Raw genomic sequence first — 126,076 nt, 5'->3', positions numbered from 1 at the left:
CAAATTGGCACTCACCGGTAGTCCCTCGAGTGAAGCCTCGATAAAAGCCACGCTATTCCAGGATCAGCAGACAACACTCACACGAAGGTGAGCCCAGAGATTACAACACAAAACATTTCATACATCTCAGAGTGATTGCAGCGGAAAAGAAATTTATTACAAACCATGTTCAGAATAGTAAGGTACTACAGAGTTTCATCTACTCAATTATTCAAGTTTCATTGTTCAGCGGAAGTAGTAAAAGATAACTAGCAAATTAACGCGACGCATCGATAAAGCCCGTACGAATGCGTCACTCAGCGGGAGGGTGATTAGCACCAGCTGAAGGGCCATCCCACTCAACAGACCAACCCGGAGGCAAGGTACAAGGCCAAGTAAGACTTGCAAACATATCTTCAAAGTTAGTACCTGAAAAACAGTGCCACAAGCAAGACTGAGTATACTAATACTCAGCAAGACTGACCCGTCACCGGATATAACATAGTCCGATAACTAGACATGCAAGGCTTTTTGGTTGGTGGGGTTTGTTTTGCCAAAAATGCCGCTAAATGTTGATCCTTATTTTCAGATTTTATTTAGACATCTTCCAGTTGAATTAACCATTCTAGGTTTGCATCTAACTCTACACAATCATGGTAGAGCAACCATTTAATCAACCAACAGTATTATCATCATCATGTTTCACTTGTTACTCTGTGTGACCGAAAGCATTAAGCAATCTCATGCCGTGAGAGGCGGACGATTCTGAATCGAATTTCAACCTGGCCAGGGGAACCTAGACCACACGCATGGGGATCGACTTCGCTCCCGCCCACGCTACTTTTCCCCTTTCTTTCCAGTCCGTGGATCCGGAACACCCTCCCCGACTACAGAGTCCGACTACTCTGTACCCGTACGTCGCGACAAAAATATAAACCCTACTTCTACCAGGAGGGTGCGAGATCGTTCCACTCGCCGGTCAAATCAGGTACTTAAGCTTGCCGATTACCATATTTCTCGGTATGTGGCTAGTACTTTCAAACGCTTAACGAAATGAGCCACACACCGCGACCTTAGCCATTTTTGACTACACCAGCGGGGTATCACAACTACACAACCCCGCCTGTTGTCCTTACATTTCAACAGGAATTAAAGTCAGTACAATTCCTATTTGCTCGCGAGAGGCAGGAAACCACTCGACTTCTACCGTATCTATTTAGCATGGCAACTAGTCGATAAAAGATCCGGTAACAAACATAGGTTCCTAGGGATCATGCATGCATCTAGGGTTTTCGATCAACGCCTAGAAAACTTAAATGCGGAAAACAAAAATATTACGATACATCAATAAATAGATAGCAGAATGATAATTCGGAAAAATAGTGGGATTATGCTCCGGGGCTTGCCTTCTTGGGCACTGTCAGGCAGAAAAGCCTCTGGGGCTTGGCCCAGGTCTTGAGACAAGTTAGTACAGTTCAAATTGACCTCCTGATCCACACGAGAGTCCGCGGGCACCAATTCGTAGTCACCGTCCGCGAGATTAACCGTTTCTATATGCAATGCAAGATTATGAGTTATTCATGGATAACAATTTCTTTCCTTCACGATAAAGTTGTAGTTTCAACAAGGTTGATTTAGTGATGATTTCACTTTTCGTTTCATGGGCAGTCGTTTATAGAGTAGTAAACCTAACTACGTTTCTTCATGAATGAGTGGGGGTTTGGTTTGCAATTCCAACATTAGAACATAGCATGCTTTCATTATTTCATAACAACAAAACTACTAATGAGCTAGTGATGAACAACTAAAGCAACACAGATTCAACGTAAGTATTTGTGGTATAAATTTCAGCACCTAACCATAAAGCACAAACCATAACTATTCATGTAAGTAGATCACCCTAGTTACTTCATCTTTTTGTACAGAACGGTTAACGTTGGTTCTGGTGCTACAAATTTTACGAGAGCAACTTCATAGCATATACTAAGCACTGAAATTTTTCCAGATTTTATACACTTATACAACAGGGGTGACAAAAAGAACAAAAACAACGAGCCATTTACAAAGATTAAATCTACAGAAAGTTTTAATAGGGATATGGTTCTCAAATTTTGACCAGAGTCTATTCATGAGCTAAACATGTTCCAGAAAAATTATTGAGCTTTATAACCACCAGAGAAATTAGTTATGCATTTAACTTAACATGAATTAGCATAAATTCCTCAAGGTGCATTTAACCAGTATTGCATATGAAATTTTTATTACAGATAGAAAATACACTAATAAAGATCATGCCCAAAAATCATGATCAGAAACATTGTAGATTACTCAGGAAAAAAATAGTAAAACTAGACCTAAGATACTAAGCATGATTATTCACCAAAGCAAAACTCAATAACTGCAGCTCAAAATTTTTATACAGGAACACAGAGCTAAAAATAGACTTCAGAAATAAATATAGATTTTTCTGAGCATAAGAACTATATATGGAGAATCAAGTTGATTAAACAATCCTAAATCATGGTATATAGCAAAAGAACTCTAATGAATCTGAAATTTAGGGATTGATAGGGTTTCAGTTTCACATGCATGTAGTAAAAATTCCAGAGTAAGCTCATGTGCATATTTTCCAGAATTAAATCAAGAAAGCTAACAACAGATTAGATAAACTTGATTGTTCCAACATGATAACTGTTTTGATTGGGTGTCATCTTGTTACTGTGATCTTAATATTCCATTAGTGATAACATATCCAAAAATCAAGGTCATTTTCTGAGTAGAACTTCATGAACATGCATAAGGTGGTTTTCTTATTCTTTTTCTCAGATTAAAATAGGTTGAGTTTCTGCAGATGTGACTGTTACAAAATTTGTAGATTTTGTTACAAGGATTCCAAATCAGTTGAGTTTACATTTTTTTGATTTTTTTGTGATTTGTTTCGCATTTTAGAAGTTCACTGATATACACTGGAAAACTTGCAGAAACACCCTTGAACGAAAAAAAGAAATTACAACCGGGCCCTTCACCGGCCTTCTCCGCCGTGGCATCTTGCCGGTGGTGTTCTGCGATACAGGGCTTACCGGGGCTGCCACGGGGAGGCGCGTGGGAGAGAAGGGATCGAGGAACACCTACCTTGGTCGGCGTTCGAGGGTTGGGTGCACGGATTCAAGCTCGTCGGCGTCGATGGCGGGTCGGTTGTTCGGTTCACCGGCGCTGGAGGTGAAGGAGGGCTCGGGGTAGGGGAACAGGGCGCGCACGAGCACGCGTGAGCTTGTGGATGCTTCTGGGGTAGCTGTCGTGCTCGGTCTCCCTCGGAGCTGGCCGGTCCGCGGTGAGCCCAAGCTTGCCGGCGGCGGCGCAAAAGGGGAACGGCGTCGGGAGGAGGTTTGGGTTCGATTCCGCGTGCGTGTAGCTTAACTAGGAGGTGGCGAAGCTGCTGCGGTGGTTGGAGGGGGCAATGTAGGGCTAGGTTAGCCGGTCCGCGCGAGCTGGATCTCGGCGGCCATGGCGGAGCGGCGGGAGGAGGAAGAAGGAGGAGAAGGCGCACGACGGCGGGGTTCTGGGGGTCTTTATAGGCCAAGGAGCTCCTGAGTGAGAGGAGTAGCACCTGGGGGCGGTTGCTTTGGGTCCGGGCGCATGACGGCGAGCGGGCGGAGCGGCCAGTGGAGCGGCGCATGGCGGGGGGTGTCGTGGCGGCTCGGGGAGCGACCTGGGACGCGTGTGAGCGTGGGAGGGCGCCAAGGGGCGGGCCAGGTGGCGCTGGGGGCCTTCCCGGGTCCATTTGGCCGCGGGCGCGCGGTGGACGAAACAGAGCCAGCTGGGAGAGAGAGATGGAGATAGGGGCTCTTTTGCGATTTCTGAAAATTCCAGGGACCTCTCGGTAATCTAAAAATATCTCCTATTTAGAGGGCTCAAATGAAAAAGTGTTGAATACCAATTTTGCATAACTTTAAAAGATCTACAACTTTCATTTTATGCAAATTTTCATTTGAAACTCACATTTTGAACTATTTGTCCATTTGCAAATTTGCACAAAAGGACTTTAGTTTTAATTAGTTTTGACTTGATTTTGGCTGAAGTTCAATTGAGCACATGTCAATTGAAGTACCTCTCATGAGCCAACTAAAATTTTGTGCACATTTTTGCATTAAATTTTGAGTAGCTTTTCACTCCTTTTTCTTTCTCCTTTAATTTCTTTTGTATGATTTGTCTTTTATTTGACCCTTTCTCTTTGAATTAATTTCCCAAATTTTTCTTTTTAGTTTAACTAAGGTACATTGATTGTATTTAAAAGCACTGACACCTAAAGTGTCACAGGTCCCTGGGACAAGGTCAATGGAGAACTCTATGTCCCGGTCTGGTGGCATTCCAGGGAGTTCGTCGGAAAAAATATCAGGGTATTCATTCACAACTGGAACTCCTTCTAAAGATTGCACATCCATACTGAAAATCATTGGGTCTGGTCCACTTCCCTGAGTATAGCAGGTCACTTGCATCCCATCTGAGTTGGTTAGGTGTACTACCTTGTCAGCACAACCTATGAGACCATTGTGTAGGCTTAACCAGTCCATTCCAAGGATCACATCTATTCCTTTAGACTTAAGTACTACTAAATCCGCTAGAAATTCTACCCCACTTAAATTGATCCTTACCCGAGAACAACCTAGTTGACACTTGATGTCACCTCCAGGCGTTCGGGTTAATAGGGGTGTTTTTAGTAGTACCGTAGGTACTTTATGCTTATCCACAAAGCTTGACGATATGAATGAGTGTGATGCTCCAGAATCAAATAATACTGTTGCCAGAGTTGAGCTGACTAGAAACTCACCAAGTACCACGGCTTGTGCACCCTGAGCCTCCTGCGCGTTGATGAGGTTGACGCGGGCTCGTCCATAAGGCTGTTGGCTGTTGTTGTTGTTGCCCTTGTTGTTGCTGCTGTTGAGTATTTTAGCGTCACGAATAAATCCGCAAGCGCACGGATACCGTTGTAGCTTTCACCTCAGAGTATTCCAAGGGTTATCGAATCCACAGGGAACGTGTGTGCACTCTCTTCTATTCTAATAGGTCCAAGGACACACCAAGATAGGTAGAGTGGTAGAGAGGATTCCTAAGATAGTGCTATTGCTGAGTTAAAGGTCGATCTCTCAGGCACAATACTCGCTTCGGGCACCGGCATACAACTTGTCTGCCAGTCGACTCCGGCCAACAGCTCTACGCTATATCCGAACGTGGAGGATTACGAAGGACCAATAGGGCTGTCACCACCTACGGCCTACCTCTAACAAACCATGGGATATAAGGCAAATGAAGGATAACCTCTAGCCTAGACACCACGTCTACGCTATTGATTACTACTATAGTCTAACTACGTATGACGTCCCGTAGAAAACTACAGCACTTTGTATGAATATACCCTTCGTTTTTCCTTCGGGCTAGCGAAGTGAACGATGCATGGCTTGTTCGCCAGCACGACAGTCATGCGAAAGTATCTTCTGCGAAGCAGCAGCCGTTGTGCTTGTAGCTTCTCTTGCAGCGCCTTGCAGCGAAGCTCTTCCTCTCTCAACTTGTTGTATTGTTCTTGTCTCTCTGCTTCGGACAACATGGTCTCCTTCCCCTTCGCCCTTGTTATTATCTGTGGCTGTGAAGGCCCAGCTTGCAGCTCTTGTTGCTTGGCCCTTCGCACCTCTTCGATGCGAGCATCGATTCTTCCCATTGCGGTGATGTCTTCAGCGGCGATGCCGAGGTCTAACAGGTCGACCTCATGTTGTCCCTCGGCGACGATGTTGACAGAGATGTCGTCGCTGTTGGCTTCGGCGCCTTGCACCGTAGCAACTTCGTCTTGCGGAGGTGTCGTCGTCGTCGTGTCTGCCGAGGCGGTTGTTATCGCCATAAATTAACAGGGGTTAATTTATGGGCCGAAAGCAAGATGGGCTTAAAGCAGAAGAATAAGAAGGCTTGTAAATCGGCTCCTGCGTGAGCATTTGGGCCACATGGGCCATGTATCTTTAGATTTAGTTCAAGATTAGAGATAGAGTCCGATCGGGACAAGATTAGTTTAGATTGTTTCCCAAGTCTTCGGACTTTAAATAAGTACCCTATGTTATTCATAAAAAAAACGTCATCACGTCTCGCAAAACAACAATCTCGACGCATCGCCACCCATAACCTTAGGGTTTCATCCAAGTAAGCGCCATGCTGCCCTGATCGCTTCTCGCGATCAAGGCAGCGTTGTTCTTGCTTTTACCTTGGTGTTACTCGTACTGAAGCATTTTTGATGGCGAGTAATGCTAGTTATCCTGATGTTCGTAGCATAGCTTTAGTAGATCTATCGCGCTTTGTTGCTTATTGTTTACGAACATCATGTTGTCTTTACGCGATCATGTCATCGTCTTATACTAGCTCTTGTTGCACAGAGTTAGCTGCGTAAAGGCAACACCCTGCTTCTTTTATGTTTAGTAGATCTGATCTGTTACGGTTTCCTCTTTTCTAAAGAGTTGGCGTAATATCTGTTAGATTAGGCCTTGCAAACGGGTTGGATGATCCAGTGGTGTACTAGATGCTTTATTTTAGCCTTGATAGGGATTGTTCCGGGAATCGGCTCTTGCTAGTTCTTAGGCCTCTGTTTTGGGTTATGGTTTAGTTATCTGTTGCGTTCATTAGGCCCAATCACGTATAGGATGTTCCGATCTAACAGTGAAGCCTTTACTGTCGTGGATTAGATTAGTTAGATTTAATTGAAGCAGCTTTACAGTTATTCGCTTTATTTATCAATATCCGGATGCAAACAGATCCAATATGACACCGGGACTCGATCGGCTCCTTAAAGCCGATGCAAGAGTCGTCCCGGGGAGCCGACCACGGCTCGGACTTACGTTTCCACGTGTTTGTGTATGCAGGCCAATCGTTGCAAGCACGTTCGCACCTTCCTGATCGGGTATAGGTCAGGTGGCACGCCCTGCGTCTTCACAAGCCGCGGCGTGTGCTGGAATTGCGGGCCGTCGACGAGGGAGCAGTGCCTGTAGCGCCCCGGCGACCTCCCGGCTCTTCGTGTTGTCTGTCGCTGCTCGCCGGTGGGTTTCGACCGACAACACATTCTGGCACGCCCGGTGGGACCTTCATCAACAACAACGCCCACCGCAGAGATGACAGGAGCTCAGGACCAAGCATCGGTTCTGCCGGTTAACAAACCTATCACGTATGAAGAACTAACTCTGGAACACAAGCAAAAATACGATGAGGCCAAAGCTCAGTTCGAAGCCGATCTCATCGGCTCTTTTGAGAGGACCCGCAACCATGGCATCAGGTGGAAGGGGTTCTCACCAGAGGGTGCTCTCGACAACGTTGATCTGTCTGTGCCGTCAGAGAAGCCTGGTGAACGAGCTCGAGCGCGTGGCACATCGCGTTGTCCAGGAGGTGATCAAGTACCAGTACTCCCCGTTGGACCAATCCTGGGGAGTCACATGAGGGAAGCTGCACTGCAATCTAGGCCGCCAGTGTCCTACTCGCTCGCGGCAGCAGGACAGCAGAATTCGCCGATCTATGTCGTCCACGAGATCGGCGGTGATCCTGGAGAAGGCCAGTTCCTCACCGAGCCGCCCAAGGAGATCCCGCACGGCTACACGTGCGCCTACATCCCTGACAGCATCAATCCAACACGCTCGGTGCAGATGGTAAACCCAGGAGCTTCTGGAGCAGACGCGGAGAAACAAACATGGCTAGAAAAGTACACTACCGGGCCGAGTGCTGAGCCATCGGCCCCAGGAGTTCTTAGTGTGGAGCAGGTCAGTGCAATACTGAAAGATCAGTTCGGCATCCTGCCCAAGAGAAAAGGATCGGCTATTCCAAGCCGTATCCAAGTGACTACGACTTGATCCCGTTGCCTCCCAAATATCAGCTCCCTGAGTTCACCAAGTTCAACGGGTCAGAGGGAGCCAGCTCCATAGAGCATGTGAGGCGATACTTAACACAGCTTGGGATGATCTCAGTATTGGATCCTCTGAGGGTCCGCTTCTTCGGCCAATCTCTTATAGGCCCAGCTTTTGGATGGTACGCGTCATTGGCTCCAGATTCAATTCGAACTTGGAGGCAGCTGGAAGATCAGTTCCATACCCAGTATCACTCAGAGGCTGCTGAAGCTGGGATTGCCGACCTCGCCCAAGTCAGGTAGAAGCGAGGAGAGAATGTGTCAGAATACATACAGCTCTTCAGAGAGGTCAAGAACCGATGCTACTCATCGCGCATCACAGAGAAGGAGGCTGTCGATTTGGCTGTTCTGGGACTCGCTAAGCCGATCAAGGATCTGGCTTTTCAGTTGGAATTCACCTCTCTGGCACACATGGTGCAGAAGCTTAAGGCATATGAGCTTTATCATCCTGAGCTATACCAGGACAAGTTCAAGCGCCATGTGAACATGGCCCAGGCGGATGAATTTGATGATTCCGGCGAGGAACAAGAAATGGTCGTGGCAGAGTGGACTCGGGGGTGGGGGCAAACCCCGTCCCGTGCAAATGGGTCAAACAACAGGGGCTTGTGAAGGGCTTTGACTTTGACGTGGCCAAAGAAAAGCAGATATTTGATCTGCTGCTCAAAGAAAAACAGCTGAAGCTCCCGGAGAATCACAAGCTACCAACCGCACAAGAGTTGCAGGGGAGGCTATACTGTAAATGGCATCACTCGTTCACTCATGCCACGTGTGAATGCAAGGAGCTGCGTCGTCAGATTCAATCGGCTATCGAAAAAGGCCGATTAATCCTGGCCCAACACACGATGAAGGTCGACACGAAGCCCTTCCCACAAGCCAACGTGGTAGAGTTGTCAGACTTCACTCCTACGGGCCAGGGTTTTTCATTCCAAATCAACATGGCGGGGCCTGTACGCCGTCATGACGAGCAAAGGAGAGAGGCCGTTTCTGGCAAATGGCCCCAGAATCAAAATGAGCCAGGATGACAGCATATTACTGAAGAGCAGGTGCGTCACATCCGCAATCAGCTTCCAGCTTCCGATCGGCTTCTGGAGAAATACGAATATTACAATAAGCTGCGTCGCCGATATCAATCGGAAGAAGAAGAGTATGAGAACCATACAGGGAGGACGCTAGGAAGGCGCCAGGCTATACGTGGCCACTGGCATTGCCCGTTCTTCAGGTACTGTTGGAATTCTGGCATGAACCGATTGCCCACTATAGATGATTGTCTGGTGTGCAGGCCTCGGATACGCCAGTCAGGCGAGACATCGGTGTTCCGGCGCTTGGGGCCCAAAGTGCGTCACGACGATCATGTTGAGCGGCCGACCAGGTGTGATCTAGAGACGGAAGAAGAAGACAGGTACCATCGCCCACGGTGGTGTCCTGACGGGCTTAATCGCTCGCAGAAGCGCAGAGTGCAGCGCTTGCGCAATCTAGAAGAGGCAGAAGCAAAGTACCTTGACGTGCTGAGAAAGGCACGTTCGGATCTCGCAGAATAGGTCAGGCACCCGCGAAGTGTGGAAAGGCGCCCTCCAAGAAAAGAGTGGCGCCCCAAGCAGACAAAAGACGATGAGAAGCCATCTTCTGATGTGAACATAGTGTTCGTGCTCCCGTCAGAGTTCCGGGCACCCCAACCGGAGGACTTGCCTGTTGCACAGTTGGATCTTGGCCCCCGGTCGATCATCTTCGAGAGCCAAAGGAAAAAAGCTACAAACATTTGAAGGGGCTGTATCTCAAGGGCTTCATCAACGGTAAACCCGTTAACAGGATGTTGGTTGACACCGGTGCTGCAGTCAACCTGATGCCATATTCAGTGCTGCGCCGGTTGGGGCGTTCTTCTGCCGACCTAGTCAAGACCAATGTGACGCTCAACGACTTCAACGGGTATCCATCAGAGGCCATGGGGGTTCTTAATGTGGAGTTGACAGTGGGCCGCAAGACGATCCCAACTTCGTTCTTCATCGTCAACAGCAAGAGTACATACACGGTGTTGCTTGGGAGAGATTGGATCCACACCAACTGTTGTATCCCTTCCACAATGCATCAGTATCTGGTCCAATGGGATGGCGATGAAGTAGAAGTGGTCCCTGCAGACGATTCCAGCGATGTCTCGCTTGCAGATATGAACTCCTGGGACGCAGAAGGACAAGAGCCAATCTCAGGGATTTCACTAGAAGACTATGATCGGATCGAGGCGACAAAAAAATGGACTGAGGCTGGTCTTATCCACTGGCCTCACAGAGTAAACACGTCCTGGCATGCTACAGGGTGTAATAGAGTTAGAGAGGCCGGTCCCAGCGACCGGCCCCAAAAAATAGAAAAATCCTATTTGGGGTCGAAATTGTTACATCATGTACATACGATGGCCTGCTCTGGCAGTTGGCCACTCATTGAATATTTGGTTTTGAATGATAATGGGAGTATAGAGACGGCCAGCCCATGCGGTTGGCCAAATAATTTTTCTTGTCATCTCCCTGTGTTTGCCACTGATCTTGTGGATAACAAAGACTCGCCTGCGTTCGCAGCTGGTTTTTCAGACGACGGCAAGCTGGGATACGGGTTCACGTCAGCTGATGATTTGGAAGAGGTTGACATCGGTCCTGGGGATAAGCCACGACCGACATTTATCAGCAAAAAGTTGGATCCGGTCTTGCGTGAGGAGATGATTGCACTGCTCAAAGAGTACCGGGATTGTTTTGCATGGGACTACACTGAGATGCCCGGTCTAGACAGAAGCATCGTCGAGCATCGGCTCCCGCTCAAGAAAGGGTTTCGGCCGTTTCAGCAACGAGCACGTCAGATGAAGGCCGAAGTCCTAGAAGAAGTCAAGAAAGAAGTGGAGAAGATGTTGGATGCTGGGTTCATCAGGCCATGCCAGTATGTAGAATGGATCTCTAGCGTGGTACCGGTACAAAAGAAGGATGGCCGATGGCGTGTCTGCGTTGATTTTAGAGATCTCAACAGAGCAACGCCAAAGGACGAATACCCGATGCCTGTTGCAGAGACATTGATCAACGCAGCTGCCAGCCACAAGATGATGAGTTTTATGGACGGTAATGCTGGCTATAACCAGATCTTCATGGCCCCAGAAGACGTAAACAAGACCGCATTCAGAGTACCAGGCGCGGTCGGCTTGTTCGAGTACTTGGTTATGACCTTTGGACTGAAAAATGCCGGTGCAACGTACCAATGTGCCATGAATTACATTTTTCATGATCTCATTGGCAAACTGGTAGAAATTTATATTGATGATGTTGTGGTCAAGTCCAAATCAGCTGGGGGCATCTAGAAGATCTGCGTCAAGTTTTGGAGCGGACTCGAAGGTTCGGGCTCAAAATGAACACAAAGAAGTGTGCCTTTGGCGTGTCGGCCGGTCAATTTTTGAGATTCCTGGTGCATGAACGGGGAATCGAGATCGGCCTGAAGAGTCAAGAAGCTATGAAGACGATGAAGCCGCCTACCACGAAGAAAGAGTTGCAGAAGCTTATCGGTAAAATTAATTTTGTCAGACGATTTATTTCTAATCTGTCTGGGCGCATTGAACCGTTCATGGGTTTAGTGAAGATCAAATCCGATGATGAGTTTCGCTGGGGGGCAGAACAGCAGCAAGCTTTTGATGAAATCAAAGAATATTTGTCAAAGCCTCCAATGTTGGTTCCTCCTCATCAAGATAGGCCGTTCTACGTGTACCTATCCGTGGGTGACACTTCCATTGCTTTGGTGTTAGTCTAGAAGCACGACGGCCAGGAGAGGGTGGTTTTCTACCTCAGCAGGTGCATGTTAGACGCTGAGACCAGGTATCCTGAGATCGAGAAGCTTTGCCTTTGCTTATTCTTTACATGTACAAAGCTTCGTCATATTTTGCTCTCGGCGGAAACAATTGTCATATGCAAATCGGATGTCATAAAGCATATGCTGTCGGCTCCTGTCCTGAAAGGCCGGCTTGGAAAATGGATGTTTGCATTGTCAGAGTTCGATATTCAGTATCAGCCTACAAAAGTAGTCAAAGGATAGGCAGTGGCGGATCTTGTTGCAGACAGGATCAGTACTGATATTGATGCACTATTTATTCGTGCTTGGGCTATGTTTTTTGACGGATCGGCTTGTGATGATGGATGTGGTGTGGGAATTCTGTTCGTATCACCTCGAGGGGCGACTTACTCTTTTTCCATCAGGATGACTGCCCCCATGCACCAATAATTTGGTAGAATATGAAGCCGTTCGCAAAGGGATGGAACTGCTCCTCGAAGCTGGTGTAGAAGCGGTGAAAATTTTTGGAGATTCGAAGCTGGTGATTTCTCAGCTCACGGAAGAATATAGATGTGAGAGCGAGGTTCTTTTTCCGATATGGATGCAGTGCCGTGAGTTGATGTCACAATTCAGGTACATCAATTTCCACTGGATACGCAGGACTCTGAACAATGAAGCCAATGACTTGGCACAGATGGCTTCTGGGTACAAGGAAACAGCCGATGGAGTCGATGTAGAGGTTCAGTTTCTAGAACCCGTAGACTGGAGAGCCGATATCTTCAATTACTTGAAGGATTCGGCTCGGGGGGCACCCAGGAGGATAAGACTCAAGGCTATGAAGTATGTTCTGATAGGGGATGACATGTTCTACAGGATCTTGGAAGGACTACTGCTTAAATGTCTGGGACCTTAGGAGTCAAATCGGCTCTTGCATGAGGTTCATGAAGGAACCTGCGGTACTCATCAATCGGCTCATAAGATGAAGTGGCTGATTAGGCGACCAGGTTATTACTGGCACACTATGCTTGAAGATTGCTTCAAATATTACAAAGGATGTCAGGCATGTCAGAGGTTTGGCAAAATTCAGATAGTGCCAGCATCGGTAATGAATCCTATCATCAAACCGTGGCCATTTAGAGGTTGGGCCATGGATATGATTGGTCAGATCAACCCGTCATCTAGCAAGGGTCATCAGTGGGTCTTAGCTGCCACAGATTATTTTACAAAGTGGGTAGAAGCAGTGCCTATGAGGTCAGTAGCGTCAAGAGATGTGATCAGCTTTGTCAAAGAGCACATCATTCACAGATTTGGGATCCCTCAGACCATTACGACCGATGGAGGATCGGTCTTTATATCAGAGGAATTCAGGAAGTTTGCTGATGCATGGGGATTAAGCTGATCAGATCATCACCATATTATGCCCAGGCTAATGGACAAGCTGAAGCATCCAACCAGAGCCTCATCAAGCTCATAAAGAGAAAGATCGATGAATATCCTAGGCGCTGGCATGAAGTGTTGTCAGAAGCTTTGTGGGCGTATCGTATTTCATGTCACGGGTCCACCAAGACATCGCCGTATCATTTGGTCTATGGCCAAGACGCTATGTTGCCATGGGAAATCACGGCTGGATCAAGGCGTGTCGAGTTCCAGAACGATCTGACAACCGAACAATATGCAGCCTTGATGAATGACAATGTGGAGGACCTGACGGAGCTAAGACTTTGGTCATTGGAGAAGATAAAGAAAAACAAGGCTAAAGTTGCTCGTACGTACAACAAGAAAGTCAAGCCAAAGAATTTCCAGGTTGGAGACTTGGTTTGGGAGGCAGTATTGCCATTGGGAACCAAAGATAGAAAATATGGCAAGTGGTCTCCAACTTGGCACGGACCGTACAAAATTGATCAGGTTTTGCCTGGGAATGCCTACATGCTCGAAGAGTTGGATGGTGTCAAGTTTCCTGTGGCGGTTAATGGCCAACACCTCAAGAAATATTTTCCGAGCATGTGGGAAGGCGAGTGACAAGAGCCGATAGGATCCATCCGGCTGAACTAAGATAGGCCAACACGTTGAGTTGGCCAGTAAAAAAAGACAAGAGCCGATGGGATCCATCCGGCTGAACTAAGATAGGCTAACACGTTGAGTTGGCCAGAAAAAAAAAGAAAGAGATAGGCCAACACGTTGAGTTGGCCGATAAAAAAAAGGAAAGAGATAGGCCAACACGTTGAGTTGGCCGGTAAAAAAAAGGAGATAGGCCAACACGTTGAGTTGGCCAGTAAAAAAATGAATGAGAGGCCAACACGTTGAGTTGGCTAGTAAAAATACATATGAGAAGCAAGATAGACGATGTGCGACCATCGACTTAAGATGTTTTAAATAGTTACAAGTTTCAGGATTAACATGCAGTACTAGTTGTTTCTTGAGCCTATCTATTGGTTCAGGAATTCTTCTATGGCATGGATGGCTTCTGTGCGGATGGCGTCTGCTCGTGCTATGATTGCTTCATCATCCTTGTCATCGCCTGTTACTATCTGCCGACTCAAGGTGCTTACCTCTGCAAACTCTGCTTGTATCTGCTCGACTATTTCCTGGGTTTCTTGTTTGGAGTTTGCAATGGAAGCTTCCTCGGCTTGGATGAGTTTCTTGGTGGTGCGGACCTTTTCTTCGAGTTCCACCAATTCTTTCTTCAGGAAGTCGAGTTGGTTCATGTTGGTAGACACGTCAGCTTTGATATCTAGAGTTGCCTTCTTCTAGTTGAGGGCCTTGCACTTTTGGGCAATGTCAACCTTCAGAGAGACTTGAGAACGACATGCTTCTATTCTTTGTTGTGCTTTATTCACTTCTACTCGGAAGAATGGAAGATTGCTGGCTGGCCAGAGCTTGATTTGCAGTAGCTCCGGGAGTTGGGATTCTATTTGCTCGAAGATGTTCTTTATTTCACTGGAATCACCAACTAGAGCAGTGAGTGGAGTAGATAATAGATCCTTGATTAGTTGAAGCTGATGTGCCAAATTAGCCGATTGCTGCAGAGATGGTGTTTTTGTTCCAGGGGCAGTCAGACCCATTGATGCTGAGTCAAAGGAGAGCAAACCTGAAATGTCAAAGCCCTATGGACATATCTGGAGTTAGAGCAAGATGCATTTATGAAGCTATCGACTGGTTCAGAATTAGTTCTTGTAATGTTACCTGTTCTGAAGAAGAAGCGTTGGGCGGTTCAAGAGCTATCGTCCTTATAGAGCTTGTGTCGTCATCAAGAACATTGACTATGTCAGCTTGCCCCTCGCTTGCCTCTATCAGTACATTGGGATTTGCAGTCATCTCATGTTGTACTGGGCTTTCTGCGTTGGAGATGTCTTCAGCCATGTCCTGAAAATAGAATTACAGTCAACCAGAGTACATGTGTGTGCAATAAAAAAGAAGAAGTGTTAGAAAGATGAGTTACCTGGTTGGTGTTGGACTCTGATGGACTCGGGGAAGCTGGTGCTGGTTTCTTGATGACTCGCCTCGTGATCATCTTCCTTTTCTTGGTTAAGACTCGAGGGGCAACAATTGCAGAAGCTTGTCTTCGTTTGGAAGCCGACTGAAGTATGTCTAGCTGAATGGTCATTATCACTTTCTTCATTGATGGTGATCCTTTGTAGAAAAGTACATCAGGGGCAGTTGGAAGAAACTGGAACGGCTCCCCGTTGCTGGTCATGTGTTCTGAACCATCCTGTTGCTGCTAACAGGGTAAGCAGGATTAGTCAAGTAAAGGAATGAAGGGCTTGGAAAGGATGAATGTATAAATTCAGTACCTCTTCCTCGGGGATTACGTATTCAGGATCAATTTGCTACAGTCGAGGACCTAGAGCTTTCCTAAATACATGTGTTTTCCACATTCCCCACCATGTGCTAAAATCGATCAATGAAGGATCAAGGGGCAGATCGGCTAGTATTGGAATGTGGAGATCATCGAACATGCTGTAGCATCTTGAGCTGGTAAGACCATCAGGCAAATCGGCTCTACTCTCCACCAAGTGGTGAATATGGAAGTGGGGAGGGATTTGTCCTAGGCTGAATTGCCGAGCTGCTATGACAGGTTGGTAAGCTTTGTAACCTGGCTTGATAATTCTATTGGAGGTGCTGATGCCAACAGGGAGGAAGCCAGGTCGGATCATTAAAGAGTATAGATGCCGAGTGCTGTCGTCATCGGCAAAGTTATCTAATCTGAAGGCAGTTGGGTTTTCAAAGCATTTAGATTCAGTGAATGGAAAATAGAGTGGATTGTCCAGTCCTTTGTAGAAGACTCTGAACCAGTTTGCTGCATCTGCTGAATTCAGTTTACTGCCAGGAAGACTAAATAAATCTTGGCCATAACTAGTACATCTAATTGGTTTGCCACTCTCATCAGGAAAAGAGTTCTTGGTCAGGGCTTGGAAGTTTGGGATATGGTGCTGAAAGTATAGTTGTGCCCACAACTGAATAAACCACCAAGGGCCTCCAGTTCTCAGTTTTTTTTGGTTAAGCAAGTTAGATGTTATCAAGTGGAGATATCTGAAGGTTTCTCCAAGGAAAAGTTTACCTAGGTCGGTGTGGTTGCCATGGGCCAAGTGGTAGGCCAAGGGAAGATAATTTTTAGTTGGAGCTAAAGAAGGGCCACAGAAGATGAAGTGTTCTAGCCAAAGATTTAAGAAGGCTTTGTGTTCCTTCTCAGTCACTGGACCTTTTGTTTTCATGTGCTGACTCATGTAAGTGCCCCAGTTTGTGCAGTTAACCTTGGATGAAAGTTTAAAGGGAACTTCTGCCATTTTGTGGGCAGCAGGATTAGGAGATCCAATGTCTAGGCCAGTTATCATGGTAACATCTAGCAAAGTAAACGGGTATACAGTAATTGAAGGAAATCGATTTCATTAACAGAAAGGTTTCTTACAAGGGGAAGCCGATTGTTACAAAGGAATTAATCCTTCGGCTTTGTGATTCTACCCCTACGATGCAACCTACATCTACCAATCGTAGGTGTCTGAGTGCCTACAGCGCTTGGGGCTTCGCGCCGATGCGTCTCCGCTGTCATCATCGTCGTCGTCGGCACTGCTGCTGCTTCGTCCGCCGCTGCTGCTGCTTCCTTCTTCGCCTCCCTCCGTGGGGGCTCTGAGGAATTGGTGGGGGTTTCCTCCTGCCGCCGTATAGTCGCCGGAGGAGGAGTCGATCTCTTCTTCCGAAGAGGAGTCGACTCCGTTCCAGGAGAAGGCGTCATCGCTGAAGCTCTCCAGTTCCTCCTGGAACAGGAACTGGAGGTCCTCCCCCTCGGTCTCGGGCTCGTCCTCCTTGGAGACGATCTCGAAGTCGAACTCCTCTGCATCCCAATGCAGAGGAGCCAGCGCTTCGTACGCTGCTGTCGAGTCCCATTCGAGGGTCGGCTCTCGGCTCTCCGGGATAGAGTCGACGGAGGAGGCGGAGAGGGAAGAAGAAGGAGAAGAGGAGGAGGAAGAGTCTCCGAAGGAGTTAGAGCCGGAGGAGGAAGAGATTGCCATGGCTGGTGAAGGAATGGATTTTCTGCGCTGCTTGGCTTTGGGAGGAAGAAGGAGTTTGCTGTGAAGAAGAGCCGATTCGGGGCGAGATTAAATAGTGAAAAGATGGAAGACGGATCGGCAGTTTCACATTCTACGAGGAGCCAGTTGCAGAGATGTTGCGTCTTCCTTGGTAGTTGCAGTGTGTTTAATGAACATTAACGGGAAGATGAAGCGACAGAATGGTTTTGGAATTATCATTGCCAAAACCAGGGGGCATGTGTTATCGCCATAAATTAACAGGGTTAATTTATGGGCCGAAAGCAAGATGGGTTAAAGCAGAAGAATAAGAAGGCTTGTAAATCGGCTCCTGCGTGAGCATTTGGGCCACATGGGCCATGTATCTTTAGATTTAGTTCAAGATTAGAGATAGAGTCCGATCGGGACAAGATTAGTTTAGATTGTTTCCCAAGTCTCCGGACTATAAATATGTACCCTATGTTATTCATAAAAAACGTCATCACGTCTCGCAAAACAACAATCTCGGCGCATCGCCACCCCTAACCTTAGGGTTTCATCTAAGTAAGCGCCATGCTGCCCTGATCGCTTCTCACGATCAAGGCAGTGTTGTTCTTTCTTTTACATTGGAGTTACTCGTACTGAAGCGTTTTTGATGGCGAGTAATGCTAGTTATCCTGATGTTCGTAGCATAGCTTTAGTAGATCTATCGCGCTTTGTTGCTTATTGTTTACGAACATCATGTTGTCTTTACGCGATCATGTCATCGTCTTATACTAGCTCTTGTTGCACAGAGTTAGCTGCGTAAAGGCAACACCCTACTTCTTTTATGTTTAGTAGATCTGATCTGTTACCGTTTTCTCTTTTCTAAAGAGTTGGCGTAATATCTGTTAGATTAGGCCTTGCAAACGGGTTGGATGATCCGGTGGTGTACTAGATGCTTTATTTTAGCCTTGATAGGGATTGTTCCGGGAATCGGCTCTTGCTAGTTCTTAGGCCTCTGTGTTGGGTTATGGTTTAGTTATCTGTTGCGTTCATTAGGCCTAATCACGTGTAGGATGTTCCGATCTAACAGTGAAGCCTTTACTGTCGTGGATTAGATTAGTTAGATTTAATTGAAGCATCTTTACAGTTATTCGCTTTATTTATCAATATGCGGATGCAAACAGATCCAATCTGACACAGGGACTCGATCGGCTCCTTAAAGCCGATGCAAGAGTCGTCCCGGGGAGCCGACCATGGCTCGGACTTACATTTCCACGTGTTTTTGTATGCAGGCTAATCGTTGCAAGCACGTTCGCACCTTCCTGATCGGGTATAGGTCAGGTGGCACGCCCTGCGTCTTCACAAGCCGCGGCGTGTGCTGGAATTGCGGGCCGTCGATGAGGGAGCAGTGCCTGCTAGCACCCCGGCGACCTCCCGGCTCTTCGTGTTGCCTGTCGCTGCTCACCGGTGGGTTTCGACCGACAACAACGGTACTGGAGTCTCCCTTCTTCCCCGTCATGTGGTGTGGCGTGGTGTATCGAACCGACGGGTGGGCACCAAACTGTTGGTGGAGAGTGTCTCCGGGACGGACGGACACTACAACAGTAAGGAAGAGCGCACCAAGCGAAGAGGGATGCGTACAAGTGAACACGCGGGATCTGGACAACTGTGTGGTATTCTTTCTCCTTATTCAATGTGTCCCATCATTGTACAATGATCGGGGTATTTATAGACGACGGTTCACCTACCAATCCCCGTAATTTACACCGTAATGCCCTCCAACGACTATATTCTCAGAATATTCCTAGGACAAGGGCGTATTTTTACATCACGTAGTGGGTTACAGCTGGATTCCCCTACTGTTCCTGGGCCTGCAGTCGGACATCATCATCTGTCCGCCTGGTCTTCGCCTCCTTTGATGACGCCGCTCAGGAGGCACCGCTTCGAAGCTCTCCGCGTGGCTTCACCCGAGGCCTTCGCTGCTGCCGCCGCAGTTCCGGAGATGCCGTCCCTCGCCGCTTCGCCACTCTTCGCGTGGCCTCGCCGCTTCGCTACTCTTCGCATGGCCTCGCCGCTTTGCGACTCTTCGCGTAGCCTCGCATGAGGTCGACTCCGCCGGTCCACGGGCCTTCGGTCGATGGCCAAATGTGGCATCCTCAACGATCCTGTAATATGAAAGCAACGTTTTCACATTCACATGTAAACTAGCTGAGCTGCTACTAGCTAACCTGACAAGCACAGAAGCACTATTGAAGCCTTGCATGCTTCCTGTAGCATAAAAAGGCAATATTTTCACATCCCAAGCAAACATCGATTATGTAGCATAAAAGCAACATTTTCACATGTAAACAAGCCGAGCTGTTGCTTGACATTCACAACGCATGCATACTCACATCCCTATAAACACACTTATTCAAATCTTATTCTTATGAATATCTTCGAAGATTGAGCTGATAAATTCTCAAGATTGATGAAATTATGCATGAGTTTGGAGGCAAGCTGGGCTTCCTCAACGCCGCGCTGGGCTGCGTGGCTGAGCCCAATTGGGCCGCACGCCCACGTCTCGGCCCGTTGCTCCTCCTCCTGTGCTGCTAGCGACAGGCCGAGCTAGCAGGGCGACCTGCTTTGGGAGATACGTGGTTTTTTTATTTTTTTATTTTTTATTTTTGTTTTTTACAAAAATATATTTTTGAGTTGGAAATTTACACAAATATACCCTGGCCGCGCCGCTGCCGGGCGGCCGGGGCTAATCTGCAAAAAAGAGGAAACAAAATTGCGGACAGGTCCCTGGGAACCGGCCGCCCGGCTGGGGGGCGGCCGGATTTTTTTTTTTTTTTGCAATTTAGCCCTTTTCGCGAAATAATTGAACATATGTGTCCTTTTTGTAACTTTTTGCAGAAATAGACCCTAGGGGTGGGCGCTGTAATATGTGGCGCCGAGATAACACGTCTTGACGCCACAGATCACGGCACCGAGGTGTCACGCACGCACAAGCAATCTAGTGAATCTTAGAACTTGCATTTAATATTTTCGGACATTTTCAGGGGACTAGAATACTGTGAACCACATATAAAATATAACGGTAAGAATTAAGAACTAAAAACTGCATTACACAATATAAACCATAGGAATTACATCATAATACAACATTAATGAAACACACATCAAACATACAGTGGCATGGCAGAACCCGTTGCAACTACGGTAAACAGATTCTGAACTAAGCTAACATGCCTTAGGTAATTTAGAAAAACACAACAAACACAACGATGCAGCATGTGACTAGCAATAGATAGTCCTAGTAGACGTACCCCCCACGTAGCAAACTGCGTTGAGCCTTCTCCGCAGTATCCACCCATTACAGGTGGTGCAGGCGGTGGTGCCGGAGGGGCAGGACCCTTCTTCTTGTGACAAGGGCAGTTGTAGTAAGGAATAGTGCATGGTTCATCCTGTGAAGCGGCAGCATTGCTGGTATCATCATCTTCATCATCTTTGTTACCCTTGCTCAATTCCTCGTAATGGTTTGCCTTGCATTCCAGATCAAAGATCTTTATCTGGAGGTACTCGATGAACTCCTGAACTGAATCAATTGGTGCAGGATCGACCCATCTAGTAAAACCACAGTTTTCTAGAGCATCTGAAGACTGCAAAATAAATTTCATGTAAGGTATCTCAACGAAGATAAAGAAATAAAACAACCGAGTATTACCCATGCGTGTGGGCATTTGAAGAAACGCTGACCGCCATCCATCACGTCGGTGCACATCTGCACTAAGCAGTCCTCACCATGTCTACATTTTAGCCACGGTTCTCTACAGTTATCGTATTATTGTAGAGGAGTTTCATTGGTAAAATCACTCTTGTGCTGTGGCGGAAACTCAAACACTGGTTCCGGAAAGGAATCAGGTCCAAGAGGCCCCTCCCATATTATGGGGTCTCCCTTTCTTCCCCCTTTTCCTTTCCCAAAACCGTAGTAATTCTTCCCGCTAGACCCACCTCCAGACATTGGGTATACAATGAGCTTTGTTGTTTGAGTGTTGCTGGGAGTTCACAAACTTCGGAGTATTTATAGGCGCACAAATGTCTGATACCCGGAGTATGGAGTGTAAATGGACCTGAAAAGCCTACATGACAACACAGTGAAGAGGCTAGCTGACCGAACACTGAAAAGGCTAGATTCAATTATCGAACTGACTACTCGATGCATCTCTGTGCATGCAGAGCATCTAAGTGCATGCAGACTCACAGCACTGCATCGCTGCCGCTCGGTCGATCGTGCCTAGATGCCGCCTTCCCCACTACACGCCACAGACCTTCGCTGTAGAATGACAGTTCCGTCGTCCTCGCCCGAGAGACTGCTTTGAATGTGAGCTGGTGTGGTTGCCGTGTTGTCACATCTTTTCGAAATGGTGAAAGGGCACTACTATTGGGCTGTCGACTTTTGTCACGTTTGTCTGGGGAAACAATACGACATATGCGAAACCCGTGATCGCCGTGCTGAGCAGTGGCAACCTGTGATCTCGTACTCGCAGATAGATACACTATGGTCCCTATTTTGAGCTATACGAGCCTGTCACGAAGTTTACTCTGTATACGGTAGTCGTCATCATCGTCGGCGGGATCTCGGCCGCTAACTCCTCCCGCAACTAACTTGTCCTTCATTAAATCACGGAAAAAATTCGCAAGAGATTCCCTTATTTCATGAGCATTATGGAACCCACAAACATAACAAGTTCACATCAATAATATCTATAGAAACAAATGACAAGTAAACTACCACAATCATAAACAATCATAATCCGAACAGTCGAAACAGTCCACAATGCCGCCGGAGAAACAAGTGCAAACAACTAACGACCCCTACCATTCCGACCTCTCTTACGTTGTGCGTGTACGTGATCTGTAGGGTAGCTATGACGTTCCGGTGGCCCCACGTTTCTGGCAGGACGGCATAACTGAGCCAGAGGTGTATGCAAGCTGGGATCATCGTCCTGGGCAGGCGTAGCAAACAACCGTGTAAACTCATCCAAGGAGGCCGCGGCGTTGTCTTCAGACCACCCTACAAATCACAAAAAAAAAATTAAGTAACATTCAAAAGGTGAATGCAATTCCGTACAAATTATTGTACGTACCCTGTGTTGGAGGAGGTGGTGGTGGTGGATAGGAAGAAACTCCTTCATATCCTCCTGGTGACGGCATAGGGTGATACGAAGACGACCCCGCTCCAGTGAACTGTTGTGATCCTGAGTATAAATAATAACGTATGAGTCTTCGACCATAAAACATAAGCAAATAAAATTATGCACCACATATTTACCTAAAGTCCCTCCAGCATGTGGCATAGAGGTAAACTGGGTTCTATGAAATACAACCCCTTGCGAGGCACCTGGCCCTCCATAGGGCTGAGAACCGGGGTACCCATACCCTGTGTGGAGTCTTATTTAAATAATGCATATAAACATACGGATCGGTAAATATCACACCATATCTTCTGCCTGTCGGTGGTATAAGGGAGGCTGCTGCCATGCGGAACCACAAGGAACCGACGTCGACGCTTGTGACGATCCATAGGAATCCTCGTACTCCGTCCGCGTACCAAAGGCCTGAAGCATACCTCGGGCTCTATCACGTTGAGTGGTCCAGGCCTCGAGTTGTGCCGGCACGCTCACCGTAGACCAGCCATGAATCCTCATTACATTCAGTGAGCAATCTAATTCAAGCAGCCCGCATGCCTCGAACTGCAACAAAAAAAACTTAGTATACAAATATTAAAAGATCGAAAATGCCGTCAACATTTACTCACCGCCCCAGCTAATGCCTCATCCCTGTGTCGTGCATACCGATCCTGCAAAGTCGCAACATGCGGCTGTGGATGCATGTCGACATACGTCAAACGGCAACGAGTCTTCGGTTCGTACCAGGTCAGGTACGCCCGAAACGAAGGCTCAGTGTGTGGACCGGTATCCTCAGCCAACTGCTCGTCTGCATCATCCCACGCAGCCACCCATGGTTGTAATCTAGTGACCCACATTGTCGAGAAAGGATGCCCAGCCCTTGATAAACTGCACGTTAAATAGAAATTAGTTTCACGTTATTAGTACATAGGTGCTCATACATTTTTGTTACCTATGATCGTGGCGCTGAACACGATCCAACGCTGAAGACACAGGGAAAGACTGGCGTCGACCGAACTGCCTCATGACTCTATCCGGGCAGTGGGCCTCAACTACAATGTCGTACACCAAAGCTGTAGTAGTCATCCACGATATAGCACACCGAAGATATCCCAAGCGGTGCACGTGCGGCTATAGCCGAAGGACTGTATGGCTCCCACACAATGTCTTCTGGGGTCAATCGATCAAATTCGGCAACAAACTCAGGATAAGACCACCGGGTCTGTAGATGTGCCCATGTTTTCTGCAAAAATAAAAATTATGTGTCCATAAGAAAGGTATTGAGGGAACAATGTATGACCATAGTACGCATAGAATATAAATTTTTATCGTGTCCCATACCTGTCGAGAGTACCAGAGAGTCCCCATGGTGGGTCTGTCGTCCTCCATGTCACCGTACATATCCGGCGTGTACGGTGACTGGTCAATCATGGGACGACCGATCGCAATCCTCTCGTAAGACCAAAGCTGTAGCAGAATTGGGCACCCCGTTAGGACAGCATTCCTATCATTCTGCCGTGATGCCTTGCAGAGTCCACGATATGTGCATGCAAGAGCCGCTGAACCCCAACTATATAAGGGTATGGCATCCTCATCTGCATCGGCGATCTCCTGTGCGTATGACAGAAGCACCCTATCCACACAGTGCCCGTGTGAGTTGTTGAACAGGATGTACCCAAATAACCACAGCAGGTATGTCTCGAGTGATCTAGTCACGCTGTAGTCATCAGCATCGGCTGCCAACAGATCCGGCTGCAATGAAGTACGAACATTGAGAATAAGAAACACATGAGTTATTTCAAAGCCATAAAATACATCAACACATCGTTTTGTACGAAATTTTACCTGAAACTGTAGGAGCCATGACTTGGAAGGGCCTTTCGACTGTGGGTGCTCATTGAAATCTTCAGGATCAATTGTGGTGGCAACACCTGCAAAACGTTCCTCAAGATCCTCCAGCCACGTAGAAGGTACCACGCGGGGCCCGACAGCGTCTCCGGTGATAGGAAGACCAAGCAGCATCGCAACGTCCTGCTGGGTCGGTGCCATCTCCCCACAAGGGAGGTGGAACGTGTGTGTCTCAGGTCTCCATCTGTCAATGAGAGCTGAAAGTAGAGACCTGTCTAGCTTCACCAAAGCACTCTCAGCAAGATGAGCCACTGTGAGAAGACCTGCCTCGCTCAGCCTGCATCATACAGTGCTCAAATGTTAATACATTATATAACGAAATGTATAACAGATAAAAACAGAAAATATACAACATATCACCTGGGCACCCATCGTGGGTCTACAGCAACCAACTCTGTAGGTGGGCGTGGACGCAGCACGTTTAGTTCTTGGTGCTGAACCTTCGCAAGGAAGGACCGGTGACCCGAGTCTATTGTTGGGTCCAGCAACGCAGGAGTAACCCCGGCCATACCTACCACGTAAGATCAAAACAATACAATACAATTACACACATCTAAATATTTCCTTATATTTCCTAAATAATTTATAAGATTTTCTAAGCATTAATAATAATTTCTAATATTTTGTAATATTTTAGAAATTTTCTAATATTATCTTGCAATTTTTAAGATTAATTAATTAGATTGCTAATGTACTATATCAACGCTAATCACTACAATTAACTACACCTAAATATACCACTAATCAGTCCTAATAATAATTAAAATGATTGCTAATCTACTTTTTCAACAAAATAGTTTCTATAATTTTTTATAATTTTTTAACATACTCTACAATTTTCTAACATTCTCTACAATTTTCTATAATTTTCTAACATTTTCTACAATTTCCTAACATTTTCTACAATTTTCTAATATTATCTTGCATTTTCTAATACTTCTCTAACAATTTTCTAGTATTTTCTAATACTAAATCTAACACTTAATGTACTATATCAACGCTAATCACTATAAGTAAATGCACCTAAATGTACCACTAATCACTCCTAACAATAATTGAACTGATTGGTAATCTACTGTTTCAAAAAAATAATTACAACATAATCTATTTATAAAATGTGGAAAATTTTAGTTACATAAAGTCGCCGGTTTTAAAATCCGACAGGGCTTCGCCGCTTTGCCTCTCCCTCACCCCTCCTCTCCCTCTCTCCCTCCCTCTCTTTTTGGATTTTTAGCAAGGCAAATGAGGGGAGGGGCAGCCAACACCCTTATATAGGGGTGGGGGCCGGCCGCCCCCCAGCCGGGCGGCCTGGGAGGCCGGCCGCCCGGCTGCCGGGCGGCCGGTTCCCAGGGACCTGTCCGCAATTTTGTTTCCTTTTTTTTGCAGATTAGCCCCTGCCGGCCGGGGTATATTTATGTAAATTTCCAACTCGAAAATATATTTTTGTAAAAAACAGAAATAAAAAATAAAAAACCGCCTGGGAGATACTGCGTGCTTGTGGCTCGAGACAAGAACGCAGGCCTGCGACGGGTAGCCAGAGAAGGTACGGCAACCGTATTATTGAGATACGGAAAAAAATAATTGACTTCACGCATGCTAGGCCATCAGTTGTAGCTCTATTTTGCTCCCGGCTGTATCGAATCGAAAGATCTATTCTTCGTTTAAGTGCAGGTTCTTTACATGAATTCAGGCTCTTGATTTATGTGTGCTCCGTTACTTGAACATAATGGTGGTAATTTATTTTCTGTAGTTAGAACAATGAAACATGTTGCTATGGAAATCTTACTATTACTAATTGGAGGCTCCTTTTGAAACCTCCGGGTGAAACCACCTAGAATCCTAGGTGGACAGTCTAAAAAATAGAAAAATTCTACAAATTCTCACAAAAATCAGCATTTCGGCAACTCTAATCATTATAGCCATTCGATCTGTTATCTTTTTTCTAATAAATTACCCATCTTTGTCATTATGAAAATAGACTAAAGTAATCCCTCTAAACATGTGTCTTAATTATCTACCTCTACCATTATAAAAATAATCTAAAGTAATCCCCTAATCTTTATGTAAATTAACCACTTATGCCATTATAAAATAATATCAAATAACCCTCTAAATTTTCATATACATTATCCAATGATATCATAATGGAAAGTTAAAATAACCCAAATTTGAATCAAAATTATATTATTATAATAACATCTTAAAGTATGTCAATATAAAATTTTAAACTACTATTTCTATCATTATTAATATATTATTTATGTAAAAATACTAACCATAATGTGTGTGTCACCGTATACTTATGTATAAGAGAAGAGATAAGAATACCGATTTTCATGTTGTTCACATAGCTTAAACAAAATGTTCAATCAAATACATATTAAACATATATGGAGGTGTGATGCAAAGTGAGAAAAAAATATTAGTAACTAAACATATCACATTTATTATGATTATATAATGATAAATATATATTTTTACTCTACTGGGTTAGAATATTTAATTAATTAAAAAGAGCGTAAGATAGATAATTATTAGATATCTCTAACTAGCCTGTGCAGGAGCACGGGTTAATAGACTAGTGATTTGATAATTGACTAGGAAGTACAATGTACAAAGTTCAGAACAAAGTAAAACTACCGACGACAATCTATACCTATTACTAAAGCGAGTAAGATTTCTAACTAAATTTTTAGCTTGGTACATTGGTTTGGTCCGCCTGTGTTATTGACAGGTGGGCCTTAGTCCATCTCGTATGCGAGTCGGACCAACTCCCTCCGTCCACGACTCGATCGCATAGATCTTTACAAATTAACATATGCGCACCAATATATATCCAATACATATACCAACTTTGTCCATGGGAACGCACGAGCATATAATTACCTATCCTAGTTAACACATACAAATCGTTTGAAACAGACACACAGTCCTAAATTATATGGCTAAGCCATGATTGGCTGAGACAAATAAACTAGCAAAATAGGAGGCTGAGACTATCCTTGATGTGGTTATTGGCTTGTTGCTGCTGACCACCAAACTTTTGCCTTATATGCTCTATCAAATCTTCCTTGAGACAATCATGGGTTTCTCCATCACGAATTTCCATATCTTTTTCTAGGACCTCTGCGAATCCATGGATTGGGCCTTGATCAAGTTCTGCTAAATGTGGGGAATGACCTTGTTCATATGTGTTGTCATCAGGAATATCATGGATGCCTCTCTCGTCCTCTACTAACATGTGCAAAATAACAGAGGCATCCATAATATCAGCAAGCTGCTCCCGCTCCCACAGTCGTGCTCCATGTACTTTTAACTCTACCATATATATACCCCACAGAACTTTGTGATATCTCTCTTCACATCACCCCAATGTAACTCTTGAACTACAGCTTTCCAGTAGTACTCTCCTGTTGATGCCATTTACAGGAACGGTGGAGTGGTGTAACCAAGAGCTAAGCAGTCATATAGGTTCTCTTCTTCAGTATAGTTTATGCGTGCACGCCTCTTCAGCTCTTCTTCACGGCTACTGCTTGATTCTTCGATGACAAGTGGTTCTCTCTCTTTCTTGCAGGGTATTGAGAGCTAGACTAAAATCCATGGGTGAACCATGACAAGTGTTCAAGAATCAGCTGGAGCTAGAATAAAATCTTGGAGGAGAGTGGCCATATGGTGGCTGCTTTACTTAAGGACCAAAGGGGTTGAAGTTGTACAGGAAATTGGGTGAGTAAACTGAAACTAAGATTGGGGTGTATGAAGTGAGTGTTGGTTCGGGGAGTGCTGGCCCACCATTTAGTATGCACTAGGTTCATGCTAGCAGGCCCGTATCTAGGCACGTGCGGGCCGTGCGACCGCACAGGGCCCCCGAATTTGAAGGGCCCCCAAAATATTAGATATACATCAGATATAGTCATGTAAATACTTTAATTTAGTTAATTGTTGATCCAATTTGTGGCAAAATATGGTCCAAATTGCTCCTAAAAGATAAATCATTGTAGGCGTATCACTTATCACTTCCTTTTTTACATGGGTGCTACTCGGGGTCACGTGTGTGATCTCGAGTGGACCTATCACAGCACCACAACCTCTCCAGGATTCCATATTTTGAACCTAAAATCGGCCTAATAAACCAGGCCCCTCAATGCTTTGTTGCTAGAACAAACTTTTTTTGGAAAAAATTTTTATTGCTCAAACAATAACAATTGTTCCTGCAATAAAAGAAATTATTCCGGAATAAAAAAATAGTTATTATAGCTTTTTTGATGATTTAACTGCCAGTCACACGTGTAACTTCTAACATTTGTGCTTTCACACAACACATCGCGCTTGCCGGCTGCTATCGCTTGGTATTCGCGTTCCTGCACTATGCCACTAGAGCCCAGTCCATTGTTTCGCACAGGGCCCTCGAATTTGCCGGTACGGCCCTGATGCTAGGTATTGGGTACCTCTTGGTACCTCCCTAGTGGCGGAGGCCCCGGTATGGCGAGATATGGCACTCACCATGCCTCGATCCAGCCACCAAAACCCAACGACATCAAGCAGCTGCCATTGTGGGTTCCGAGCATTTGAAGGGACAAGGAAAGAAGTTGCCGTTTTGGCTGCCAGATGAAATATTTTTAGCCACGATCTCACTGACCTGTCTTTGTCAGTTAATCTGACGACCACACCAGCTCTCTCCCACGCTCGCACTACCTGACTCCGGCCGGTGACATGAACCATCTCCACTCGCGATGAAAATAAAAGCATGCTATTGCCAGTCTATCACACAAATTGCTAATAAACGATGCAACCGGCATAGATGGAGGCGGTGACAGCACGCGGAAGGATAGTGACTTTTGGCTCTTAATTTTGCCATACCTTAATTTTTTTCGTCCTCCGTGCACTGTACCTCCCTACTTATCAGTCGTCGGATCCTCCGTGCACTGTACCTCCCTACTTATCAGTCGTCGGATCGAGCGACGTGAGCCATCCTTTCCCTCCAACCATAATAAATTGACTTATTTTTAAAACAAATAGGATGGGATGTTCGTACTTTGATTTCTATTAAAGAGAAGAGATAGTACCATGCACAGACACTAGGGAAAATATGTGCAAAGCAAATGTACACTATAATTGCCAATCATACGAGAAAACTTTTATAGATAGCTTAGCTCTATGGACAACCATAGGGAAACCTGAACTCGTACTTCAATCTAGTGTGCGAAAGAGGGACCTTTAGTTCTTCACCATTGAAAATGATGTGTTTGGTGGCTCTAGTTTGAAATTGCATTTACATGTGAAGGTTTGGCATACCCCAGAGGTCTTTTTTTTTTTGAAACGTGATAGGTCCATTTGGCTTGAAGGGAGAGCAAAAACAAAATTTGACTTCAGAAGCCGTTAGAAAGAAACTGACAAAAACTAAGCATTAACGTTTGATCCTAAATAAAAGAGTGGCAACTATGATGGATAGTTAGCTATTGTTTTCTTCCATTTTATCCGTTTAGCATGTTAACTAAAGTTTAGTAGGAAAGAATACATGGATAAAAAATAGGAAAAAGAAGAGAACATAAAAATGCCGTTAGTCCATCAATAAAACTAGCTTTTTTTTTTTAGTTCTACAAGAAGACAATGCTTTCTGTTCTACTGAGGCAGATATGTTTACCCGGCCATCTTTATTTCCTGCTTTTGGGATGAAGAAAACACTCGCACATGACACATCTCAAAGTTGTAAAGATGAACATGTATCTAAGACAATCTAGTCCACCACAAGCAAAGAACATAATCCCAATAAGCACAACCCATCAAGAAAACTCCTCACGTTACAGTGAAAAACAAGGAGAAATAGAACTTTCTCCAAAGCTGAGTAAGACAAATTTCATTCTCTTCAATACACGATCCTACATGAAATGAAAATAAACAAACATTTGAATATTCTGTAAACATCTAAAAACAAATCTAGTAGGAGTAACTCTTGCGTACCCCTTGCTTACAATAAATAAAACCCTCCCGCGTTTTCCTCCTAACCTGCCTCGCATTCCTGCTTCTCCTGCTCCTCTTCCTCTCCTGCCCTCCCCTCCTCGCGTTCCTACACCAAACCCTAGCCCCAGCACCGGGCCCCACCCCGCCTCCGCTCGCGCCGGCGTTAGGGGGCTCTCGCTCTGAGCCGACGGGATCCTCAGGGCTCCCCGGTTGGGTCCCGGTTCTTGGCGGGAGGGCCGGCAAATGGCGGAGAAGGAGGGGGCCAAGGTGGGGGCCGAAGAGATGGAGGAGCGGGAGCGGGGAGGGGAGGAGGAGGAGGTGGAGGTCAAGTTCCGCCTCTTCGACGGCTCCGACATCGGCCCCGTCCGCTGCAACGCCGCCGCCACCACCGTCGCCGCGCTCAAGGACCGCGTCGTCGCCGACTGGCCCAAAGGTCCTTAAAAGATTCCGCCGCCTCCCTGAGCTACGGAACTCTCTTATGAGGCCGTGATGTGCCGGCTCCGGTAGTCCTGCGATCCGTACCGCGAAGTTTGCGTAGCTTTTCTTGCTATTTTTGGTCCGTGCTTGTCGCGAGGAGATAGGAACGGAGGGCTTTAAGGGGGACGAGCTTCAGATTTGGTTGCTCGGTGCCTTCATGGTTCGGTATCCGATTTGGGAAAAGGGAAGGGGTGCCTCCATTATTAGCTAGTGCTCCTTTTGTTAAGATTCTACTCTGGGTTGAATTGGAAGATTGAACACATAGCAGAAACCGGCACTGTAATAAAAGATGGAATATGTCACAGCAATATGATAACTATGAATCCCTTCTTTCCCTTACAAAGTTCTCTGGCTCCAAGCTTAGTTGATGAGTAGAAGATTTGGGCTTGAATTAGTTGCTTCGTGGCCTGTAAATCTCAGCATCAACTACTACGGTGCTTATTCTTTATTATGGTCGTGCCAGAACATATTTGAAGAAATGTCAACCCCACATATTGGCTTGGTTCAAACAGTAATAATAGAGCTTTTTTTTTTCAAACTGAAATGTTATTACATCTCTTGTTGAAAGGTCTATGATTGGTTCAAACAATAGGGTATTTGGAACCTGGCCAGGCTTGTTTCTAAGGAACTGGTGGAATTTTAATGGGCAACCATGAACTAGAAGAAGCATATAGAGAAGCTCATGGGATTTTAGCTGAGAGCTTTTAGTTTCCATTTACAACAACTTCCTTGTGGATATCAATGTCTCATCTAGTTTTTGAGAAAGAGGGAGGAAGGGCAATGTATTTTTTACTTTGTTTTCCGAGGGTGTGAAAGTGAGTGCCCATGTTTACACTTCAAAGTATGAGAGCTTTTAGTTTCCATTTACAACAACTTCCTTGTGGATATCAATGTCTCATCTAGTTTTTGAGAAAGAGGGAGGAAGGGCAATTTATTCTTTACTTTGTTTTCCGAGGGTGTGAAAGTGAGTGCCCATGTTTACACTTCAAAGTATATACCATTCACTTTGCTGATGCCATATTGTTGCTAGTCTTTCTCATTTGTTTAGCCAGCAAGCTTGTATGTGACTGCATTATGGATCACTGAGTCATTAAAACATTAACAGTGCCACGATTTTGAAAGAAATGTTATCATTTTTCACAGAAAAATTGCCGAGAATTGAATATTTTTGAACCGCGCACTTGAGATTAGTATACACATAAATATCACACTTCTTCACTGATTGAACTCGGCAACTTTGTTGTGGGCTAGGATATTCTTTTTTGCTGGTGTTTAGTATTGCTGCAGAGAGTAGTTGCATGAACAGTTTTGGCTGTTCTGTTCCTCTGTTAATCTGTGGAGCTAGTTTTGATGCAGTAAATTGGCTTACATTTATGTATGCCACAATTTATACCGGTTACCAGTTCAGCTATAGCATACGTTTGCCCATGCCCAGATAATATTTCTAATGCATTTTTTTTGTTGCAGATAAATCAATTAGCCCAAAGACTGCTAATGATGTGAAACTGATAAGCGGAGGCAAAATTCTAGAAAATGATAAGAGTGTTGCTCAGTGCAGAGCACCTTTTGGTGATATTCCCAGTAATGCTATCACAATGCACGTTGTTGTTCAACCATCATCAGCCAAATCAAAACCTGGTGAGTTGAAAGTTTTCACATGTCAAGGAAATTGTTGTATATGGATTTTGATTTATCTCATCCAATCTGTAGACTGATAGCTTTGTTGTAACTATCAAATTGCTTAAAATTCCAGTGCTGCTAATCAGAGTTTCAGTATTTATTTTGGTTGCCACTATTGCTTTAGTTTACTTACTACTTAGGTTTTGTTTACTTTCCCTTTCTAAGCTGCATGCTTTATCATGCTGCCATCCATTGCTGTTGGACTTGGATTTGGATTTATACTTGTAGAAGTGTGTTCTTTATGTTTCACTAAGAGTACATTGTTTCAGAAATGTAGAAAGTGTTGACCTGAGAATTATACAAATTTACCAATGTTCAAGAAGTTGTTCCCCCAGTTCTTCCTGCTAAGTTCTTGATCAAGCCTGTTTGGTTGCTTGTCACATCTTGCCGCGCCATACAGTAGCTGCACACAGATTCATAGGCATGTGAACATTCTGAGCCCTTTGCCCCATATGTCAGACTCATTTTCATGCCAAACTTTACCACAATTGTGGCTACCATTATGTTTGCCACAACTTTTCTGGCAGCCCACTTTCCCTAAAGTTGTGCAAAGTTAGGCATCAACCAAAAGGACACCAGGAATGAGCTACAAGTCCTGTGCAAACTGACTGTTCGCACCCCTTTTATTCAGAAAATAATGAGCTGATTACGGTTCACAGATAGCCTGAACTACATGTACCAGGGTATTAACTACTGACTTCTTCAATCCATTGACTCTTTTGGAACTGGGGTTCACAAGTATGCATGTAGGCTACCCAAAATAACTAGTCTGTTTCCACAGGTCCATCATGTAGTCTAAATCAATCTCATTTAGTTGGCTCTCAGTTGGAGTAACTTTTTTCATGCTTTGTACCTTGTACTTCTAAGATGGGGATCCAGCTCAGGGTTGTTTACATCCATATGGTTGATCTCTTTCTCTTCTATTTTTCTGTCTTCACTTTCCCACTTTAACTGATACTATACTAGTCAGCAAAATTCAGAGTCATGACTGCAAAGATGGCACAAACTACTATGATCTGGAATTCTGGATCCCGGTTTAGCTATACTGCCTCCCAAAACCACCTTAGGTGTAACTACTCGATGTCATGGACATTTTGCAAAGTCCAGATGTGTAAAATACACTTATTCCTTTAAAGAAAATGATTGTATGTTTATTTTTTGGGACACATCATCATCTCAAGATTTTTATCGGATGACCCAGTTTGTCATTTTTTTGCTAGCCATATTCTTATGAGGAATAGGGGTGAGAAACCAGCTGATTCCATTTTTGAAGTGAAATAAAAAGAGAACAAAAATATGACCAATGAGTTGGTGCTATTTCCTCAAATTAACTGTCTCTCAGTGATGGAATTAATTGCGGCACTATTTCTGGAAATTTGGATGCTCTTCATTACTTTTGTCTTATAGCAGTTGAAATTTTGGATTCAACTGAATTGTGAGGACTTTGTAAGCTGGGAGTTCATGTTAATCTCATGTCCTGAATGTAGCTACCTCTGTTACTCTTTTCTGACAGATAAGAAGGCCAACAAGTTGCCCAAAACTACTCGCTGCTCTTGTACCATACTATGAATTACAAAGGTCAAGTCTACGAGACCAACAATAATTTGTATGTCCACCAAAAGTCCTGCAGAGAAACTTGGAGCCCAAAGGTCAATGAAGTCCGGTGTCATTCTCTGTTAACGGGTGGCGACGGCGGAAGACGGACGTCCATATGTTGTAAGCTACTATTGTAATTGTAACCTAGGTACAAAGAGTCGGTCCCTCTGCCATGCGGATAGGGAAATAGTTTGCCGTGGTTGTCGTGTTTTACCCTACAAGATGCTCTATATGATGTACAAGATACAAACACACGCTGGTCTGGGTTGTAGTAGACCTTGTTGCTGGTCTACCTTGTCAAGTTTGTTTCATAGTTGAGGTATCCTGTTGGCCTGTTGGGCAACGAGTCCATATGAATCTGATCAATTGATTCTCGAAACATTTTGAACCATGTCATCCTTCCGTTCGTCTTCGTAGAACTGGATTTAACCTTGCCATCTCTCATAGTCATAGGCTTCTAGCACTTTGAATGCACCACTTAACAAACTCACTAAGTTACTATGATAGATAAGCTTCTACAATGACACATTAACAATGACAATTGAAGGTTAAACGGCCGGTTTATTTTTTGTAATCGAGCTTAACTCACATGAACACTAAAACAGTGACATACTACTACTCATCCAACAGAGATTCAGAGACGCACGATTGGTTTTTTCGCAGCAATCGCAAAGCCTTAATTAGCAAAGGCTACTGCTCCCTTCCCTCGGCGCCCCCACGCCACGGCAGGAGCGCCATCCCAGCGGCCGCGCTGCTGGTCTGCCCCTGCCCTGTCTGCCGAAGCACCGCAGGAGGCAGCGCCGCCTGCGAGCTCGAGCTCCCGTCGCCGCGCGGCGACGCGTACAACTGCCGCCCGCCCAGCTGCTGCCATCCGCCGGCCGCCGCCATCATTTCCTGATGCTGCAGCTGCTGCTGCTGCTGCTGGAGCAGCTGCAGCTGACGTAGCAACGCGGCCGACGCCAGCGCCTGCTCGCCGGGGCCCGCCTCGCCGCGCGATGCCGCCGCCGCCAGCATCTCCTCCTGCTGCCGCTGCATCACTGGGGCCGGCGGAAGCGCCTGCCAGCCGCCGGGAACGCCATCGCCGCGCGACGCCGCAGCCATCATCTCCTCCTGCTGCTGCTGCCGCCGCTGCCGCTGTACGTGCTGCATCATGACGGCCTGTATCAGCGCCTGCCCGCTGGAGCCTCCCTCGCCGCGCGACGCCGCCGCAGCCGCCGCTGCGAGCGCCTGCCAGGCCCCGGCAGTCATCATCGTCTCCGACGTCGGCGGCTGCTGCTGCATCATCATGGCTCCTGGCGCCTGCGCCTGCCCGCGGGAGCTCCCTTCGCCATGCGCCGCAGCCGCGAGCGCTTGCCACGAGGAGGCGGGTTGCCCCGCGGCCTGCACCTGCGCCTGCGCGAGCGCTACCGCGCGCGCGGCTTCCTGCTGCTCCCGTTGATGCTCCCGCTGCTGGTGCTGCACGAGGGCCGCGCGCAAGCGCTCCACCTGCCAGCGCTCGTCTTCGTACAGCGCCCTCGCCAGAATGAGCTGCTCCTCAGCGCGGTTGAGGCCCGCCGCGCGCTGCTGGTTCATGACGTTGAAGGTTAGCACCTGCTTCTCGAAGTCCTCGATAAAACCTTCCACTGTGGCGCCCATGTCTGCCTCCCATTTCTGCGAGCTTGAATTCTCTGTTGCGGTGGCGACGCTGCTGCTGCCGCCGCCGCCGGTGGCATCAACGACATCGTCATCCTCTTCGTAGTCCGCAAAGACATGGTATGGCAGCAACCTGATGGCCATGGGATGAAGAAGATTGTTAGTCATGCTAACAATTGCTAACTAGTGACAGAACACCTATATCGGTGTGAACAAGTCCTATTCTTCATAGTCTCGAACTCTTTTAATAAATAAATGGCAAAATAGGCATGTGACATCCTCTGATCCTCACTGTTTTCTTTCAGCAGATTGCAACAACTAGACCTTTTCAGGTTGCATATAGAGTAAGCACATGTATATGTTAATCCTAATCTCCTACAAATCACAACTAACTTTCATGCAAGATAGTATAAGTTTCCAAGAAGAGCGGTGGGCAAAAATGTGATCGCCTAAGAACAAGCAGAGAGTCTCTATTCAAGTGATAGATCAGCATACAGTGCATTATCAGGGGTGACATGCATTTGCAATGATGTATAAACTATAAAGTTATTTTTTTTTATAAAAAACAAAGGGAGGAGCTATTTTGTTAGATGAGAATAACTTGACAACAGTAATTTTACTCGACCAAATTTTGGATTCAGAAATTACATGCCTGGTCAAAATAATTCAATCGTCAAAAGCTAGCTTAAATTCTGATAGTAACCATATTATTCAGTCACAGATGCAGAGGTTTTATCAAGTGATCTCACTAAAAACTGTCTGTTAAGAACCGTATTTCAGATATTATGTCAGAAATTATGAAAGTGAAAGTCACAATTATTGCTCGGGTTAGTTCCCTATGTATCATTGGGTGATTGCTCCCACAGAGATCCAGAAAAAAAAAATCCTCACTTTGATGATCTCCTACCATGCATTTCAGAGTTTCGCTATGTTACAGATTTCTTGGGAGTTGGGAGGTTGTTATATGTCTCTGGATATAACATTTCCCTCTAATCAAACAGTACCACATGAAAATCAAACTCGCTGCACCAAATCCTGTAGAACAATAATCTGCAAGCCAATCAACCGCGGGTTCACATATACGATGAAACTAATCCCCAAAACCCCTAGCAAACATATCCGACGGAAGTTGCAAGCGGGAAGAACCGCGCAGATCAAACGAAAGGGGGGGGGGGGGACTAGATCCCTAGAACACGAAAGCCAGCCTGCACGACGGCGCCACGACGAAGCACACGCCGATCGGCGGCGGCGAGGAAGATCGGAGGAGACGAGCGCGCGCGCGCGCACCTGCTGACGGCGTCCTCGACGGAGGCGAAGGGCGTCCTGAAGTCCGGGTTGAGGGCCTTCCACGCGTCCTCGAGCGCCATCTGCTCCGCCGCGCACGCCCGCTCCGCCGCCTGCGCCTTGGTGGCCTGCGCCGCCACCATCGAGGCGAGGTCCCCGGCTCCCTGCGGCGGAGGCGGCGGCATTCCGGCGCCGACGAAGGCCTGCGTCGGCGGGAGCGCCCCCCTCTGCGGCGGCGGCTGCTGCTGCTGGTGCATGGCGGGTCGGCGCCTCGGTTGCGGCGGTTGCTGCTGTCGCGGCTGCTGTAGTAGGGCTTGGTGATCTCCGAAGAGTCCGTGACGCTGGTCGGTGGGGTCAGGGGGTCTTCCCCCCGGTGTCTCCTCCCGTTCTCTCTCCCCTCCCGCTCTCTCCATTTTTTTCGGCCTCTGAGAATTGCCAATTTGCAATGCCTGTTGCTTGGGTGTGAATATGTAAAAGAAAAAAAAATCCTCCGGTGATCGATGTCACGATACAAATACGCCTGCAGTTCTATACTGCTAGCATTGCTGTATTTTATAACAATTATAATACAAGATGTTGTAACGGATCTTATGGACTGCTACTGCTAGCATTGCTGTATTTCTTGGCGATGCCTTGCAAATTTAGGTAATCATGGATTCCTTCCAAATTATAGGTTATTTTTATTTTTAGGTACATATAAATTTTACTATGTATCTAGATGTACATTATACCTAGATACATATATACATATAGTATGCATTTAAAAAGGTGAGCACGACCTACAATGTAGAATGGAAAAGTATAGAACTACTTCATCCGTTCCAAATTGTAGGTCGTTTGATTTTTTTGACCTCAAGTTTGACTACTCAAAGTATGTCGATCCATGAGGAGAGAGAAGAATTGACTCATATCTTTGCATCGGTTCATGGCTAATAAAAAAATAATTTGAGGAGAGAGAAGAATCATTGCATCAACTCACAGGGATAAGGTATAGTTGGCCATTCGGGCTGCCCAGCCCGGGACGGCCGGGCCCGACTCGGCTCAGCCCGATTACTTATTCTTACCGGGTCGAGCCGGTCCACGTGTCGAAGCCTCGCCCCAGGCATGGCCCAAAAGCATGTTATCCATGCTGAGCCGGCCCGATATCTTATACAGACTTTGCGTCCCGGGCCGGTCTGTGAGCCTATGTGGCTATAAGCCCTTTCTTTAATCTAGAATTGTCTCAAAATTTCAATTTTGACAAAAAATTATTGAAATCTTAACCCATTCTTAAATTCAAATACTTTCATTCACACATACACATTAGAATATACATATACACATAGATAGACACATAGACAGGAGGTGCTCTGGCTTTCGGGCCTTAGCAGGCCTTTAATGCTCGGGCCGCCCCACGTGCCGAGTTGGGCCGAGCCTCAATTGTGACAGGCCAGGCCAGCCCACGTGCCGAGGAGTCGGTCCAGACATGGCACGAGGTGCTGGGCCGATTAATATCATGCGGTCTCGGGCCGTGGGCAGACCCATGGGCCGTGAGCCGGATGGGGCAATTATAGGGTAAGGCAGCTCCAGTGCTGCGTCGATTTACACTAAGGCCCTGTTTAGTTGGTGAAAAGTTGTTGGTTTTGGTACTCTAGCATATTTTGTTGTTACTTGATAAATAATGTCCAATCATAGACTAATTAGACTTAAAAGATTCATCTCGTGCTAATTAGTTAGACTGTGTAATTAGTTATTTTTTTCAACTGCATTTAATGCTCCATGCATGTATCCGAACATTCGATGTAACGGGTACTGTAGAAATTTTTTTGGGAACTAAATAGGGCCTAATAGAAGAAGTTTGAACGAAACTTCCATTCGTTGTCTGCTGTGTACAAAACGAATTATCGAGCTCGCGTATAGTGGTTAAAAAAAACAAAGGGAGCAACATTCTCTTCCTTGTGAGCTGAACCAGGGATATCCACTTGCCTTCCATGTATGAGCTACTGCATGCGGCTGATTTTTCTATTGCCCATGGTTCGACTTGTCTGCAAAGGTTTGTAAAAAGATTCCCATATGGTTCGACTGCTGCAGCTGCAGTGTATAAATCGAGTGTAAGGATGAAAGTGGATCGGATTTGTACGGATTAGAGTGATACTTCGCTTTGGATTTGGATGAATTCTGGAGCTGCCAAGGGTTGAGCGGGTCCCATGCTACTGGAGAAGGATGAATCGGTTTGAGCCAAAAGCAAATCTAAGGGCACCACCAGTGTGCATAAAAAAGGAACTGTGGAGAGGACAAGCCGAACCATCACCACTGTGGCAGCTGAATCATCATTGTCAGAATACAAATCGAACTTTGAGCAGGCATGGGTGGCCGTCGCCCCCCCCCCCCCTAGTACATATGGCCGTTGGACGAGCCGTCGCCACTGCTTGCCTCCATGGCTCCATCTATATACATACATCATGCAAATATTCAAACTCACACATAGCTACAATAGAGCACTCTTCCTCATCTAGTTTCACAAATCTGATGAATTCCTCAATCCCAAGCTCAGATTCTCAAAACACAAACACACAGCAGCGTGGTTTCCAACCCCATCAACCTATGATTTTTTCTCCACATCAATATGATCCCAGGTCCTTTCCACCTCCCTTCTACCCACAAAATTTTAATCTTTTGGAGTCCAACCAGGTTATCATCAGTTCCCTTCCTCAAGTTATCACCATGGCATTCCTTTCCACAGCAATTTCTATGGGGTGATATGGCTGCCAATCTATCATCACCACCAGGTTCATCATCTATGTTTGCAGCTGGTGCTTCAAGATGTCAGGACTCAGCTTCTCCAGTAACTTCTCCAATAGCTCAGCTTCTCCAGTAACTTCTCCAATAGCTCCTGCAGAAAATACAAACAAAGATCCAATCAGTGTTGAAGAATGGATTGATGCTTGTTCAGACGAGGAAAAGAAAGGTGATCATATGTTTTGGTCCGGAGAAGACAATCTACGGCTGATAAGTGGTCACGCAGCTAGGGCTACTGCATTTTAAATAGAGGCCTTGTAAATCTAGATGATAATCGATTCTGTGAGGAAACATTAACAACAAATCGTGGGTTGCTGCTGCCAGCGTTGCTATACTTCTTAGCATGTTACAAGTCCGAGTGGTCCAAGAAAAAAAAATCTTACCGAAAACCTTCATACTAATATTGATTGTTTACAGTGCACTTTGTACTGTGTTACATATACAAAGGCCTTGTTTAGTTCCCTTCAAAATTTCAAAACTTTACAAGATTCTTAATCACATCGAATCTTTTAACACATGCATGAAGTATTAAATGTAGCTAAACAAAATAACTAATTACACAATTTATCTATAATTTGCAAGACGAATCTTTTGAGCCTAATTAATCCATGGCAGGACAATAATTACCAAATACAAACGAAGTGTTACAGTGCTTTACACCCAAAACTTTATGCATCTAAACAAGGCCAAAGTAAAAAAAAACACCATTCTCAAGAAAAAAAGAGAGTGGAAACAATATTGAAAAAACAACGACACATATATCCGTAAGTGAAAAAATATGCATAAAACCTGTTGCATGATCAAGTCTTCTTCAAGAATTTTTTCTTGCCGAGAAAACAGGAGCCATAATAATGAGAAGAAAATAAATTAGGTTATTTTGGTGATAGAAATCAGAACTTTAGAAATGCTTTATCTCGTGTATTCATGTCAAACCAAAACAGTGTATACATTTGTACATTGGAAAATAGGACAAAGACTTCCCCTCGTGAAGAGTTAGCTGTCCCGGGATACATTATCCTACGAGCTGCACTGAGCTACACTGATCATGACAGCTCTCTCAAGGAGCAACCCATGCACCTTGGAATAGTTGGCTCACTGTTCTACCCAGGATCCATTCCAAATCCGATGGTGAAACAGATATCTTGCTCGCGGCATGAGAGACTGCCTCCTTTGCTCCTTTGTAGCCACATTCAGGAATAACAAAGGGAAAGTCACTGCAGACAAGTTCAGAGCATAAGTGATCATATGGTTTCTGTATTCTACAGCAGATCCCCAGCCACCCATGACCCACCCACCCACCCACCCACACCTACACACTTTAGTTAAGAGTATGTAATTGCTGCTGCTATCAGTTACCGTTAGAGTGTATATTCAATTAAAACTATCAGTGGATATGTGAATTCACCTTCCCCACATTATTCGATTGGCTCCATAGTTAGATATCACACGGGAAAGAAGCTGAGAAGTGTCCTCATATGGATACGCTTCTCTTGAGATGCGGAAAAGAGCACTGCATTTGACATAAACCTGTTGAAGTAATGCATCATGGCATTAGAGTAAGTATAGTGATACCGAAACAGAAGGAATTAACCGCACAACTTCTACGACTATCTGGCACTTTATTGAAATAGTGTTACCGCTCCCTGATCTCTGATAACAAAATCTGAGAGTGCTAATGTCAGCTGGTACTGAAAATGGCTCGTTTGCAATAGAAAAAATATTTTTCTCATGACCATATTGATCTGCAACAGACAAATAAACAGATTTTGAAAATTACCTTTGGGAATCTGGATAAGCTTAGAAATGAAGAGAATGCCTTCTCTTCTTCATTGTTCCTGCATTGAAATACAACATAAACTACTATAGGCTACAGCTTCATATGCAAACTAGGAACAAGCAAAACCACAAGTTTACGTTGGTGGCTTGCAGAAAGCCATATGATCAAGGATAACAGTAGTTTCGGGATAATCCCTACAGAGCTCCTCTATTTCCTGAATATATAGACCAATTCCCTGCATACACAAGAACATCAAAGAAAAAATATATCATTTTGAATTTGTAACAAATAGCATAATTAAGTCTATGTTACTTTACATTCAAGGAGCCTCATGCAATTTTATTTTGCAAAAAAGACGCAGACTGGGTTTTCATAAACTCATGTAACTTGTGTTAACAAGGCTATGAATTTGCATCTGTCTGGACTATTAGTTTCCTCAGTTCTTCTGGCTCTAGGTGCCACAACCTGACAATATACAATCTGCAAGTCTTTGTCCAAATGTGAGCCCTTCTTCTCTTTGCGATGTGAACTTATTGCTATATTATTCTTGCTGTCAGAATCCCAAAGTCAAATAGTAACTGCACATAAATGCAGAAGAGGAATGCATCTTTCACCTTCATTGTCATTATTCCAACTGGTGCTCCAAGTTCTCCAGCCTTAGCAAACAATGACCTTCCAACCTCATTAGTCATCTGTTTGTTTGAGACATTTTGTGTTTCAGGCTACTTTGATCATAAATCAGAACTAATAAGTACAGGGAAGTGATGTTCAGTTTGCCATTTGCAAACCTTTTGACCTGGTGGCCATAAGTTTGGGTTGAAACGGACAGCACGGTATTTTTCCTGGTGAGAACGAAGGAATTGTATATTAGAAAATACTAGATTGGATCATTCCTTTGTGTTCAAGAAAATTCCAAGAGGTGTACTTGTACAATCAGATGTTCGAGCTGTTTAATCCCACTTCCATCATCTGCAGGATTTGCGAGGCAGCAACCAATGAATTTAGATGGGTATTTCTTCAACACACTACAGGAAAAATGAAAATGAAATAAACCATGGTCTTACTGTTAACTAATAATTCAGGTGGTTTCCAGCTGGAATGGATGCATGCAAGACAATGCTTACCTAGTTACCAAGGAATGATCAAACATATGATTAATAGGTTGAACAATGAGAGCCCCATCCACTCCAGCTTCATCCATACACTAGATAGAGGGACATTTTCAAAACAGTTCATTAATCAGGACCATCATACGCATCAAGAATTGTGAGTCTCAACAAGTTCGCGTAAAGGACTAGTAATAATGGGTTAGTGGGAGTGTGGGACCAAATAAATAATATAAAATGCAGGCCCAAAACTTCAATTTTCAATAGCAAGTTTGGATCATTTGATCCAACTCATATAACAACGGGATAGAGTAGGAAGCACTGCTAGGAGGACTGCAATTAGGTCGGTAGGTCACTCCACCACGTGTTCAGAAACAAAGACTAAACAAAGAATCCACTTGCTGATAATTTATTTTCCATACATGCTAAAAAAATAGCCCAAGCTGTCCGTTTCCTTCAATTTCGACAAAGATTCTTGTGCCAATTCTTTAGGATTTTGTCACACCCGGTTTTAAAAAGAAAACCGAATGCATAGCTATATGTATGCCAGGATCAAGTTTCATACATATAGAGACATCATAAGTGAATAATCAGTAACAGTATCACATAAAAGAGTAAATAAAATAATTAAAAGACTATCAGAGTTATACAGCTTATTCTGGAAACGGAGGCTTCAAACTTCACAGGCAATCGACTGGGGGTTGCGTACGCCTAGAACTCAGCAACATCTTCAAAATCTTTATACACCTTCTCCTTCTGAGCAGCAGTAAGTAAGGGTGAGTACACTTATGGTTGGTACTCAGCAAGGCCACAAGAAATAACCAGAATGTGATTTAAATCCATCTTTAAGTTTATTAATCATGTGAGGGTCCAAGCCGCTCTTGACCGTGAGCACGGCTAACCGGTTAGTTTTAACTCTGCAGAGGTTGTACACTTTCACCACAATTCGCGTAAAAGTTCCGAAGAACTTTGAACCCAACCACGCAATGTGCTAGCTAGGCACAGTATCACACTTCCGAGGTGTGATTGCATAGGGACGCTACGAGGCCTTTACAAAGATTCCCTAACCTATGACAATCCGCTAAGGTTTCAAGTCAAAGCGGTCATAACACTGTCCTAATGAGGTGGTACCTTGCCAAAGGACCATTAAACAATACCAATTGCCCCAGGAGGACCGAGCTATACCCCGTCGATGCATCCCCTCTTGCCCTTTCGGTAAGATTGTCACAAGCTAGAGTCTCTAATTAATCAGCCAAGACCAGAGCCATATAGTATTGTGGTTGTACTGTTTTCTTGGGTGGTTCTCCATGTTCCAATTAAATCAAGTACTCTTGCATATAAGTATAGATAGAAAGATGGTTAGGGTCACTTGCCTTTCTCCAACGAAAGCTACTCTTACTGCTCTTTAGCTCTTGCTCGCATGGAAAACTTGATCTTCAATCTTCGAACAGCGATCCTTCTACTCGGAACAAACTTCGGGCAAACATACAAAGCAAACAAGAAGATACATCTAAGAACAATACACCAAAACAAAAAGGCTTAAAAAGAGCATACTAAAGGATAAGGCTCGCTGCTATGGTTACGAGAGCGCAAGAAACACGGAAAACGGAGCTAAAACAGCGATTTTATGGGATAAACGGTGAGTCAGGAATTTATTAGTCACGATTAACCAAAGGGTTAAGGACTAACAGAAAAGATTTGTAAGACACAGAAAACTGTGCTCACAGAGGATAACAAGGTCATAAAGCTAACGCACACGTTGCAAGGATCACGTGAGCGCAAGAATCGGTGAAAACGGAGTTGAAATGTGAAAGATATGGCTAAAACAGTGCACCAGGGACTTGTTTGTGAGAGTTTTGAACTTCCAGGGACTAACTCTAAAGAAACCAGGGGTCTAAACATAATTAAACCTTATATGCAGGGGTTAGATTGCAAAAACACGACTCACGGATGGCGGGTTGGATTTTAGAAAAACTCAGGGTTTAAAACGTAAAATGAAGGACCTACACGTAATTATTTTTGAACGCTGATAGACTGCGGGTTGATTTCCATAAAACGGAGGGACTTATTTGCAAAAGATCCACTGTTGACCGGTATTGGTTGGGTTGACCTCGGGTCAGATCCGATCTGGATCGTCGGATTCAGATCCGACGGCTCTGAGCGGATCGGGCGGTGCGGCGGCACCGCTGGCGACGGCTGGCGGTGGCGCACGGCGGTGAGCGGCGGCGGGGTCGCCGGCGGAGACCAAAAACGGCTGTCGGGGCACGGTTTTCGAGTGCGGGTTGGCCTGGGAGAAAGCGGGGACGACGAAGAACGCGTGTAAAGGCTCGGGAGGCTGGGTTGGAAGCCGGACAGTGGCATGTGGCGGCGGATAAAAGAACGGCGGCGACAGCGAGCAACACCACGCGAGGGAGAGCGAGATAGAGGAAAAAGAAAGGGGCGTGGTGCTTCTCACCATGCGGAGCAGCTCCGGAGACGCGCGGGTGTCGAGAAGAGACGGTGGAGCAGCGGGATTGGCGGCGGCACCGAGCTCGAACGGAGCTCCAATGGCGGCCGCGGCGCAAGCTAGGGTTTGGGTGAGAGGCGGCGACTTCGGTTCAGGGTCAAGGAGGGAGGGGGTCAGTGCGGTGCTTTTTATAGGGCAGGGCGCGGCGCCTTGGCGTGCGGGCCAAGGCCGGCAGGCGCGGCGCGGTCTCGGGGCGCGGCCGGACTCGGGAGAGTCCCGGTCCGTCCCGAGCTCGGGGACGATCCCGACAGGTGGGGCCCGCCTGTCGGCCGGTGCGGGAGAGGGGGTGCCGACTGGGCCGGGCTGGGGAATGTCTTGGGCCGGCGCGGGAGGGGGTTTGGGCCGCGGGAGAAGAAAAAGAAAGAGAGAGGGAGGTGGGCTGGGCTGAAATCGAGAAAGAGAGAAAAGAGTTGGTTTTCCATTTTTGAAAAGATTCAAACACATTCAATTTAAATTCAAACTCATACGAATTCAAATTTAAATTGAACAACAAGCAATAAAACAATGTAAAGGTGGCATGAATGCAACACAAAAGAACAACCTTGTTTAATTTGGAAAACAACCAACATATATTTTATTTTACAATAAATTCCCTGTAAAGAAAGTAAGTGTTGACAAAATTTTAAAATTATGAGAAAAACATTGATTTATTTTTAATTTTAATCGCATCCTGAAATTCAAAAATTTCAGGGTGTGACAGATTTCACATGGACACAATCCGCAGCAGGTGTTTCCCCATCAATCTATCACTAGTACGGGCGCAAATAAGAACTCATCCCCCAACCGTCAGAGACTCTGAACGAAACAGGCTACAAGGATCAAGGTCACCGCAAGGGCAGATGAGATGCGCCCATTCCTGAAATTCTCGGACTCACTCACCTCGAGCAAGAAGTCGGCGTCGCCCCGGAGCGCGGCCTCCTGGCCGGGGAAGTACGGGTACCCCTCCTTGGCCTGCGGGGACAGAGTCGCAGGTCACAACCACCGCAGAAGGAAGGATTAACGCACCAAGACCCCCGTCAGGAAGCCGAAACTTCGAGCGCGTGGCCTCCTCGCTCACCTGCTGCGGCGAGGCCCAGACGTGGAGGTGGGAGTCGAGGACCTTGCAGGGGGGAGAGGCCGACGCCGAGCCGTCGCTCGGCGAGGAAGCGGCCATGGCGGCGGCAATGGTGGTGGAGAGGAGCAGCCGCCTCCTTGTCGCTGGGGTCGGGAAGGAGAGGAGGGCGCGGGAGGCGGCGGTGGCGAGGGGGGACAGGAACCGGCACGGGGCAGCCGCTGGTGATGACCAGGTAGCCATCGTCAGACGACGAGCGGGTGGCTGCTGCCGCTGCCACCGCACCTCGCGGCGGCGCGCGAGAGCGGAGCACACCGGAGTTCACGGGCCGACAAGTCTCAGGGCCCAGAAGACCTGTTAAGAAATGGGCCGGTTAGGGGTGGACCAAATTGAAAAACTCGCAGTTCGAGCTATTTCGGCCTATGAGCTAATGAGCCTGTAAAACTCAAGCAACACTCCGGCGGCACCAATCGCGCGCGCGCTCCTCCTTCCGGCTCCCCAACCCTACTCCGGCGATGACATCGACGGCCCACCTGGCCACCTCCCCGCGCGCTCCTCCTCCTTGTCCCGTAGGCGGAGGGATACCCCGTCGAGGAGGCAACGGTCTCGAGCGCGCCGGCGTCATCGGCGAGCTCGTGGAGGTGCCCGCTGTGGAGCTTCTGTATACGAGGTCTTTGCCGGCGGGCGGCGGCTCGTCGGCCAGTGGGGAAGGCCAGTGGGGAAGGTGAGCTTGTTGGCCTTTTGTTTGGTGGGCAGAGTGGCAGCTCAGGGTCTCGTGCAAGCTTGGAGAGTGGAGCGGACTTGATCTTCCCGCGGCGGCTGCGGTCATCACCGGCGAGTTATGCTCCAAGGTCGTCGAGGCTTGGGGCGTGTCCCCGACCGATGGATATTAGGCGTTGCCTTCATCTCGTCTACGGCGAGTGTCTTTTGCGGTTCCTCTCAAAGCCAGGCGGCGATGGAGCTCCTTTCGACCTGGGGGTGGTGGCTACGGCGTCGGGTGGTCGCCGGCGGCGGTGGTTGTCGGCTCCTTCCGGCTTCGGTGCGTGGAGGTCCTAGGGACTTGTTTGTAATTTCTTTATTTGTCAGGGTCCTCCGTGCAAATTTGGTGGTACTGCTGTCATCTGTATCCTACATCACTGTATTTGTACGGTCCTTTGTACTGTTTCCTTAACTTAATACAGGTACGGTTTGATTGATAAAAAAAAACGGTCTCGAGCTCGCTGCCCACTGCACCGCACCTGCTCGATGGAATGCCTGACAGGGCGCGTTGCGTGTAAGGCCCCTGATCACATACTACAGCCCAAAATTTACTTACTGCTCTCAGTAGCCCATTCTCGTGCACACATTTGACTCGGAATAGCCGCAGATGTTTATCGTTTATTTTTCTTATACAGAGCGCACGCTCCCATCAGCAACGGAATCAGTCTGAAGCTAGGAGCTAGTGCTATGCCGCTCACTGTGATTGATAATGAAGTTCAGTCCCTGGTCCCATGCCATGCCCGTTGCCCCCGTTGCAGTTGTTTGCTCCACGGGCGTGGCGGTGGGACCGCATCGAGTACTCCTTGACAAGCCTGGAGAATTCAGAGTTCTCGTTCTTCAGCAATGTCGACCGCGTGTCGTATTCCACGATCCTTCCTGCTCATCACAAAATAGTATGGATTTTCATATCACTGCGGCTAGGTCCTCCAGTAACATGCAGCGGACTGGTGTTTGTTCATTGAAGCTGGGCCTTACCTTCACTGAAGACAAGGATGAGGTCGCTGTCAACAACCGTGTGAATTCTGTGCGCTACTGTCAACACTGTGCAGTCCCCAAACTCTTGGCGGATGGTTTGTTGGATAATTGCATCAGTGGAGGAGTCGACTGAAGCAGTTGCCTCGTCGAGTACAAGGATGTTGCTTCTCTTTAGCAGAACCCTACCAAGGCAGCTGCCTCTGGCCCACACTCCAGTTTTCCCCATTCTCCACAACTGCAGGGGTTATCCCATTTGATTATAGTCTTGTCGAAAATATCCTTACCTACAGGCTATGGTAACTACTACCTGCCCATGAACAACTTTTTTGCATTTAGCCACCGGACCTGAAAGAGTGCATTACCTGTTGAATCCAGCTTCTTTGGGCTTTGCCGAACTATATCGCTAAGCTGGCATTTGTCCAATACCTAATCAAAATAAGGAAACCAATTTTCTAATCAGGTGTTAGAAGCAGTAGAATCTTCTCCACTCCCTCCAGTAATTATTTTTTACTGGAACTTTCCCTTTTTCTATTCGTTTTTATGTCATTTAGATTATGAATTTTGATCAAGTTGCTTATGAGTTACAAGAAAATTCTTAGGAATCATTTAGTGTTACTAATACTACCCCTAAACTCTGGAGTATGTACATTTTTTGTTGTTGGAGTATGTACATTAGATGCACCTATACTATACACCAATTGCATCCGTTCCCCCATTCTGGCTTCAGCCCCTTCAAAATTTTGGTGGCAATACGGAACATGCATTGTGAGGTAATATGTTAATGTATGATGACGTAGCCCCTCACATGATAAATAAGGTTTTCTTTATCTTTATCATGACGGTATCTTTAGTTGATTAAGTTACCTCCCACACACGTTGATCAGAGTACTCATTTAGTTGATCAAGATTCCCTCTTACAGTTCCCTCAAACATTGTTGGATCTTGTGGAATGATGCTAAGTCTGCCCCGTAAATCATGAAGCCCTATTTTGCAGATGTCAACATTGTCGATTCCGATTGTGCCTTCCCGTGGTTCAACGATCCGGAAAAGTGCTTGGATAAAAGTTGACTTTCCACTACCGGTACGTCCTACAATCCCCACCTTCTTCCTTGCTGGAATTGTACATGATATGTTTCTCAAAATAGATGGGAGATGCTCTGCATATCGGACCTGTAAAAGGAAAAAGTGATATTAGGTATCTCCATCTGAGCAAAGGCATATATTGAGATGAAATACATAATACAGGTTTCATTATCTAGAAAATAAGAAGTAAGAGCTACATGATTATTTGTATTTGGCTTCTACTTCTTTGTCCTGATTTTTAATGTTCTCCCTGCTTGACCATTTGGTATTCTTTTTTTTTCTCATATAAAAATGTAATTAAATTGTTTTGCAACAGAAACAATGATGGGCCGGCTCTTTATTTTGCTCTTATTATTTTTTTGTGATATTCTTATTCTTCTCTTTGGTAAAGTGTAGCATAATTTTTATTAACTGAGTGCTTTAACTAGATAAATTTTTTCTGACAGCTTGGTTTGTGCACATGGTTATTCAACCTTAATGCATAAGTTAAATTGCTTTGGCTAACTCAATATATTCTAGATTTGATTGGTGAAGTAACATTATGGTTGCAACCATGTTAGGCCATAACTCATGATTCTTTTTCACATACCTCCAAGCATCTTATATTGATAGCTCCATCTTGCAGCCAGCTATTTGGTGGGCGGCAGTAGTCAACTACTAGAGGAGCCTCACTAGGTATCCTCGAGTACTGCAGTATTCTTTCTACTGATATCATTTTGTTCTCTATTCTGCTAATGTTCCAAATCATAGACGTCAACTGACTGTTGAGGTTCAATGCATAAGTCACTGCAAGTCCAGCAATGCCTGCATTTATAATTATATTAGTTTGAAAATCACTAAACATAGGACATATTGAGTATTCTGTAATCACCAAGAGTTATGGATATACATCTTACTTGGGTTCAATAAACCATGAGGAAGGCTGACTAGCAGAATCAAACAAACCGCAAAGACAAGAGTGGATAGCATGGTTAGCCTGAGAGAGAGCCACTCCATGGAACCGAAGTTATGGAACCATGGTCTGGAGTGATTGTCCAAAAGACTAAGGTTTGCTTTTCTGAAACGATCTTTTTGTCCATATGCTCTAATACTCGGCGCTCCGGAAAGTGACTCCGCAAAATAGTGTAGGATTGGAGACCTTTGGATTTTGTACAAACGAGCCAGCTCTCTTGCTGCCGGTATTTGGTAGCGCTGCATATTGTACAAAGTATATGGATTCATAAAACTGCTATTTAAGCTTCCTCTAATTTTTTTTATTGCAATAGTAAATGTATGCATAATTGTAAAGATAAAACTAAATTGTAAGCAAGATCTGAAATTCTTGTTTAAGAGTTCATACTTGATAAATGACACAGACCACCATCACTGGAATGAAGATGGCAAAAACTGGCCATGCAACCTGTGACATAACACCAATGGTCCCCAGGATTTGTATGACTGAAAGCATGGACCAACTAAACTTGCTTGCTATGCCCAGATCTAGAACGCTTTGATCGTTGGAGGCCTGTTACATGAAAAGCCCACATTAGTTTAGTAGTTTAGTATTGTGTAGGCATGTGATGCAGTATGAATTTTTCATAAAACTAACCCTGTTCAAAATTCTCCCAGTAGGTGTGGAGTCAAAGAAGGACATTGGGGCACGCAGGATGCACCGGGTCATGTTCTTGAACAGTTTTTCTGATGTTAGCAGACTGATTAGTGATGTGAGCATGGAGCGGGCGAAGATACATAATGCACTTCCATTGATAGTGCTATATACACGGAGAAAAGGAGGCCTAATCCGACTGTGGGGTTGGTTGCAGATGATGGAGGGGATGCCCATGCCATCCAATAGTTGCTTGCTACCTGAAATATTTGGAATAATAACTGTGCAGCAATTGTTATTGGAACTAAAGCACCACCATGAACTGTCCTCAGGTACACCCAGTAAACTTTCTTGCCAATGCCTCCCTTTTCTCTCTCCTCATCTTGTGTTAACCTCCCCTTCTCATTGGTTTCGTGTGAGACATCGCGTGCTGGCTCTTGTTCTGTTATGCCTTGAAGCTGATCATCTGCTCCATTTTCTGCATCGAGTTCATCTTCTCTATATGCTGATTTCTGGTTATCAGAGGATATTCTGCTGGAGCTCTCAGCACTTACGACAGATTCTAGAGCCTGGCTATGGGCTCCGACTATAACGTCGAATCCTATATTCCTTTCAAGGAGTTCATCAAATTTCCCTTTCTGCACAATCTTTCCACCCTGCATCACCTGTGCTTGTATCCACATGCATGATCAGTTACTTGGCATCTTTACCTTTGGTCTTTGGACATAATTAGTATTTTTATGCTTCTGAGAACTTCTGTTACGGAGGATATGAATGCAGGTGCCCCCCAAAACACAAGTGTTGTCAGAGCTGACAACCTCACAGATCTCCATAGCCACTTGTACTCCTCACTTCGTAAAGCCTCTATCTTTTGAAGGTACTGCATATCCCATGCTTGAAGTTTTAGTATTTTTATGCTTCTGAGAACTTCTGTTGTTGCCTTCATTCTCTCATTTTTAGCAGTCATGATCTTGGCTTGCAACTTTTTCTGCATTCTGGTTAGTGGAATGTTGCAGGCCATTACTGCCAGTGTCGCTGCTAAACCAGCCCAGGCCCCAGCCCCTACATTTTGATAGAGAACATAGACAGCTAGAAAGAGTTGAATGGGTAGCATCCATATGTAGTTTGTGTACCATAAAAAATCAGATATCCGTTGTATGTCTACATCCATGTAGTTTATGATCTCTCCGCTGTTGTGCTTCTGCCTCGAACATAAGGATAACTGGAGTCCCTTTTGATAGACGTGGGATATCAATGCAGCTCGAAGCCGCATCCCGAGCTGTTGAGCTCCAAACCACCACTGACTCTGTGCTATTGTTTCCACAACTTTAGCACTTAGAAGAGCTAAAGCTAGAAGGTAACCTCTTTTGTGTCCATACTCCATATTGCCTGTCTCCTGCAAGGAACTTCAAGTCGTTAATCAGTGACGGTCCAACATAGGATGCACTGGCACTTAACACAGCAAGCCCTGCATTGATCATTGCTTTCCGTCTAACAAATAGGAACATTGCTGTATAGATTGATGAAGTACTTAAACCATGCCTGTGTTCAACATCATCTATGATCTTTTTAAATGAATCAGAGAGGAACTCGGCAGAATCTTTCCCATCAAGATCTGGCACATCATTCTTATCTAGAGGTTTCCTGTATCCAGTAGCAATGATAGGATTCATCCAGGTGAATGTGATAAGTTGTACAATACCTGCCCTTCCATACGGACACGGTCTTTCAGCTTCTGTTTGCTGTCCTATAGATGAATTCAGAAGTGGCTCTGTTATGCTGCTGCTATCTATGAAGGTGATCCTGATCCCTGTTGTTCCTCTGGCTGATGCTGCAAACAGACAAGCGCAAACACCAAGATTGAATAGATTGGTCCATTCTTCATATCCTATGTGTTCATGATCTGATAAAATTGACCTGAGATCCAATACCACCATGGTAATTGATTGTAGAAAGTAAAATATCCACCATGATCGAATTATCAATGGTAGTTTTGTACATTTTGTTTCCTGAAAACTGAATACTGCTATCGACAATATCATGCAGGATAGAACCTGAAAGCCTTCACTTAGCACACAAGATGGATACACGCAATTACATAGTCTTCCATTGAACTGGAATAAGAATACACGCAGAATATGAACTGCTAACATAAGCAGGCAGCATAATTTGCATGCTTGATATGATACACCCAGCTTTATGACTGTATTCTTTTGGTCCTGATATGAATGCTCATTTCTTTCAGGAGCTGCACTCTTCAATCTCTGTATGCACCATCTTTTTTTATTGAACAGGAATTGACTGGATATACTTATGATGAATACCAGTTGCATCAATGCAAAAGCGCCCATCCAGAAGCAAGGTGAATATAGCTCTGGGCATTGTCGCAAATATTGCAACATAGTGGAATCTGCATTATTGCATTGCAAAATTTGTTTGTCAAAAACAAAAAAAAGGCAGAATAAATTTACTAAATTTCATTTTTCTTTTTCTAATCTTAATAAATTTGAGGATTGAAATTTTGACATGCTGTTGGTCCAAAGATTTTCAAACTGATCTTATTTTCTTGTAGCAAATTGAACTTGCAGACAATTTCAAGAAGAAAAAGGAGATTTTATTTTTACTAGTTAGTTCTTAATTAGGTTTATTTCATCAGCTGCTGGTTGGACATATACTTAGAACTTCTTGGCATTGCTCTGATCATGAAATGGCTGTTCAGATATATGTCCAAAAAACGCTATTAGCGGAGATATATTTATTTTTACTAGTTAGTTCTTAGTTAGGTTTATTTCATCAGCTGCTGGTTGGAGATATATTTAGTGTTGGCCCAATAATCTGATTTCTCTCAACCCATTAAGCCCAAAGGGCAATTTTACATATATAGACCCTCAAAACAGCATATTCTATGGAATATGCTACTAATACAGACTCTTAACACCTAAGCAGCCACATGAGGCTAGAAAAACCTCCGTGTGATCCCATCGATGGTCGAGATCAACCCGGGGGGCTATACCTAGCCCTATCTAGTAGTATAGATAAATACATGGACGCACTATCGTGAGACTTATCTAACAATCTCCCCCTAAGTCTCACATAGTGGTCCGAGTTACGCGGTGGTCGTTGTAGGCGTTGGTGGAGAACCCGCCGAAGCTGGTGAAGAGCTCGGCGGCGTAGATGGCGACTCGGATGCTAGAGTAGGCCGGCTCGGTGGCTAGAACAGAGCCGCCGCCTCCTCCTCAGCCTGCGCGATGTGGGCCTGGCCGCACCTCGGCTAGGGGCACTTCCTAGCCCGGTGGCCAGTCCTGCCACAGTTGAAGCACTTGTTGTCCTGTGTGTCGTCCTCCTCGTCGGCGTCGGCGTCGGCGTCCTTGGTGCCTCCGCATGCTCCGCCCTCGGCGCCTCCTCGCGTCTTGGACGACTTGCGCGGCTTGCGCTTGCGGTCGCCGGTCGAGGAAGAAGACTCCCCCTTCTTCCGCTCCTTCTGGCGGGCGAGCCACTCCTCCTCGGTGAGATGGAGCTGCCCCCCGATGGTGACCTCCCCGCCAGAAAGAGGCTCATCGCGGTTGTCGACCGCCTTGAGCCACCCCGTCACCTCCTCGATCGTGTACTTCTTGGGGACGATGCGCAGTAGCTTCTCAACGGCTTTCTCCTCGTTGATGCTGTCGTCACCGTACCTCGCCAGCTGCGTCATCAGGCTCGAGAGACGGAGGGCGAAGTCGTCGATGTCCTCGCCCGGCTTGAATGCTAGATGATCCCACTCCTGTCGAAGCTTCTGCAGTGTGGACTTGCGGGCGCGGTCGCTGCCGCCGCGGGCCGCCGCGATGGCGTCCCAAGCGTCCTTGGCAGTCCTCTTCCCCGAGAGGATGGGGGCCATCTCCCCCGGGACCGCGGCGAGCAGCGCCTCGAGCGCTCGCCGGTCCTCGTGAAGGTCGACGTCGCCGTACCGCACCGCGTCCCACATCTATCGCACCTGCAGCTTCACCTTCATGATCGAAGACCACTCCGTGTAGTTGGTCTTCATCAGCATCGGCCACTGCGTGGTGCCGACGAACGTCTGGACGACGGGGGAGCCGCGGGCCGCTCCGGGGAAGAGGAGTCGTGGCGGACCCTCGAAGGGTCCCGCGTCCTCCTGCTCCACACGTCGGTGCCCGAGCTGGGATCGGAGTCGACGTCGGAGTCGAGGACGGAGGTCGGAGTCCCTGGTCGATGGGCCGCTGTCCTCCCTGGGAGCCTCCGGAGTGGCTTTCGCCGCGCGCAAGGCCGCCACGGCGTTGGCGACCTGGCGCCGCAACTCGGCGATGCGCGCTTCGCGCGCCTCCGCGTTGCCGCCGCCCGCTCCTCCCCCGCTTCCTCCTCCTCCGCTGCCTGCCGCGCGTCCCGAAGCAGCTCTGCCGCTGCCTCGGCCGCCGCCGCAGCAACCCGCTCCGCCTCGCGCCCCTCGCGCTCACGCTACCGGCGTGCCGCGCGTCGCTGCTCCGCCGCCTCCGCCGCCTGCTCCTCCTCACGCGCAGTAGCGCGTCGCGCCCTGCGCCGCCGCGCTGTTGCCTCGTCCTCGTCCGCCACCCTGTGGCGCGAGGCGCTCGAGCCGTGGGAGGAGGCGTGCGAGGCATGGGAGCGGCCTGGCCCTCGAGAAGCCACACCCGGTGGAGGTGCACCGGTTGCCTGCGGCGCGCCGGCCGCCGCCGCCGCCGCCCGCGCCCTGCGCGTCCGCGCCACCGGCAGACCTGCGTGAGCCGGCCATGGGAAGTCGAGGAAGGATGCCGGGAAAGGAAGCCGCTGACGCCCGGCGCCCGCACTGCACCTCTACTCGCCGCGCTGCAGGCCCTGCCTCAGCACGCCCAAGCCGAGCTGCCCTGCTCCTCCATGGATCCGCGCCGCCGGACGAGCTGCTGCCTGCCTGCGCGCGCCCGGCGCCGCCCTGCAGCGCCCCTGCGCCGCGCCGCCGCCTGGGCCCGCACGAGCCCCGCGCCCCGCACGAGGTGCTGCGAAGCCGCTGCCGCGCCGCGCGTCGCCGCACGCTGCGCTACCTGCGCGCGCCCGCGCGCCGCGCCGGCCTGCTCTGCAGCCGCCGGCCGGTTCCGCGCCGGGCTGCCTCCGAGCCCGCCCGCACCGCCTGCCCCGCAGCCGTGTGTCTATATATATATATATATACTTAACACCTAAGCAGCCACATGAGGCTAGAAAAACCTCCGTGTGATCCCATCGATGGTCGAGATCACCCGAGGGGCTGTACTTAGCCCTATCTAGTAGTATAGATAAATACAGGGACACACTACCGTGAGACTTATCTAACATTTAGAACTTCTTGGCGGCTGCTGGCTGGAAATATATTTAGAGGCAAGGTCCAAAAAATGCTATTAGCACCGCTATAGCCTGCTATAGTGTGCTTTTTTCTATTGTAGTGAGCACAGGCGGACAGCGGCAGCTCCACGAAACCGCTATAGCACCGCTAGTCCGCTATAGTCCGCTATTTTGTACATTGATTTTTTTAGCGAAACCAGTTATTGTTTAGTCTTTGTTAGCCATGACCATGAATTAAGGTGTAACACATGGTTAGGAAAGATAAAAGATAACCACTGGAAGACTCGCCTACCTACCGCATTCAAAGCAGTAGACGGAAGTGCGCCTTGCCATAGCAGAGCCCGAGGCGGCTTTTGCCAGATTGCACTGTTGGTCGCATGTTACCAAGGCGCACAGTACAGTCGCTGGCACCGTCCACGCCGCGTATGTCAGACTACTCTGCCAGTTGGACACGACGGCTCGGCTTCGCCCATTATGACGCCTACACGGTAGCCTCGACAGACTACGCCGCAAGCTACATTGCCCAACGGGCGCCTCGCCGATGGGACAAATAAAGACTCCCCTCGGTTAGAGAGTCTACAGGGCGATGAAACGTATCCAAGAAGAGATTCTCAACCGCTGTAGCTCCATTAAAGCTTCCTGCGCAGTATACTATACATTCACGTTAGACCCACCTGTCGGGGTCTAACGCCTTTGTACGCGTCCCCTTGCTCTATAAAAGGGAGACGCTCGTTAGAGAAAGGCCAAGGTCCAGAAGAAGTCTGGGGAAGCATAGGCTTGACTCATCCTGAAACACAAGAGCTATACAGCACATAGTGGACGTAGGGTATTACGCTCCGGCGGCCCGAACCACTCTAAATCCTCGTGTGTTCTTGCGTTCTTACTCCCAAGCTAGATCGGCCTAATCGCTTAGCGCAATCCCGAGTACACCCCTCTGGGATTAGGCGGGTGCGTTCCGCCACCCGGCTGTGGGTACCCTAAAAAGCCCACAACATTTGGCGCCGTCCGTGGGGATCGCGCAAGCATCGGCCGGATCCTTGGTCACCTACTGCTTTTGAGGTTGAGCTCATCCTCTGCAACGACGACGAGAAGATGAAGAAAGGCATGGCGTCTCCTACGCCGCATGCCCTGACACCGAGGCAGCAGTGTCCTTGGTGCGGTGGCGCACGGCAGCGGCGCCTGCTGTGCGTCGCCACAGCGACACCTCAGAGCCGGCGCGGTGCCGCAAAGGGGCGACGCCTGCTTTCCGTCACCCTGCAACACCTTGGTGTCGGCTCAAGGTTTTCTCTCAAGCAACCGCCGGGGGTCTCTTGCGGCGGCGCGGCGTCGGCTCAAGGTTTCCTCTCAATATGGAGCCTGTAGCCGGAAGGATGTCTTTCGCCTTCTCCCTCGCCTGGCCCAAGCCCCCCTTGGAGCTGCTGCAGACAGGCGTCAGCCTCCACCGCAAGACGCGGGGGCCCTATGGCAGCACCAAGGCTGAGCCGGCGAACGACCGCCCTTCTCCACGCTCCGTGCTCGTCCAAACGAGCACCCATCCTTCCGCTGCGCTAGGGCGTCGAGCTGGCTTCAGCTCACTATGAGCGGCCATCGGGCTGGCTTCCGTCGGCAGCTGGCAACGGCAGGGGCACTCCCATTCAAAGCCAAAGAATTTGTTCCCACGCTATCTGAGCGTGGGGCAGTTCTTCTGCTGAGAAGAACTCAGCCAGCTCCTGAGGTGATGCTGGATGATGCTGAACAAGCACGTCCAGGGTGCCTTCGCCCCCAACGACTCAGAAGAACCCCCAAGGTGCCAGCTCCACTACGGCCAGCAACGTGCACGCCTTACGGGGCAGCGGCTGTAGGTTATCACTAGATAGGATTGAGTGTGTTTCTCCTTTGTAATGATTTGGTGCCTACGTGTGGTCCAGAGCGGTAAAGGTCCGCCCTTGTAAACTGGACCTCTGGCTTCATCACACAAACAGGCGACACTAGCAAGTGGTCCAGAGCGGTAGAGGTCCGCCCTCGTAATCCCGACCTCTGATGTATACCACGAATCAAGCAATAAAGGAGATTTGCTTTCTCAGTCCTATCTTTACATTAACCTGATAGCACTCGTCCGTTCAGCTTGCATGTTTTCTTTCTTCCGTCCGGAGTCTTTTCTTTTGTTGCTAACGATTCAAATTGAGTTGCTGGCTTGTGGTCAGGTGGGGACACCCCTTATAGCTGGAAGGCAGTTCGGACCTCTAGGGACCTGCTCAGGAGAAGTGGTGCCCGTATCCTGGGGTAGAGAAGCTCCGCGTAGCTTAGCCTGGTAATGTACCCTAAGCCTACGTACTTCACTGCCCTATTACGAGTCCCCTAGTATCCGAGACTGCTGTCCCTAGAGGTCACGGGCTCCTTTCTAGTATAAGGCCTGGTTTCCTACACCTTGCTGCAAGGTCCGGTGGCATAATTCATGGGATCGTCAGCAACGACTCAAGTCCACTCCGGTGGCCCGCTCCGGCGGAGACCGCTCGCCACGGTCGACTCAAGTCCACTCCGGTGGCCCGCTCCGGCGGAGACCGCTCGCCACAGTCGCTCCAAAGTCCACTCCGGTGGCCCGCTCCGGCGGAGACCGCTCGCCACGGTCGCTCCAAAGTCCACTCCGGTGGCCCGCTCCGGCGGAGACCGCTCGCCACGGTCGGCTCAAGTCCACTCCGGTGGCCCGCTCCGGCGGAAACCGCTCGCCACGGTCTCCAGGAGCCGGGTCCGGGGATGTGATTCTCGCTCCCTGGGCGGTCCGAGGTCCGTGTAGCCGCTTGGCTTGGTTCCGTACCCCAAGCCTACACCTACGCCGCCCTATGGAGAGCGCTCTAGTACCTGAACCTGGCAACAGGTGATCCGGCCTCCAAGGGGTCCGAAGCACCCGCTCTCGACATGAGCACACCGACACAACCAAGTTGCGTGGAAACACATCATGATGGTGGCCCCACCCGCGGGTTCGTACCTCTCCCGAGGTGGGCCCGGGGGCCACTGTCGGTACCCCAGGACTGGGGTACCCCCTCTTGCTGTGTCTAGGCAAGAGTCTCGTAGTTATCCTTAACTACGCCCTGACGGCCGAGCAGTCGGACCCCTGTGGTCCGGAGCCCTACTCTCCCGGCAAACGGCCCCGGGCCCGTTCCCCGCTTGGGGAGGGTCTGGTGACGCCACGTGTCTAGGAAGGAGGTAGCCCTCAGCCAAAAACAGCTGGGGGCCCCGGACCTCCCGCGGAGCCCCGGACCTCCCAGAGAGTACCGGACCCCCGCCGGGTCCCGGACTCCCATATACTATCCGGACCCCTCAGCGGAGTGGAACCGGCACCCCGCCTGGGGCTGGTCCGGAACCGCCACGTGTCCGCAGGTGCGGGCACACGCGCAGTGCCGCGTAACTTCCACTGGAAGACTCGCCTACCTACCGCATTCAAAGCAGTAGACGGAAGTGCACCCTGCCACAGCAGAGCCCGAGGCGGCTTTTGCCAGGTTGCACTGTTGGTCGCATGTTACCAAGGCGCACAGTACAGTCGCTGGCACCGTCCACGCCACGTATGTCAGACTACTATGCCAGTTGGACACGACGGCTCGGCTTCGCCCATTATGACGCATACACGGTAGCCTCGACAGACTACGCCGCAAGCTACATTGCCCAACGGGCGCCTCGCCGATGGGACAAATAAAGACTCCCCTCGGTTAGAGAGTCTACAGGGCGATGAAGCGTATCCAAGACGAGATTCTCAACCGCTGTAGCTCCATTGAAGCTTCCTGTGCAGTATACTATACATCCACGTTAGACCAACCTGTCGAGGTCTAACGCCTTTGTACGCGTCCCCTTGCTCTATAAAAGGGAGACACCCGTTAGAGAAAGGCCAAAGTCCAGAAGAAGTCTGGGGAAGCATAGGCTTGACTCATCCTGAAACACAAGAGCTACACAACACATAGTGGACGTATGTTATTACGCTCCGGCGGCCCGAACCACTCTAAATCCTCGTGTGTTCTTGTGTTCTAGCTCCCAAGCTAGATCGGCCTAATCGCTTAGCGCAATCCCGAGTACACCCCCTCTGGGATTAGGCGGATGCGTTCCACCACCCGGCTGTGGGTACCCTAAAAAGCCCACAACACCACTACACACCTCTGTTAAAGAAAAAGCAACTCAAGACTAACTGTGTACATTATATTCTTGCCAATCAAGGCACTGCCTTCGCGTTGCCGTTGGGGAGGGTATAGGGAATACTGCACTTACCCACACCCATACCCAAAATGCAATTACCCATTCTATACCCTCCCCAAATTTATCCACACCCATTTGTCCATACCCATTGGATAATGGATAATTAATTGGATAAAAATTAAAACCTCAAACACTTTCGTGGACTCGCTACACAGAATGCTAAATAAGTTGAAAATGAACAAGAATTGATATCAATTAATAGCCAAATATACACAAGCTTAGGGGGAATTTGAAGAACGGACGCCACGAGACACAATTCAGTTGCAGAACAGATCTTGGCAAAAAAATAGAAAAAGAAAAAAAAATGAAGAATCCTTTGCATCTTATTACGAATAAGTACCAGATTGAAGATGCAAGTGGGATGTGGGCTGTTGAGCATCCGCTACCGCTGCCTTGCATCTGACCGATCAGTACCAAATCAAACTAGCTCGTCACTGGTTGCTTGCTCTCGGCCGTCATCGTTTCTTCTCATCCTCCCATCCACTCGAGCCTAGGGTTTCCCGCATGCAGAATGGAGTTTGCAGAGGCATCCTAGCTTTGCGCGAGATCATGCTGTGGTGGGATCTTGTCTGCTTGTACTGGTGCGAACATGAGGAGTGACGCAGAGAAGATTTGGCGATCGCGGAAAAGACGACGAGAGCTCTTGCCCACGAACTGACGAGACGAGACGAATGGACGGAGCTGCGGGCAGCGACGGGGATACCCTCTCCGTACCCTTTCTTCTACGGGTAATATCCATCCCCTACCCTCATACGAACGGGTAAACTATTTTGCATCCACACCCTACCCATTTCACCGGATATGGATTTGGGGAACGGGCACGGGTACCCAACGGCAACGCGACACTGCCTCCAACGGCCAAACGCATACGGACAATATATCTGAAGCATTCCAGGAATGTTCATTGCCCGTGCTATAATATGCAGCCGCGACCATGGCCAGCGCTGCGAGCAACGACTTTTAGGGGCACAGAGACAAGGGATTCGATGAGGTGCATGCTGCGTTGGCACTTCCCACCTACCCGTCAATTGTTTGTTTGTGACGATGACCAGTGCGGCTGGTCATGCATGGTCTCGTGTGCCATCGTCGTCAAAGTTAATGTATACTATATAATGTGAAAATATCTCTAATGGAAGTTTAGAGGTAAAAGCTTAAAAATCTCTTATTTGTTTGGTGGGACGGGAAGTTTTAATGGATGGCGAATTGGAGTTTGGATAGCCAACTCCCATCGAATACTTGTAATGTGATGAGAATTGTGTTTTAAGTGAAAGATCGATGCATCACAATAGTTCTATCTTGACTTATGATACAATTTCTCATTCCAAATTAACCCGTTCATAATTCCCATGTTGTTTCCCATTAATGAGAATAGGCTTGTGATGAGAATTGATATTCTGTTGGAGATGCTTTAACCAAACAGAAAATAAGAGTTCTTTCTTAAATTTCTCATCTTAATTATTATCACAAGGCAAATATGGGATTTGGACTAAAAGTCTATATAACTTCCTCTTTCTACTCCCACTCGTAATTCCCATGTTGTTTCCTATTAATTGCCAAGCGCACTGTAAGAGCTCCATGAACTAGTTCTCTACAAGTAATGAGCTAAATGTGACATTCTAGAGGAATTTTTTGGGCTAGGTAAAAAAATGTTATCTTTTTCTTCGGTTCGAACTTGACCCAATCTGAGCACCGCTTTGATTTTTTTTTTTGGCCAGAGCCCAATCCTAGTAAAACCTGAATTTTTATGAATAGTTTTCAGATGGAGTCAGGTTGGGCTGGGTTTTTTTTCTTGGGTTCCAGGTCAAAAAATCGGCCTGTGCGCGGTCTAATTTTTATGTCGGATCGTAAATTTCAACCCGGTCCCGGTCTATGTATTAATCGGGTTGGGTTAGATTTTATTTGAGCAGGTCTGGTCAGGCGGTCCATGATCAGATCTATCCACCACAACACTTCATTTTGATATTTTTCTATTGCTAAATGTAAATGTACAGGTGGGACGGGATACTTACAAGTGCGGAGAGAAACAAGATTTACAAGATAGGGGAGAGGGATGGGGAAAATTATCAATGATCGTGTTATGCATGATGACATAAGTTGTATTGATTTTCTTTCTAAGTGTGTCTTGATCTTGAAAACATGATCTGGTTCACAAATTAAATAAGTTCAAGATGAGCCTGTCGAACTCCAATTTCTCAGTCCAAATCCTTTGGAACTACAACTACCAGGTGGCGGCAAAGCTCTCTCTCTCTCTCTCTAGAGAGAGAGAGAGAGGGAAATAATGGAGTTGACAAAAGCTGGAGAGCGAGCGTGTAGGGACGGGGACACGGTGGTGAGCGGTGGCGGACAGAACAGGCCACATGATGAAAGGTGGCGCGTGTCGCGGCGTGCCCGCGAGAGAGAGAGAGAGAGAGAGAGAGAGAGAGAGAGAGAGAGAGAGAGAGAGGGAAATAATGGAGTTGACAAAAGCTGGAGAGCGAGCGTGTAGGGACGGGGACATGGTGGTGAGCGGTGGCGGACAGAACAGGCCACATGATGAAAGGTGGCGCGTGTCGCGGCGTGCTCGTCGCCTGCCTCCCCTACATGCGTCGGGATTGCCCATCTGCTGTTCTGCTCCCGTGACAACGCGTAGTACGTGTTAGTATTCACTAATCTATTCAATTCACTTGAATCCAATCCACCTCTCAAGTCATTTTCTTCTCCTCTCGAGAGTCACAAAATTATGATCCAGGGATAGCACAAAAAAAAGCACACTTATAACGCAAGGTTAACAGGCATCAGTACGAACCGAGCCACAAATAAAACCAAATCACTCTCCAAGCCTAAACAAAGCTTGCCACAAATGAACCTATCCAACTAATCAAGCTCGTTTAATTAATTACACTTGCAACTCGATCGATCGATCCATCGATCTATCATCAGCTAATCTTGCTTGCTGAATCAGTAGGGAAACAATGGGATCATCGGAGGAGCCCATGCATCCAGATGAGGATGAGATGGGTACGCAGCTAGCTACTCCGTAGCAGGCTAGCACTACTACTAGCAGTGCGGCGTGGAGCTGACGAGCGGGAAGTCCTGCGGCGTCATCCACGCGTAGGTGAAGCGCACGGCGCCGCCGCGGGGCGCCAGCGCGCGGCCGCCGCGGAGCAGGCAGCGCTCGCCGTCGACGGCGCGGATGGCCCGCGGGTCCACGGCCTCCACGCTGCTCAGCCCGTAGCAGCGCACCACCACCCGCGACTGCGCGCACCGGCACGCGTTCCGCACCTCCACCGCGTACTCGGGCTTCCCCTCCACCGTCCGCCCCGTCGCGCGCTGCCGCACCACCAGCTCCCCGCGCCGGCACCCCGCCGCCGCCGCCGGCGCGCCCGCTGTGGCCGCCGCCGCGGCGGCGGCGGCGGCGGCGGCGAGGGCGAGGAGGAAGAGGAGCCGGAGGAGCTCCGCCGCTGCTCGTGGTCTCGCCATGGCACTAACTGGCTCGCCGACTGGTAGCTTCTGCAGGTAGCGTGAAGAAGATTGGAGGCGCTGCGGCTATTTATTTATCCACACTGAAGAGCGACGAAAAAGTAAGCGTCTGCGTGAACGTGGTGAGTCGCTGGCGACGGGGACAGCGCAGGTGCTGCTCGGCGGGCGGCATGGGCGCGAGAGCGAGAGCGAGAGAGGGGGGGGGGGGGGGGGGGGGGGCGCTCGTGCCCGTGCGCCCATGGTCCAGGGGGGGCGGGGCCGTCCGGTGGCGACACGAGCACGACAACGGCCGTGGATCCGTGGATATGGCTGTGGGACTCACGCAGCGCATGTGAGCTCGCGTCCACATACGCCGCGCCGTATCGGCAGGCAGCTTTGCTTGCGGCTATGGCAGAATAGCTCGGCGGTGGCACATGGGGTGCCTGCAGATTGCGGCCGGAGGCGGGCGGCGGCGCAACACGGGCGACCAGGTGGACATGCGAACGACTCCTCTGATCAGCATGCGCACTACGGTGAGATCGCTACGCTGAATGAGGTATACTTACTGTATACACTCTAGAAACAACGCCCTCCGAGCGTCTGCCTTTCCGTGAGCCCACGCGTGTCCCGCGATGCCCAAAAAAAAGAAGAAAAAAGTGCGCGGAGAGAGGCGCCCGACGCAGGTCCAAGAATCGTCGTCGCCAGCTGCCGCAGGTCGTCGCCTGTGCTGGAGGCCACCGCACAAGGCGTGGCGAGGAGGCGGCGGTAGCGGGTTGGTGAGAGCGGTGGAGGGGAGCTCGAGGAGGAGGGGGCTGCGAGGAGGCGGTGGCGGCTGGCGAGCACATCACGGGCCCGCCAAACCCATCGGTCGTCGCCGCCGCGTCCCGCTCCGCCGCCGGTGCTTCGCCGGATCCAGGGCCCTCCTCGCCGGATCTAGGGTCCTCCTCGCCGGATCGGGGCGCCGCCGCTGTGGGGGGAGAGGGGCGAGAGCAGCCGTCGCTCCGAGCCGCGCCGCCGCCGCCGCCGCAGGTTACGGAGGAGGGAAGGGAGGAGGCTGGGCGCGTGGAGGCTGCCGGCGCCATGTCCGCCCGAGGGAGGAGCGGATCCGCGTCGGAGAGGGTCTGCCGCCTTCGCCTCCGAGCTCCCCGACGCCGAGCTTCGCTGGGCCCTTGCTCCTCGCCCCGCGCTGCGCCGGAGTCGGGGTAGGGAAGGGCCGCCGCCGCCGTTGGGGTAGAGGAGAGGCGCCGCCGCCATTTCTGCCTCCATGTGTGCTCCCCACGATACGATCTCCACCACCAATAACGCGTTTGTGCTAGCGGTCGAGCCACCGCACGCCGGTCGAGCCCCAGGCCGCCCGCTCGCTGGTCGAGCCTCCGTGCACCGGCCTCACTCTGGGTCCTGGCCAAGGCCGCGTGCGCCAGGACATGGGGCTTGCCGTGCTGCTGGAGCCGGGGCCTGCCCAAGCCGCCCATCCCTCCTCGGGCCTAACCACGCCGCAACCCGCCGGGCCTGGCCGAACCGCTCCAGCTCCTGCCTCGGCCTGGCAGTGCCGCCGCCCGTCGGGGCCCGGCCACGCCGCCACTTCGTCCCACGCGTCCTAGCCTGGACGCACGGCGGCCGGCGGTGGCGTCCGGCCCACTCTGCCCGCGACGGCGGCCCCTGCTTCCTTCTGCCCGCGCCGTTCCCCAAGCGCTACTCCTGCTCCCGGCCAGAGAGAGAGAGGAGTTGACGGGAGAGGCAAGAGAGGATAAGGCATGGTGAGTGGCTGAGTGCTTCCTCGAGGACATAGAAAGAGACTTTGAAAAAAATCAACAAGCCAAGAAATTATTTTATTCCCGTTGCGTGGTTTTCACTAGAACCAAAGCTGCCCTACTAGTTTTAGATTGGGACACCACCTGGAATAGAAAAAGAACCTGCCTTTTAATTCCAGATGGTGGCTCCAACCTGTATTAATAGGAGATCTGCCGGTAATGGTTGAAGCCGTAAGAAAGAAGCTCTCCAGGAAGAACCAAACGGATAGAGATCTGTGTGAGGGGATCGGAGAGAGAAAGTTGTGTAGGGACGAGGGAGGAAGAAAAGTTGCTATCGTTGAGCCTGTTTGGTAATACAAATCGTACAAAAACCACACATACAAGTGAAATACTTTTACTTACTCTTATTTCTATACACCATGAAAAAGGAGGGCTAAGAGCGCCCTGGAGAGAGGAAGTCCGACGCAGGGCATGGATTCGACCGATACGGAACAATCATCTCATTCGTATCCTGAGGAGAGGAAGCCCGACGCGGGGCCCATAAGCAACAATCAATCTATTTCCACACCCTCCGGTGTAATTCTCTTCCTGCTCTATACGCATACATACCCATTAAAATACTAACAATTTTACTCCATATTTCCAAATGGTCACGGCGTAGCGCAATTGATTATTATTACCCGCGAGACTCGTAGTTTTATTTTCGGTTACCGCAGTTCGCTTCTTCGTTGGCACTGGCAGCTGCTGGTCCTCCGCCGCTTGTCTGTTGTCTCTTTGACCCTGCCTGAGCTTGACGTACGCGTCAGTCTTTGCTGGTTGGTTTATACTAGATGAGATCGATAATCTCACTCTTCTTGAGGCAACAGGTCGCGCATCGTCAACGAAGGAGGAAGCAGAAGAGGCCGCAGCGAGCGCAATGATCTCTGCAGCAAAACGTGATTTTGGTGGTGTTGTTGTTGACTACAATTTCATTGAGGCACAACGGCTGCAGAAGGAGAATGAACATCTACGCCACAAAAATCAGTTCCTTAGTTCCGGATGGGTTCAGTCACTCGGCCATTTGGAAATTCTTCAGAAGACGTTGGAAGGCATCACTCTTGACGCTGTTGATGGCTGTCCGAGATATTCAATCAGTTTGCTTGCTGATGGAGCTGCTGTCTGGGCTGCGACCGCCGCGGTTCAGGAGCTGTCCAGTGAGGCTATGGATGAGAGCTGAGCCCGTGGCCCAGTGCAGCTGCTGTTTTGGTGAAACAGAACGTGCAAGAATATTTTGGATGTTTGTAGCTTTGTAGTATAGTTTAGGTGATGGGGAACGCTATGTGTGAGGTCTTGTTATGTAATATACTATGTATGTGCAGGCATGTGTTTGGCTGCACTAATCTTTGTTGTGGATGTTTGTTGAATCTCAATGTACGGGAGCATTCTTTTTATGTTTGGAGCTGCTGTCTAAACATGAGCATGTCATGTAGTAAGTCACAGGCAAGAAATAACCTTCTGATCTTTATAAAGCAGAGATTATAGAACAGAGTTTGAGCCTGAATGATTATAGGCAACACACAGCTTACTTGCTTCAGTACAGGTTCACTAAGATATTCCTAGGCATATATCACTGCGTTGCATAGCAGCACAGATTCCTTAGAACATCAATTGCAGTTGCAATAACATTTCTTGCCAACTAAAGACACACAAAATCGAAACCAGCAAGGATAGCTCGGTATGTTGCTGTCCACTATCATTTCCATCTCAGAAGGTGCTTTAGGTTTTTTGCTGCAGCAACATGCCATGCTTCCAATATTGGTTTCCATCACTTTGTCTGCCAAGCTGATGCAAATGTGACCTCTGAAACCCAGTCTGGGTCACTGTTGTGAGTGGCGCCTCTTGGTGGGGCAGCCCCAAAAAATAGTGGTGTTGTTATCCTACAGCGGTAACCTCCAAAAGGAAATGCTATGCCAAAAGAAAGGGTTATACCGTGTTGGTACTGTCTCTGCAAAAGAGTCCATCGGTAGATGGTCAGGCTGTTCTTGTCTCTGCAACTTTAAGATAGAGGGCACCTAGGACGCACATTTCTTTCACTGGAAGGCACACCCTCCCTGGCACGTCACCGAGAAGGACCAGGGACACCCATCTAAATTTATGGGCTGGGAACAGAGCTAGGAATACGTAAGGGCAAGCACAAAACAGGACGGGAAATATAATGCGCCAGAGATCTGCAATCCGTAAGCTAGGAAACTAAGGCCGTGTTTGGTTAAATTCCATGAAATTACTGTAGCAAATCAACCCCTAATTACCGTCATTAGATTCGTCTCGGAAACTTATACTCATCCCTAAATTTTTTTTGCAAATAGACTACATTTAGTACTCCATGCGGACGTTCGTCTTTGATTCGTCTCGGAAACTTATACTCATCCCTAAATTTTTTTTGCAAATAGACTACATTTAGTACTCCATGCAGACGTTCGTCTTTTTGTGTAAATTTGATGTGACCGTTTACCAAACACGGCCTAAATAGCACTCAGAGTAGCATGGAACATAAACAGGACTATAACTGGAAACACACTTTGATCGCACACAAGCACAATCAACGGGAACTGAGGAAGAAGCTATGCATAGATGAACAGCCGTAAGGCAGGAAGGCTCAGTGCAACAGGATGAACGTACCCATCGAGCTGTAGTAGAAGTTATCCGACAGCAACGCTTCCCACCGGCAAGGCACCTACGCATCGCACGGGCAGCATCAGACACAGATCGAGGCAGATCGAAGCAGCCAGTAAACTCAAACGGATAACAATGGCAGAGCCAACAATAATGGCAGGAACAGCCGAAGAAACAGGGTAGGCAAATGAGCAGGACTAACCCGACGCGAAGAGTAGAGGCAAGCTTCGTGCGATGCTCCAAACAAGGGAACCACCACGCCGAAATCCCCCGCTTCACGGACCGCCGGGGACAGAGCGGGCGCCGAGAAGAAGGCACGGAGGCGCGGCACGGAACAGGGATGACAGGGTCAGCATCAAATCTGACAACGGCCGCACCCTGCAAATGATTTAAAGCCTGTTCGGCTGGCTGGCTGGAGCGGCGCCAGCGCTGGCTGGGCGCGTGGGTGCGGTGGCCTGGGTAAGGAATGGAACTAGGAGAGTGGTCTGTGAAGTTCACTGACATGTGGGGTGTCGTCTCCGTGGGTCCACGAGTTCATTGAGAGAAAATACCTCCAATACATGTCACTGCAACTTGCTCCTACCACCACACCTCCAGCCGCGGCTGGCTTAGCTAGCCAGCCGAACAAGGCATTAATCACCGAGATCTGGAACGTACCGCAAGGCCGGAGTGAAGAGGAGGAATCGCGGCGAGAATCGGAGCGGCCGGAGTAGGGATGCGCCTGCGGCGGCGGCCGGCCGGCGCACCGCCGGCGTCGGCGCCCGCGAGCTGCCGCCCCCCCCCCACCCCGCCCCTCGGGAAACCCTAAACCGCCTCCACAAGACGACGGCGAAAACGAAAAGGGGCGGATGGAGAAGCGGCGGCGGCCCACGACGCCATGGTAAGCGGAACCCTGTCGGACCCACAGGAAGGGGGAGGCGGTGCGGGAGTCTCGGCGCGGACATTCCGTGGAACCATTTTTGGAAGACCACTGCAGCGGACGACGAATGCCCCCACACGATAGCGACGCTCCGCGGCGGGCCGGCGCAGACGCCCCCGTGAAGCGGTTGCTGGAAGGCCGCGGCGGCAACCGACCCTGGTGAGGGCCCGCGGCAGGGAACGGCAACGAATCGAGGAACCGCGTCGGGCGTCTCTCGCCACGCGTCGGTACGCGGAGGCACAATCCCTCCACGGGGCTAAACTCCAGGGTGTATAGTATATACTGTATGTATGTTCTTCACTGCTAGATATCTCATCATCTTTGGCAAGGTAGTCCAGATAAGAAAGAAAATACCGCTTATTAGTTAAATGGGATATTCTCTGCGGCCCTAAAGATCAAGGGAGCTATGGAGTCATTAACCTCAAGGTACAGAATAAATACCTTTCAAACAAATGGATAATTAACAGCAAAGGCATGTGGAGGTCTTTAGTCAGAAACAAATATTTGAGCTCAAAATCTCCCACAAGTCCAACCTAAACCGAATGACTCTCATTTTTTGAGAGGGTTAATGAAGATTTAAAAAAGATCTTGGCCTGTGGATCCTTTGAGATTAAAGATGGAAAAAAAAGAAGATTTTGGGTGGACACTGGGTGGGCCAAAATCCATTCAAATATCACTATTCATCAATTTACAACATATCGCCAACCACATCCATTAGTAGTGAATGTGTTAAGTTCAGAACCACTAAACATTTTGTTTAGAGGGCATTGGTGGATGTAAACTCCAAGAATGGCTTGACCTGGTAGCTAAGACAACCAACATCAATTTAGTTGAAGGAAGAGATCATTTCAGATGGAATATTTATAAACACGGGATCTATGTACCTCCACAAGATAAATTAACATGCTCCATTTCACCACAAACTGATTTAGAAATTAAAAATCTCTCTCGAGATAAAGATCTTCTTTTGGTATGTCTAAAGAGAAGTTATCCAAACAAATAATAATCCAGTGAGGAAGAATTGGAAGAAAAGTTTGAAGTGTTGCTTCGATAATTGTAATGAGTCGATTACACATCTCCTCTTTGATTGTCACCGTGCAAAGGAGATTTTGAAAATAGTCTATTTTGCTATAGGGTTAATCCCGCCAAGATCGATTTTCTATATGCTAGAAAATTGGATCTCAAATTTTAATAATAAGAAGAGGTGTGTCGTATTGGTGGGGCAACTGCATTGTGTAAGTGGCAATATATTTTCGGGAGGAATGGGGTTTTCTTCCCCGTTTCCTCATCTTTGTTGTTCCGAGTAACTGATCAGGGAAGCTCAGGGACGTGAGTAAAAGTGCTAGCTCGACCCAAGCTTAGACGACAAAACTCTGAAGGCGGTGTTGGTGCAAATTTAGATCCAACACACAATTGCACTAGCGCCGTTGTTCAGACCTGGTCTGACCGGTTAGGATAGATGGTCAAACCGGCCTTCGTTGGAGGGCCAATGAAGATCCGACGAATGCTTGCCAGGAGGAATCCCGTCAGGGTAAGCGCACGCAGATTTGTTCTAGGGTCGGCAGGCCACCTTGAACGTGTTCAAACATCGTTGAGATGAGAGAAGAACTGTAACGAACATTGCCCCATTTAGGCCATTTCGAGTGATTTTGGTGATTAATTGACAATGCAATCAATGGAACTAATAGTTTTGTTGAGTGAACGTTTCTAGATCTCAGAGATGAAGTAAAAAGCCCTAGCAAATCAAAATACGAAGAAAGAACTTAAAAAATGTTGAATTGAACGAGTTCTACATAAATCAGCTGCACCAGTTAAACTGACGCCCCCCATCGGTTCGTCCAATGGTCAACAGTTACACCGACGCCCTAGCAACGGTGAAATTTGTGGCGCCAAAATGGGAACAAGTCAAGATAGCTCTTAGGCACCGGTTTAACCGACGGCTCAAAGACAAGCATCGGTGCAATCACCGTACTATTGCCCAGAGACGATGTCAAGTGTGCAGGAGCCGAGTCTTCAGCACCGGTTGTACCGATGGTCACCGGAGCAATGCGTCAATGCAATGACATCAGCTAAAAAAGATCAAGTGCAACGGTTACATGACGATCAAGTACCACCGATTTAACCAACACCCAAGCATCGGTTTAACCGATGGCCACAAGTGGTGCTGCAGCTTTGTTAGAGTAGACAACAGCTACTAGTTTGTCCAGAGTGACCGGCTTAACTGATGCTATACCATCGGTTTAATAGATGCCTTCGCCATTTGAACGGCTAGTAACGGCTACTCTGAGTTGGAGGGCTATATAGATGGGTACCCCCAGCAATTTGAAGCTTGCTGGAGTTGCTAGAAGTCATACCCACATCCAAGAACACCTTCCAGTCATCCAAGAGCTTAGTGATCAAATCTTTAGTACTTAGCATATCTTTGAGAGTGTTAGTACTAGGTTAGCTCTTAAGTGAGTGAGAGAGCAAGGTATTGTTGCCTTGCGCATGATTCTAGAGTGGACCAACAAGTGTATCTCAGTGCGCCGGCCCCTTGGAGTATTACTAGCTCGCCGGCAAGTCAACGACCCTCTGGCTTGTTGTGAAGTGATGTCGACAACCTTGTGCGGGGGACGTGGAGACCCCCTTCTTTTGTGGGCAAGCTCCTTAGTGGAAAATGGGGTCAAGACGATCGTGATTGTGTTCACGGAAGAGATTTAATTGCTGGGAAACACTACTCTTCGTGAGTGCTTCAACAACATGAATGTAAGTGTGCCTTTGTGGCTAATCGAACCACGGGATAAATCTTCATATCGAGAGTTTGTTTCCTCTCATCCCCTTTTTACGTTTCCGCATCACTTATTGCATTTTGTGTGCCTTTATATTCTTAGTGTAGTATCTTACTAGGATTGGCTATAGGTTGCAAAACTCTTTTGGGATGAGGATTTCACACTAGAAGAACCGTAGTTGCACATGTAGATAGTTTGATTTAGTTCAAGTTTTGTGCAAACTAGTTGGAGCCATAGGTTAAGGATTTTAAGTTGTCTAATTCACCCCCTCCCCCTCTTAGGCTAGAGCACCGATCACTTTCAAGAACAACAAATACAGAGGTTGGAAGAGCTAGAGTTTGTAAACGACAAAAAGTAATAGAAAGTAATAACAAGTAATAGCTTGATATGTTTTTGATCGATATTGGATGCCCTCAAATGGCGGTAACCCTTTACATTTATAGGGAGGGGAGGTCTTGCTCCATTAAAAGTTGAAATTCTAATTAATTTCATATTAAAATACAAAACCTAACTCGGACTGGGCTGTTTGGACCGGTCTGACCGCCCTAGCCAACCGTTCAGACTGATTTAGGTCAAGTACGTCTTCTTGAAGTCACATAACTCTATCATCCAAAGGTCAAATTGGGCGTTCTGTATATGCATTTTGATCATCTCGACGAGAGCTACGCAATGGTGAAGTTAAATTTGGATTTTGACAAAGTCACTCAAAACGGTTTAACCGTTTGTGCATAGATGGTACCTGCGAATGTCGAAGGACCATGGGAAAATGTTTGGAGTCAAGTATCGTGACCATGATTTCTTCCGTGGGGAGGAGGACTTCTGGGTGTACTTCGAAAATTTATATCACATTTACCATCGACAAGCCCTCGACGCCGCTATCATCACCATTTGAGTTTTGTAAGTATCACTTACCTCTACATTAATATTTTTTGTTAACAAGAACATAATTATATGTGTGCATTATAAAATTTCTATTGTATCATTTAGACAGGAGACCCAAAGAAGCCGAAAACATGGATGGCACCATCAGATTGGCTTCATGTCTCCTTTGCTAGTCAACCAGAAAGTGCTCAATGAAAATTACAAGGAAACGTGCGAAAACATGTACGATTCATTGACTAGGCAAAATTACAAATCCTATATATTCATACCATACAACTTTGGGTAAGCCTTGGTTGACTCAATCCTCTGTTATATTAATAAATAAATACTAAGTCGTCTAATGCATGTATGTATATATCATATCTATATCCGCAATTATCATTGGATTTTACTCATACTTTCCGTAGAAACCGGCAATCTTATTGTCTTTGACTCAATGAGAAATCCAAAGTCCGCAATCCAACATATCATAGACCCCTTGAACAGGTAAGTTCAGTTTGCACAATCAAATCTTTTTTCTATTAATAACAATTTCTAAATATCAAACTTAACTTTGAGCGCAGGGTTTGGAAAAAAATTGTGAGAAATAACAAAGGACGTAGTCAATGGAGGCCCGAACTGAACGTTAACATGGATTATCCGGTATGTTGATTCATAAAGATTTGTCTAGTTAAGTATATAATCCCAAATTGTTCTAAATTGAGTAATTTATTTGTTTCTCCTTAAGTGTGCGAGACAACAACAAGGAACTGATTGGTGCGGGTACTACGTATGCGACTACTTGCACATCATGACTCCATGCGGGGAGGTTAGTGATGAAGACACGAGAGTACGTCCAAACCGTTCACTAGTATATTTTCATAATTGTACTAGCGCACATGATGTTAATCCTTTTTTTCTAAATGATAGATGTCTCAAATGGGGGATGAATGTTACTCTACTGATCGGATCAACGCCGTGTGCGAGCAGCTCGCCGGATTCATTTTGAACGAGATCTTGGATCCTAGAGGCGAGTTCTACCACGACGGTCACATCCACAGAGGACTTCCATCTACCTCCTGAGGGCACCAGTAGTTGGACTACAAACATGACTTGTACATTTGTAAATATTTTTAAACATTATGTCTTGATGTTTGTAAATTTGTAAATATATTAGTTCATATAATTAGCTTAATTATATGCTCGCATTTCACTTTTAGTTAGTTCCAAATATTCTCTGAAAACGAACACGAACGACCAATGAACGTATAGTACTGTAGAGCTTGAGTGCATTTAGCAATTATAAAAAAATAAACAATAATAAATATAACAAACAAAACTGGATTTGGGAAAAAAAAGGAAGAGGTCATTGGTACCGGTTGGAAGGACCAACCGGTACCAAAGGGACTGCCACCTTGCGTCAGCGTGGCAGCCTCTTTGGTACCGGTTGGACTTTCCTACCGGTACCAATGGGTGGCTAAGGCACCGGGTTAAATACCCGGTGTCCTAAGGCGAGGCCATTGGTCTCGGTTGGCGGGAACCGGTTGGAAAACCGGTGCCTAAGGCCATTTCCAACCGGTTCCCATGGCCCGTTTTCTAGTAGTGATTGAACACTTTGTTTGAGCTATGTGAACAACATGAAAATTGGTATTCTTATCTCTTCTCTTGTACATGAATATATGGTGATAAACACCTTATGTTTAGTATATATGTTTATATAAATAATAACATAAATAATGTATTAATAATGACAAGAATAATAATTTAGAATTTTATATTGATGCGCTTTAAGATTTTATTATAATAACATAATTTTGTTTTAGATTTGGAGTTGATTTTAACTTTTATTATCTTATTATTGGACAATATATATGAAAATTTAGGGGTTACTTGATATTATTTTATAATGGCATAAGTAGGTAATTTACATGAAGATTAGGGAGTTATTTTAGATTATTTTTTATAATGGCAGATGTGGGTAATTTAGATATATGTTTAGGGGGTTACTTTAGTATATTTTCATAATAGCAAAGGTGGGTAATTTATTAAAAAAGATAACAGATCCAATGACTATTATGATTAGAATTGCGGAATTGATGGCCGAATGTTTCTGATTTTTGTGAGAATTTATAGTATTTCTTTATTTTTTTAGACTGTCCACCTAGAATTCTAGGTGACTTCACCTGTAGGCTTCAAAAAAAAAGCTCCAATTAGTAATAGTAATATTCTTACCGGCCAAGGCACTGCCTCCAACGACCAAACACATACGGACAATATCTGAAGCATACCAGGAATGTTCATTGCCCGTGCTATAATCTGCAGCCGCGACCATTGCCAGCGCTGCGAGCAACGACTTTTTTTTTTTTGAAATGGCGAGCAACGACTTTTAGGAGAACAGAGACAAGGGATTCGGTGAGGTGCATGCGTTGGCACTTCCCACCTACCCGTCAATTGTTGTTTGCGACGACGACCAGTGCTGCTGGTCATGCATGGTCGTGCCATGCTCGTCAAAGTTAATGTATACTATATAATGTGAAAATATCTCTAATGGAAGTTTAGAGGTAAAAGCTTAAACATCTCTTATTTGTTTGGTGGGACTGGAAGTTTTAATGGATGGCGAATTGGAGTTTGGATGGCCAACTCCCATCGAAGACTTGTAATAATGGGATGAGAATTGTGTTTTAAGTGAAAGATCCATGCATCACAATAGTTCTATCTTGACTTATGATTCAATTTCTCATTTCCAAATTAACCCACTAACCAAACAGAAAACAAGAATTCTCTCTTAAACTTCTCATCCTAATTATCATCACAGGCCAAATAAGGGATTTGGACTAAAAGTCCAACTATATAAATTCCTCTTTCTACTCCCACTCACAATTCCCTGTTGTTTCCCATTAATTGCCAAGCGCACTGTAAGAGCTCCCTGAACTAGTTCCTACAGCTAAATAAGAGACTTTTTTGGGCTAGGTAAAAAAAAAGGAATGTTGCCTTTTTCTTCGGTTCGAGCTTGACCCAATCTAATCCGCTCCAGATTTTTTTGGCCTGATGAGCCCAACCCGAGTAAAATCCGAATTTTTATGTATAATTTTCGGATGGGCCAGGTTGGGGTGGGTTTTCTGGGGTTCCAAGTCAAAACACCAGCCCGTGCGTGGTCTAATTTTTGTGTCGGGTCATAAATTTCAGCTCGATACCGGTCTATGTATTAATCGGATTGGGTCGGGTTAGATTTTTTCAGGCGGGTCTGGTTAATGGTGGCCCATGATCAGATCTATCCACAACACTTCATTTCGATATTTTCTATGTATTAATGTACGTGGGTGGGACGGGATACTTACAAGTGTGGAGAGAACAAGATTGACAAGACAGGGGAGAGGGATGGGGAAAATTGTCGAAGATCATGTTATGCATGATGACATATAAGTTGTATCGATTTCTCTAACTGCGTCTCACGATCTGGTCCACAGATTAAACAAGTTCAAGATGACCCTGTTGAACTCCAGTTTCTCAGTCTAAATCCTTTGTAACTACATGTTGTACTTTGGCGAAATATTTTCATATTATTCCTTCATGAATATTGAAACGACCCGGGTTTTCAGAGGGAGAATCCGAATCCCTGTATCATCGTGATAGTCCCTGGATCAGTAGCTATCACATACAGAACTCATTTCAATTTAGATATCACAGACATACAATGCTAAAAATTATTACATGGGTTTAATTATTACATAACCCAGAGGGTTGTGGTACGAAAATCAGAGTACAAACCCCTTGGGCTAAAGGAAAGCAAACAGAAGTCGGAAGCTGTAGTTATTCTTCTAGGCAAACTCCGTCTTGATGTCTCCTCCACTGGCAGCTCGGAGTGTAGCTCGAATCGTCCTTAGCTTCATCCTTCGTCTTCAGGCTTGATCCGCGAGTCGAATCCTGCATCTACCAAACTATCCCCAATGACGGGATATGTTCACGTCACCATCCGTATGCAAGTTTTAAGTGGATGCAAAGATAGAAAAAGTAGCCAATGGATAGGCTGAGGTTTCCTATGCAAACAAGTATATATATAAGTCATCTGTCACTCACCGACACGGGCCATACCGGCACCGGTCAAATCTCGGGGCGGTGCAGGAACTCCCTCTCCCTGCACCTCATCTGACTCCACAGGGGGAAGTGGACTAGAGGGAGGTAGAAATCTAGGTTTACTACTCTAGATGAAGTAACAGAAGAGTAGGAATGTACCTGACCGAGTACGCGGCTATACGTATAGTTTTCACCCTGCATGGGTTGCGCACCTGTACCCACTCGCCCCATCGCCCGCCGATCCGTCGACTGACTGGCTCCGAGGCACCGGTCTACTGAGAACGAGACTAACCGCTACGGCACCATCATGTCCCCCTAGGTTGGAATGCATCCCCTCGTAAGGGGTCGCCCTGGAGTTGTGTGGCCCCACCCCTTGCCATCCAGAGTTTATATAAGGGCCATGCTACTCCCGCATCGGGCCTCCCCCGCACAACCCTACTTCTAATAGGTCTGGTGACGCCCATAGCTAGCTCGGACCGGGTCCACCCTCATAGTGGATAGTGGCATGCACGTTTACAAAGTCCCACAAATCATAATTACTGCATATGTCCATAAGAGCTGGGGCAAGCACTCCTCACGCAGTCCTCCGCAGTGGTCCGCCAAAGGCACCCATAATAGTTATTGCCTCTCCTTGGGCATGTATTGCCCCTCCTTCTCTTCCCGCACCCGCCACAAGTGCTCCCCAGAATGTGCCCAGTACACATTCCCGGTCAGTAACCTGCCCCCGCTAAAAGTCCTATCTCTGGCTCCTCACAAAGTGGGTCTCAAGCATGCCAAGGCTATCATATAATGAAATTTCCCATACCCATTCTCTCTCATAGTAGCCAAAGCATCCAAGAATCAATCAAGATATAATAGGGATGCAAGGAATACGGTATACAAGTAGGCCATGCAGGCTTATCTTACACACACACAAGTAATGCGATAGCAATTCTAGCAAGCAATGCCTAATAGGAATTCAAGTCATAGATGGGTGTGAATCTGGTAACTCTTCGTAGTCCTCTGGGGTCTTGGGAGCTTCTCGTAGTCCGGGATTTCCTCCTGGGTCTTCTGGGCGTCTGGGCGTCGATCAACTCCTTCTCGTAGGGACCTAATCGTAATTATGTATAACTATAGGGACTAAAGTGCAAAGATGCATCAAAACTGCTCAAATAAGATCCAACCACACAAAAAACCAAATCTATCGCGTAGAGCATGAGTTTAGAAGAATTATGAAACTGGTTTCATAATTTTTGGAGCTCCGGTTAATTTATTATGAATTTTTAAAGCTTAAAACAATTTCTGAAATTAATAAAGGTTTCCGGAAAAAGAAAAACACACAGGGCGACACGTGGCACCACCAGGGAGTGCCATGTGTCCTGTTGACGTCAGCAGATGCTGACATCATCATGACATCAGTGTTGACTTGGTCAGCATTGACTTGGTCAACATTGACCAGGTCAACGGTCAACGCGGGTCCACGGCCAGGGTCAGCTGGGTCCCACGTTTCAGCGAAAGAGTGAGGCTGGCGGGCGGGGCCCACGTGTCAGTGTAAAAAGGAAAAGAAAAAAGGAAAAAGGGTTAGCGGGCTTCAAAGTGAAACTGGGCTCTTCCGCTTCTCGGGCCGATTGGGCTCAATCCGGCCCATCACCTTTTTCTTCTTTTCTTTTCTCCTTCAACGGCTAACAACCCGGTCCCACGTGTCAGCAGTGCCTCCTCCACCTTGCAGCCGGGTCCCATCTGTCATCCTCCACGGGATCTGACGCGGCTTGGACGCGATCTGGTGCGGCTCAAGTCCGTGTGGCCAAGGGTACATGTGTGGCTGGGCGGTGTGCGTGTACACGCGCAGGCTGTTCGACGAAGCATCCCAGCGACCTGGGCGCACCGCGAACGCAACGTTGTGGCGGTGTTCGCGGGCCACAGGGCCGCGGTGAGGCTGCAGCGGCTCGTGTGACGCGCGTGTGGGGTTCCGGCATCGCGGGCCCGCAGCGACGAGGCGTCGGCGACGCCCAGCGGTGGTGGCGACGCGCGAGCGCTTCCGGCGGAGTGAGGGTTTGGCAGCAGAGCAGGGCCAAGACGAGGTCGAGACGGCTCAGACTGGGCGACGGGGACGCAATGCATGCGGGGATCCGGAGTTCCGGGCCTGCGGCGGCGAGGCGGAGCGAACGACGACAAGGCGAGCTTGGGCAAGCCCCGGCGAAACAGGCTACGCGAGGCGTGGCGTGTGGTCAAGGCCGGTAGAGCGGCGGAACGCCGGTCCCAGGGGCATGCGGCTACGGGGCACCCGCGCTCGCGGGGTTTGGGTGTCCCTAGTCCGTGGCAGCGAGGTGAGATGTGCGGGGTCAGGCGCACGGCCATGCAAGGTCGCGACTTGGCCTTGTGGCCGGCGAGGGTTCGCGCGCACGCGTGCGGGTTCCTGTTGCCCCCAGGTCCGCGGCGTGGCCGCGCCGTGCTCGCAGAACACCGATGACCCGGCTTCGCGGTGCAAGGTGACGGCGGCGAGCGGGATATGGCAACGCGAGGGGCTCCTGCAGGAAAAGGGTAGGACAGGGACCTATGGCTCATCCACGGGAGGCTCATTGGCAGCGCGGCCGGAATGGGGAAAGGTCGTGTGGCGGTCCAAGGCAAAACGGCAGCGAGGTGAAGCCGGGCCGAACGTGGGACGCACGCGCACGGGCACTCAGGTCACTGAGGCCGCGGCGTGGCCACGTGGCGCGTGCAGGGGTCCAGCGTTTTGGAACTGCGACGACCGGCAAAACGGCAATAGCTTGGAGGCGGATTACGGCGGTAAAAGGAAAACAGGGGAGCGGCGGTCGGCAGGCTCACCGCTCGGGTCTAGGGAAGAGGTGCTCGGCGCCGTGCGAGGTGATGCAGGCGAGGGCGAGGCCGTGCCGTGCTGCTCAGCTGCTTCGGTGTAGGCGTACGGGCGCTGGCGCGGAGAAGAGTTCAGGCGGCGTCCTTGGCTCGGTGCGGCGTCGGCTCCTCCTGGTGACGGCAATGCTCGGCTAGGGCGGCGACGTCTAGCTCCTTCTCCACCTCCCTTCTTCCTTAGCGTGCTCAGGTCCGGCTCCTCCTTCTCCCCATCTCCCTCTTGTCCTTTCCTTCCTATGTTCCTCAGGCAGCAGCGGCGGATGGGGAAAAGCAGAGGTGGCTTAGGGTTTGTGGCGGCCGGGTTGGCTTATATAGGCCAGGGGTTCTAGGTTTGGGTCGGCGGCCGGGTTGATTAGGGCGCGGATGCCGAGGTTCGACGGCACGGATGGGACGGCGCGGGGCGGGGCGACGTGGCAAGCATCCACGGCCTCTCCGAATCGAGGTCGAGGTGTCAACAGGGTCGTGGCCGACAGCTGGAGCAGGCGGCAGGTGGTGGCGTCAGCGAGGTCAGGCGCTCCTGGCGCGGATCGCGGGCGGAGGCGTTCGTCGTCGACCGCGTGGGAGAAAAAGGAGGAGGGGGCGTCGGGTGGTTAGAAAAGGGGGGAAAGGAGAAGATGGTAGGCGGGCCCGGTGTGTCAGCGGCAGCGGTGTGGAGAAAAGGGGGCGATGCGGTGGCGCTGGGCTGGTTTGGGCCGCGCGGCGCTTCCGTGTGCAAAGGTGCACGCGAGGCGGGCCGGGCAAGGCAAGCTGGGTCGGTTTGGGCTGGTGGCGAGAGGCTGGTGCGGGCTGGTTAGCGGTGGGATGTGGGGGTTAGGTTAGCGGGCCGGCTGAAAGGTTTGAGCTGGTCTGGTTAGGGGTTTTATGTCCAGGTTAGATAGGGTTAAAGTTAGCTCTTTGCAAATAATTTGAATGGCTTAATTCAAATTATTTGCCACCAATTTCAAACAAAAGAAACCCAAATCAAATGGGAACAAGGTAGATTCAGATAAACTCCAACTCCAAATAAATCACACTAGCAAATAATTATCATTTTCAAAACAAATTTTAATATACTAAGAATTTAGAAGGGATGAATTCTTATTTACGTGCATTTATCTACAATATTGCCACAAAAATTTTGAAACTCACATTTTTTAAGATTATAACATTCTGTAAAAATACGAGATGTTACAAATAAAGTATGGTCTTCAGTCTTCACCATGCGGCCTATGGAGGATGATGATATATATAGTTCAGTTCTAGAGCTGGCGCTTTGGCTCAGGGGCGAAGCTAGAATTTTTTGGTACCGAGGTTGACATGTAGTGATCTTGATTTTCTACGAGTCATTTGATATAAACAACAATGATTTAAAGGGGAATTGCGGGTGGTCATCAGGATCGGCGGACCCCGTTGGCTGGCTGCAGCTCCACCCTGCTTTGGTTAGCACTGCAAAGAGCAGGAACATTGTAGAACACTGATATCTTTTTTTTGAACGAACAACACTCGACGAGTACATTTTTATTGATATAGCAGAAAAAGGTACAAGGATATAGCCCTCGGAGGCCATAACCAGGAAAAAAGAAAAGAAGCACACGACAACAGCACCGGCGGGTTGGATTGGGACATCAACCCGCGCCGAACGCAACTCCACTCAAACAACTTGGCTGGTCGGATTGGAACGTCGACGCAAGTCACACAACACATCTCCAAAAGGCAAACAATGTCTGGTCGGATTGGGACGTCGACACGAACAATGACTCCATACAAAACCACCACACCGCACCACCACCCAAGAAGAAGCCGAAAGTAGCCCACCACGCAAGCGCCGTCGTCCCCGATGATGTCCCACGCCAACCAGCCGTTGCCATGCAGGACTGGCCGCTGCAGTCCGCTGCAAGCTAAGTAGCCACCACGATGGCTGGCTACAGCTCCACCCTGCTTCGGCTAGCTCTGCAATGCTGGTAGCCATTTTTATCGACACCTTCCCGGTATTTTTCTCCCTTGGGCCAAGCCCAATCAGTGCATCTCCTTTCTGCGTTTGTTCTGCTCCTGAACTTTAGGGCACTGACACCCGCTCCCATAGAGGTAGCAGCCCCATAGAGGTAGCGGCTGCCGGGGTGGATTCCAGGGCCGCTGCGGACGACGTTGTGGCGTCGTGGTAGCAGCTCCAGTCTGGGAGCTGGCCAACCGGGGTTCGATCCCCGGTTCCCGCACTGGGACTGAGTTTGGGGGCTCAGTAGGCTGCTCAGCTGGGGCTGAGCAGCTCACCTGCGGCTGGGCGCGGGTGCCACTCTCCTCTCTCTTAAATGACGGGGCAGTGCTCCTGGCAGCTTTCAAAAAAAAAGATTCCAGGGCCGCTCGACGCCCATGACAGTGCTCATCGCCACTTCCCGCAGCACTCACCCCTGCTGACACATTTTGCGCAAGCGGCCGTTGTGGACCTCATACGCCGCCGGTGGCGGGCAGAGCTCGCCGCCTCGGCTGTCGCCTCCTAGTGCCTGGCAAGTGGCAACGGCGCGCGCTCCTCTCCCCGTTTGCTTTCGGCGCCCATGTGGCGTATCGCCTATGCTATCAGTCGTCCTGTATTTTTATCTTCTAAAAGAAATCTGTCTGGTTATCGAGATTCTCTCCTCTATATTCAATTTTTTTTCACCTGTCATCTTTTATATCTCCTATTCTATATCAACTACCAGCAATGAGCTCACATAACAGATTCTTTTTATCTCAAAAGTGCATATAGTCCAATTTTTTTTAGATTACACGGTACAGCACAGACACTCACAACGTACGCACACTCACACCATACGAATACACGTACGCAAATCCTACCCCTATGAGCATCTTCGAAGACCGAGCCCGCAAATCCTCGAGATTGACGAAGTCACCACAGGCGCCTCGTTGTCGACGGGAATGTCGCCTACCACTGAATGCACAACGCTGTTAAATCTCAAAATATTCGTTTCCATGGAGAGTCGAACCAAGACCTTATGTACTACCGAAGCTTTTATAATCACTAGACTACAGGCCCTTTCGCATGCATCAGTCCAATTGAAACCGAGTCAGTTAATGCTACGGATATCCCGGCCCATTCCTCAAATAAACAGAGAAAATTAGATGTGAGGTGATCTGTCGTTGTCCTACTACTAAAACCAAATACTCAACTGGTTTTGATTCAAAAAAAAACTCAACTGGTTTCATCAACTTGCCACATTATATTGCTGTTTTCGGAGCTGTGTCGATACACTTGAGATAGCCTCCACGAGCAACTCCTTTCGAGGAGATCAACCTCCACGCCGGCGACCAAGGCGCCGAGTCAGCGACGGCCTCGCCGCGTGCTACGTCCTCATCCTCCTCGTCGTCCCGCTCCACCTCCGACATCACCCGCCGGAACTCCTCGGCGCCGCACGGCAGCACCAGCGGCCCGGCCGCGGCGCGCGGGGACCCGTGCTCGGCCTCCGCCTCGTCCAGCAGCGCCCTGAACAGTGGGTGGTTCGCGCGCTCGGCGCGCACCACGAACCGCTCCCTCTCCGGGCCGACCAGCACCGCGAAGCACCCCGCCGGCGCCGAGGGCCGTAATGATGGTGACGGTGGTCGCCAGCGTAGGGACCGGCACCGCTCTACGGTCTTGGCCAGGAAGTCCCTCTTCTTCTCCGCCGCCGGACTCCGAGGGCATGTGCTCCTGCTCCAGCGGGGCTTCTCCATTGCCGGCTGCCGCGCAAGGACAGTATGTACTGAGTCTCTGAATTCTGAAGCTAGGGCGAGGAGGGGGCACGCAGATATATGTGATGAACGCGGGCAGTGCACGGTAAAGAAAAAGACGGTCACGTTCGCGTCTCGTGACTCTCATTGCTTCGAATTCATTTAGTCTTCGAGCGAGAACCAATAGAAATATCTATTGTATATCTCTGTCTTTGTCTTTGTCTCTGTCTCTTCTCTATCTCTATCTCCGTCTCTATCTCTATCTATATCTGTACTTATATTACTAAAGTAAGCAATAATTTCTTCGTCGAAGTCCTAATCGGAATTCCAGTGACAATATGTTGAGTTAAGCGTCTGAAACCATTTAGAAATGGGAAAAGTCCAATTTTCATATCGCAGAAGTCTGATTTTCAATCTTCAATTACAAAATCGGATAACATAGGCAATCCAACTATCAAAACCGGACAAATTTTCAGGGTGGTTTTGAAAGTACTTTTGCATTTTCTAAAAAAATTAAATAAATCTAATTAGATCTAAAAAAAATCAAAACTAATTCACTTTAAATCAGAAAAATATGAAACTAGTACCAATTTTTTTCTAAAAATGTAATCTATCTATTATTGTTCCATTTGAATCTTAGTTATTAAAAATTATAGACATAACTGCAAGCAACCAAATATTATGAACTTAAAAAAATTAGATCTGAATAGCTCACAAGTCATGTGACAATAGATAGGTTACATTTTTAGAAAATTTTGATATTCATTTCATAATTTTTTGACTTAAAATGAATAACTTATAAATTTTTTAGTGTAAAATTGAATATTTTTAATTCTCACAAAATGGAAAACTAACTTCAAAACCACCTCAGGGGCCAAATTTGCCCGTTTTGACAGTTGGATGACATATGTTGTCCGGTTTCGTAGTTAAAGGTTAAAAATCAGACTTTTGCGATAATTGTAGGGTGTAAACCAGACTTTTCCCTTTAGAAATAGCGTTTAAAATAGAAAACACTCATGTTACTCCCTCCGTCCTAATATATATACAAGGCGTAACCACTTTTTACTCATGTCACATAATATAAAGCGTACATCGATGCAATAATACTAGTGTGGATAGAGAGAATTAAATGATCTTTGAATCAGAGATGATTACGCCTTATATACGGGAATAGAGTGAGTATTATAAAATACATATGGTGTATAACACACACACATATATTATTTTATATGCTAATAATCAATATATAAAAACAACTTCCCATAGCAATGCACATGCATATTTGCTAGTTATTTCTAAAGCATGTATCGTTTCCACCTAAATTTTTAGTTTGGTCCGCCTTATGTTATTGACAGATGGATTTTAGTCAATCTCGTACACGAGTCGGACCAGCAATACGTCCACGACTTGATCACGTAAGTCCCTACACATTAATGCACGGGCAACTATACTTATCTGATACTTATACCAACATTGTCCGTAGCAACGCATGAGCATATTTGCCTACTATATTTCTAAAGCACGTAATATTTCCACCTTAATTTTTAGTTTGGTCCAACTTCTATCATCAATATGTGGACCTTGGTCTATCCCGTATACGAGTCGGATCAACCCTCCGTCCATAACTCGATCACGTAAACTCCTACAAATTAACGCACGGGCAACTAGACGTATCCAATACCTATACAATCTTTGTCCACAGCACCGTAAGGATATATATGCCTACTATTACCTCCATTCTGAAATATAAGATATTGAAGGGTTCAAAATTTATACCCAAATATTATGTTGGTGTTTTGGAAACTAATTATTCTCAGCAACACATGAAATCAGCAAAATAACAACCAAACAATGCATTAAATAAGGGTACATGCATCATTTGCTTACCTCTCAGTCTGTCATGAAAATGCTGAGATTCCCAATATTATAGGATGGAGGGAGTACAGTATTAAAAGGCTATTTGGGATGATTTCTTATAAAACACTTCACTAATGAAGCCGAAGCCGGTTAAGTAAAAAAACTGATTTTATCTGACTTCTAGTTCTTACAAAATAGTTTCACGCTACACCATATCTTGATCTGCGTAAAATAAGTAAAGCCAAAGGCAAAAAAAAACTTTCTAATAGGCTCTAAAATAGATACAAAGACTGACCATTTTAAATTTCAAAAGCGTGACCAAGTGGCCAGTGCCTTTGTCAGATCTGCCTGTTAAGCGCTCCTCTATTCCGAAATAAGTGTATTTGCCTATTTGGTGCATAGCAAGAAATACATAATTTATTTGGGCTAGGGGTGTAACGGACTAAGTGAGCCAAAAGCAAGTTTTAGTGTTACAATCGGCATACAAGTACCTGTGTCGATTATATTTCACTTGATACATGCAAGATGGTGCTCTCTTTGACTTTTTCCTCCTTTGAGCTTTTGTTAAAGAAAAGATAGAAGAGCTGCCAAATTTATATTGATAAAACAGGGAAAACAATAAAAAAATGCCCCGCGCACCAATGAACTCTACAACCGAACGGATCAAAAATTCACTTACGCCATAATTGATTTTTTTTAGATTACACAGTACAACAGACACTCATAACGCACGCACACTCATACCCTATGAACATATGTACACAAACTCTATCCATATGAGCATCTTCGAAGACTGAGCCGCGGCAAATTCTCGAGATTGACAAAGTCATCACAGGCACTTTGCTGTCGACGGGAACGTCGCCTACAATGCACAACGCCGTTAAATCCCAGAATATTTGCTCCATAGGGAGTCGAATCCAGGACCTCATGTGCTACCGATGCTCTTATAACCACTAGGCTACATACCCTTTCGCTAATTGACCTCTTTTCACTGACAAACAATGTCCTATACTCCTATTATACCTATAAGCTAGCTGTCATCAAGATTTCCCTCGCCACTTGGAATGCAAAAAGGTTGTACGATCATGCACTGCAAACAGGAATCTTCTTGAAACCACTATCTTCAGGAGATATGATTCAGATCCATACTGACCATGTGGCGCCCTTAAAAACTGCTGTATGTATGCCGAAAATCAGCGGCGGATACGAACAAGCGCAGCTGATAGCCTAGAGAACTTTCCACAGGCCCTCGCATAATCTCGGTTGGCTGGCATGTGACACGGCAGATTAGCAAATCTTCTTCTTAGACTAGTCTCACTAGCTAGAGAATTGACCGTGGACATCGATTGCCGGTTATGACTTAGATCCACGTGTATTAAATTACACCTTTTTTTTTTAGGAAAGGATCGGTATAGACATTGGAAAACTGACTAGTAGATCGAATGCTACCTTCAGAAGGTTTGACTTTTAGTTGACTAACTCCTTCGAAATCATGGAGAGCACCATTTTACATATCAACACGTACGCACCCCAGCCAGAAGGCTACTTTAAATTTCATTTCTACTGTAATGCATGGATTTTTAAATGCATTATGATTGATATAATTTCAGCTGCCCGATATCTACAACAAAAACCTAATAGACTTTTTGGGGAAGAAACTATATATACCACAAGCCGCAGCAGTCACAGATGTCAGCTCTATCAAAGATCGATGTCAACTCACTGAATGAACAGTACGAAATAGTGTTTTCTTACTGATTTTGGAGAGAGCCCGTTGTCAGCTGACAACGATAACTACACATAGCTCCGCCACTATCCGCCCCTGCCACAACCCTAGAGACCAGTGACACCTTGTTCTGGTATAATGAGAGAAGTTTAAACACCTTATCTCCAGCAAACCGCCACGAATGATGTATCATTGTGAGAACGGTTCAAGAAACAATATTAATCAAACGACGAATGGTTAAGTCGTTCCATCACCCTCGGAGATCAAATTAATTTAGTTAGTAAACTAGAGTAATAAGGATATACCTTGGAGATAATAGAAGACATAATATTTAAGTGTTACTGTTGTGTAGAAGTAAACTGATAGGCGTTGGGCGGACGACTTATCGTTGTGATAAGTCAATTACAAGGCAGTTTACTACTGAGCCGAACTGATCGGGTCGATCTCTCGCTGCACTTGAATATATATAGGTGTGGACGGAGTCATCAGTTCCAAAGTCGATTTTCTTTTCTTTTTTTTGCAAGTACTCCATTTCAAGAAACCCCATTGATGCGCCATGGGCCAACGTACGTAGATCCAGAGGGCAGAGCACATTATTTTGTCATAACTTTTCTTCTTAATCATATACCACCTCCGTTTCAAATTATAGTTCATTTGACTTTTTTGACTCTAAGTTTGACCACTTGTCTTATTCAAAAACTTTGTGCAAACATTGTCAAATTTAAGTCCTTTTTGAAGATCTTGTATTGATAAAGCAACCCACAACAAAAAGATGGCATTTTACACAATTTTTTGAATAAGACGAGTGATCAAATTTGAAATCCAAAAAATCAAAGGACCTACAATTTGGAACGGAGAGTCTAGCTATGAAGACAAAACAAGCCAATATAATTTTGAATGACACATAACTCCTCAGGAAGTAATACCAATTAAGAAAGGTGATTTCAATAGAATGATACATAAAATAATTAAGCTCATTATCTCTTTTTTGAATGTCCATATATATAATCCTCGTCAGTCAGCATCCGATTCAAATTTATTTTGCACTACTGTGTTCCATACGTCATGTGTGTCAAGATTCATTGGGAAATTACTGGAAACGGAGTGGTTGACATGATTTTTTTTCGATAACAAACTAACAGGGGGGGGGGGGGGGGGTCTTTCCTCAGAATCAGAAATAGAACCAAGAAAGATCATGCCGTCTTTGCATATAACATTGTGATCAAAGGGAGCATCAAATCAGTTGTATCCAAAACTAAGCTAGCTAGTTTTTGACACTACTGGAAAACGAAATATTTCACTATGTTTTCTTTAAAACCTGACTAGAAAATGTGAATTTCTAAGTGCGTGCTCGAAAAAACACCTTAGAAAAATTAGACACCCAAGGAAAAAAATCGGTTTCATTAGTGGATACATCTCAAAAGCGAAACTAAAGGGAGATTGGCACACACGGAGGGGTTTGCTATGATGCTATTGGGGTCGCATCTGCGACTAGCACGTCGCAGTAGAAGAAGAGAGGGAATGGGCTGGTACGTAGCCCAAGAAGACAAGGCTCATGTGGAAATACACACAATAAAAATCATGTTTCTTGTACTCAGCATTCAAATAAAATACCAATTGTGTAATAAGATCTTCAAAATAAATCATACTTAATATATTTGAATATTTCTTTTAGCTGGACCAATTTGATGGTGAACGTCAAACAATAAATTTTGGAAGCCGGAGCAATTATTGCATCTTTGAATAAAAATTTCTTTCGAAAAATATTATCCAAACCCAAAAAGTTTGCCCTTATCTTCAAAATAAATCATACTTAATATATTTCAATATTATCCACCCTTACGCGCCGCACCATGCGCAGGCTAGCCATGTCCCACGTTGCAGTCGTAGGGCTCAGATGTTGCAATGATTTTTTTTTGGATATTGCAAAAGATTATTTATGCTATTATAACATGGGATTAGCTTTTATTCAATGTTTTCAATTTGTGATTTCTGATGTTGCAACATTTAATTTTAGATGTCCTAAAAGGTAAGCGTTAATGTTGCAAATATTTTTTTTCTGCATGTTACCATTTTTGAATAGATGTTGTGATGCGTTGCATTATATACTTTTTGATGTTGTAAACATTAATTTGTTTATATTGCAAGCGTATATTCTTGATGTTGTCACGGAGCGTCAGATAAAAATTTTTATCGGGCGTTAGGACGGTCAGGACGCTAGCAACGTGATTTTAAAAATCCCATCAAACTAAACATACCGGAATTTTTGTTGGACCTTTAAAATTATTACGTGTGCTTTGCATCCCAATCCCATCTGTCACGGCACCCCACCCCTTCAGGATTTCATGATTTGAGCCTAAAATCAGCCCAACAAACAGACTCACTCATGTTTTATTGCTGAGACATTTTTTGTTGAGAAATAATTTTTTAATTGTCCCAACAACAAAAAAATTATTTCATAATAAAAAATATTTCATCTTATGTAATGATTTGACTGTCAGTAATACGTGTGACTCTTAGTATTTTTTTAGACTCGACACTTATATTAAATCATCGAATAAGAGTTACAAGCGTCGTCCGGTGGACAAAAATACCAAACTTGCCTACCGATAGAGCTAGATAGTGAGCTTCCCTATTTGGTTCATGTTAGGAAGATTCTAGCACGCATTTTGACCGATAATTAGGGGTATTAAACAAAAGCAGTTTGCAAAACCAACTTCAGAACCTCTGCGTTAGGAACCTTGAAGAGTCTAACAAGATCTTTAACCGCGTGATTAGATGATGGTTATTGTAGTATTACTGTAGCAAATCATCGATCAAATATCGTCATCAGATTCGTCGCGACAAGTTATATCCATCCCTGAAAATATTTTGCAAATAGCCTTCATTTAGTACTCCATGCATACGAGATTTTTTTTTTAAAAAAATGTGCATGCTAGGATCAGCGTGATCCAAACAAGGCCATGGGCATCATGATTTGCTTCTCTTCTTTCTTGAACGAATTCCATCTCCTGGAAAGCCGCTGCATCTTCTTTTATCTCCTTGATGATGATGATCTAGCCATACGCTGCTAACATTTGCCCCCACGCGGTTGGCTCGCGGGCCGTCTTTGCTTGCCTCGCCGCTCGTGGGTTTTGATCCTACAGGCTACAGGCCTGCGGAGCCCAGGCGGTAGGCTCTACGGGCCCACAAGCAAAGAGACGACCACCATGGCGGCAGGCAAAGCTCTCTCTTTCTCTCTCGAGAAAGAGAGAGAAAGAGAAATAATGGAGTTGATAAAAGCTGGAGAGCGAGACCGCGTGTAGGGACGGACGGACATGGTGGTGAGCGGAGGCGGACAGGACAGGCCACATGACGAAAGGTGGCGCGTGTCGCGGCGTGTCCGTCGCCTGCCTCCCTACATGCGTCGGGATTGCCCATCTGCTGCTCCCGTGACAACACTCGTAGTATTCACTATTCCATTCACTTCAATCCAATCCACCTCTCAAGTCATCTTCTTCTCCTCTCGAGAGTCAGAAAATATTGTGATCGTCCAGGGATAGTACAAAAAGCACACTTATAATTAACGCAAGATTAACAGGCAGTACAAACCGAACCGCAAATAAAACCAAATCACTCTCGCCAAAAGCCTAAACAAAGCTTTGCTTGCCACAAATGAACCTATCCAACTAGCAATCAATTAATTACACTTGCAACTCAATCGGTCGATCGATCATCAGCTAATCTTGCTTGCTGAATCAGTAGGGAAACAATGGGATCGGAGGAGCCCACGCATCCAGATGAGGATGAGATGGGTACGCAGCTAGCTAGCTACTCCGTAGCAGGCTAGCACTACTACTAGCAGTGCGGCGTGGAGCTGACGAGCGGGAAGTCCTGTGGCGTCATCCACGCGTAGGTGAAGCGCACGGCGCCGCCGCGGGGCGCCAGCGCGCGGCCGCCGCGGAGCAGGCAGCGCTCGCCGTCCACGGCGCGGATGGCGCGCGGATCCACGGCCTCCACGCTGCTCAGCCCGTAGCAGCGCACCACCACCCGCGACTGCGCGCACCGGCACGCGTTCCGCACCTCCACCGCGTACTCGGGCTTCCCCTCCACCGTCCGCCCCGTCGCGCGCTGCAGCACCACCAGCTCCCCGCGCCGGCACCCCGCCGCCGCCGCCGGCGCGCCCGCTGTGGCCGCGGCGGCGGCGAGGGCGAGGAGGAAGAGGAGCCGGAGGAGCTCCGCCGCTGCTCGTGGTCTCGCCATGGCACTGACTGGCTCGCCGACTGCTAGCTTCTGCAGGTAGCGTGAAGAAGATTGGAGGCGCTGCGGTTATTTATTTATCCACACTGAAGAGCGAAGAAAAAGTAAGCGTCTGCGTGAACGTGGTGAGTCGCTGGCGACGGGGACAGCGCAGGTGCTGCTCGGCGGGCGGCATGGGCGTGAGAGCGAGAGCGAGAGAGGGGGGGGGGGGGGGGGGGCGCTCGTGCCCGTGCGCCCATGGTCCAGGGGGGGCGGGGCCGTCCGGTGGCGACACGAGCACGACAACGGCCGTGGATCGGTGGATATGGCTGTGGGACTCACGCAGCGCATGTGAGATCGCTGACTTAAAAAAAAAAGCATGTGAGATCGCGTCCACATCCGCCGCGCCGGATCGGCAGGCAGCTTTGCTTGCGGCTATGGCAGACTAGCTCGGCGGTGGCACATGGGGTGCCTGCAGATTGCGGCCGGAGGCGGGCGGCGGCGCAACACGGGCGACCAGGTGGACATGCGAACGACTCCTCTGATCAGCATGCGCACTACGGTGAGATCGCTACGCTGAATGAGGTATAATTATTATTACCCGCGAGACTCGTAGACGCGTAGTTTTATTTTCGGTTACCGCAGTTCGCTTCTTCGTTGGCACTAGCAGCTGCTGGTCCTCCGCCGCTTGACTGTTGTCTCTTTGACCCTGCCTGAGCTTGACGTACGCGTCAGTCTTTGCTGGTCGGTTTATATGTTCTTTTTTTCGCGAACGTGCCTGAGCACGTATTTCATTAAGAAGAAAGCAATACGACCATTACAAACCTTAATAGACAGAGGCTATTAAGGCGGACACAAAGTACCACTAAGAAAGTGGCGGACGACCAAGCAAGAACAACAGAGGAGGAGACAGACCCGAACTCTAGACACCTAGCCAAAACCACATAACTGAACCTGCTAAAGGAAACTACACCACCCAAGATGTGAAGGTCGACGACGCAAACAAGGTGGCAAAGCATCCACCTGACTAACCGACAACGGCGGCAAAGCATCCGCCAGAAAAGAATTTCAACCAACGACGACGGCGGCAAAGCATCCGCCAGAGCAGCACAGCGGCAAAGTATCCGCTTACGGAGAGCGGCGGCAAAGCATCCGCCAACCGACGACCAGCACAAACTTGGCGATGTAGAGGAAACTAAGCGAAGGCAGGTGCAGACATGGATCCTCTTCGAAAAGCGCAGGCGACCACCATCGACAAGAGCTTCCAAGACAACGCCTCCAGGGAGGGAGCGACGCAGAAAAGCGCCGCCGTCGTCCGACCACCATGGTCTCGGTTTTCACCTGGAAAGCTCGCTGAAGAGGAGAGTATAGGGTTAAAGAGTGACGCCTTCAACAAGGTAAGCGACGCCCTCGGACGTCGCCGTCACTAGCCCGCAAGCGGACCAAGGCTTTCGCCTTCACCCCAAACCCAACCTAAAGTCGATGGCAGCAGGAGGCCACCGCCCCCGGCCGTCGGCCACCGGCCGGCCACTAGCCCTGACGAGAGCACCCGCACAGGGCGAACAATGTCGCAGCCAGGGGAGTGGCGCAGCCAGGGGCACGGCCAGGAGCACCCACCGGCAGCGGCATGGCCAGGGGTCCCCGACCACCCGAGGCGGCGGCGACGACGAGGCCAAGGGTTCCCGGCCACCCGAGGAGGCGGCGGCGCGGCCAAGACCCCAAAGGCGGCGGCGCGCAGCGAGTCCACCCGAATCGACGGCGGCCCCCGAGCCGGCGGCGGCGGAGCGCCCGGGACCGGCCAAGGGAGGCCCGGATCCGGCGAGGAAGGGGCCGGATCCGGCCCCAGCGGTGGCGGCGGCGCCCACCCAAGCCGGCGGCGGCGGCGGCCCCCCTCCCCCAAGCCGGCGAAGGAGGCACGCCCGGATCCGGCCATGGGGGACCCGGATCCGGCGAGGAGGAGGCCGGATCCGGCCCCGGTGACCGGCGACGGCGAGGAACGGCGAGGTTGAAGTGCGGGAGGAGGAAGGAGGCGGGGAAGAGAGGAGAAGAGGTGGGGGCGACGCGGGCGGAGTCAACTTTGGCTCGGCCACGGGCCGCCGCTGCCGCCCGGACAGCTGCCGGCGGCAGCGGCGGCCGCCGGAGGCGGCCGGGACGGACCGGCGGGTGGCGGCGCGGGGTGCCCCCCGAGTCGCCACAGAGAGCGATGCGGGAGGGGGGGGGGTCTAAAATGAGAGGCAACTCGTTTATATGTTCTTCACTGCTAGATATCTCAGCATCTTTGGCAAGGTAGTCCAGATAAGAAAGAAAATACCGCTTATTAATTAAATGGGATATTCTCTTACTGCTAGAAAAAGAGTCATTCGTCCACCTGCCAATTTAGTACCGGTTCTATAAGAGCATCTCCAGCAGTTTGGCAAATCGAGTTGCCATCTTTGATTTTTGGTAAAAACGTTAAAAATACTCCTCCAACAGTTTGTCAAAAGACTTGGCAATTTTTGGCAACTTGGGAAAAACCAGCCTCCAGCGCGTAAATATACGCGCGCGGCGCGCGGTTGGCATCGTGATTTCTAGTCAGGTGGGAGGGTGAAAAAAGAAATAAATAACAGAGAAAGGTTCCTTATTTAAGTTTTCAAGAGGTGAAAGGGCATAAATATAATTTTGTTTCTCTCTTAGGGTTCCTGATGTAAGTTAGACCTGGATTTGGCAAATGAATTATGCCAAACTGTTGGAGATAAGCTTTTTTTTACTTGGCATATCTTTTTAGAAGTTAGCAAAACACAAGATATGTCAACTAAAATATGGCAAACTCTTGGAGATGCTCTAACACAGTGCCTTCCGGAGCCATTTAGTACCGGGCCATAACACCACCCGGTACTAAATGCTATCATTTAGTACTGGTTGGTGTTATGACCCGGTATTAAATGGCTCCCGGGGCCTCCCAACCATTTAGTACCGGGCTGTAACACCACTCGGTACTAAAATGGTTATGGCCCGGTGCTAAATGGTTCGTCCTGGTTACATCAAAAGAATAGCATCTTCTATCCACTCACATGTGCTGTGTGGGTGGGATGGTAGAGGAGACTACACGCGAGGCTACAGATCACAAGTTCGAACTCCGGTACACGCACAATTATCCCGATGTATTTTTTCTAAAGATTGGTACATTTAGTACCGGACGCTGCGACCGGTACTAAACAGTTGTCCATTTAGTACCGGCCAGCCGGTACCGGCCAGCCGGTACCGGCTGCCCCAGCCGGTACTAATGGAGCTTTTTCTTGTAGTGTCTGCGGCCCTAAAGATAAGGGAGCTATGCGGTCATTAACCTCAAGATACAGAATAAATACCTTTCAAACAAATGGATAATTAACAGCAAAGGCACGTGACAGTCTTTAGTCCGAAACAAATATTTGAGCTCAAAATCTCCCATAAGTCCAACCTAAACCGAATGACTCTCATTTTTTGAGAGGATTAATGAAGATTAAAGAAGAGATCTTGGCCTGTGGGGATCCTTTGAGATTAAAGGTGGAAAAAAAACAAGATTTTGGGAGGACACTGGGTGGACCAAAATCCATTCAAAGATCACTATTCATCAATTTACAACATATCGCCAACCACATGTATCAGTAGTGAATGTGTTAAGTTCAGAACCTCTAAACATTTTGTTTAGAGGGCATTGGTGGATGTAAACTCCAAGAATGGCTTGACCTGGTAGCTAAGACAACCAACATCAATTTAGTTGAAGGAAGAGATCATTTCAGATGGAATATTCATAAACACGGGATCTATGTACCTCCAATAGATAAATCAACATGCTCCCTTTCACCACAAATTGATTTAGAAATTAAAAATCTCTCTCAAGATAAAAATCTTCTTTTGGTATCTCCAAAGAGGAGTTATCCAAATAAAAGATAATCCAGTGAGGAAGAATTGGAAGAGAAGTTTGAAGTGTTGCTTCTGTAATTGTAATGAGTCGATTACACATCTCCTCTTTGATTGTCACCATGCAAAGGACATTTTGAAAATAGTTTATTTTGCTATAGGGTTAACCCCGCCAAGATCGATTTTCCATATGCTAGAGAATTGGCTCTTAAATTTTAATGATAAGAAGAGACGTGTCTGTATTGGTGGGGGCAACCGCATTATGTAAGTGGCAATACATTTCCGGGGGGAATGGGGTTTTCTTCCCCATTTCCTCATCTTTGTTGTTCCGAGTATCTGATTAGGGAAGCCCAGGGACGTGAGTAAAAGTGCTAGCTCGACCCAAGCTTAGACGACAAAACTCTGAAGGTGGTGTTGGTGCAAATTTAGGACCAACACACGATTGTACTAGCGCGTGCAGTGACAAGGAGCACACGTTACAGCGCCGCAGCTCAGACTGGTTACGGTAGCCAGTCAGACCGGCCTTCATTGGAGGGCCGATGAAGATCCGACGAAAGCTTGCCCAGGAGGAACCCGTCAGGGTAAGCACACAGAGAGTTGTTCTAGGGTCAGCAGGCCACCCTGAATGTGTTCAAACATTGTTGAGATGAGAGAAAAACAACAGATACAGGGGTTGGAAGAGCTAGGGTTTGGAGACAACAAAAAAGTAATAGAAGTAATAACAAGTAATAGCTTGATATATTTTTGATCGATATGGGACACCCTCAATCGGTCGTAACCCTTTGTATTTATAGGGAGGGAATGTCTAGCCCCATTAAAAGTTGAAATTCTAATTAATTTTATATTAAAATACAAAATCTAATTCGGACTGGGCTGTCTGGACCGATCTGACCGCCCTAGCCAACCGGTCAGACCAGTCTGGGTCAAGTACGTCTTCTCGAAGTCATAACTCTATCATCCGAAGTTCAAATCGGACGTTCTGTATATGTATTTTGATCATCTCGACGAGAGTACGCAATGGTGAAGTTAAATTTGGACTTTGACAAAGTCGCCCAAAACGGTTTGACCGTTTGTGCATACCAACCAGATCGGTTTACACAACCGTGCAAGTTTTCGTCGTCAACAAGTTGGGTAGACGGATCGTTGGGGGCCACCAATTAGAGGACCATGGTGAATCCAGGGCACCACCGTAGTGCTCGTGCCTTTAGAATTTTGGTCTCATTTCATTTTTTAAATTTTTAAATAACCGTCACATCAAATATTCGGATATCAATTCGAATATTCGGATGTAAATTTAATATGCAATTGGGGATCTAGATGAATCTATTAACTATAATTAATGTATGATTAGAGAATGATACTAAAGAAATTAGTGGTTAAATTATGGACTAATTAGGCTTAATAGATTCTTCTCGTATTTAAGTCACGACTTATGAAATTAGTTTTGTAATAAAGCTATGTTTAGTTCTCCTAATTTACGTTTAAACATTCGATGTGATGGGACTTATTTTTTTAAACTGAAAAAACAAACGAGTGCCTTGGTAAAAGTTCAAGTTCCCCTAGCTGATCAAAAGAGGGGGGGGGGGGGGATTGAGGGGATATTGGCCCCACAGAAGACCGCTCACACGGAGAGTGAAACCACTTATATTAGAGAAATCCAATGTTTCCCAATTCTGGAGCCAGTAGAGAAAATGTGGCCCCGAGATCCGCAAATTAAACATTTGATGTTGTTTCTGCAAAAAGGTCGATTGTGGGCTGTAGCAAGACATCTATAACGACAGAAGCCCGTTTATAGGAAACCTGTCCGGCCCAGAAAGCCGGGAGCTACGTGACTCCACTCTGCTGAATCTGGGGCCTGCAATCACTGTTCCTCACTGAAGTACGGCCATCTAACCTGAAAGTTCAGTGACATCCTCTCAGTTTCTCTCAAAACTCGACCAATGGCGAATTAGCAAGTGTTTTGTATGTTCACGTCACCATGTGACACCTGAAAGAAGTGAAGAACTGTGGGTGGCCATCAGCTACCAGCCAACCTCTCCTCATGTGTGTGGCAGTACCGCCCTAATTAATCCGGCTCAAGTGCGCTAACCATCATCTTAAAGACAATCTCGGCTAACACGCACTTCAAACGGAGTAATTCGGCAGTGCTGTCGGGTAAAATCCCGAGGAATCCACCTGAGCGTCAATCGAACCCAAAGCTTACATGTAACCCACCCGAAAGTGAGTCCAGAGAGTACAACATTTCACAAATATATTACATTCCAGAGTCTTAACTTAATTATTGCAAACCAAGTTCGAAATCATTGAAAGATACTTGAAATTCGAAAAGAAAGTAGTTCAGAGTTCACTGCAGCGGAAATAGAACGAGTTCTAAACGACGATACATGATGTCATGATGAAGCCCGTACGTGACATCACTCGGCATTGCCATCGTTGGCCGGAGTCGTATCCCACTCCACCGACCAACCAGGGGGTAAGGTACACGGCCAAGTCAAGCTAGCAATCATGTCCTCAAAAGTATTACCTGAAATAAAAATTTAGCCACAAGCAAAGCTGAGTATGTTAATACTCCGCAAGGCTTACCCGACTAGGATATAACTAACCCTCTAACTAGACATGCAAGGCTTTTGGCTTGAGGGGTTTGTCTTTGCCGAAAAGCAGTAAGTCCTTATTTTCCGATTTTAGCTTTCAAGTTCTATTAGGCTTAACCATTCTACATTAGCATCTATCCTAAAGCATACATGGTGGAAAGCAATTATTTTTCATCATTCGACCATATTTCTCATCATCATTGTTCCACTTCTTACTCTATGTGGCAAAAGGGTTAAGCAGTCTCAATATCCGTGAGAGACGGACGATTCGAATCGAATTTGTTAACCTGGCCAGGCAGACCTAAACACACGCATGGGGAATGCAATCACCCACGCGACTTTTCCCCTTTTTCCCCGGGCATGAAACAGGCCCACCATCCTAGGGTGCCCTGCACCCGTGCGTAACCATAGACCAGACAGTGGGGAGTATGTTCCATGGCCGGTTCTATCAGGTACTTAAGCTTACCGATTACCATATTCTCGGCATGTGGTTAGTACGTTCAAACGCTTAACCACCACTACCACACACCGCGGCCTTATCCATTTTGACTAAACAGACGGGGTATCACAAGTACAACAACCCCGCCCGTAAACCTTATATTGCAGTGTGTAGTAAGCATTCAACTCCTATGAGCTCGCGAGTGACAGGAAATCACTCGACTTCTACCTAACCATTAGCATAGCCAACTAGCGACCTACACATACTAGTGTTCAAGCATAGGTACCTAGGATCATGCAACTAAGGTTCCAAACAATTCCTGCAACTTAAATGCGCAATAAACAGGAATACAAATAGTTGCATAAATTAAAATAGGTAGGACATGCTCCGGGGCTTGCCTTCCTGAGCGTAACTAGCTGTGGGCTCTTCCGAAACTGGGTCCGGGTCTTCAGTAGCTTCAGTTAGATTCACTTGAGCTTCACGCTGCTCACTCTCGGACTCCGGCACCAACTCGTACGTACCGTCAGGGAGAGTAGTCGAATCTATATGAAATGCATATGCGTGAGTCATTTTAGTGATACGATTTAATCAATTCTTCACTAAAGAGTTGTAATCCAACACAAACTCAAGATGATTTGCACCAGATTTTGTTACATCATTTTGGCAATCCTTTATAGAGTAATAATCACTATAACGGACTTCACGAAGTAACTAGGGTGGGTTTTACCTTTTATCCTTATGCAGCAAAAGAAAAGATTTTTCTTATTTATTACTAGGTTAAGCATGTCCTTATCATAAATAAAGTTAAATAGAGATTCTGGGTTTGAAATTTTTATGCAAGATACACCTATGAGTAACTTGCCTACTGTGAAATTTTTAGCCCATTTCATGCAGCCTATTAATCATGAAAAATAAAATAAACAGCTACTGCTAGAAACAAAAATGAATTTTGCAGGTCAAACTATGCAAGCACTGGTAATGAAATTTTAACTGAGTGTTGTCTACCTAAAGATGAGACTTGCATAAATTTTTCATAATTAAACAAGCATTGTACAGGGCATGAAAAATAGCACAAAGTATTGCTGCATGGATCAAAATTAAATTCCTCAGACTTTTATAGCATGTTCCAGAGGCTTATCTTTTATCAGCACGGTTATATACTCAAGATTAACCCCTAGAAAAATTATTAGAATTTTTCATGTACAGAAACTATTTTTAATGATTTAATGTAGCTATCCTCACAAAAATCATTTGGTCCAGATTGATTTGACTAAAATTTCTCAAACTTTTTCTACACACTCTTGGAACTAAAACACAAGTACTGTAAAAGTTTGAACCCATGAAACATAACATAACAACTTGGATAAATAAAACCATCCCTCCTAGGCATATAACAAGAGTTAAATAAAATGATAGCTAGGCATGTAAACTGTCCATGAAATTTTTACACAAGCTTATGCATCTAACATGTATCCCACTGATCAAAAATGGCTAACAACACATGCTTGTAACTTGAGATCTAATATAAAGCACATTTCCTTTGTATTTTAAATGAAGTAAAAACTATTGAGCAAAATAAAAAGTGTATGTAACAAAAGTTGTAGATCTATTTTCAAGGAGTCCAGAACAGTTGAGTTTGCATTTTTTTGATTTTTCTACGATTTTTACATGAATTTACAAGTTCACTGGAAAATCTAGAAAATACAAAAACACAGATTGCAAAAGGGGCCCCTGGATCTTTCACTTAACCCCCTGGAAACCTAAAACAATTTGCGCCGGGGTCCGTGGCCGGAGGTAGGAGACAGGGGAGGCGGCGGCGGCCCGTTTCCCGGCGAGGAGGGGCTCGCCGGCGGTGGGGGTGGTGCCCAGGGAAGAGAGCTCACCGAGCTCTACCTAGGTATGGGTGATGCGGTCGACGGGGATGGCCGGAGCAGGGGTGGCGGCGGCGCCCAGGGAGCGGCGGCGGCGGCTGCAGCGGGCGGCGGCGCTCCGGTGCGGGAGGAGGGGCATGGGCAGGCCGGGGAGCTTCACGGCGCCCTGAGGAAGCTAGCTCGGGGGTGGATTGGGGTCGGGGAGGGGCGGAGCAGGGTGTCCCGCGGCGGGCGGCGGCCGGTGGCGGCTCTGCCCACGACGGCGGCGCCCGGCGGCGATGGGGATGGACGAGGCGTGGTCGTGGAGCTTTACTGCGGCGAGGAGGTCCCGTTCCGGGGTTTGATTTGGACCGAGGGGCACCGGGGGTAGGGGCTCCACGATGAGCTCGAGCGGCGGCTGCAATGGCGTGGGCGGCGGCGTGTTCTGGCACTGGGGCGGCTTGGCTCGGCTTGGGAAGGGGAGGGGAGCTGAGTGTGAGGGTGGAACGCCCTTGGGCGAAGCAAGGGGGGAGGGAGAGCTCGGCAGGGAGGGGAGGGCGTAGAATAAGGGCAGCGGCGGCGTGCGCGCGGTCTGGCGGTGGCGTGCTCGCCCGGCGGCCTTGAAGGCGGGTCAGGGCGCAGCGAGCGGTTTGGTGGTGTCAGTAGTGCGCGGTAATGAAGTCCGGCCGCGGTCCGCGGCTCGGCAGGGCACGGCCGGCCCGTTTGGGCGCCACAGCGGCGAGGCGGCGCGTCGCCGTGCTCTTGTCGTGGCGTGAGCGTCAACGGCAGGGCGCGGCGAGGACAGCGTGCGCGCTCAAGTGGAGGGGCGTCAGCGGCGCGGCGAGGCAGCGCGGCGGCAGCGAGGCAGCGAGGCCGCGGCAGCGGCGCAGCGAGGCAGCGAGCGCACGCGCGCTCAAGTGCCTGCGCGCGCGCAGAGCAGAGAGGGGAGAGTCAGCGGGGAAGAGAGAGAGAGGGGAGAGAGAAAGAGAGTGGAGAGAGGAAGAAAAAGTCAGCAGTTTGACTTGGTTCAAACTTAAGATTTTCAGTTGAAACTCGAAAAATTTTGAACACGAAAGTTGTTCAAAATTAAATTTCCTACAACTTTCCTTTTAGGTAAAAATTCATTTGAGCGTTGGTTTGAAAGTTTAAAATTTGAAATCAAGTTTAATGATCCCGCTCGTTTTTCGGGGTTAACTCAAAATTTCATGTTGTAACTTGAAAAACTTTGAACACGAAAGTTGTTTATCTTGTCAAACTCTATAACTTTTGTGTTGGGCAAAAGTTCATTTGATCAAGGGTGCGAGAGTTGACTTTTTGGTGTATTTAAACGGAACTCGGCTTTTAAGTAATTACCCAACTAGGGTTAACTGTGTCAATTGACGTTAATGGCATGTTTAAACCGTGCTAAACACCGGAGGTGTTACAGCCTACCCCCCTTAAAAGAATCTCGTCCCGAGATTCAGATAAGCAAGCTAAGTGCAGGAAAGAGGTGTACCTCCAGTGGAATTCAGAAAACCGGGGAAATTTTGATTTAGGTAGCTTTCAGTTTCCCAGGTAGCTTCCTCTTCGGTATGGTGACTCCATTGAATCTTGTACATTCTAACTGCTTTTCTTCGAGTGACCCTTTCCTTTTGATCAAGAACCTTGATAGGGTATTCAACATAAGAGAGATCTGGTTCTACCAATATTTCTGTTTGTTCAATGATCTCGGTGGGAACCCGAACACACTTCTTGAGTTGAGAAACGTGGAAAACATTATGTACTGCTGCCAGTCGAGGAGGAAGTCGTAGTCTATAGGCTACTGGTCCACAAATCTCAGTGATTTCATAAGGGCCAACATATCGGGGAGCTAATTTGCCCTTCACTCCGAATCTCTGCACACCCCTGGTCGGCGAAACTCGAAGATAGACATGATTACCCACTTCAAATTGCAAAGGGTCTCTTCTTTTATCAGAATAACTCTTCTGCCTAGACTGGGCGGCCTTTAAATTCTCTTGTATTACTCTTACTTTCTCTTCTGCCTCTGTTACGAGATCGGGTCCGAATACCACTCGTTCTCCGACTTGCGACCAGCTCAAAGGAGTACGACACCGTCGACCATATAAGGCCTCAAATGGTGCCATTTTCAAACTCTCTTGATAACTATTGTTGTATGAGAACTCCGCTAGAGCTAGACATTTGTCCCAATTCTTGTCATAATGAATGACGCAAGCTCTCAACATGTCTTCTAGGATTTGGTTCACCCTCTCAATTTGTCCATCAGTTTGGGGGTGATAAGCTGAGCTTCGAATCAATTTTGTCCCAAGAGATGCTTGCAATTGTTCCCAAAAGCGTGCAACAAACTGTGTTCCACGATCAGAAATGATTGTCTTGGGTACCCCATGCAAGCAAACAATGCGATCGAGATAGATCTCAGCATACTTCTTGGCAGTGTAAGTAGTGTGTACCTGAATGAAATGTGCCGTCTTGGTGAGTCTATCCACGATAACCCAAATGGAATCGTGCCTCTGGGATGTGTTAGGTAATCCAACAATGAAGTCCATACTTATGTCTTCCCATTTCCATGAGGGAATAGGCAGAGGTTGAAGCAAACCGGCTACTCTCAAGTGGCTGGCTTTTACTCTCTGGCAGGTGTCACATTCCGAGACATATTTAGCAATTTCCCTTTTCATCCTAGTCCACCAGAAATTCTGCCTAAGATCTTGGTACATCTTGGTACTGCCTGGGTGAATAGAAAACTTGGAAAGATGTGCCTCGTCGAGAATTTGCTTCCGAAGATCATGATTTTTCGGAACAACTAAACGACTTTCGAACCATAGGACTCCCTTATGGTCCTGACGAAAACACTTATACTTCCTTTCTCCTTGAGAGAGTTTCTGTTTAATGATCCCAACACCCTTATCATGTAATTGGGCCATAATGATCTGATCATGAAGGGTTGGTTCAACTGAAATGTGATTTAAGGTACCTTGGGGAATCATTTCCAACTGGAGCTTCCTCATCTCATGACAGAGGGTTTCCGAATAGGATTCCACGGATAGGCAATGGCAATGAACTTTGCGACTGAGTGCATCTGCTACAACATTGGCCTTGCCTGGGTGATAGTGCACCTCAAGATCATAGTCCTTGATTAATTCTAACCACCGTCTTTGTCTCATATTCAGGTCAGCTTGAGTGAAGATATATTTGAGACTTTTGTGATCGGTGTAGATATTGCAATGCGTACCCATAAGATAATGCCTCCATATCTTTAGAGCATGAATGACAGCTGCTAATTCGAGGTCGTGAGTAGGATAATTCTGCTCATGGGGTCGCAGAGCTCGTGACGCATAAGCAATAACTCTATTGTCTTGCATGAGCACACAACCAAGACCAGTACCTGACGCGTCACAATACACGTCAAAGGACTTGGTGTTATCAGGTTGAGCTAAGACAGGTGCTGTAGTCAACTGCTCCCTTAGGGTGTGGAAAGCCTTTTCACATTTTTCATCCCACACAAACTTTACTCATTTCTTCAATAGTTCAGTCATTGGCTTAGCAATTCTGGAGAAATCCGAAATGAATCGGCGATAATATCCGGCTAAACCAAGAAAACTGCGAATCTGATGAACGGAGGTAGGAGGTTTCCAGTCCATCACTTCTTGCACCTTGCTAGGATCCACAGCTATGCCTTCGCTGGAAATAGTGTGGCCCAAGAATTTCACACTATCTAGCCAGAATTCACATTTGGAGAATTTAGCATAGAGCTGGTGGTCCCGAAGGCGTTGGAGAACAATGCGCAGGTGCTTAGCATGGTCTTCCTCATTCTTGGAATAAATAAGGATGTCATCAATGAAAACCACGACGAACTTGTCGAGCTCCGGCATGAATACCGAGTTCATGAGATACATGAAATAGGCAGGTGCATTTGTGAGACCAAAAGACATGACTAAATACTCATAGAGTCCATACCGTGTGGAGAATGCGGTTTTAGGAATATCACATGGACGAATTTTAATCTGATGATAGCCGGAGCGAAGATCTATCTTTGAGAAAATCCTAGCTCCAGCCAGTTGATCGAAGAGAACATCAATGCGGGGAAAGGGATATTTGTTTTTGATTGTCACCGCATTGAGAGGTCGGTAGTCCACACACAACCTCAAACTATCATCCTTTTTCTTTACAAAGAGGGCTGGACAACCCCAAGGTGATGCACTAGGGCGAATGAAACCTTTATCCAGCAGCTCTTGAAGTTGAATTTTTAACTCGGCCAACTCCTTGGGTGGCATTCTATATGGCCTCTTTGAGATAGGGGCAGTGCCTGGTTGTAGTTCAATAATAAACTCAATCTCTATCTGGTGGCATTCCTGGCAAGTCATCCGGGAACACATCGGTGTACTCGCATACCACAGGAATTTCTTCTAGGTTGGATGTGCTCAGGGCAAATGCACAAGAATTGACACACTCTCGGAAGGGCAAATAGAGAGTAGTGGCTCCATATTTTGGCGAATTTAATTCCACCGCTCTGGCGGGAATATCTATTATAACCCCATGCTGAGTCATCCAATTCATCCCCAAGATGATATCTATACCCTCAAGTGGCAGGAGTATAAGGTCGGTGTTGACGATTAGGCTACCCAACTTGATTGGCACAAGTCGTGTTATTTGGTTTGAAGCAATTTTACCTCCTGGGGTTGATATCATGTATGACCCTTTCGTGTGAATAAAATCCAAACCCACTTTTGCACCAAATTTTGCATCAATGAAACTATGCGATGCACCAGAATCAAATAATATAACTGCAGGTTTGTTGTGGATAGAAAATGTACCCGTCATCACTGGTGCGCCCTCAGGTAGTTCTGCAAGAGTGGTGAAATTGATGCGCCCTTGCTTGACCTGAACAGTTTGCCTTCTGCCCTTGTTCTTGTTGTTTTGATTAAAGCCTTGGCCCTGGTTTTGTCGCCTGGGTTGCGGGCACTCACGGGCGAAATGAGTTGAGCTCCCACAATTGAAACAACGATTTCCCTCACTTGGACGGGCTGGCGGTGGAGCAGTTGGCCTTGGGCCAGTTAACTGAGGAATAGGGAAACGTGCCACGCTTTGCTGCAGTGGAGGCCTAATAACCCAACGCCCTGGCTGAGGGGCTTTCTGAGGAATCTGGGGTGCAACATTCTGTACTATGCGATACCTCTGTGGCTGCGCACTAGAGGGTCCAGCTGGCGCTTTCCTCTTTTTCTCAGCATGGTGAGTCATGATACAGTCTTCTTGAGTGAGTGCGAGATTAACCAGCTCATTGTATGTGTCGACCCTAATGGGGTTTAGTCGTTCCTTGAGCTTGGTGTTTAAGCCTCTACGAAAACGATCACGCTTCTTAACATCTGTGTCAGCATGATAGCCCGCGTACTGACAGAGATTGTTGAAAGCTTGGGCATATTGGAGAACTGTACGTGTCCCTTGAGTAAGAGCCAGGAACTCATTCAGCTTCCTATCCATGAGTCCTTCTGGAATATGGTGACCCTTGAATGCAGCCTTGAATTCATCCCAAGTGGCAACGTGATCAGCTGGGAGCATGCCAAGGTAGTTATCCCACCAAAGACGTGCCGAACCGCGAAGCTGTTGCGCGGCAAAGCGAGCTTTGTTTTGTTCTGAGCATGGTGCCAGAAGTAGTGAAAACTTGGACTCAATTGTGCGAATCCAAGCGTCCGCATCCAGTGGCTCTTCGGTCTTGTTGAACAGAGGGGGCTGAGTTGCCACGAATTCCAGGTAACCAGCAGCTTGAGGTTGATGAACATTGGGTCCACCCCGCTGCTGTTGCTGTTGTTGCTGTCCCTGGACGAGTTGACGGAGTAACTCGGTTTGGGCGGCCAGATACTCCGCGAAGTTGGGTGGCGGTGGTGGCGGTCGCTGCGAACTGCTACCATTCGCGTCCCCGAAACCCCCAGGGTTGCCACGTGTCGCTCCCACCATCTGGAATGGCAAATTCACTCATTAGTAGGATGACATATGACAAACCCCAAGAACAGAAGGGTAAGCGCGGAAAAGTAGAACTGAAAGGAGCACGTAACAATAGGGACAGCAACGCTGTTTGTTACAAGAAAATTCATAACTTGCACTCTGTTCATCGAAATGCGCCCAAATTTTTACAGCAGATAGATAATTTATCATACTACAACTTTGGTATTCAACTCCAAAGCTGAATCGACAGTTAAGGTGGGCGAAAAATTCAATTTCTATTGCTCTGTCCAGTCTGTTTTTCAGCAAGCCGAGGTGTAATGCTCGGGCCATGAATTTTGACACACAGGTCTAAAAATGCTGAAATTTGGTGAGCACTTAGATCATGAAATTCCCAACCACTTTGGTATTCAACACACAGCCCAGAAATGCAAGAAAACATGGATAAAAATTCAGACAAGTTTCTGCAGCGATAGACTCCACTGCAATTAAACCATTACAACCATGCATCAAGTTCTTAGCTACAGCCTAAACGATTAAGATACTTTTACATAGGAGTGGTACTCTTTGACAAAAGCGAGGTACTCAACTCTTAGTTAGCCTATTACATCACCATCCAAGGTTAGGCTACCCTACAGAGGAGTATGCGCGAACGACTACTTAAGACATCATCTAAAAGTCGTCCAGGTTGTTGACGGAAGACTCGCTCCTCACTAGAGAGTGAGCTCCCGGAAGTGGTGGCAGGGGCACTCCAGACATAGTGTCAAGTCCTGAGATACCCTGAACCTCCTGGGGCTCCTCCTCCATGGCCTCGGGCTGGGCCTGCTGAGCCTCCAACATCTCAATGTGATCAAAGGCAGCATTCAACTGAACCTGCTGGGCGGTGAACTGCTGCTCCAGAAGTGCAAAGTCAGCATCCCTGTTGCCCAAGAGAACATCATGCTCCTCAATCAGACCCTCCAGTTGGCCAACATGGGCATCCAAATCCCTGATCTGCTCATTCTTAGCAATCACTATCTCGTGGCTAGTCCGTGCAGAAGCAATGATCTGGGTCATGGCCTTGGCCTGTAAAGTCTGCAAGCGGTATAGTGCATTCATGCACTTTACTGACATGGAGATAGTCTCTGCAGCTCTGTTCTGCTGAAGGTACCCAGTGTGTCCGACCCGACTAAGCCAGTTAGGGTCATTGGGCTGCTCTGCTGGGAAGAGGCCAATAGGAGCTAGTGTGACAGCTGCGTAATTCTTCTCACAAAACTTGTTGAGTGCTGTCATGGCTGCAACTTCCCAAGTGTCAACCAGACGGTGTCCAACTACCTCCAGCTCCAAGGAAGCCCAGTGATCTGGAAAAGGGTGGGGAGCATGAGTCATGCGCACGCGACAGCGCGCAACTCCCATCTCATGGAACTCCTCGCCCACGTAGCGCGGGGGACTGGGATATCCAGCATCGCGCATCACCTCCCAAAGAATGGAGGGAAAACCCTGACAGTGTGTGCACTCGGAGTGTGCACGCCCATCCTCATCAAACACCAGGAGAGCAGGGGCAGCCATCTGTACAAAAGATGTACACAAGTGAGTGATGGCTAAAACAGATTTTAGGTAGTGCACAAAAACGAGTATAACTGAAAGCACGGAGCTCTAAAAATTCTCAAAATTTACAGGGACATTCCTTAGGTTGTTATAAACAACTTTGCTAGTCAACTCAAGAGCTAGATCAGAGCCTAAGAAGGTCTTATCCTTATAGTTTGCTTTGCTGTCAGCCCAAAATTTTCAGTGACCAGAGAGCTAGTAAACTGAGTGCTGAGGTCAAACCACTAAGCCTAAAATCACCAAATTTTTACAGAAGCTTGGTGAGTAAATTGGGCACAAGTTTTGTGTTGAACACATCTGCAGAAAACATTTCTAGGACGGCCTAAAAATTCGTGCAACACAGGTGCTCAAAGCTGACAGAAAAACAGGGTGTCAAAGTTTCCAGTGTACTCTACTGTATACCAGTCGAAAAATTCTCGAATTTAAACAGAGGCTAGTAGACAAGTTTTGGAGCAAAATTATCCACTAGCGCTTCTACAGATAAGGTCATCTACCATGTCAAATAAATTCATCTTCCAGGCTATAGCAGAAAATGACAGATTTCTAGATAGACCTTAAGTGAGAGGAGAGGAACCGTGCTCACGTGCAACCTTAACATTCCCGACTAACCCACATCTATTTTCTTTGGCTTTCAATTTTATGAGCATGATGCATGCACGACCTAATCGTCCTCCCAAAGAAAATAATTGCCAAATAGTTTTGGGCTTACGGGGTTAGCACCGGTGGCATGGCACAACTTACGTCTCTCCCTATATATATTTCTAGCTGAGTTCTAACTGTGCTTAACTTACGTAATCGCGGTTAGTGTACCTGCAGAAAATTGACAGATATAAATTTCATTGAACCTTTCATGCCAGCACACATGAAAGCGTCCCCATACATTACCGCTCACTATAGAAGCGGCATCCATGCGTCCAACACTGCATGGACAGTGCTCATACGCCACCGAGGTGACGTATTTACGGTTTCTTTTACTCCCAATATAATCGACTGATGGTCGGTATATTGGCAGCAGCTCAAGTAGGCCACTGCTTGAGCACAGCGTTCGGTTCGCATCACCGACGGGAAGGTCAATCTCCCTCAGTTGACTGAGTATACTTTACTCCCAATATACCCAACTAATAGTTGGTATATTGGCAGCACCTCAAGTAAGCCACTGCTTGAGGGCAGCGTTCGGCTCGCATCACCGACGGGAAGGTCAGACTCCCTCAGCTGACTGAGGATCCTTACCGTCTTACCTTAGCGTAGGTGCGTCGTTACATAATGTAAAGTACTGAATTTAAGTACTGAAAGAAACGTGCTGGAAGTCAGTTATAAATAAACCATAAGTTAATTAGCCACCTAGCAACTTCCATAATTCTCCCTAGGGCTTTACGTACTATGCACGATCCTTAACGAACCAACGTATTTTTCAAACGCGATTGTGTGGCCAAGTTTTTAAGGAAAACTTTCGAAATCTAGTCGTACTCTCGGGTGTGCGCTTTGTTCGGCTCTAATACCAGCTGTGGCAGTACCGCCCTAATTAATCCGGCTCAAGTGCGCTAACCATCATCTTAAAGACAACCCGGCTAACACGCACTTCAAACGGAGTAATTCGGCAGTGCTGTCGGGTAAAATCCCGAAGAATCCACCTGAGCGTCGATCGAACCCAAAGCTTACATGTAACCCACCCGAAGGTGAGTCCAGAGAGTACAACATTTCACAAATATATTACATTCCAGAGTCTTAACTTAATTATTACAAACCAAGTTCGAAATCATTGAAAGATACTTGAAATTCGAAAAGAAAGTAGTTCAGAGTTCACTGCAGCTGAAATAGAACGAGTTCTAAACGACGCTGAAATAGAACGAGTTCTAAACGACGATACATGATGTCATGATGAAGCCCGTACGTGACATCACTCGGCATTGCCATCGTTGGCCGGAGTCGTATCCCACTCCACCGACCAACCAGGGGGTAAGGTACACGGCCAAGTCAAGCTAGCAATCATGTCCTCAAAAGTATTACCTGAAATAAAAATTTAGCCACAAGCAAGGCTGAGTATGCTAATACTCCGCAAGGCTTACCCGACTAGGCTATAACTAACCCTCTAACTAGACATGCAAGGCTTTTGGCTTGAGGGGTTTGTCTTTGCCGAAAAGCAGTAAGTCCTTATTTTCCGATTTTAGCTTTCAAGTTCTATTAGGCTTAACCATTCTACATTAGCATCTATCCTAAAGCATACATGGTGGAAAGCAATTATTTGTCATCATTCGACCATATTTCTCATCATCATTGTTCCACTTCTTACTCTATGTGGCAAAAGGGTTAAGCAGTCTCAATATCCGTGAGAGACGGACGATTCGAATCGAATTTGTTAACCTGGCCAGGCAGACCTAAACACACGCATGGGGAATGCAATCACCCACGCGACTTTTCCCCTTTTTCCCCGGGCATGAAACAGGCCCACCATCCTAGGGTGCCCTGCACCCGTGCGTGACCATAGACCAGACAGTGGGGAGTATGTTCCACGGCCGGTTCCATCAGGTACTTAAGCTTACCGATTATCATATTCTCGGCATGTGGTTAGTATGTTCAAACGCTTAACCACCACTACCACACACCGCGGCCTTATCCATTTTGACTAAACAGACGGGGTATCACAAGTACAACAACCCCGCCCGTAAACCTTATATTGCAGTGTGTAGTAAGCATTCAACTCCTATGAGCTCGCGAGTGACAGGAAATCACTCGACTTCTACCGAATCATTAGCATAGCCAACTAGCGACCTACACATACTAGTGTTCAAGCATAGGTACCTAGGATCATGCAACTAAGGTTCCAAACAATTCCTGCAACTTAAATGCGCAATAAACAGGAATACAAATAGTTGCATAAATTAAAATAGGTAGGACATGCTCCGGGGCTTGCCTTCCTGAGCGTAACTAGCTGTGGGCTCTTCCGAAACTGGGTCCGGGTCTTCAGTAGCTTCAGTTAGATTCACTTGAGCTTCACGCTGCTCACTCTCGGACTCCGGCACCAACTCGTACGTACCGTCAGGGAGAGTAGTCGAATCTATATGAAATGCATATGCGTGAGTCATTTTAGTGATACGATTTAATCAATTCTTCACTAAAGAGTTGTAATCCAACACAAACTCAAGATGATTTGCACCAGATTTTGTTACATCATTTTGGCAATCCTTTATAGAGTAATAATCACTATAACGGACTTCACGAAGTAACTAGGGTGGGTTTTACCTTTTATCCTTATGCAGCAAAAGAAAAGATTTTTCTTATTTATTACTAGGTTAAGCATGTCCTTATCATAAATAAAGTTAAATAGAGATTCTGGGTTTGAAATTTTTATGCAAGATACACCTCTGAGTAACTTGCCTACTGTGAAATTTTTAGCCCATTTCATGCAGCCTATTAATCATGAAAAATAAAATAAACAGCTACTGCTAGAAACAAAAATGAATTTTGCAGGTCAAACTATGCAAGAACTGGTAATGAAATTTTAACTGAGTGTTGTCTACCTAAAGATGAGACTTCCATAAATTTTTCACAATTAAACAAGCATTGTACAGGGCATGAAAAATAGCACAAAGTATTGCTGTATGGATCAAAATTAAATTCCTTAGACTTTTATATCATGTTCCAGAGGCTTATCTTTTATCAGCACGGTTATATACTCAAGGTTAACCCCTAGAAAAATTATTAGAATTTTTCATGTAAAGAAACTATTTTTAATGATTTAATGTAGCTATCCTCACAAAAATCATTTGGTCCAGATTGATTTGACTAAAATTTCTCAAACTTTTTCTACACACTCTTGGAGCTAAAACACAAGTACTGTAAAAGTTTGAACCCTTGAAACATAACATAACAACTTGGATAAATAAAACCATCCCTCCTAGGCATATAACAAGAGTTAAATAAAATGATAGCTAGGCATGTAAACTGTCCATGAAATTTTTACACAAGCTTATGCATCTAACATGTATCCCACTGACCAAAAATGGCTAACAACACATGCTTGTAACTTGAGATCTAATATAAAGCACATTTCCTTTGTATTTTAAATGAAGTAAAAACTATTGAGCAAAATAAAAAGTGTATGTAACAAAAGTTGTAGATCTATTTTCAAGGAGTCCAGAACAGTTGAGTTTGCATTTTTCTGATTTTTCTAAGATTTTTACATGAATTTACAAGTTCACTGGAAAATCTAGAAAATACAAAAACACAGATTGCAAAAGGGGCCCCTGGATCTTTCACTTGACCCCCTGGAAACCTAAAACAATTTGCGCCGGGGTCCGTGGCCGGAGGTAGGAGACAGGGGAGGCGGCGGCGGCCCGTTTCCCGGCGAGGAGGGGCTCGCCGGCGGTGGGGGTGGTGCCCAGGGAAGAGAGCTCACCGAGCTCTACCTAGGTATGGGTGATGCGGTCGACGGGGATGGCCGGAGAAGGGGTGGCGGCGGCTCCCAGGGAGCGGCGACGGCGGCGGCTGCAGCGGGCGGCGGCGCTCCGGTACGGGAGGAGGGGCATGGGCAGGCCGGGGAGCTTCACGGCGCCCTGAGGAAGCTAGCTCGGGGGTGGATTGGGGTCGGGGAGGGGCGGAGCAGGGTGTCCCGCGGCGGGCGGCGGCCGGCGGCGGCTCTGCCCACGACGGCGGCGCCCGGCGGCGATGGGGATGGACGAGGCGTGGTCGTGGAGCTTTACTGCGGCGAGGAGGTCCCGTTCCGGGGTTTGATTTGGACCGAGGGGCACCGGGGGTAGGGGCTAATGGGGACGTGAGTTCCCGATCTTCCGTCAGGTTCTGGATAACTCTCGTTGTAGGCGGAGCGAGACACACCGATCCGGCTTTAGATCCTAAGACCCGAATCCAGCAATCTTAGCACCACAACTCCTCTGGTTATCAACTGTGTCACAACCCGGTTGACCTCACCAAGAAGGCTAATCCCTGCAAGCGCAACGAAGAACACAAGCAAGAACTCGAAAGAAACGCAGCTCAAATAGAGTGACTCTGCAGATGAATGATTAATCTCACAAGTTGGGGTTTCACAAACCGATGAACGGCGACAACTGTTCTTGACAGAATGAATCTAAGCAAAACCCCCGTAACCTAATGGCGGCTGCTGTGTATATAGAAGAGAGAGGCTAGGGGGGCGGCCAAGGGGGTGGCCGGGCAACCCTAGGGAGTACAAGGCCTTCGGGCTCAAAAACTGGCGTCGCTGCATCCAGGCAGATTCTGGTCATCATGTTGTTTCGACGATTCCTGTCGACTCCGAGCGTATTTTGATATGGGATCAGTTGGGTTGGAAAGCTTATCTCCTTATCTTTCCAACGATATATAGAACGCCCAAAACGAAGCCCGTATGTGGCCTGGGCGTCCGTTTTCGTGAGGCCTGCTCCTGCAGTCCGAACCGGACTCGCGAATAAATCGGACTTCAATGTGGATTGGGCTTTGAACTCTATCTTCGTTTGGGCCTTGGTCATATGCGTATTGGTCATGTCCTCATCATTCTCCCCTTCTTGGTTTTGAGTCGTCCTCGACTCAAAGTCGCTGATGCTTGCGGAAGTAGTTGTTCCCATTCTTGACATGATCCTGCGTTGGTCCCCTTCTTGAAATTGAACCTGTTGTGACAAAACAAACAAAGAAGAACAAGAGGAACTCTGCGTGATAGGATTAGTCTTAAAATAGCCCACTTTTTCATCAAATTGTTGTATAGCAAAAGAAGATTTCAGATTTGAACACATATAAACACGATGCACCATGTACTCTCCTTTACAATTATAATTGCCAATAAAGTGATATGTACATCGAGATAACCATGGCAATCCAACACATTTAAATTTCTCCTCCAAACTACTAAGTGCACACAAAGTATCAAACTCTATATAACCCAAAGTATTTAAAGAAGACAACAATTTCCTTTCATCCTTTTCTGTAGCAATTGGAATCAAATGTTTATTTTTAGCATAAGTCATTGGTTCCAAAATAAAAGAATCAGTTTCCTTCACAAGTTGTGGCACAGTGATAAACATAGAACTATCACACAACTCTTTTTTATCACAAAAATCAGTAGAATATTTATCATGTGACAAAGTCAATTCAGATTTGGTGTCCACTAAATGTTGCTCTATTATAGCATGAGTGGTGGATAATTTCAGCACATCAAGAGAGCTCTTACCTGAGACAATTACCTGTTCATTCTCTATCACCTTGTCTTCTGTTTTAGATACATGCTGCAAAATATTAGGTCCAACAGAAGACAAAACGATATCTTTAATTTGTACAAAATCAGATTTAGAGGAAAGCACTGTAACATCTGAAATAATCCATTCTTTTCTAAAAGGCTCATTCTTTCTTCTCTCTGCTCTTTCAAGATCGGCTTCTAAAATTTCAGTTGCGGTCATAGATTTAAGTGTAATTTTTCTTCCATTGTAGTTGAAAGAATATCTATTAGCAACCTTTTTATGTACCACATCATTTATATTAATCCATGGCGTTCCTAGCAATAATTGACATGCTTGCATGGGTACTATATCAAAATCAGCACTACTCTTGTAAAAACCAATGCTAAATTCAATATGTGCAATTTCAGTTACCTTAATCTTATCGTAAGAATTTACCCATTGCATATAGTATGGATGTGGATGTGGCTTTGTGGTCAGACCAAGCTTCTCGACCAGCTCTAAGCTTGCAAGGTTGTTGCAAGTCTCACCATCAATGATGACTCGGCAACGTCGTTCCATCACGGCAAAGAAAGTCTGGAACAAATTGTTGAATTGATTTTGCTCCACTTTCTCCATTTGAGAACTCAACACTCGTTGAGCAATCTCAGTGTTTCCTGACATTGTTAGTAAGTAGACAAGAGAAAACACAAAAGGTTATCCCTATCAACTACTATATGTGGATGTGGATGGTGGAAACACAATCTCGCACGTCTTACTAAGATCTTACAAGTGTTCTTACCAATGCAAAGCAGAGGATGGTACAACCGGTGGCTGGTTCGTGATACCTGTGAGGAAGTGGTACCAAGATTGCAAGATCCTCTGGGTGTACTGATCTGAAGTAATATGTGGAGCTTCGGGGGGCTTTATTTAGTAGCAAGGATTAGCACAATTGAAAATCAGATAGCAAAAATTGAATAAATATCCAAAGTACTTATCAATGTTGCTGGCCTAAACGTGTTCCTAGAACTAGTTCAAGCAAGCAAGCGACATATACCAAGCACAAAGGACACAAAAGGATGCAAACACTTCTGATTTTTTTTCTTTTCTTTGTGCGGCTCTTTTTTATGCACTTGCCTTTTTCTTTCTTTCTTTTTCTATTCAAAAGTGCCACAAGAGCAAGAGACAACTCCACACTATCACAAAATTGTTGTCTGTAAATTACAGATTTGCTACATAAATTTATACAGGCTGTTTGACAAATTTAGAGACCCCAAACACGAAAACTTACAACACGAAAGTTGTAGATACTCTTTTTCTCTTTCTTTTCAATATATGGAAAGTCTCTTTTGGATAAAGGAAGTAGAAGATATTGACCCCGAAATACAGACTACTCAGAAATTTCTGGGTAACCAACAGATTGGCTTACAATACAGATTAGGCGCAGATAACTACGTTTTCTGGAATTCTCACAATTGATTAAGTTGTAGATAATTTCACAAGCTTTCCAGAAAGTACTAGAACACAAAAATCCGAGTTCGTATGTGAGAGATATCAACAAAATACCGAACTGGACAGAAACAAGTCCGAACCGGACGTGATGACGGGATGGAAAAGGACACGGTGACACGATGCAAAACTCAAACCAATCTAAGAACTCGATCTAAACCAGCAACAAGACCACGACTATGGACACAAACTCAATGATGCGGACTCCGATATCAAAATATGCAATGGCTTAAAAGGGCTAATGGGATGGGAAAACAGCACGAACACAAAATTCTCTAGGGCTTTTTGGTGGACTGTGGGACAATGGCGAAATTGATGAAACTAAAGATAGATGTGAAATCTGACAGTAAACCTGAGTCTCTGAATACCAAATAATGGGGACGTGAGTTCCCGATCTTCCGTCAGGTTCTGGATAACTCTCGTTGTAGGCGGAGCGAGACACACCGATCCGGCTTCAGATCCTAAGACCCGAATCCAGCAATCTTAGCACCACAACTCCTCTGGTTATCAACCGTGTCACAACCCGGTTGACCTCGCCAAGAAGGCTAATCCCTGCAAGCGCAACGAAGAACACAAGCAAGAACTCGAAAGAAACGCAGCTCAAATAGAGTGACTCTGCAGATGAATGATTAATCTCACAAGTTGGGGTTTCACAAACCGATGAACGGCGACAACTGTTCTTGACAGAATGAATCTAAGCAAAACCCCCGTAACCTAATGGCGGCTGCTGTGTATATAGAAGAGAGAGGCTAGGGGGGCGGCCAAGGGGGTGGCCGGGCAACCCTAGGGAGTACAAGGCCTTCGGGCCCAAAAACTGGTGTCGCTGCATCCAGGCAGATTCTGGTTATCATGTTGTTTCGACGATTCCCGTCGACTCCGAGCGTATTTTGATATGGGATCAGTTGGGTTGGAAAGCTTATCTCCTTAGCTTTCCAACGATATATAGAACGCCCAAAACGAAGCCCGTATGTGGCCTGGGCGTCCGTTTTCGTGAGGCCTGCTCCTGCAGTCCGAACCGGACTCGCGAATAAATCGGACTTCAATGTGGATTGGGCTTTGAACTCTATCTTCGCTTGGGCCTTGGTCATATGCGTATTGGTCATGTCCTCATCAGGGGCTCCACGATGAGCTCGAGCGGCGGCTGCAATGGCGTGGGCGGCGGCGTGTTCTGGCACTGGGGCGGCTTGGCTCGGCTTGGGAAGGGGAGGGGAGCTGAGTGTGAGGGTGGAACGCCCTTGGGCGAAGCAAGGGGGGAGGGAGAGCTCGGCAGGGAGGGGAGGGCGTAGAATAAGGGCAGCGGCGGCGTGCGCGCGGTCTGGCGGTGGCGTGCTCGCCCGGCGGCCTTGAAGGCGGGTCAGGGCGCAGCGAGCGGTTTGGTGGTGTCAGTAGTGCGCGGTAATGAAGTCCGGCCGCGGTCCGCGGCTCGGCAGGGCACGGCCGGCCTGTTTGGGCGCCACGGCGGCGAGGCGGCGCGTCGCCGTGCTCTTGTCGTGGCGTGAGCGTCAACGGCAGGGCGCGGCGAGGACAGCGTGCGCGCTCAAGTGGAGGGGCGTCAGCGGCGCGGCGAGGCAGCGCGGCGGCAGCGAGGCAGCGAGGCCGCGGCAGCGGCGCAGCGAGGCAGCGAGCGCATGCGCGCTCAAGTGCCTGCGCGCGCAGAGCAGAGAGGGGAGAGTCAGCGGGGAAGAGAGAGAGGGGAGAGAGAAAGAGAGTGGAGAGAGGAAGAAAAAGTCAGCAGTTTGACTTGGTTCAAACTTAAGATTTTCAATTGAAACTCGAAAAATTTTGAACACGAAAGTTGTTCAAAATTAAATTTCCTACAACTTTCCTTTTAGGTAAAAATTCATTTGAGCGTTGGTTTGAAAGTTTAAAATTTGAAATCAAGTTTAATGATCCCGCTCGTTTTTCGGGGTTAACTCAAAATTTCATGTTGTAACTTGAAAAACTTTGAACACGAAAGTTGTTTATCTTGTCAAACTCTATAACTTTCGTGTTGGGCAAAAGTTCATTTGATCAAGGGTGCGAGAGTTGACTTTTTGGTGTATTTAAACGAAACTCGGCTTCTAAGTAATTACCCAACTAGGGTTAACTGTGTCAATTGACGTTAATGGCATGTTTAAACCGTGCTAAACACTGGAGGTGTTACAATGTGACACAGCCACTACTTGGATCTTGATACGGGTCTGGAAATGCAGTCCGGCTGCTCCACCTAACTTCGATAATCCCTCATATGTTAATAGAGATGGTAAAGGACTCTCAAGTATAGTTTAGATAATTTAAGGCCGGGTCCTAAAGAGATTGGATTCTAATCCTATATAATTTTGAGCTAAAAAATTAAAAAAACTATATTGGACTAGGAAGTGACTACTAGACATAGCCCATTACCATCCCTGTGCGTCATCAAGCAGCCATCCAATCCGAACGAAAAGTTCCATGCGGTTACTCCCAACCCAAGACATTCCATTTTTCAGTCAGTTCCATGCTGCTGCAGATCCCACTTGATTGTGCAGATACTTTTTGCAGACTGCTATCCTGCGTTCCAGGCACAAACACACACACACAACTCCGATTGCATTCAAATATCTTCTTTTTCTCCTGTATTTACTCCCCTCAAGAATATGCATGAGGTGATGAGCACATGTACAAGACGAGTATTTACAGAGACAGTTGCACACCCCAGTACTTTAACCCTAAATCCTAAGGAGTAATACACAGTAACCATCTGCTTTGCTTACTTCCTATCTGCTACAAATCTTTTGGGAGCTGAGCCAATATTTTCTCCCCTAAATTTCTACTTTTGAATCTTAATCTACACCCATAACTGGCCATAACCATATGTACAGTGATGCCTGAAAGACCAATAATCAACCGAAATCTATGTACAGAACCTGCGATTGAGAAATCAACCAGGTAGTCTACGAGTAGAGCTTGACGAGGCTGAAGCTCTGGAACGGCCGGTAGAACTTGAACAGGTTCCCGAAGATGAACGCCGTCGTGCCGGCACCGGCGCCGGCGCCCGCGACGCCGGCGTCCTTGCTCGCCGCGCCGTCCCCGGCGGCGAACGGGTTGTTCTTCACCCTCAGCGTGGCCTCGCCGATCTGCGCGCGGATGGCCTCGATGGTCTTGGCCTCCACGGGGTGGCCCTGCGGGTCGGACAGGTAGAACGTGTCCACGGCCTCGCCGCCGGCGGACGAGATCTCGGCGCGCCGGATGGTGAGCCCGTTCTCCCGGAAGATGCGGGTGATGTCGGAGAGCAGGCCGGCGCGGTCCCCCGTGCGCACCTCCAGCTCCAGGCCCTCGGCGGTGCGCCGCTCGATGGCGGCCTCCAGGCACCGCACCAGGCGCCGCCGCTCGGCCTCGCACCGGACGGCGTGCCCGCCGACGTGCCGGATGTAGTATTCCTGGTACGCGCCGCCGGCGGGCTCCGCGCTCACGGTGCCGTGGTGCACCACGTACTCCATGTCCGTGATGGTGCACACGGTGTCGAACAGCAGCTTGGGCCGGTCGCGGCACCGGACCACCACCGCCGTGTACCCGCGCTCCGCGCACGCCGTCACGGACACCTCCGTCCGCGCCGGGCCGGCGGCGTCGGCGCCGGCCGCGGCGTCGGCGTGCCCGCCCCGGTCGTCGAACATCATCTGGTGCAGCCGCCGCTCCTTGTGCTGCGCCGGGGTGCCCGCGCCGCCGCCGGCGCGCACGTCGCTCTGCCCGCGCAGCAGGTTGCCGAGGCGCGCGCTGATGTCGGCGATGCAGCCGGCGTCCTCGATGGCGCCGCCGGACTCGGCGTCGGTGACGTGCACGACGGCGGCGACGCGCGTGTTGTGCGTCCACAGCTCGGCGCTCTGGACCGCGCAACCCATGACGACAAGCACCGCGCACACCTCGGAGAGCAGGCCCGGGCGGTCGGTGCCCGTCAACTCGATGGAGGTGTACTCCTCCGACGGCACGATGCCCACCGTGTTGCGCGTCTCTGGGTAGTACCAGTCGTCCGCCTCCAGCGTCTGCCCCGGCAGCAACCCAAACTCGATCAGAATTCAGAATCAAACCCAAGAAAAAAAAAACATCAGCCGAGAACATGCGAAATTCAGTGGATGAACCAGAGGTTTGATTACCTTCTGGATGTAGGCGATGGTTGAGGCGTCAACAACCTTGTTGCCGTCACGGTCGGTGACATTGAACACTGAAAGATTAGAAAGGAATTAGAATTCAACTTTTTTTTTTCCAATTTCAGACAAGAAGATTAAGGAATCGTTGGAGTGGCAAAGTAACATGGTGATTGGGTACTGACCGTCCATGAACCAGTTGCCGTCGGAGGAGAAGTAGGCCTTGCGGATGACGAGGTTGAGGTCGGCGATGACCTGGACGACGGCGAGCAGCGTGCCGTGGCTGTTCACGCTGTCCACCCGGATCACCGTCGCGTCGTCGGAGGCATCGTTATCGATCACGACCCTGTTAATTTTGCACGGCACATGTCAGTAATCCATCAGGGAACAGAGAAGTCCAAGCAAAATGGAACAAAAGGAAAGGAGGCGGAGGAAAGAAAAGGAAGGCCTAAATCCTATCTCCTCTGTACTTTACTGTGCAAAACAGAGCAAGGACGGAAGAAAGCAAGAACAGAGGACCATGCTGCTGTGTTCTTCAAGGTTTGAGCATACCAAGAAGCAAACGGATTGAACGAAATCGGTTACACAAATTTTCTTGTAAAATTGAAATCTTTTTTTTTGCGGGTATGTAAAATTGAAATCTTGGGGGGAAAAGCTAGGATTACCAGACAAGAAACAACGGCTAAAACAAGGACTGCATAGCACAAGAAGGCTTAAACAAGAACCGGATAACACAAGGAGCTGATGGAAGCTGGCATATGGCCCGTTTAGTTCCCCAACAAATTTTTTTTTTGTGTCACGTCAACGGTTTGACCAGATATCGGAAAGATTTTTCGGACACTAATTAAAAAACTAATTTCAGAACTCACTTGGAAACCGCGAGACGAATCTTTCGAGGTCTTTGACCGCATCATTAGCACATGTGGGTTACTGTAGCACTTTATGGCTAATCATGCACTAATTAGGCTTAACAGATTCGTCTCGTCGTGTACATCCAAACTGTGTAATTAGTTTTGTTATTTAATTACATTTAGTGCTCCATGCATGTGTCCAAAGGAAAAGTCACAAATTTCGAGGCGAAAATTTTAGGGGGACTAAACGCGCTCTATCAAGTCCGACATCCTTTCTTTTTTTTTCCTAAAAAGAAAATTCTTGAACCCAGAGAAGCAAAAGGAGAAGAAGGTGAAGAGATGAAAAACAAAAGTCAGAAAACCGATGATCGATCAATCACCTGGGCGGGTTCATCCCCCTGACGAGCTTGGCGTACTCGTCGTGGTCGTCCATCCTCGCCGCCGCCGCCGCCAGGAGAGCCATGGAGATGGCGCCCTCACTCGCATCAACAGCTTCAGATACGCAGAGGCAACAAGAGGTCACGGCGCAGGAAGGAGCTGAGCTGCTGCTCCCTTTCTCAAGTTCGTTCGTTGTGCCGGCCTGGCCCTTACAATTCTACTCTGGAACTGGGGAGTGGCGATGCTGATGCGCTCCTCGGCGTGTCTAGCGGGGTAGCTCGCTATATATAACGGGAGGTTTGAATTCAGTCACGATGCTGCTAGCGTTGCTTCATCTGATGATCCCCTCTATTTTTCAGATAAATTTTATATGCCCTTGCTGCTGCCCCTCGTGTTTCATTTGCTGAATTTGCGACTTCTTTAAATGGAAAAAACAATTTGGGGCGGTACCTGTCAGGACTTAAAGTGCAAAGATATTTTAACCGCTACTTGCTCCCTCAGACCTTCCTCCATTCTTTTGCATACTCCCTCCGTTCCAAATTACAGATGTTTGACTTTTCTGACATTAAGTTTGACCATTCACTACTACAGCCACTCCTATCATCGCCGGTTCTAAAAGTACATCACCAACGGTTTTGGGAACCGTTAGATTTAAGTCGTTGGTGATAGCGAGGCCATCACCGCCGGTTCTACAACCGTTGGTGATGTGCACCCATCACCGCCGGTTCGTATCTGGAATCGTTGGTGATGGAGACATCAACACCGCCGGTTGAAGACACGAACCGGCGGTGAAGACCTTTTTCCCATAAAAAAAATATTTTCATATAATAATATTGCTTCATTTGTACAACATATATAATATATAATTATAGCAGCAGAATTCAACTATATGAGCTCATACATCGAGATTAAACAAAAGAGTCCATACAATCACCTCTCAGCCTTCTCTGTATGATGTTGATGTGCAATACAAAAGAAGCAAATGGCCGTTCAAAGCACAAATCTATTTTACAGGCTACAAAGCACAAATCTATTTTACAGGCTACAAATGGATGTTTTTAAATGACAATCAAATCTATGTGGCTACTAAGTTCATGCATTCCACACAGATTCTAGTATCAGTACTTGCAAAAAAGACTTTTGTGTGCACCTTGTCAGCAAGCATCTCTGATGCAGTATCTTCACCTCCTCAGAAGCCGTACACCAGCAGATTAACCGACAAAGCACTCCGCATTTCGGCTAGAGCTTCACATATAATAAACCAGCCCTTTATTAGATCCAACCTTTTTAGTGGCGATTACCAACGAAATGGCACAAATATGGCATTAATCATAAAATGATTTAGATACAAATGTACATGTGACACCTTGGCCTTTGAGAAGCTGATCAGTTGCTAACTTGTGCTGCTCCTGCTCCTACTATCAGTAAGTGATCCTGCTGATTACAAAGACCCAAACATAAGTTAAAGGTGAATGGATAAATCTGACTCATCACATTTTATTAGCCAATTATATTCCACACAAATCCTAGTATCAGTACTTGCTGAAGTTGACATGGAATGGGATATGAATTAGTACAGTTCTTGGTTTGAAAGAAATAATATAGACATAAACATCTGAAAGAAGCAGACAATAGACATATTTTCAGTTTCTGCCATTCACCAGGAAAATATATAGCTTATTCTACATTAAACATGCATGTCTGGCATATTCTACCATATAATTTGATCAAGCTAGCTAATGATTGGTTCCACCCTATAATCATGACATTTTAATGTCCAAACAATAAAAAACAATTAACTTCTCTAGCTGCACCAACCTTTCCCAGCAAATCCATCTGCATTTGAAGGTAGGAAGTAAAAATAAAAAAAACATAGTGAACTGAATGCCTCATGCAAAAAGGCTTCTGCAGTGACTGTCCCAAAACGGCACAAGGTAGCAAATGAGTACACCTATATAGTGTATTTGAAGTATATTTGCATTTCTCTTCATAGAAACAACACTTGTCCCAAAAGAGCACCAGGATATTTGCATTTCTGTGCAGAAAAACAACAATTCTCCAATTTAGTTTAGCAATTGGTACAGAACATCCTAGTTTTCAATGCACATCTCAAATTAATCTATAGAAAAAAAAATCATACAAACCACAATCTGAAACTGAAAGGATTATTTTGTTCTTTCAGCAAGCTAATGTCAAAGAGATCAATATGATAACACAAACTGACTGAGATTTGTTAGCTGCACACTCATCTTGTGTTAGAGCAGTGAACCACAACGTCGCCCGGATGGGGAAGCCGCGCCGGCCGGAGGAACGGAGGGAGACGCATCAACGCAGGTGCCAGTAGCAGCCCGCGCGGCAGCCGCCGTAGCCCCACTTGCCGTAGCCCCACCGCAGTAGCGGCCCTCGCTGCAGGAGAGGGTGAGGGGAGCAGCGCCCCCGCTTGCCGGCAGCTGCACGCCCTCGCTCGCCGGCAGCTGCGCGCCCCCGCAGCCCACGCCGGCACAGCCACTACTCGCACTGCTGAGCCCACGCCGCTGCCGCGGCCGCAGCGCACGCCGCCGCTGCCGCTACCCATGCCTCCACTGCTGTGCGCGCCGCCGAGCCCATGCCGCCGCTGCCGCTGCCCGCGCGCTCCACTGCTGCGCACGCTGACGGGGACGGGAAGGAGAAGGGGGGCAGGGGGTTGGAGATGGGGATGAGAAGAGAAGAAGGTTCTGAGGGGCATCGGTGGGGAGATAGGATAAGGACGCACGAAAAAAATCTGAGGAGATAGGAAGACAGATCACCGTCGGTTCGTAATACGAACCGTTGGTGATGTTTCATATCACCGCCGGTTCGTGTTACAAGCCGGCGGTGATGCGCTCGCAGGCCATCACCAACGGTTCGTACCACGAACCGGCGGTGATAGGAAGCATCACTGCCGGTTCCAACGGCCACTACGGCCACTTGGCCTGGACCCGGCAGTGATACCTCATCACCGCCGGTTCGTGTTGAACCGGCGGTGATAGCCCATTTGCGATGACCAATTCTCTAGTAGTGATTCGTCTTATTTAAAAAATTTGTGCAAACATAGTCAAATTTAAGTCACTCTTGAAGAACTTGTATTGATAAAGCAATCCACAACAAAAGAAGTGATGTTTTGCATAAATTTTTGAATAAGAAGAGTGGTCAAATTTGGGGTTGAAAAAATCAAACAACCTATAATTTGGAACTGAGGGAGTAATAGCTGCCTAGTAGTTCTACTTACATCGCAGTGACAGTAGCTCCCATGATGTACATTGGTTTACAAGAACAGTGGATATGATTTCTGACGAATTTCTTTACCTTCTTTTTTGCAGAATGTTTTGTAAATTTCATTGCTCAACTGTTTATTCATCCCAATTGCAAAAGAAAACTTGCTATTCATTTTTTGTTTAACTTGTGAAGTTTTAAGTCTATAAACAGTAGATGAATCCATGTTCTTCATAAAAAAGAGTAGAAGATTGATCAGTCTAGTACTCCAGTGATCCAACAATTTGCAGGACTAAGGAAAAAAACTCGTAATCAGGTAACTGAGACGTTGTCTTAGAAAATGTCGCTTTTTCAATGATGAATAAAATGAAGAAATCTTCAAAACTTATTTTGACTAACCCTTCGTTAAAGAACTTTGAATCATCCAAAGACACAGCTAGGGCCTATCACAATATCCACGTACGGAAAACTAAAACTAACGATTGCAAATATATCTTGTCATTTTACACGGCAATTAGAAATATTGATGTACTAATATAGATCAAACATACAAATATTTAAGTATACGTTTCGATATCAACACGGATAGTTTTTTTAATTCACTCTGTTCGTAGCTGTGGCTGGTGGCTGATGTTGATTTGTTGTGAGAGAAAAGTACTGCTGACTAGCTGGTGGCTGGTGGCTGGTACTTACTGGTTATATAAAACAAGCTAAAAGTAGAACAAGATTACAAGAGCCAAAAAAGGATCAACGTGAATAGTTTTCACGTCTTCCAAATTAGTACGAGTTTTCGTCAAGACGTGTGGTTGATACAACCGTAGCCACATGTTTTCCTAGATCCGCACCCTGCCTACTACCAAAGAGGCGCGGATCAATTTCAAAGAAACCATGACCACTCTCATTCTCCCTGGCTTTTCATAAAACCCAAAAGTCATTCCAATTGCCCATCCTTTATGTTTTTTTTCTCGAATCTTTGCTGAAGGAGGATTAGCTGGCCGGGCGGCCACCTTCCACACACATGCACGCTGGCATTGGTGGAAATTAATCCAGAAATGAGCATGCATGCCGCCCCCTTTAGCCTTTCTGACCAGTATAATCAGGTTGGCTAGATCTCCCTTTGAAAAACATGTGGAGTGCAGAGGATGAATGTAATCAGGTTGGCTAAATCTCATTTTTTCCTTTTTTTCTATGTGTGTGGTGAAAGCGGCCGTGAGGACGAGTAGGAAGAGGAGGTTGACGGCAAAGGCCAAAGGCGGTCGCTGTTGTCCATTAGAATCTCGTAGAGTCCTCGGGATCATGGCGACCTAGTTTTTCCAGCACTGTGACATTCACTCACGCTTGCTTGCTTCATAATTCAGTGATTTTTGTTTGGTTAATTTATTTTGTGGCTCAATGTAGTCCACTCCTAAAAAACACTTTTTCTTGGTAGATGAAGAATTTTATATGGATGGTAGCTCTCCTGGAGTTTTCGTTAAGAAAACGCTACATATATACCTGAGTTTTGGGCAAAATCTTGCTGGGAAATTAATTAGTCTCGGTGCGGTATCGTTGGATCACTTCAAAGGAGTACCATTTGCCCTAAAGAAAGGAGAGAATGCGTCCTTCCAGAATCATTATCTAAACCATTATTAGTTCAAAAGCATCATGCCGATCATCCATTGTTTTGTAATGAAATGCAAAGATTTTGACGACATACGTACTAGCATCTTTACCAACTTCCCTTTGTTTTAATTTCTTGCCCACAAAATTTATTACATTTTAGTATCCTACTACTATAGAATTTCAGTAGTTATGTTGTTTGTTTTCTGGCTAATTTTAGTTAACATGTTTTTTTCCTTTACCTTTTGTCGATCAATTATCCATTTGTCTAGGAATAAGCCAATGGTTTGTGCTTGTTGTCCACAGTTTTTAGTCCTAGGACTGGCTTGGCATCCTTCTCTTTGTCCCGTAGTAAATGTTGATTCTCTTGCAAAAAAAATTTGAAAACAATTACGCACTTTAATTTTAGTCACATTTTTGCGGTGAACATTACTATTATTCAGGTTGTTTCACGAGATGCCATATTTCTAAAATCGTCATGTTAAGCACTATCAGTTCTATAGAATCGTGCTAAACACAAATGAGTTTATTCTGAAATGCTTCACCGCAAAAAAAAAATCTGAAATGCTAAGTTTCTAATATTATAATATCTTTAATTTGTCAACAGACCTATTATCGTGCCCACATAAATTTCGTTTTGTTATAATATATAGCAGCATGTGTGAAATTAAACAAACATGATTCCAGATTAATTAATTTCCATATGATAGTCATGCCAAATAATATTGCCAAGTTACCTCCTTTCATTCATCAAGTCAAAAAGTACCACCTATGCCGGCAATGGCAAAAGCAACCACACCATGTTTTTATATGTTGACTGCAGAGTCTTGCAGTGGAGTACAAAAGCGATAACTCCAGAAACCTAACTTGCACGGCTAAGCAAGTCTCGGATTCTAATTCAGTGGCCAAATAAGTTAAACCCAGTAACACTCTTTCCTGTCAGCCCGCATGTTTATCATTCGCTCATCTCTGATTGGTGGATGGATTAACCCTCGTCCTAAGTCCTAAGGAATCTCTAGGATGCCAAGAAAACTAAAGAGCTGCTCCAGGCACCTTAATGGCTAAGCTAAACTATATATAAGTGACTCAACACGCCTTATATTATCCTAAGGAAGTAAGGAATCTCCATAGAACACAAGAGCAGTGGTTTCTATA

The 126,076-nt window shown here is 47.1% G+C and overlaps 8 protein-coding genes, 1 long non-coding RNA gene and 1 pseudogene across 10 annotated transcripts; 1 reads left to right on the top strand and 9 right to left on the bottom strand.

The window, feature by feature from the left end:
- Positions 1-21,904: 21,904 nt before the first annotated feature.
- On the bottom strand, positions 21,905-22,363 carry LOC120642995. The gene is made up of 2 exons (XR_005662824.1): positions 22,311-22,363; positions 21,905-22,237 (listed from the first exon to the last, which is right to left on the bottom strand). It is a non-coding gene; the product is annotated as an uncharacterized LOC120642995 (long non-coding RNA).
- A 7,890-nt stretch (positions 22,364-30,253) lies between these two features.
- On the top strand, positions 30,254-34,367 carry LOC120640766 (membrane-anchored ubiquitin-fold protein 4-like). Its single transcript, XM_039916684.1, has 3 exons — positions 30,254-30,651; positions 32,163-32,333; positions 33,889-34,367. Exons 1-3 carry the CDS (start codon positions 30,462-30,464, stop codon positions 33,942-33,944), a joined length of 417 nt encoding a protein of 138 aa, XP_039772618.1. The 5' UTR covers positions 30,254-30,461; the 3' UTR covers positions 33,945-34,367.
- Positions 34,368-34,661: 294 nt separating this feature from the next.
- On the bottom strand, positions 34,662-37,144 carry LOC120640081 (putative uncharacterized protein DDB_G0271606). The gene is made up of 3 exons (XM_039915971.1): positions 37,085-37,144; positions 36,891-37,003; positions 34,662-35,736 (listed from the first exon to the last, which is right to left on the bottom strand). The coding sequence occupies exons 1-3, from the start codon at positions 37,142-37,144 to the stop codon at positions 34,662-34,664; spliced, it is 1,248 nt and encodes a 415-aa protein (XP_039771905.1).
- Positions 37,145-40,532: 3,388 nt separating this feature from the next.
- LOC120640765 (4-sulfomuconolactone hydrolase-like) lies at positions 40,533-46,420 on the bottom strand. The gene is made up of 10 exons (XM_039916683.1): positions 46,112-46,420; positions 45,934-46,005; positions 42,567-42,646; positions 42,368-42,467; positions 42,231-42,284; positions 42,057-42,134; positions 41,580-41,677; positions 41,443-41,500; positions 41,071-41,192; positions 40,533-40,879 (listed from the first exon to the last, which is right to left on the bottom strand). The coding sequence occupies exons 1-10, from the start codon at positions 46,346-46,348 to the stop codon at positions 40,723-40,725; spliced, it is 1,056 nt and encodes a 351-aa protein (XP_039772617.1). The 5' UTR covers positions 46,349-46,420; the 3' UTR covers positions 40,533-40,722.
- Positions 46,421-47,543: 1,123 nt separating this feature from the next.
- LOC120640080 lies at positions 47,544-51,528 on the bottom strand (annotated as a pseudogene).
- A 235-nt stretch (positions 51,529-51,763) lies between these two features.
- Positions 51,764-52,943, bottom strand: LOC120640763 (ABC transporter C family member 9-like). Its single transcript, XM_039916681.1, has one exon. It carries the CDS (start codon positions 52,907-52,909, stop codon positions 51,836-51,838), a length of 1,074 nt encoding a protein of 357 aa, XP_039772615.1. The 5' UTR covers positions 52,910-52,943; the 3' UTR covers positions 51,764-51,835.
- A 9,803-nt stretch (positions 52,944-62,746) lies between these two features.
- LOC120640762 lies at positions 62,747-68,226 on the bottom strand. Its single transcript, XM_039916680.1, has 3 exons — positions 68,073-68,226; positions 67,877-67,931; positions 62,747-63,518 (listed from the first exon to the last, which is right to left on the bottom strand). The coding sequence occupies exon 3, from the start codon at positions 63,486-63,488 to the stop codon at positions 63,066-63,068; it is 423 nt and encodes a 140-aa protein (XP_039772614.1). The 5' UTR covers positions 63,489-63,518; positions 67,877-67,931; positions 68,073-68,226; the 3' UTR covers positions 62,747-63,065.
- A 14,305-nt stretch (positions 68,227-82,531) lies between these two features.
- On the bottom strand, positions 82,532-83,023 carry LOC120640079. Its single transcript, XM_039915970.1, has one exon. The coding sequence runs from the start codon at positions 83,021-83,023 to the stop codon at positions 82,532-82,534; it is 492 nt and encodes a 163-aa protein (XP_039771904.1).
- A 7,119-nt stretch (positions 83,024-90,142) lies between these two features.
- LOC120642994 (TPD1 protein homolog 1A-like) lies at positions 90,143-91,035 on the bottom strand. The gene has a single exon (XM_039919542.1). The coding sequence runs from the start codon at positions 90,843-90,845 to the stop codon at positions 90,441-90,443; it is 405 nt and encodes a 134-aa protein (XP_039775476.1). The 5' UTR covers positions 90,846-91,035; the 3' UTR covers positions 90,143-90,440.
- A 26,293-nt stretch (positions 91,036-117,328) lies between these two features.
- LOC120640760 (ACT domain-containing protein ACR6-like) lies at positions 117,329-120,538 on the bottom strand. 2 transcript variants are annotated; one of them, XM_039916678.1, is made up of 4 exons: positions 120,094-120,538; positions 119,048-119,208; positions 118,872-118,939; positions 117,329-118,760 (listed from the first exon to the last, which is right to left on the bottom strand). In XM_039916678.1, the coding sequence occupies exons 1-4, from the start codon at positions 120,174-120,176 to the stop codon at positions 117,675-117,677; spliced, it is 1,398 nt and encodes a 465-aa protein (XP_039772612.1). In that variant the 5' UTR covers positions 120,177-120,538; the 3' UTR covers positions 117,329-117,674. The 2 variants fall into 2 exon arrangements, with proteins under 2 accessions (XP_039772612.1, XP_039772613.1); XM_039916679.1 differs by lacking the exon at positions 120,094-120,538 and adding an exon at positions 119,528-119,693.
- Between the last annotated feature and the right edge of the window lie 5,538 nt (positions 120,539-126,076).

Source organism: Panicum virgatum, chromosome 7K (genome assembly GCF_016808335.1).
Source record: "Panicum virgatum strain AP13 chromosome 7K, P.virgatum_v5, whole genome shotgun sequence".
In the NCBI taxonomy this organism is placed as follows: domain Eukaryota; kingdom Viridiplantae; phylum Streptophyta; class Magnoliopsida; order Poales; family Poaceae; genus Panicum; species Panicum virgatum.
This window is presented reverse-complemented; position numbering and strand designations above follow the sequence as displayed.

Excerpts from the sequence above, each read along its gene's own strand:
- LOC120640766 (XM_039916684.1), top strand. The coding sequence starts at position 30,462 with ATGGCGGAGAAGGAGGGGGCCAAGGTGGGGGCCGAAGAGATGGAGGAG. Across the intron at positions 30,652-32,162 it reads CGTCGCCGACTGGCCCAAAG|ATAAATCAATTAGCCCAAAG; the intron begins GTCCTTAAAAGA and ends TTTTTGTTGCAG. Across the intron at positions 32,334-33,888 it reads ATCAGCCAAATCAAAACCTG|ATAAGAAGGCCAACAAGTTG; the intron begins GTGAGTTGAAAG and ends CTTTTCTGACAG.
- LOC120640081 (XM_039915971.1), bottom strand. The coding sequence starts at position 37,144 with ATGCACCAGCAGCAGCAGCCGCCGCCGCAGAGGGGGGCGCTCCCGCCG. Across the intron at positions 37,004-37,084 it reads TCCCGCCGACGCAGGCCTTC|CAGGCGGCGGAGCGGGCGTG; the intron begins GTCGGCGCCGGA and ends GCCACCAAGGCG. Across the intron at positions 35,737-36,890 it reads GTCGAGGACGCCGTCAGCAG|GTTGCTGCCATACCATGTCT; the intron begins GTGCGCGCGCGC and ends CATGGCCATCAG.
- LOC120640765 (XM_039916683.1), bottom strand. The coding sequence starts at position 46,348 with ATGGCTACCTGGTCATCACCAGCGGCTGCCCCGTGCCGGTTCCTGTCC. Across the intron at positions 41,501-41,579 it reads GCTTTCTGCAAGCCACCAAC|GAACAATGAAGAAGAGAAGG; the intron begins GTAAACTTGTGG and ends ATTTCAATGCAG. Across the intron at positions 41,193-41,442 it reads GCTTATCCAGATTCCCAAAG|GTTTATGTCAAATGCAGTGC; the intron begins GTAATTTTCAAA and ends TTACTTCAACAG.
- LOC120640763 (XM_039916681.1), bottom strand. The coding sequence starts at position 52,909 with ATGTTGCAATATTTGCGACAATGCCCAGAGCTATATTCACCTTGCTTC.
- LOC120640762 (XM_039916680.1), bottom strand. The coding sequence starts at position 63,488 with ATGGCGAGACCACGAGCAGCGGCGGAGCTCCTCCGGCTCCTCTTCCTC.
- LOC120640079 (XM_039915970.1), bottom strand. The coding sequence starts at position 83,023 with ATGGAGAAGCCCCGCTGGAGCAGGAGCACATGCCCTCGGAGTCCGGCG.
- LOC120642994 (XM_039919542.1), bottom strand. The coding sequence starts at position 90,845 with ATGGCGAGACCACGAGCAGCGGCGGAGCTCCTCCGGCTCCTCTTCCTC.
- LOC120640760 (XM_039916678.1), bottom strand. The coding sequence starts at position 120,176 with ATGGCTCTCCTGGCGGCGGCGGCGGCGAGGATGGACGACCACGACGAG. Across the intron at positions 118,940-119,047 it reads CGGCAACTGGTTCATGGACG|TGTTCAATGTCACCGACCGT; the intron begins GTCAGTACCCAA and ends CTAATCTTTCAG. Across the intron at positions 118,761-118,871 it reads CCATCGCCTACATCCAGAAG|ACGCTGGAGGCGGACGACTG; the intron begins GTAATCAAACCT and ends CTGCCGGGGCAG.